This window comes from Nuphar pumila, chromosome 10, assembly GCF_984573655.1.
Source record: "Nuphar pumila chromosome 10, dmNupPumi1.hap1.1, whole genome shotgun sequence".
Lineage (NCBI taxonomy): Eukaryota > Viridiplantae > Streptophyta > Magnoliopsida > Nymphaeales > Nymphaeaceae > Nuphar > Nuphar pumila.
Genome location: NC_143258.1, coordinates 13,265,630 through 13,409,808, shown reverse-complemented (window position 1 = coordinate 13,409,808; position 144,179 = coordinate 13,265,630). Strand labels below are relative to the sequence as shown.

The window sequence follows — 144,179 nt, the reverse complement described above, 5'->3', positions numbered from 1 at the left end:
ACATTGGTGAAACACGAATGGCACGTGCACCATTTCGTAAGAGGTAAATCAATCCTAAGTTGATGATCCACATCAATGGCCATAGTCAGGGTGTGGACAAAACTTAATATTTTTATCTTTTACAAAATAACATTTGATCCACACCGGATCCTTTTCAAAATTCATCATATTTTCTTTAGATATTTTACTCTTTTATCAGAGTTTAGTCTAAAATTAATTCAATACATATATCAATGGCCATAGTCAGGATATATTGAGAATTAATTTCATTTTAAACTCTATAAAAGCACCTAAATGTATTTTATTCTTCATTTGAATTTAAATCTAGATTATTATATAATACATTCAATGACCATAGTCAAGGATGTATTATATCCTCAATCTTATTTTAATTCATCTAAAGAATGAAATAGCTGTTCAAAGTTTAATTTCAAATTCTTCAAATTCATTCATCAATTAGGATAGAACTGCATCATATTTTCAAGATTCCTTTTTCAAAAACCCCAAGTGATGTAAATATCTTCCCCAATCTATCTTCAATTCTTATAAAAACCAATTCATCCTTTTCATTTTCAAATTCAATTTCATTTTCAATCTCAAAGTTCAATTTAACTTTGAGATTTCAAAGTCATTTTTATTCAAATTCAAAACAGATTTCAAAAGTTCAAACTGATTTTGAAATTCCAAATTCATTTTATCAAAATCAAAGTTTAATTTAACTTTGAGATTCTTGATTCATCTTCTGAATTTAACTCCAAATCCATTTTAGGATTCAGACTCCAATTTCACTTTGGATCTTAGACTTTAGATCCAATTTCCTTATAGGATCCAGAATCCAATTTTACCTTGGATCTCAGATTTCAGATCCAAATCCATCTTAGGATCCAGAGTTCAATTCTACATTGGATCTCAGACTTCAAATCCAAATCCATTCAAGGATCCAGAACCCAATTCTACATTTGGACCTCAGACTTCAGATCCACTCCATTTTAGGATCCAGAACCCAAGTCCATCTTGGATTCCAAAGCTCGGATCCCATTCTGTTTAGAATTCGGAATCCAACTCCAATTCTAGATTTCAATTCCATTTTCGGATCTAATCTGAATCTCTTAAATCCATTTCTATTCTTAAATAACATTTGATTTTCTCATCCCATCCCAATTTCAAACTTCAAAATCTAAATTCAATTCCATCTCAAGTATTCATTTCCCTTCTTAAATTCAAGTTCAAATTTAAAGTCCATTTCCGACTTTAAAACTTCATTTTCAAAGCTTCAAATCATTCTTTCTCAAAATCAAAGGTTCTTCTAAACTCTGATTTACTTCAAAGACTTAGAACTTCTCTGATCTATCTCAAAGTTCTAAAGCTAGATTCAAACATCTCTTCACTCCCTTACCAAGTTCATCTCATAAACTTGGAAATTTTCAAAACATCTTTTCAAAAGAAGCATACATCTTTGCATGGCACAAGTATGATTCTTTGTGCATTTAGAGTTAGAATAAATTCTTAGATTATATTTAGGCAAAGCAAAAGGCATAGATTCGATCCTTGGTTCGATTACCCCTGGTAAAGGCACCAGGAACGGTCGAACCTCGTACCGACGAGCGAATCCCGTCTCTCCATTTTTTCCCGCAATATTTCAAAACGGAGGCGAGTTAAATTTCTAAATATTTTTCAAATCAAGGTCAAGTGAGACCGCGCAAAAGAGTTCCTCTTCTCTCTCTCTTTCTTTCTTTTCTCTTCTCTCTCTCTTTTCTTTCTTTTATTTTTCTCCCTTCAAAAAGGAGGAAAATAGAGGTTAGAAAAGAAAAAGAGAAGGAAGAGAGAAACCACAAGAGAGGAAAAATTTTGCGATGATCACAATATGCTGTAAAATATTTGCAAAAACATTACATAAATCAAGCAATAATTAGCTCATAGATTTTATAATGTTGTTTATGTCCATATACCAGCCTCCTCGAGTTATTGTGGAAGAAGTGAAAAAAAGGAAAACAAAAAGAGGTGGCTCAGTTCGATGAGGGCTAGACCTCCAATTCAACTGCTGCTATCTTTTTCATTAAAACAATGTCAATATAGTGGATAGTGTTAAAATGTAACATATATATATATATATATATATATATAATATTATAATATATATATATATTATATATATATATATATTATATATATATATTTTCTATTTTTATTTTTCTTTCATTTTTTATGTTATTTATATTATCTAGTTCATATTGAACTAGATAATATAGTTTGGTTAAGTTCCAACCAGAACTTAACCAAACTATCTAGTCGTTGGAACTAGTCCAACGACTAGAAGGGAGAGCTCCTTATGAGCTCTCCCATTTGCTCTTGTATAAATAGGGGTTCAGCCCCCTCTTGTAACTTCACTTCTTGTAATGCTTTTCAAGTATCCTTTTTACATAAATAAAATTATTTATTTATGTGTGTGTTGTTCCCATCTTACCCTTTTTAAGGGCTTTGCTTAAAGTGTCTTTTAGACACTTTGTTCAATCATTCCAAGGGCGTTCGTGGAAGACCACCATTTCATTACATGGTATCAGAGCTACGAAAGTATTAGATCTTGGAAAAAAGCTGCCTCAATTTTTGTGCCCTTTGCAAAAGCATTTCGTCACTTGAAGAGAAGTATTTTATCACTTCATTGGAAGAGTTTCTACATCTTTTATCTCCTTTTTTTTCGTTCTTTTATTGTTCTTCTCTTCTATCCCTATTCTTTCTCTTCCTTTATAATCGATGGATGACAATGATAAAGTCACCATCATTCCCATGAAACTAAGTGATACGAACTATGTAACATGGGCTTGAATCATGAAACACCATATATGGGGAAAATGTCTTTGGGGGATTGTGGATGTTTTCGAGTCAGAACCTAAACTATCTCTTACCAAAAAAGTGAGAGATAAAGAGGTTTCTCTATCAGAAGAAGAGAAAATCAAGGCCCTAGCCTCTTATGAGAAAAAAATGGAAGGAGTGGAGAATGATTCATGCAAAAATAATGTCATGGCTTATCAATAGCGTTGACATTAAAAGTGCTCAAGTCTTTCCAAGTTTGATCATGCCGATAAAGCATGGGAATACCTTAAAAATATATATTCCCTTAAAGATATTGCACATGTGTGCAACCTCTAAGAAAAGGTTTGAATAATGACCCAAGGAGATAAAATGATTCGTGAATACTACAATGGGTTGTCGAAACTTTGGGAGGAACTTTCTCTCTTAGAACCAAAGTGGCATTGTGTCGAAGACATCGAGCTTCGTCAAAAGAACCTAGATGCTGAACGCTTTTATCGATTTATAACTAGATTAAGGTCGGAATTTGAAACCACTAAATCGACCCTTCTTCATCGAGGAAAAATTCCGTCCATTGTTGAAACTATTGAAGAATTAACAATGGAGGAAAATCATCTCCGAAAAGGTTTCTCTAAAGTTGATGATGATTCTGTCCTAGCTGTGTCTAGGCCTGAGAATCATACTCGCACTTACAAGCCACCTCATTTTGGGAGGCAAAATGGCAAGTTTGATAAAAGAAAAGTGATTTGTCATCACTGTCATGAACTGGGGCACTATAGGCCTCAATGTCCAAAATTAAAGAAAAGAGATGAAAAGAAGGTTGCATTAGTTGAAGAATCAAAAGACCAAGATGTATTTGTTTCTATGGCTCAACTTTTAGAGATTCTTCAGCCTCTTCTTCTGTTGAAGCCTCAACTGGAGCGGCAGTTGCATCTGTTTCTGGGCCAGGTAACTTTCCATGCCTTTTAGATTATGGTGCCTCATTTCATATGACCCCACATTATAAATGCTTATCTGAATATTTTAAAAATAACTCAAGTATTTCAAAAGTCTTTACAACAGATGGAACATCTCTTGAAATAAAGGGAATTGGGTGTTTTGAAAAAAACAAAACTTTTTGTGTTCCAGAAGTTAGATATATCCCAAAACTTAATTTGAATTTCTTATCTGTTTCTCAAATTTCTAATTATGGATGTAATATATCCTTCTCCTTTGATGGTTGCTGGATACAGGATCGCCAGTTAGGGAAGCTGATTGGGGAAGGCCATAGAGAAGGAAGACTGTATTACATAGACTTTTTGGAACTACCCAAGAATGCTTTTTGTTTAAATGTTCAGAAATTGGAAATAGACTTATGGCACAAAAGACTTGACCATCCTCATATGTCTAAAATCCAATATTTTCCAAGTTTGGGAAAGTTTTGTAAATCTGAAATTTTTTCTTGTAAAGACTGCATTCTGGAAAAAATGAAAAGATTACCTTTCTCTAGTAGAACTTTTGTCTCTTCAAAACCTCTTGAGTTAATACATTTGGACGTTTGGGGACCCGCACCAGTGATTTCTAAAGGTGGTTTTGCATATTATGTCATTTTTATAGATGATTTTACTAGACATACTTGGATTTATTTTCTTAAACATAAATTTAAAGTTTTTACTTTCAAATATTTCATAAAATGGTCACAAACAAATTTCAAAGTAATGTCCCCATTTTTTGCACTGATTCAGGGGGAGAATTTATGTCTGAAGAGTTTAAAAACTATCTTAATTCATATGACATTATTTATCAATGATCTTGCCCAAATACCTTGCAATAAAATGGTCTTACAGAACGCAAACATCGTCACATTATAAAGACCAATCGGACCTTGCTAATAGCAAGTCAAGTGCCAAAAATATTTTGGGTTGAAGCAGCTTTAACTGCTACTTATCTTATAAATCGAATGCCATCTTCTTCTTTAGAAAACATATCTCTGATTGAAAAACTTTATACCTTAGCTCCAGACTACTCCAAGTTAAGAGTATTTGGTTGCAAATGTTTTGTATTTACAGACAAAAATGATAAATTCTCTCCTCGTGCTATTCCATGTGCTTTTTTAGGATATGTCGAAAATAAAAAAGGGTACAAATGTTACGATGTTCAAAATAATAAGCTATATGTGTCAAGGAATGTGACCTTCCTTGAAAAAGTTTTTTTTTTTGAAAGTGAAAAATCCAAGGCTATTATTGAATATTCTTTTTTAATTGACTTAACTTCCAAATCCGATGAAGAGGATTTTGAATGTATTTTTGACAATGACCAAAGCCCTACTAGCTATGAACATGATATTGAAGATCAAACTAGTAGGGATGTTAGTCTTCAGTATTCAAGACAAAGAATTGGAGAGCAACGTCCTCCATGTGCGTTAGAAAGATTTTCTGAAGCTCCTCCTCGTAGGACTTCTAGAATCTCTAGACCCCCAGGAAGTTTGTATCTTATGAGTCATTTTCACCCTCATATAGAGCAACTCTTGCTTTAATTCAATCCTATGTTGAACCTTCCTCATATCTTGAAGCCAAAAATCATGCAGAATGGATTGAAGCTATGAAATTAGAGCTAGATGCTTTAGAAAAGGCCAATACTTGGTCCATCCAAGATCTACCTATTGGAAAGAAACCTATAGGTTGTCGATGGGTCTATAAAGTCAAAACCAAAAGTGATGGGACCCTAGAAAGATATAAGGCATGACTTGTAGCCAAAGGCTATGCTCAAGAGTATGGCATTGATTACGAAGAAACCTTTGCTCCTGTGGCTCGAATGACCACAGTTCGAACTTTAATTGCCTTAGCGTCTATTAAGAAATGACCTATATTTTAAATGGATGTTAACAATGCTTTCTTAATTAGGAGTCATGTTGAAGAAGTGTACATGAAAGCTCCTCCTGGTATTAGTCTTTCTAAGGGTAAAATTTTTCGTCTTGAGAAAGCGCTTTATGGTCTTAAACATGCACCAAAAGCCTGGTATGACTGGTTTAGTCATGTTATGACTGATATTGGTTTTCATTCTTATTTGACTGACACTGCCTTGTTTATTAAGCAATCTGATGCAGGTATCATCATTCTTCTTCTTTATGTGGATGATATGATCATCACTGGAGGTGACAGATAGTTGCTAATATCAAAACTCTTCTTAAAACTCATTTTGAGATGTCTGATCTAGGACTATTATGATATTTCTTAGGAATAGAAGTTGCTTATTCCCCTAGAGGGTATTTGATATCTCAATCTAAATTTGCTTCTGACATTGTTTGCATGTCTGACATCTTAGATGAAAAGAAAGTAGATACTCCAGAAGTAGTTAATGTTAAGATGAAAATTGATGATGGAGAATGACTTGAAGATCCTACTCCATTTAGACAATTTGTTGGAGCTCTTTCCTACCTTTCTATCACTTGGCCAGACATTGCACATGCCATCCACACGGCAAGTCAATTTCAACATGCCCCCACCTCTGTTCACATGGGAGAAGTCTTACGCATTATTAGATATTTAAAGAGTTCTCTTTCACAAGGACTCTTCTTGTCTGCATCATCCTCTTTAGATTTAATTGCTTATACTGATGCTGATTGGGGGGGTGATCCTAATAATAGGCACTCAATCACTAGGTTTTGTGTGTTTTTAGGCGAATTTCTCATATCATGGAGGTGCAAGAAGCAACATAAGGTTTCTCTTTCCTTCACTGAAGCCGAATATCGAGCCATGGCAACTACCACTGTAAGACCCGCGAATTTCTGAGTGCTTTATTATTTGAATTAAGTTGGAAAGCATGCTTGTATGTACTTGTGAGGCGTAGCACGTGATTTAATGTGATTTGACTATGCTTTGTATTTCTGCCTTGTATGCGCGACCTAAAAATCGCGTAAATATATTGTGCAAGTAAGAAATGTCTAATTTTGGACAAATTAGCCTCTAAGAATTTAAGGGTTAAATTATATTATATTTTTATGGGTTGTCCCCGAATTTGGGACTTATACGACGTAAAAACCTCGTCAGTGCATGCGAATTACGAGTCTTGACCCAAGTTTGGACCCGAATTGTGATACGCTTAATTCTCGCAATTGGATGAGAATTTCCTTATAAGGATTCAGGAATTTCGTAGTAATTGAGGTTATATACAGCACTAAAAGATTTAATGGGATTTATTTAACATTTTAATGCATTAATTAAGTGTTGTTTTGAAATGTATTGAATTAGCGATTTTGGATCTTGGATCCGGGTCAACTAGAGGACCCAAACCCTATGTGCGTTCCTCTAGGGGGACAATTTTGTCTATGGTTGACCAGCTGGTCAAGGTCTGACCAGCTGAGTGGTACTTTTGTAAAGAATTTCATGGATTTTGAAATATAGGCCACGATTGGCCATTTTCTTCTTTTGAAACTCATGATGAGCTAGGCTCATCATGAAAGGCGTTTTTCAATAAAGGGGACCATGGGGTTGGTGCCCCATGGTGTTTTTGTAATTGTTTCAAACTATTTCAAATAATAAAATCTGATTGGTTGGGTTGAGTGGCAGCCCAAGTAAATCTTACAAGTTTTAAAGCCTTTTTGAAACCCTCTTCAATGGCATATTTGCAAACCTTTTTAGAAACTTCAAATGCATGACATGCATTGGGCATGGGCTGGCCATGGGGGGCCATGGAGCACCCCAGCTGTCCATCTAGGCTAGATTAATCCCAGCCATTCATTCTTTTAAACCCTAAATATTTAAGGTTTCAAGTAAGAGAGAGAAAGGGGCCCTTGGACGATTTTTGTAGAGGAGCCTCTCTCTCCTCCCTTACTCTTCTCCCCTTCTTCTTCTTCTCCAAAACCGAGTTTGAGAGGGAGTTTTGAGTGTGGTGTGGAGCAGCTCCAGCCGTGGTACCTTCTTCCTCTCCTCCTTTTTCAAAGCCTCGTAGGTGAGACATCTTACCCTCTACACATATTGCGGATTTTGGTTGAGCCTTTGAAGTTGTATTTTCTCATTTAAGCATCCTATGAATAGGCTGCATGCATTGAGAATGTGATTCTTTGTTCGAACATGCCTTCATGCACTTATTCCCTCGTCATATCATGGTGGTGGTCAGCTTGAGAGTATCACGGTTTTTCTATCTTCCATTGTTGGATTTCCATGAGTATGCATGCATTCATTTGGCGCAATGTTATAGTCCAGTCCCGATGCCATTTTTGTGTTGGTTTTGTCATGCTTTCCAATTTAGGTTCATGCACCATCGGCTCCTTTCCTTCCCTTTTGATTTAGTGAGGTTTTGTTTTCGATTCGCTTGGCTTTTGTCACAGTGAGCCTCTCGTTTTGGCCTAATCGAATCTGGTCCAGACTGCTGGACGTGTCCAGCAGCCTGTTGATTTTGGAACGACTCATAGCCAGGGCGTCTTCCTCCTTTTCTTCCTTGTGGTGCACTTCGAATCGCAGCCAAACCCACCAGACCGGGTGGGTGTGAGTCGGTCTGGCTCTGGCCTGACATGGTCGGGACCGACTGGTCCAGACCTGTCAAAAAGCTTGCCTCACGCTGCTGGATGGGGGCGTCCCTTTTATTCACCTCGCTTTGGTCTCTCCTCCTTTGGCCCACACCATCCCCGGGTGATCTGGGTGCGCAGGCGCCCATGCACCGTGTGCTAGCACTTAGGTGCAGGCCCCTTTTTTGGCTAGTGTTGGCTGCAGCGCCCAACACTGCTTCTTGGCTGGCGCGAGCTGCACCATGGATGGTCTGGACGCTCTTGTCCAGACCAGTGCCCAGCACTCTTCCCCTCCCGAGTCCTAGTCGTTGTACCTGAACCAAATTCGATTCAGGTGTCACTCTTGTTCGAAGTGGGGCAAGTCTGGACTAGACTTGCAGTGGGCTCCCTGGCCCCTTTGGCACAGGCACAAGTCTGTTCCGGACTTGTGCTTGACCCGCTGCACCTGAACCCAGCTTGGATCAGGGTGTTTCTCGTGGACCATTAAGCTGGAGCAAGTCTAAACCAAATTCCAAACTTGCTGCCATTTGTTTCCGGACCCCATGGTCCAAGCTGTCCAAGGGATGGACTCTTGTCCAGACTGGTGGTGGCGTGCCCGCAGGACAACAACACCTATACGGTGTTTCGGGTAGTTTTGCCTCGTTAGCACTCAGACTGCAGCTCATGCGGCTGCATGTATGTCTTCACGACACGGGGTCCAATACCCCAACAACGTGATGGATTTGACTCATCGTATCGCAAATGGATTGTGCTCGTCAACCAAAGCAAACTTTATATGTAATTTTCCATTCTTGTCGTTGTACTTTTAGCCTTGTTAGCAGAACTCAGAGCTGTAGCCAAAAAAGGGCTGCAATTGTGTTTGTAGTGGGATCCAATATCCCAACAAGTGCACTAAGTGTTTAAACTTATGCGATGTATGTGTGTGGACCGATGTAATGTATCATGATGCTACTTAGCGTAGTTGGTGCACATTTTAGTACATAGATGACACGCGTAATGAATGCAATCGCTAACTCATGTTAGTGAATCTTGGATGTTTGTCACCTAAGGAACGTGGGCATAATCGTGCTTGCTATGCCTTGGGGGTGCACTATAGATATTGCAGTCGTGCGAGACTTATGCAATTTAGCCTATGGATATTGCAGTCGTGCGAGACTTATGCAATTTAGCCTATGGATATTGCAGTTGTGCGAGACTTATGCAATTTAGCCTATGGATATTGCATTGGTGCATGACTTACGCGACCTTGGAACTCCTTGGCGAATGGTTAGTGAGATGAGCTCGCTTATGGTTGCAATGTATGGGTTGTGAACCTTGGCACTGCTTGTGTGTCACGCTTTACGTGACAAATGCTTCTAACTATCTCATCTTGATGAGTAACGTTTGTTATCATCATTTAGCTAGTTTTCGTACTTATGATATGTTACACATACATGCCACTAATACTTGTGCACAGTTCACGATGTCACATTTACTTGCATAGCACAACCTATTGTTAGCACTTTATGTTCTGTGATGTATACCTTACTATTCGATATGAACTGTGACATGAATAGTCGTAGTTAATCACTCATGCTTTGCCTGTTTGCACTGATTCATGCTAGTTACAATCCTTCGTATTGCTACATTGGTACTTTATGTTCTGTGATGCATACCTTGTTATAAATGTTGATCCATTGCTTAATTATGTTCCTTGATGCATGTCATGTTATCGCTAGTAATTGTCGATACTGCTCCATGTGTAGTTATCATTGTTTTATACTTGATCATGCTATCATTGCTCAATTATGGTAGATAATTATGCTATGACTTGTATGAATAGCTTGTTTTCGATTTTCCATAAATGGTATATTATGGTTTGGTTTGTCTCACCAGCTCGAAAGAGTACTGACCCCGTTTTATGGGGATACAGATTTACTTAGGCGTGCGATGGAGCTCGATGTGCTGCAGCGGACTCTGAACCCACACTTCTGAACCTCGTCTGTTGGATCCTGGCGGTTTGGTTTTGTGTAGGGGATCGATATGTACAATTTATAAAGATGTAAATGAACTTAATAAAAGTTGTTTCATTTAAATGTTGTTTCACACCTGTAGTGACCGCCCAGGGTTTTCCGGTTGTTTCTCTCCCCCCTTTCGGTTTCTTCCACGCTTGCACTTTGGTTTTAAAAAGAAAAGAAAAGAGTTTACTCAAAACTCCAAAGGATTTTCAAGTCGGAAAATCTGGGTTTGGGGCTCTACAGTTTTGGTATCAAAGCGATGCTTTAAAAGAGTTAAGAAGTGTGGTTCAAGTCTCTGCACGCATCAACCATCACATTATAAGTATTTTCAGTTCAGTTTCTGTTGTTTAATGACTTGTTCTGTTTGATTTGATGATCTTGTGTACTTTTCAAGTGTTTTCTGAGATGAGACCCCATTTCGTGCTAAGCCTCGTATATCGGGCTTGAGACATCGATTGTCGGAACCTAAGGGTTCATTTGTGCTTATGGACCTAGTTCCCAAGCTGTTTCTAGTCGACTCCAGTGAGAGTTGGAGTTTTCGACTGAGACTTAGGGGACTACTTGCGTAGTTCACCCTTCTCATTCCACGTTGTGTTAGGGGAAACGATTGATATATCGTAGCGATTATCGAGCTTTAGCCTTATCGTGTTGTAGACAAGATGGCTTCGACGAGAACCATCGTGCGAGGCACAAAGTGGATGTTTTCCCCCTTTTCCAACCTTGTTGGAATTGTTGGTAGCCTTGTCCTTGACGAAGGGCATCTTGTTTGATGCTAACCTTTTCAAAAAGAAAGGTGGAAGCCTTGTCTGTGTCAGTGAGCCTTTGCATATCCCGTCGGTGGATACTTGACACTGTCATTTTCCCCAGTCGTTCTTGGTGATGATAACATATCTGTTGTTTCGTGCTTTGCATGTTGCGTGGGTTGCCGGTGATGGCATTTGACTCCTGAGAGGGTCGTGTCATGGGGATGGCTCGACACCGATTTCCAGGGCATTGCCGCTCGTGAGAGAGTGTTGCGGGAATTTTTGTTTTCCCCCGCCACTATTTGGAGGACTGTGGTGAGTTGGCTCAGGTAGTGATTCCTGGTAGCGCCAACTGTACCGCTGGATGGAGTAGCTCTCCAGCGATGCCGTTAGTGTGATGATTTGCTAACGATGCCATCAGGGTGGTGATTCTCTGATGATGCCATTAGGATGGTGATTTTTCTAATGACGCTACTGAAGTGGTGATTCTTCAGTAATGCCGTTAGCGTGGTGATTCGTTAACGATGCCATTAGAGTGGTGATTCTCTAATGAAGGTCATTTAGAGTGGTGATTCTCCAATGATACCGTTGGAGTGGCGACACTTCAACGATGTCGTTAGCGTGGTGATTCGCTGACGATGCTATTAGGATGGTGATTTCCTAATGCGGTTGCAGGAATAGTGATTTCCTTAGCAAGGTCGTCAGCATGGCAGTTCTCTGACGAAGCCGTTAGCGTGATGATTCGCTGACGATGCCGTTAGGATGGTGGTTTCCTAATGATGCCGCTAGGGTGGTGATTCCCTAACGACGGTGTGCTTAACAAGTTACAATTAATGATGTTATGATTGATGATGTCATGTGAAGATGACTCGCCTGGTTTCGTTAGAATGGTGTCTCTCGAAATGTTTGTCATCTAGAATAGTGATTTTCTAGCAATAGCGACCTTGGACGGTGTCGCTTAAATTCATTCGTAGAACATGCTTTCATCGTGTTGTGTGCACGATTGAGCTGTGATGTAAATTTTGTCTGAATTTTGTGTGTTTTATGCTCATGATTGTTGTCTAATTGTTGCGATTGTTGTTTCGCGAGCTAGGATTTTTCAGACCTACCTTAACTCGCTTGCTTTTCTGACATGCTAGATGACTTGGAAGACTAGATGCAATGCTGTTATGGGCACTGTGAACAACCTTGCAGAGGTTGTGCATCAGCAAGCGGCTGCAATGCATCAGATGGGCGAGAATCTTCAGCATGTAGCCCAGAGTGTGCAAAACAGCAGTGCGGTTACGTATAAGCGATTTATGGAGTTAGATCCTCCTGATTTTGTGGGTAAGACAGACCCTGAAGCTGCTGAGTCATGGTTACGTGAGATGAAACGTATTTTCCGTGTTCTGGATGTCCCAGAAGAGAAGAAAGTGGATTTTGGCACTTATCGTTTGAAGGACCATGCTGAGAAGTGGTGGGACACTGTCTCTTCGGTCAGATTCAAGGACGCGACTGTTACGTGGGATGAATTCGTGGAAGTTTTTAACTCTGCTTATTTTCCGAAGCACGAACGCAGTAGGAAGATGCAAGAATTTCTGGACTTGCAGCAAGGAGCGATGACCTTGTCCGATTATACTACGAGATTTCGTTGTTTGGAATGATATTGTCCGAACGTTTACGTTGCGGAGAATGATCAAGCAATGAAGTTCGCTCATGGTTTGAGGCCTACTTTAAGAACTAAGGTGTTCACTAACGGGCCTAAGTCACTCGATGAAGCTATCGAAGTAACTACTCTGTTGGATGAAGATCAACCCGAGCATCAGGCTCAAGTTTTCGCGATTGTAGCGGAGAAGAAACCTAGTGTGGTGGAGTCCTCGCCACCTACTAGAGGGCGGAAGCGTCAGAGAGTGCAGCAGAATGTCCATCAGAGATGACCTTAGCGATCGAATCGCCAGCGAAAGCAACCTGAGCGACCAAAAGTTCAGCGGAAGTGTCAGCAATGCAATGTAGACCACGCTTTTGGAGCTTGTCCTCGTTTTGATGGCAAGTGTTTCAAGTGTGGACAACCTGGGCATATTGCCAAGTTTTGTTTAGAGAAGCCTCCGACAGACTTAGTTGTTGCCGAGTAGGCGCTGACAGAAAAGATCTGACCCTTTTATTGTTGCTTGTTGTTTTGTGATTTTGCGGACAAAATCCCTTTTAAAGAGGGTAGAATGTAAGACCCATGAATTTCTGAGTGCTTTATTGTTTGAATTAAGTTGGAATGCATGCTTGTGTGTACTTGTGAGGTGTAGCACGTGATTTAATGCGATTTGACTATGCTTTATATTTCTGCCTTGTATGCGCGACCTGAAAATCGTGTAAATATATTGTTGTAAACACCCCAAATTTTCATCCTCGTTCAGTGTCTACATTTCTTGTGTCATTGCATACCACTGCATGAATTCGACATACCATTTCATTGCATTGCATAGCATTGCATGTCGTTGCATCCCATTTTCTAGATCCAGCACTCATGTTTTCAAAATATTTAATCCAGATTTGAGTTTTAAAACTTTTTCTTTCGAAATCAATTTCAAAACCTGGGTTTTTATTCAACATTCTATCATTTTCCAACCCCCGAGACCTTACATTTCGAAATGTTTTCTCAGAAAACAATCTGGATTCATTTCAAACTCAATTTCAATTGATTTCAATTCTCAGATGAGGCCCATTTAGGTGGTGTCGCTTCTGGATTCCTTCACTTATCAAAAATCTCAAAAATTTTAGAGTCCTAGTTGGATCAGGACTCTTTTTTCAGAGTCCTAGTCGGATCAAAACTCTACTTTTCACTACCTTTTTACCTGTCTTTGAAGAAAACCTTTCAAAATCTTCTGTTTTGGCCAAAATTTCAAAGTCCTAGTTGGATCAGGACTCTTCTTCAGAGTTTCAATTGGATTGGGACTCTAATATTTTACAACTATCTTTATCCATTTTCAATCAAATCTTTCAAAATCTTTCAAAAAGAGTCAGAAACTCAGAGTTTTAGTCAAAACAGGACTCTGTTCAGAGAGTCCTAGTTGGATCAGGACTCTGATTCTGATTTCAATTTTGAGAAAATCTTTCAGAAATATTTCAATCTACCAAAACTATTACACATTTATCAATGAATTTCAAAATTCTGAGATTTTATCTCAGAGTCCTGATCAAATCAGGACTCTACCCCAGAGTCTTGATTGAAGTAGGACTCTATCCAAAATTGATGTTCTCACTTCATTTTCACTGGTTTTCAAAAGCTTTGCTTAAAATTCATCATTTTGCTTACCAGAAAAACCAAAATTCTTAGAGTTCTGATTGAATAAGGACTCTTTCCCAGAGTCCTAATTAGATCAGGACTCTGAACCAAAACTTCAATTTCATCCTGTTTTCACTTGTTTTTCAAAATCCTCTGATTTGATCTCTCAGAAAATCCAAAAATTGGAGAGTCCTAGTTCAATTAGGACTCTGTCTTCAGAGTCTCAGTTAAATCAGAACTCTGTTATATTTCAATACTTGTTATTGTTTATATTGTTTTTACAAGTTCTTTCGTCTGTTTTTCAGAAAATATAAAAAAAAATCTAGAGTTTCGATCCGATCAGGACTCTGTCCCGGAGTCCTAGTCCAGTCAGGAGTCTGTTTTTCCATTTTCATTTATTTCCATTTGTTTTTAAAAAATTAGGTCGTTTTACAAAGTCCAGTTAGTTCAGGACTCTATTTCAGAGTCCTGATTGAGTTAGGAGTCTAACCGTGACAGTATTTTCTGACTTATTTTACCATTTTCTGATAAATTCTTTTAAAAATTCTTTCACTTGGCTTTTAAAATCCAAAATCTCAGAGTTCTAAGAGTTCAAAACTCTAACCTGGAGTTCCAGTTCGCTTAAGACTCTGTTTTTAAAAATCTTGAATTTCAACTATTGATTTAACCCCTTTTCAAAGCTATTTTCAGTGTTATTTCAAAGATTTCAAAAAATCGATGTGGACCCACTTATTTGGAACCATATGCAGAGGAGTCCTGACCCAGTTGGAACTCTATGCCATTTCAAAAATTTTAATTTCAAGTTTGCTTTTGAAAATCTTTTGAAAACTGTCTCAATTTCAAGTTCTAAAATCACTTTTTGAAAAACTCAAGTAGGGCCCACTCGGGGTGGCACCATATTTGAGTAAGTCAGGGTTAGACTAGGGTTAGTCAGTGTCTTGGTTAGTGTTATAGGTTTAGAAGAGTCAAAAGTTATTTTAAAAACTCATTTTGAAGTTTGAATTTTAAAACTAGTGATTTTAAAGGTTTTTAAAGGACTTTAAAAACCCAAATGTGAAAAATGCCAAGTGGCATCACATTTGGGGATTTTTTAGGTTTAGCTAGGGGTTAATTAGGATAATTTAGGCTAGGGGTAGTTAGGTAATCCTCTACAAAAATCGCCCCCCCCCCCTAGAAGAGTCCAAAAATTTCAAAATTGTTAATTTTTAAAACCTAAAAAGGTTTCTATAAATTGAGACCGATAGGGGGTCGATTTTTCCAGCCACCTCTTTGAGCAATTCTTGGAGCCTGTCTCTCCTCTCCATCCTTCCTCCATTGCAGCAACCTCAAGTTAATTGTTTTTCCTTAATTTTTAGCTCTTATTTAATGTTTTTAATAGTTTTAAATCAATTTTAGCCATTAATACCATATATTCCATGGATTAAACCATGGATTCAAGTCCAAGAACCTCAAGAGAGGTTCAAGAAAGTGATATAACTCTGTTTCATGGTGTTTACATGTATTCTAATCCATTAGAATCAATTTTAGCATTGTCCTTTACATTATTAACCAATAAAACATGTGATTTACCCTTTTAATGAGTTAAATCCATGCTTTTAAAGGTAACATCAAATTCCAGCAATTGATTCCCTAAGTTTTATTTATTTATGTGTTTGTTTATGTTTATTACATGTTTTCCAGCATAGAAATAATTTTTATTTAACTGTTTTAGTGTTTATTTTATTGTTTTCATTAGTTAATGCATGATTTCCTAAGTTTCTTAGATTTCTGTGTGTTTTTTAGTTTTGAACAGAAAAGAGCATGTTATTTCGTATTGAAATATTCACTTTTAATTGCTAATTTTTTTATATGTGATACATGCATATGTAATTCAACTACTGTAAACAAATCAGAGTTTTTGGGATTCAGGAACCCTATCAGAAAAATAAGACATCAAATCGGGTTTTTAAAGCTTTAAAATCATTGTTAAAATCAAGGAGGTAACTTGCTGTGATGACATTTTTCTCATCCTATATACGATTTGAGATCTGTAAAATGCCATGGATTAATATTGATTATATATATATACTGTGAAATTTTGAGATTTTTTAATATCCTTTTAGTATTTTTCCTTTGACAGAAAGTTTGATTTTAAATTTAAAACTCGTTAGGGTTTACCAAAACCCTAATCATACTTGTGTTGTTCATAGATCGCAAACCACAGATCCGATTCATGATATGTAAAAAGTGAGTATTATTATTTTTCTGTCTACTGTTTACTTCTAAAAGTTCAACGATTTTTGATTAAGTTTGCCATTTTCTTCTGTATTGTCAATATGAAGTAGCTGTTTTAACCCTTGTTAGGTTTGTTAGATTTTAGTTCAGATTGCCGGAAGGGTTTCTCCCTAACCGGAGATGTTTTTTCCAATCTTTAAACTGGGAGATCTCTGTTTTTCTTCCTAGTTTATCTCTGTAAAAATTCAGAAGTTTTCATGGAAGATTGACCCCTAATTTGGGTCTAACTCTGAAACTTGTTTGTGACCTAGGTTAAAAATAGCTTATTTTAGGTTGTTAATGCAATTTTCAGATTAAAATAATATCAAAAAAATATTTTTACAATTTCAATATGATTTTAGGGTGATAATAAGTGTCTGTGCCAATTTTTATGAAATTTAGAATTCATTTGATGTTTGAATAGATCAAATTGCAAAACAGGGTACCTGAAAGATCCAAAAACACTGCCAAAATCACATTTTTTGTGATATTTCTTGATTTTTGTGTATAAATGCATGTTTTTAGGGTTTGTTCATGTTTATAATCATATTAGGCTGTTTAATGTTTGATTTTGTGTTTTTTTCAATCATAAATCCCAAGTTTTTACCAAAATTTATTTCAGAAAACCCTGATTTCAAGGCCATAGTCTTGCTATCAGGGTAATTTGGTCATTTGACCTAAATTTCGAAATTCAAAACCCTAGTTTTCACATTTTTAAGCATGTCATATCATATTTAGTTTGATTTATTTTCATTTGAACTTCAAAACTTGCATTTTACCAAATATCTTTCTAAAAACCCTAATTTAAAGGCCATAGTCTTGTTATTAGAGGCAATTTGGTCATTTGACCCCAATTTCGAAATTTCAAATTCTATTTTCATATTCATTACATCTTATTTCATATTTTATTAAGTTTATACAAGGGAATCATGGAAAAGGCTTATATCTAGCAAAATCCAGTAATTTCCAGATATTGCTAGATAAATCTAGAAAAGCCAACATATCTTAACTAACAAAGTTTTTTAGTTTTGCAGGAACATTGAAGACTTTACTTTCCTTTAATTTCTTGTATTTAAATTCAATAGTGATGTAAATTAAATTAAATTTGGAATAAGAATTTAAATTTCAGCTTAGACTAGGATTGCATTGCATATAGTTTAATTCTGCAAATATTAAATGTCTGATGAATGTATCATTCATGCACATTTTCATAAATTCACTATGATCTACACGAATGACACGTGAACTAGCTCTTATGGAGTTGACAAACTTGGTGAAATTTGTATTTATGGCCACAGTCAGAATACGAATGATACCCAGATTTGTAATCTTCGTATTAGCCACATTCAACCTACACTCTTAGGCTAACTTCAAAATGCACTGCATTTCTCAAAAATACAAAAAGATTTTCTCAATTCCTCAAAATCAAGTCTTTTAAATCCATATTCATTCAATTCATGCATTTACAAATTCCAATTTCAATTCAGAGAAATCAGTTTTCTCAAATTTTTCTAAGTCTTATTCAAAAATCGATTTTCTCAAAATATGGATTTGCCAATGAAATTTAAAGTATTTCCCAAGTTCCAAATTCGATTTTATAAGTTATATTTTCAATTTCAAAGTTTGAATTCAAAGAAATCAAGTTTTCCAAAGTTATTTCACATTTCTCAAAATCGATTTTCACAAAAACCTCTAGATTCTTCAGAAATTGATTTTCACTTTCTAAAATACAGTATCTCAATCATGATGCACGATTTTCAAAGAGTTTATTTTCCAAGAATTTTCCAAGTATTCCAATATTCAAAGCAAACATCATTTTTTTCAAATATGCATTTTTAGAAAATTCATAGCACATGCCTGATTCTTTGTGCATTTAGGAAATAGAACATGATTTAGATAAGTTGAGCAAAGCTAAGCACGCAATTGATCCTTGGTTCAATTACGCCTGGTAAAGGCGCCAGGAACGATTGAACCTCGTACCGACAGGCGAGTCCCATTCTTCGGAATTATCCCGCATTTTAAAACGGAGGCGAGTTAATTTCAAAATCTTTTTCAAAGGTCAGTTTGACTCGCAAAAGTCAAAATTTTGCGATGATAACAGGTTTGGCGACCGTGATGGGACCTGTCTTCGCCTGATCAATTGTGTGCTTAACTTAGTTCAATTTGTCAAAATCGTGTTCCATGGAATGTCAGCTTTTGTTTCATGATATCATGTGAACCTAGGAGCCTAGACTTGAACCCAACTGACATGGATCTCATATAGACTAAGTATGGTTTGGTAAGACCATATTGAGGAAAAAATTTTCATGCTCACATAGACTTAGGTCTAATACAACCCTCCTCAATCTAGGTTTGATTGAAAACAATGTTTGCTTCTTCAAAATTTTCAAAATCTCTATCTCTTTAGGTTTTAGAGCCTTCTGATTTGATTGCATGTGCTCATGTTTTCAAAAACCACCCTACCTATATTGTCCCGGTCTTCACGTTGCTGGGCTCTCTTCCAGAACCATAGTTCGGGACAGAGCCTCACAACTGAGCCACCTATTTGGGTGAAAACCCCCTGCCACGTACCAAGGGTCATAGTCCAACGTATATCGGCAGGTGCTCAAGGATGTTGGAAAACTTGAACCTAGAACCAGAGAAATTGATTTTATGCCACGTACATCGAGCCTTGGCTTGAGTATATAGGCATAGCATGATTGGACACAGATGATCTGAGCCTTAGAGTTAGGATTAAGGTCCTACAGTTATTTCAAAACTTGTGCATTTAGAGTCAGCTTTTAGGGAATGTTGTATGTGCATACTTGTTTGTGCAGAATGTGTTATAGTCATTTCCTTGTTATTTTTCATATTTTCCCAATTTTCCAAAATACTGGATGATTTTTCAGAAATCCCCAATCCATTTCCATATACTGTCCATGCTTTAAACCTTGGACGATTTTTCAAATGCTTTATTTTCCATCTTATGAGGTGTTCCTACATATTTCATCAAACCCTAGATGATTTTCCAAATTTCCCTTAATTTCCTTCAAAACTCCAGGTGATTTTCATCCTTTCTCTCTTCTGGATCTCAAATTTTTTACTTCATTTTATTCTGCCTGCATTTTTTTTCAAAATCTCCATATTTTCCCAAATCTTATTCCAATTTTCCGTGTTTTCGAGTCTGATAGCATCCAGTCAGCTTGATTCAATCTTCCCTGAGGGTCACATCTACTACGAGGTGCGACAAGGTCTTCCAGAACATCGAGTCCTCAGCACCGGATCCTTCTTTCCTCGGTGGTATTATTCATGGTTCAAGAACTTCTCTCGTATGTTTTCGGACCACTTGGACGATTGTGGGATAGAACTGGCATCCGCAGTGGGAAAGCAGACAGTCAACGACAATTTGATCCATGCACTAGCAGAACGGTGGAATTCGAGCACTTCTACTTTCTGGTTCCCATGGGGCGAGATGACAGTGCTGATAGATGAATTTTCAGAAATCATGAGATTGCCCGAGCCAGCCGGTCAGCCTGGAGATCCATTGGAGAAACAATTTTTGATTAATGTCAAGGGTCTGAATCCCCGAGACGCTTTAGCTCGCATGACAGGACGCAAGTCTTGGCCATTGATAGAGGAGGATGGAAACGAATATGTGGACCTGCTTGAAATCTACAAACAATATGGAACATTTGCGGAGGTCAGCTCATTGTCTCGAACAGCTCGAGAAAGAATCCAGCACGCAATGGTCCTATGCACTGTGGGATTAGCTCTCTTTCCCGATGGACGTAATTACATAGATATCAGGATAGTTCAACTTCTGCGAAGGTGGGGAAGTCGACAGACTAGCCGCCTCTTTATAGCCATGGCCGCACTTGCCTTTCTGTACCAAGGGTTGACCCGCTTCACACTTGGAGAATCGATTCTAGTCGAAGGGTGCACCTATGCATTGGAATCTTGATTCCTCCGGCATGTGCCAGCCCGAGCCAGCTCATTCAGATACAATGGTGAAAAACTTCTTCTAGTGGTGCGATACCGGTTCTTGATCGATAACCTTCAGGAGGAAGAAGTCGTATGGCACTACTTTGATCGTTAGGAATCACCTCCCAGATATACTTATGCATATGGCAAGCGATTCAGGCTACTTGGCCCCTTCTTCTGCGCATACTACCATCCGGAGCGGTGTGTCAGACAGTTCTCTCAGAGACAAAAGCGCGTAGAAATTCTTGCCAGAGCTCGATCTCACATCAGATCAGTGGTCTGGAGCATACCATTCTGCCAGACATGGCTGAAATTCTTTTGTCACTCTCACTATTTTTCCCGGTCCTCGAGTGTCCTCTGATTATCAGGAGTGGTGGAAAATTGTCTGTCTGCCTCCCCTCTGTCAAGTGTATTATTAAAATCATATTTTCAATAAAGTTACTTTATTCTTCATTTCATCTTGGTTTGACGACCTCGCCTAGGTAACAAGGCATATTTCCAGTTGTTTATTTTGCAAAGAATACCAGCGCAATTGTCGTAACTCCAGCGATGACTCAATCCCTAGTAATGGGATACTCTTTTAATTGTCTACCAAAATTCTCAACAAATATTTTTCTCCAATCAAATCTCTTTCAAAAGCCTAACCATCAATTTTGCCCTGCAGAGAGTATTCGTGATATTAAATGGTTCAGACGAGGTCAGGAAAGAAAATTGCATCAGTCGAAGGCGTCACATATTTAGTAGCCTCAGAAGAAGAAATGAACTCACCTCGATCAATCCAGAGTCAGGGTCAGCAGGCGGATGATGGCATCGATCCCCAAATGTATGTCATGTTCAAAGAAATGATGACCAAAATGCTGGCAGAACAAACCGAAGCTAGTACAGAAAAGATTCAGGTCAGGCAGAGGGCAAAAGGCCAGACAGTCAAGAAAGTTCTGAAGTTATCCAAGAAACATATCCAACAGGAAGATACATCTGATGAATCAGGATCGGTAGGTGACACCGATGAAGAGTATGAAGTTCAACAAGCACTTCAAAGATCCTCTCATAGACAAGGGACAACCTATAAATTGAAAAATCAAGCAATGGATGATCCAGTCCAAATACAACTGAAGAAAATGGCAAAGAAGATTAAAGATTTAGAAGCCCGCGACAAGGGCAAGAAGGTCTTCACGAGCAAAGACCTCTACAAGAGCATCACCCCCGTCAGGAATAATCAAGATTAAAAAAAGAAGACGAATCCCGCCTTCTTTGTCAATGCCAACCGCGATGAGTGCAAAGATAACAAAGGCAATCATACAAGTCAGAAAGAGAAATCTTTAAAGCAGAGTGGAAAATTGAATCAACAGAAAGAAAAGATAAAGCGGGACGACTGGGATTGTGATCGCCAGTTTACTCCTCTCGAGCAGTCTCTCGATGAAATCCTTGAATATATGTTGGCCGAGGAATTGGTAAAGCTTTCAAGAGTCACAAATCCTCCTACAGTCATGGGAAGATTCACAGACTAGTTCTGCAAATTCCATAGGGTGGTAGGGCATGATACCGACCACTGTTTCGTCTTCAAGAACATTGTCCAAGATCATATCGATAAGAATTTCTTCGTTGAGAATAAGAAAGAATATCAGTCGACTGTCTTATCCAAGTCTCAGCAGAAATCAAGCACTCGACAAGAGGTGCGGCGTGATGATCCGAACCAGGATCGCAAGATGGCCCCATTGGATCAAATATTCGAGACTTTTCTGGAATATATGCTTGCAAAAGATACAGTTGGATCTCTGAAGACTCACTTCACTCTTTCTGCCAATGATAGCAAAAGCAACAAGAAAAATCATGATCACTCTTGAGAGGGATTCAAGGGCCAAAAAGGAAAGTCCTTCAACAATGATAGGCCTCTTCAATCTAGTCCTCAACATAAAGAGAAAGATCAAGAAAAGCCAAAGCGCAATGATTGGAGTACGGATCAAAAGTTCACCCCTCTGGACCAAACACTAGAGAGTGTTCTGGAATACATGCTCGCAAAAGATATGATCCGTTTACCTAAAGCAGTTGATCCCATAACAATCATGGGCAGATTCAAAGAAAGATTTTGCAAATTTCATCGGGCAGTAGGACATGACACTGAGAATTGTTTCGTCCTGAAGAATATCAGTCAAGATTGCATCGACAAGAATATCCCTATTAGAGATGAGAAAAATACCAGTTGACCATCCTGATCAAATTTTCCAAGAAACTGACAGCATCAAGGCTATGTCATCTTTAATCATTTTGCTTTTGGACAATACAATCCCAGTTTTCTTACCAACTTGTTATTTCTTTTTAATAATTGAATAAATTATCCATTTTCCTCATAGACTTGATGTCACCTTTCACTCTCCTTCTCTGCAAAATGTTCTTTCATGAGGAATGACCTCTTCCGAGTCTCTTCTGAATCAATCAAAAGCCAGTTGTCGTGTTACCTTCAGAGAGCGCTCTTCGAACATCAATCATTTATCCTTTTGTTCAAAATATTCTTCCCCCATTACACTGGGGCATTTTTAATTTTTCATTTTATCTACAAATACCCTGTATGCAGGCAGGATAAAACAAATCTCTCATTTTGCATGCATGTGCACCCATTTACATTCATTTGCATTCACCTGCATTCATCTGCATCAACTTGCATTGAGTTACCCATTCAGGATAAGGGATAATTCTGAGACCCCGGCGATTATTCTTGTCGTAATTCCCCAAGTATTTTGAGAGCGTCATTTTCTTTCAAAAATTTAAATTTCAATTTAAAATCAAGGTATGTTTTCAAAATTCAGTGCTCGAACTGGTACATTTTCAAACCCAGTGCTCGTACTGATAACCATTTAAAATCTAGTGCTCGTACTGGTAATCTTGCGAAATCCAGTGCTCGTACTAGTAATCTTCCAAAACCCAGTATTCGTACTGGTAATTTTTCAAAACATAATGCTTGTATTGGTATATTTTTGAAATCTGGTGTTCGCACTGGTACACTTTAAAATTCAGTGTCCACATTGATTTAGTTTTCCTTTGGGATTCGAGTTCCGACTCGAATCTTCTTTCCTTCTAGTTGATCTAGTTTTTCTTCCGGGATTCGAGTTCTGACTCGAATCTTGTTTTCTTCTAGTTGATCTAGTTTTTCTTCCGGGATTCGAGTTCCGACTCAAACTTCTTTTCTTTCTAACCGGTTTAGTTTTCTTTTGGGATTTGAGTTTCGACTCGAATCTTCTTTCCTTCTAGTTGATCTAGTTTTCTTTCGGGATCCGAGTTCCGACTCGAATTTCCTTTCCTTCTAACCGGTTTAGTTTTCCTTCGGGATTTGAGTTCTGACTCGAATCTTCTTTCCTTCTAGTTAATCTAGTTTTCCTCTGGAATTCGAGTTCTGACTCAAATTTCTTTTCTTTCCACAATGGATTTAGTTTTCCTTCGAAGATTCGAGTTCCGACCCGAGTTTTCTTTTCCTTCAGAGTTGGTCTAGAAAATTAGAGTTTCGACTTGATTTTTCTTCCAAATCCAATCAGCCTAGCTTTCCTTTAAAAGTTTGAACTTCTACTCAAACTATCCTGCGAGTTGGTCTAGAAGATCCGAGTTCTGACTCAAATCTTTTTTCAAAATCCAATTCATCTAGTTTTTCCTTGAAGAGTTGAATTCCGATTTAAATCTTCCCTCAAAAACCCAGTTTAGCACCTGGTCCATTTAAAACTCACAAGTTGGAATCATTCCTCCTTAAACTATGATCCTTAGGTTAAATTCTTATGAAATTGATAGTTCGTAGGTCGAATCCCTGCGGAACCAATGTCGTTCTCAATTGAACCAATGTCGTTCTTACGCTGAATCTCTACAGAACCCATGTCATTCCCAATGAATCAATGTCGTTCTCAACTGAAGCAATGTTGTTCTTAGGTGAATCCCTACAGAACCCATGTCATTCCCAGTAAACCAATTCACAATTTTGACCTCCAGGTCATCTAATTTCCAATTTCAAATTTCAAATTTCAAACTTCAAATTTCAAATTTCCAATTTTGACCTTTAGGTCAATCAATTTCCAATTTCGAATTTCAAATTTTAAACTTTCAAATTTCCAATTTCCAAATGCCCAACTTCCAATTTCAAATACCAAATTTCAGAATCCAAATTTCAAATTTCCAATTTCGACTTTTAGGTCAATCAATTCCCAATTTCTGAATATCAATTTCCAAATTCCAAACTTCCAATTTCTAGTTTCAAATATCAAAATTCAAATTTCAAAAATTCCAAATTCCAAACTTCCAATTTCTAGTTTCAAATATCAAAATTCAAATTTCAAAAATTCCAAATTCCAAACTTCCAATTTCTAATTTCAAATATCAAAATTCAAATTTCAAAAATTCAAAATTCCAACTTCCAAATTTCGACCTTTTGGTCATCCAATACCGATTCCAATAAATTTCTCTTGCGAGAGACCCTTTGTATAGGGAGAGTTCGAGGGAGCTCATTCTTTTCGCATGCTATTCAATTTGTTCACTTAGCCCCTTTTCAGGGAGAGTTTGAAGGGACTCGTGTCTTTGTGAACCGTTTGCAAAACAAAATTTCAATTTCATACAAGGAACCCTTAGTTCAGGGAGAGCTTTGACGGAAGTTCGCTTTCCTTGTGACCATAATTTCGGACTAGGCCATTTCATCGTGAAGGATCCTCTTTTCAGAAAGAGTGTGATGAACTCGCTTCTTCATGACCAATTCACTGACCTCACCAATACCGGCCCCCTTTCTATAAGAGAAGCCTAATGTTAGGAAGTTTTGACGAAAGCTTAATTTCTCTTCGAAAGTTCATTTTGCAAACACCTCCTCTTCAGGGAAGAGAGGAGTAATTTCTAATTCCAATTTCTAAATCTTCTCCTTTGGGGAAAGGAGAAGAGAATTCCTGTCATAGATGTGTTGCGTTGTGCCTCAAATGCTCGCTTTCACAAGGGTTTTCAAGAAAATTTTGCCAATTTGTCATCAAATATTTGTTGATTTCAAAAATCTTTATTGCACAAAATTATTACCTCAGAATACCCTCAGTATTACTTTCGAAAGGACAAAGCTTTCGCGAAAAAGGATTCAAAGTTCAAAATCTTTCTATTGGCCAACCAAAAGAATGAAGAATAAATCCGCGATATGGCCAACAAAGAATATTCAAGGTTGTTGCAAAGCCATGAGTGATTGATATTGATCGCAGTCAATGACACATTTTTAAAGACCATTCTTGAAAAATAAAGCAGTCGAAATATCTTGGGTGACACAAAAAAATCCACTCAATCTCCATATCTCCTCAATCACCTAAGCTACAATTAAATATCTGCAAAAGGGATCTCGCAATTGTCGTCAAGATGAAGGCGAATTAAGCGAGTAGACCCCCGGGGCCAAAGAAGATTTTAATCATCTCCAAGATGACGGAGTTTGTGACGGATCCTTCCAGAGAAAGTTCAGATCACCGTCGAGATGAGGGCGAGTGTGATGAACCTCTCGACAAACCCTAAAGGATATTTAATTTCTGCTATCATCAAGAGATTTCTCGCCCATGAGCCAATAACCGTCAATATAATCTCTGAGGCAAAGAAGGATCAGAATATCTCCAAGATGAAGGAGTTTGTGATGTACCCTTCTAAAAAGAGAGAAAAAGCTAGGAGATCTCCAAAATGAAGTATGATGTAATGAATTCCCCAAAAAGCCAAAAGACCCAATTCTGTCGAAAAAAAAGTACAGGCAGAAAGACCATTTTGAGAAAAGAATCCCAGGATATAAGACTGCTGAATCTATCAAGAATCTTCTTTAATTTTGTGAAATTCTTCTATCAATATTCTTTCACCAATAGCTCTCGCAATATCAAGAATACTTTCTTTTCTGCTCATATCAAGGAAATTGATAGCTTCCTTGAAAGAAAGCCAATCGCAAGCAATTTGAATTCGAATCTTGATTCTATGGAGTTAAGCCCAGTCGGAGGTAATACTTCAGGTAGAAAAGAGGGAACATTTTCAAAACAATATGCATCACTTTCAATTATTTTGAATCAACAATAATTTTCAACATTTTGACAATATTTCCTAGCCATCCTGGCATAAAGCGAGAGCTTGAGGTTCATCTTTGGCGCATCCTGACACCATCCCTTTTAGGACTTGATAACGGGAGTTTTCAAGATTCCTTCCCTTCTTTGGTATAATCTGAGCGCACGGACTCTCAGATTTGCACACTTCCCTGTGTCTCCACTGTTGCACCATAGACAGTCCAATTTCGGCCTGAGGTTAAGCCACCAATTCCAGCAAAAGGCAATTTCAAAAGGTATTTAGTCTCAGCAATGAGGCGCCCAAAATCAAATCCCTTTTCGAACTTTAGGGACCCCAATTTCATCCTTTTGCAAAACCCTTGTCAGATTTATTGTGCAAAATTTGAAGGTTTCATCACGGTCTCTTCTTTCGAGGATTCCGTTCATTTTTGCCCGATCAGGTTAAGGGTACAAACCTGAGCCTCCTTTGATGAGGTATTTCATTGCCCGATCAGGTTAAGGGTACAAACCTGAGCCTCCTTCGATGAGGTATTTCATTGCTCGATCAGCTTAAGGGTACAAACCTGAGCCTCCTTTGATGAGGTATTTCATTGCCCGATCAGGTTAAGGGTACAAACCTAAGCCTCCTTTGATGAGGAATTTCATTTCCCAGTCAGGATAAAGGTACAAACTTGAGCTTCACTTTGATGAGGTATTTCATTTCCCGATCAGGTTAAGGGTCAAACATGAGCTTCGTTTCTACATGAGGTATTTTCTGTCCCATCCAGGTCAAGTGAAAAACCTGAATCTCACTTCCTTTTGAAATAAAGTTTTTTTATTACTCTCTATTTCATATCTATCATCATCACTTGGATTAATTCCTTCATACCCAATCAGATTTATCTAACTGGGGCATTTTTATAGTTTGAATTTGGTGTGTTTTCTTTGCCACTAAGCTCGGTCCTATACCGGTTTAGTAGCAAAGAGGGGCATCTGTAAACACCCCAAATTTTCATCCTCGTTCAGTGTCTACATTTCTTGTGTCATTGCATACCACTGCATGAATTCAACATACCATTTCATTGCATTGCATGTCATTGCATCCCATTTTCGAGATCCAGCACTCATGTTTTCAAAATATTTAATCCAAATTTGAGTTTTAAAACTTTTTTTTTCGAAATCAATTTCAAAACCTGGGTTTTTATTCAACATTCTGTCATTTTCCAACCCCCGGGACCTTACATTTCGAAATGTTTTCTCAGAAAACAATCTGGATTCATTTCAAACTCAATTGATTTCAATTCTCAGATGAGGCCCATTTAGGTGGTGTCGCTTCTGGATTCCTTCACTTATCAAAAATCTCAAAAATTTTAGAGTCCTAATTGGATCAAGACTCTTTTTCTAGAGTCCTAGTCGGATCAAAACTCTACTTTTCACTACCTTTTTACCTGTCTTTGAAGAAAACCTTTCAAAATCTTCTGTTTTGGCCAAAATTTCAAAGTCCTAGTTGGATCAGGACTCTTCTTCAAGAGTCCAGTCGGATCAGGACTCTTCTTCAGAGTTTCAATTGGATTGGGACTCTAATCTTTTACAACTATCTTTATCCATTTTCAATCAAATCTTTCAAAATCATTCAAAAAGAGTCAGAAACTCAGAGTTTTAGTCAAAACAGGACTCTGTTCAGAGAGTCCTAGTTGGATCAGGACTCTGATCCTGATTTCAATTTTTAGAAAATCTTTCAGAAATCTTTTAATCTACCAAAACTATTACACTTTTATCAAAGAATTTCAAAATTCTGAGATTTTATCTCAGAGTCCTGATCAAATCAGGACTCTACCCCAGAGTCCTAATCGAAGTAGGACTCTATCCAAAGTTGATGTTCTCACTTCATTTTCACTGGTTTTCAAAAGCTTTGCTTAAAATTCATCATTTTGCTTACCTGAAAAACCAAAATTCTTAGAGTTTTGTTTGAATCAGGACTCTTTCCCAGAGTCCTAATTAGATCAAGACTCTGAACCAAAACTTCAATTTCATCCTATTTTCACTTGTTTTTCAAAATCCTCTCATTTGATCTCTCAGAAAATCCAAAAATTAGAGAGTCCTAGTTCAATTAGGACTCTGTCTTCAGAGTCTCAGTTGAATCAGAACTCTGTTCTATTTCAATACTTGTTATTGCTTACATTGTTTTTACAAGTTCTTTCGTATGTTTTTCAAAAAATACCAAAAAAAAAATCTAGAGTTTCAGTCCGATCAGGACTGTCCCGGAGTCCTAGTCCAGTCAGGAGTCTGTTTTGAAGTCTGTTTTTCCATTTTCATTTATTTCCATTTGTTTTCAAAAAATTAGGTCATTTTACAAAGTCCAGTTAGTTCAGGACTCTATTTCAGAGTCCTGATTGAGTTAGGAGTCTAACCCTGACAGTATTTTCTGACTTATTTCACCATTTTCTGATAAATTCTTTTAAAAATTCTTTCACTTGGCTTTTAAAATCCAAAATCTCAAAGTTCTAAGAGTTCAGGACTCTAACCTGGAGTTCCAGTTCGCTTGAGACTCTGTTTTTAAAAATCTTGAATTTCAACTATTGATTTTAACCCCTTTTCAAAGCTATTTTCAGTGTTATTTCAAAGATTTCAAAAAATCGATGTGGGCCCACTCAGTTGGAACCATATCCAGAGGAGTCCTGACCCAGTTGGAACTCTATGCCATTTCAAAAATTTTAATTTCAAGTTTGCTTTTGAAAATCTTTTAAAAACTGTCTCAATTTCAAGTTCTAAAATCACTTTTTGAAAAACTCAAGTAGGGCCCACTCGGGGTGGTGCCATATTCGAGTAAGTCAGGGCTAGACTAGGGTTAGTCAGTGTCTTGGTTAGTATTAGAGGTTTAGAAGAGTCAAAAGTTATTTTAAAAACTCATTTTGAACTTTGAATTTTGAAACTAGTGATTTTAAAGGTTTTTAAAGGACTTTAAAAACCCAAATGTGAAAAATGCCAAGTGGCATCACATTTGGGGATTTTTTAGGTTTAGCTAGGGGTTAATTAGGTATTAATTAGGATAATTTAGGCTAGGGGTAGTTAGGTAATCCTCTACAAAAATCGCCCCCCCCCCCCTTAGAAGAGTCCAAAAATTTCAAAATTGTTAATTTTTAAAACCTAAAAAGTTTCTATAAATTGAGACCGAATGGGGGTCGATTTTTCCAGCCACCTCTTGAGCAATTCTTGGAGCCTCTCTCTCTTCTCCAGCCTTCCTCCATTGCAGCAACCTCAAGGTAATTGTTTTCCTTAATTTTTAGCTCTCATTTAATGTTTTAAATGGTTTTAAATCAATTTTAGCCATTAATGCCATCTATTCCATGGATTAAACCATGGATTCAAGTCCAAGAACCTCAAGAGAGGTTCAAGAAAGTGATCTAACTCTGTTTCATGGTGTTTACAGAGATTCTAATCCATTAGAATCAATTTTAGCATTGTCCTTTACATTATTAACCAATAAAACATGTGATTTACCCTTTTAATGGGTTAAATCCATGCTTTTAAAGGTAACATCAAATTCCAGCCATTGATTCCCTAAGTTTTATTTATTTATGTGTTTTTTTATGTTTATTACATGTTTTCCAGCATAAAATTAATTTTTATTTTACTGTTTTAGTGTTTATTTTATTGTTTTCATTAGTTAATGCATGATTTCCTAAGTTTCTTAGATTTCTGTGTGTTTTTTAGTTTTGAACAGAAAAGAGCATGTTATTTCGTATTGAAATATTCACTGTTAATTGCTGATTTTTTTATATGTGATACATGCATATGTAATTGAACTATTGTAAAAAAATCTGAGTTTTTGAAATTCAGAAACTCTGTCAGAAAAATCAGACATCAAATCGGGTTTTTAAAGCTTTAAAATCGTTGTTAAAATCAAGGAGGTAACTTGCTGTGATGACATTTTTCTCATCCTATATCCTATTTGAGATCTGTAACATTCCATGGATTCATATTGATTAGATCTATCTACTGTGAAAATTTGAGATTTTTGATATCTTTTTAGTATTTTCCCTCTGACATAAAGTGTGATTTTAAATTTAAAACTCGTTAGGGTTTACCAAAACCCTAATCATACTTGTGTTGTTCATAGATCCCAAACCACAGATACGATTCATGATCTGTAAAAAGTGAGTATTGTTATTTTTCTGTCTACTATTCACTGCTAAAATTTCAGAGTTTTTTGATTAAGTTTGCCATTTATTTCTCTATTTTCAATCTGAAGTAGCTGTTTTAACCCCTGTTAGGTTTGTTAGATTTTAGTTCAGATTGCCGGAAGGCTTTCTCCCTAACCGGAGATGATTTTTCTGATTTGTAAATTGGGGATCTCTGTTTTTATTCCTAGTTTATCTATGTAAAAATTCAGAAGTTTTCATGGATGATTGACCCCTGATTTGGGTCTAACTCTGAAACTTGTTTGTGACCTAGGTTAAAAATAGCTTATTTTAGGTTGTTAATGCAATTTTCGGATTAAAATAATATCAAAAAAATATTTTTACAATTCCAATCTGATTTTAGGGTGATAATAAGTGTTTGTGCCAATTTTTATGAAATTTATAATTCATTTGATGTTTGAATAGATCAAATTGCAAAATAGGGTACCTGAAAGATCCAAAAACACTGCCAAAATCACAATTTTTGTGATATTTCTTGATTTTCGTGTATAAGTATATGTTTTTAGGGTTTGTTCATGTTTATAATCATATTAGGCTGTTTCATGTTTGATTTTGTGTTTATTTCAATCATAAATCCCAAGTTTTTACCAAAATTTATTTCAGAAAACCCTGATTTCAAGGCCTTAGTCTTGCTATCAGGGGTAATTTGGTCATTTGACCTAAATTTCGAAATTCAAAACCCCAGTTTTCACATTTTTAAGCATGTCATATCATATTTAGTTTGATTTATTTTCATTTGAACTTCAAAACTTGCATTTTACCAAATATCTTTCTAAAAACCCTAATTTCAAGGCCATAGTCTTGTTATTAGGGGCAATTTGGTCATTTGACCCCAATTTCGAAATTTCAAATTCCATTTTCATATTCATTACATCTTATTTCATATTTTATTAAGTTTATACAAGGGAATCATGGAAAAGGCTTATATCTAGCAAAATCCAGTAATTTCCAGATATTGCTGGATAAATCTAGAAAAGCCAACATATCTTCACTAACAAAGTTTTCTAGTTTTGCAGGAACATTGAAGACTTTAGTTTCCTTTAATTTCTTGTATTTAAATTCAATAGTGATGTAAATTAAATTAAATTTGGAATAAGAATTTAAATTTCAGCTTAGACTAGGATTGCATTGCATATAGTTTAATTATGCAAATATTAAATGTCTGATGAATGTATCATTCATGCACATTTTCATAAATTCACTATGGTCTACACGAATGGCACGTGCACTAGCTCTTATGGAGTTGACAAACTTGGTGAAATTTGTATTTATGGCCATAGTCAGAATACGAATGATACACAGATTTGTAATATTCGTATTAGCCACATTCAACCTACACTCTTAGGCTAACTTCAAAATGCACTCAATTTCTCAAAAATACAAAAAGATTTTCTCAATTCCTCAAAATCAAGTCTTTCAAATCCATATTCATTCAATTCATGCATTTACAAATTCCAATTTCAATTCAAAGAAATCAGTTTTCTCAAATTTTTCTAAGTCTTATTAAAAAATCGATTTTCTCAAAATATGGATTTGCCAATGATATTTCAAGTATTTCCCAAGTTCCAAATTCGATTTTCTAAGTTATATTTTCAATTTCAAAGTTTGAATTCAAAGAAATCAAGTTTTCCAATGTTATTTCACATTTCTCAAAATCGATTTTCACAAAAACCTCTAGATTCTTCAGAAATTGATTTTCACTTTCTCAAATACAGTATCTCAATCATGATGCACGATTTTCAAAGAGTTTATTTTCCAAGAATTTTTCAAGTATTCCAATATTCAAAGCAAACATCATTTTTTTCAAATATGCATTTTTAGAAAATTCATAGCACATGCCTGATTCTATGTGCATTTAGGAAATAGAACATGATTTAGATAAGTTGAGCAAAGCTAAGCACGCAATTGATCCTTGGTTCAATTACCCCTGGTAAAGGCGCCAGGAACGGTTGAACCTCGTACCGACAGGCGAGTCCCATTCTTCGGAATTATCCCGCATTTTAAAACGGAGGCGAGTTATTTTCAAAATCTTTTTCAAAGGTCAGTTTGACTCGCAAAAGTAAAAATTTTGCGATGATAACAATTGTGCAAGTAAGAAGTGTCTAATTCTGGACGAATTAGCCTCTAAGAATTTAAGGGTTAAATTATATTATATTTTTATGGGTTGTCCCCGAATTTGGGATTTATACGACGTAAAAACCTTGTCAGTGCATGCGAATTACGAGTCTTGACCCAAGTTTGGACCCGAATCGTGATACGCTTAATTCTCGCTATTGGATGAGAATTTTCTTATAAGGCTTCAAACATTTTGTAGTAATTGAGGTTATATACAACACTAAAAGATTTAATGGGATTTATTTAACGTTTTAATGCATTAATTAAGTGTTGTTTTAAAATATATTGAATTGGCGATTTTGGATCTTGGATCCGGGTCAACTAGAGGACCCAAACCCTATGTGCGCCCCTCTAGGGGGACAATTTTGTCTATGGTTGACCAGCTGGTCAAGGTCTGACCACCTGGGTGGTACTTTTGTAAAGAATTTCATGGATTTTGAAATATAGGCCACGATTGGCCATTTTCTTCTTTTGAAACTCATGATGAGCCTTGAAGCTCATCATGAAAGGCATTTTTCAATAAAGGGGACCATGGGGTTGGCGCCCCATGGTGTTTTTGTAATTGTTTCAAACTATTTCAAATAATAAAATCTGATTGGTTGGGTTGAGTGGCAGCCCAAGTAAATCTTACAAGTTTTAAAGCCTTTTTGAAACCCTCTTCAATGGCATATTTGCAAACCTTTTTAGAAACTTCAAATGCATGACATGCATTGGGCATGGGCTGGCCATGGGGGGGCGTGGAGCACCCCAACCGTCCATCTAGGCTGGATTAATCCCAGCCATTCGTTCTTTTAAACCCTAAATATTTAAGGTTTCAAGTAAGAGAGCGAAAGGGGCCCTTGAACGATTTTTGTAGAGGAGCCTCTCTCTCCTCCCTTACTCTTCTCCACTTCTTCTTCTCCAAAACCGAGTTTGAGAGGAAGTTTTGAGTGTGGTGTGGAGCAGCTCCAGCTGTGGTACCTTCTTCCTCTCCTCCTTTTTCAAAGCCTCGTAGGTGAGACATCTTACCCTCTACACATATTGCGGATTTCGGTTGAGCCTTTAAAGTTGTATTTTCTCATTTAAGCATCCTATGAATAGGCTGCATGCATTGAGAATGTGATTCTTTGTTCTAACATGCCTTCATGCACTTATTCCCTCGTCATATCATGGTGGTGGTCAGCTTGAGAGTATCACAGTTTTTCTATCTTCCATTGTTGGATTTCCATGAGTATGCATGCATTCATTTGGCGCAATGTTATAGTCCAGTCCCGATTGTAAACACCCCAAATTTTCACTCACCTTCTTGACATCGCCCTCAGTTGGCACATTTCAGTTCTTCGGAATCAATGAAGGGCAAAATGGTCATTTTCTGAGATTTTACCTTGCAGAAAGTCCTCAATTTAATTCTTGAGCCTCAAAATTTCTATATTTAGGTTCAGAGACATCTTCAAACTGCAAATCTTCAAAATTCTATTATGGACAAAAAGCTAGAATTTCCAAAGTCCTGGCCCAGAGGGGCATTTCAGGAAACATGTCTTTACATAACATCACATGAGCATTTCATATCATTTCACTGCACAGCATGTCATTTCGAGGTCCAGAAACTCTCGATTTCAAAATTCTCAATCCAGATTCGAGTTTTAACTCTTTTCAAAATTGATTTTAAAACCCTGGGTTTTTCAAAATTGCCAATCTTTCCCATTTTACCCCCAGGACTTTTGAATTACAAAAATTTTTCTTAGAAAAACAATCTGGATATTTGGATATTGGCTTTAAAGATTTTATCTCAAAACTTTTGCAAAAAGATTTTAAATCTCTCTATAAAATTTATGTATTTTCTTTACCCATATTTTTGCCCTGAAAAACCATTTTTTTTTCCAAATTCTTGAAAACAAACAAAGTTTTATCTCATATTATAAAAATTCCAAAAAAAAAAGAAGTTATTTCTTTTGCTTTTTATTTTCAAATAAATGGAGCGGGACCACTCCGGAGATCGCACCAATTTGCAAATTCTTCTTTTTAATTTCTTAATGTTATTTGTTTATTCATTTTTTTTAGTTAGTGGGCCCACACACATGTGGCACCCCAATTGAAAATAAAAGATTTTCCAAAACAAAATAAAACTTTATTTTCCAAAAGGATTTTAAAAGTGGGTTGAGGTGGCATTTCCATAAAAGCCTCTCATTTATTTCAATACTCATTTTTTATTTTATTCCTTTTTATTGATTTGTTTAAATAAATTTTTTTAAGAAGGATGTAGCCTTAAATGGCACAGCCGAACTTCCAAAAAAAAAAATAAAATAAAATAAGTTTCATTTTACCTAAAACTTAGGTAAATGAAAGATTGTTTTTTTGAAAAATACAAGAGGCGCCCTCTTGAAAACGGCTACATTGAATATTTCAGTTTCAAAAAATTTTCAAAGAGATGTAACAGAAGTTTTGAAAGGATTGCGATCTTTTTGAAATGAAGCTGAAAATCTCTTTAAAAGAGGGGAGGCCATTGATCGACAAAGGGGGGGGGGGATTTTGATTTTCTTGTCTTTTTGGGTTTTCGCAGGAAGCTTCTTCCCAGCAGCAGAGGAAGCAGCAGGTTTTCATCCATTTCCTTTAGTCCATCCCCAGCCGCAGCCCAGCCAGCGTCTCCCCATCTGCCAGCAGCTCAATAGCAGGAGATCCAGCCAACATTTGGACCTCTCCTTCAGCTACATCCCCAGTGTCTTCCTCCTCTTCAGCCCAGCCAACGTCTTCATCTTCTTCAACCCACCTGCAAAAGGAAACGCCATCCAGCGTGAAGACCATCCAGCAAGACGCCCACTTCTGCATCTTCTTCAACCCATCAACTCCTTCACGTTACCTTCAGCCAATTGCTGCCCATTTTCCTTCAGCCAAGCAGAAAAGAATCAGCCCCTTTATTGCTGATTAAGCAGAGCTTTCAAGGTACAACCAAGGAGGGCGTGGTCCTTCTTTCCCCTTTCGTGGCCTGACCCACCATTGAAGGAAGCTCCTTATTAACCTCTGTTGAGCTAAGGTAAGGATCACTCCTCTTCCAGTTTCCCTAGATCATCGATTCTCTGTCCATGGATGCACTATATACAATATCGGTCTGCATATTAGCAGCATCGATTTGTATTTTGCAACACAAATGTGACCCTCTGCAGGGTACATCTTTCTCAATGCTATTTAGCACAGTTTGATGATTTGCATTTTGTGTTTTCATTCCCTTCTACGTTAACTTCAAGTAAATTACTTTATTCTGTTCTTCACCATCATATGCATCATATATACTTGTACTTAGTGGTTTTCACTTGATAAGGCATAATGTATCTTCTCATTTGATATATTTCCTGTATACTAACATACAATTTACCCCTGCATCTTAGCTGTTGGTGTTTCATGTTAGAAATCTACTGTTTGTATGCTGTCACTCTGTTAACAGAGATTCTGGAACTGCTGTAAGATCACCCTGATTTATTGCAAAGTGCCTGAAGATGTTATGTGCAATCAGTGTGCAATATACTGTCATAATCTTTTTGCAGAAGTAGAGTTGCTAATCCATTTCACTGTGTCGTGTATGTTTGATTAGCAGAATCAAGTTGTTATAATCGATTTGTTAATAAATCTGTTGTATAGTTTTAAATGTGCTGAAATCGGTGAGATCTATTTGTCATCTAATATTCGATCTATAGAATCGATTTTGGAATCAATGCTAATTCATAAGATCAGTTGGCTGTATACGTTGGATTTAATCCATTTGAAATTTCGCTGAACTCTGTTCAGCTGTGATGAGTAAATTCGAGAACTCCAACTATTGATTAAGTTCAACTAACTGAAGCTAATCGTTCATCCAATTAAGATGTCTGTTTGCTTATCCCAGCCAGTGATCTATGACTGCCTATATATCTTTTAAGTTTTCTTTTTGATATAGCATTTGTTTCTTCATATGTTCTGTACTTAGCATTGTATACATTGCATTTTATTACATAACATATGTCATGCATCTTCCTCTGATGTGATTTAGTTTACTTTCACTCAACTTTTCACTTTAGGTATTTTGCATTTGAGGCCAAATTCCTTTCAATATTGAAAAACCCTTTTAGTTCTTATCTCACCCATGCCTATACATTAATATTTTGATCCTTGCACTGATCCCCAGCCACTACCTCATGCACTTCACAATGCACACCATCTTCTGCAGGTACACAGGTTTGATAATCGGCTATATTCATGAACGGATATATCCATATCCGTTCATGATCTCTATATCCTCTTTTGCACGCTTCGTTATTGATATATAGGGAAGCTCCATACCCAATTCTACTGCAAAATATGTTATAATTTGGAAATTACAGCTTTGTGAAATCACCTACAGAAACTGTATATATCTGTATTTTCTGATTTTACCCATTATATATAAAATTCTAATTCTTAGATATAGTTTCTCATTATACATATATGTCTCTCTCTCTCTCTCTCTCTATATATATATATATACGTATATCTACATATACATATATATATATATACATGTATATATGTATATATATGTATATGTATATATATACTTATATATATATAGAGATATCTTCATGTGCACTTATTATCACATATACTTTTCTTTTTTTTTTCTTTTTCTTTTTGTAAATACATCTTCATTATCATATGTCATTTAGCACCAATTCAAGTATTTATATATATAAGTGTATATCTTCGTTGTATATATTATATATATACCCATTTCTTTGGTTATCTTGTACTAATTCTCATTTTGCAGGAAAGCTGGAAGATGCTGACTCTTTTATACTCCGTATTTTTTTTATTTCATTTATTTTGATTCATGTCAGATGATGTAATAATCAAACTTGAAATAATATTTACTTTTACTGCTTAGATTAGGATGCATCTCATGTAGTTTGATTCCTGCAATATCCTGATTCTATGATTCATATATCTCAAATTTCAAAATTCACTATAGATGAACACAAATGGCACGTGCACCAACTCTTAGAGAGTTGATGAACTCGGTGGAATCCATATTTACGGCCCTAGTCGGAATATGGACGAGACCCAGATCCATCATCTTTCTACCAGTCACATTGAGCCTACACTCTTAGGCTATTTTAAAAATGCACATCATATTTCCAATTTTTCAAAATATTGTGAATTAACCTAAATAAACTCTGAACATATTCATGGCCACAATTAGAACATGTGAAGGATTTACTTTGGTTTAATACACATTTTTCCAACAAATTTTTCAGAAATCTTTTCAAAGTGCATTCATTCATTCAAATCATCTGCATCATCTGTTTTTCTCATGATTTTCTCAAGAGATTTTCATTTCATAAAATCGATTTCTCAAGAAACTATGAAGATTTCCAAAGTTGGATTTCCCAAGTTAAAGTTTTCCCATGAATTTCCTTGAAAATATTATTTTCTTAAGATGCTTTCAAAAAAGGAAATTTTCATCTTTCTCAAGAATCAAAGCTGATTTTCAGATATTTCATAGACAAGATTCTCAGGATTTCAATTTCATAAGTTTTTAATTTCCATCTCCAAAGAGCTTTCCCATAAATTTTCTATCATTTTCCTAAGAAAATTCTCAAAGTCTGAGTTTTCCCGACAAGCGTTTTCCTTTTCAAATGTTCATCTCTTCTCAAGAATTCCTTTCATTTTCCCGAGATTCTCATTTCTTCATGATTTTACAAATCTTTATAAACTTTCTCAAGATTTTCCCGAGATTCTCATTTCTTCATGGTTTTCGAAATCTTTATAAACTTTCTCAAGATTTTCCTGAGATTCTCATTTCTTCATGATTTTCCAAATCTTTATAAACTTTCTCGAGATTTTCTCGAGATTCTCATTTCTTCATGGTTTTCTAAATCTTTATAAACTTTCTCGAGATTTCAAATCTTCTTCGTCTGAGTTTCCTGAGAGATTGATTTCCATTTTTTCCTGAAAAATTTTCAACTCCAAATATTTTCTAAGCATACATCATATTTTCCAACTTGCATTTTACAAGATTGTATAGCACATGCCTGAATTCTCTGTGCATTTAGGATAGAACACAATTTCAATGGTTTAACTAAGTCAAGCACAATTTTGGTCCTTGGTTCGATTACCCCTGTTAAAGGCGGCAGGAACGGTCGAACCTCGTATCGACAGGTCGAGCCCCATCCCATGGATTTTCCCGCAATTTTCAAAATGGAGGCGAGTATTTCAAAACAATTTCCAAAATCCGGTCAAGTTTAAATCGCGAAAGCATTTTCCTCTCTCTTTCGCAAGGAAGGGAAGACGAATTTTTTTTTGCGACGATAACAGGTTTGGCGACCGTGATGGGACCTGTCTTTGTCTGGTCAAAATTGTGCTTGACTTAGTTCAATTATCGAAACTGTGTTAACAAAATGTTAGCTCTTTTACTTTTGATATCATGCGAACCTAGGAGCCTAGATTCTGACCTAGCTGACATTGGCTGCATATAGACTGGGCATGGTTTGGTAGGACCATATTAAGGAGATATTTTTATGTACACATAGACTTAGGTCTAAATACAACTCTCCTTAATTTAGGATCTGAATGCAAACAATGTATGCTTCTTCAAAGATTTTCAAAATCTATCTCTCTAGGATTTAGAGCTCCGTATTTTCTTGCATGTGATTATTTTTTCAAAACCTCCATTACCTATCTTTACCCGGTCTTCACGTTGCTGGGCTCTCTTCCAGAACCCTAGTTCGGGACAGAGCCTCACAACTGGGCCAATCATTTGGGTTAACACCCCCCTACCACGTACCGCGGGCCACAATCCGAAGTATTTCAGTAGGCGCTCAAGGATGTTGGAAAACCTTACCATAGAACCAGAGTTGAAATTATATGCCACGTACCTTGGATTTCGGTTCGGGTATATCGGCATAACTGGATTGGACAAAGATGATTTGAACCTAGAGTTAGGATTAGGGTCCTACAACTGCTTTCAAAATGATGCATCTAGAGTCAGCCTTTTAGGGAGTGCTGTATGCGCATAAATGTTTGTGCAGGATGTGATTGTTTGTATGTTACCTTTATTCCTCTCACCTTTTTCCCAAAAATATTTTTTCAAATATCCATATTTCTCACCTTTTCCTTTATTTTCTCAAACCTTGTATGATTTTCCCAAAACATCTAATTTCTTTCAAAACTCCAGGCGATTTTCCATTCTACCTTTCTACTGGATCTCGAATTTCCAGTTGCATTTTATATCCTGCCTGCAAATTTTTTAAAATTTCCCATATTTTCCTAAGTCTCATTCTGAGTCTTTCCCTGTTTTTCAGTTCAATGGCATCCAGTCAAGTCGATCCTATCTTTCCTGAAGGTCACATCTCTTACGAGGTGCGACAAGGTCGTCCTGAACATCGAGCCCTTAGCACCAGAACTTTCATTCCTTGGTGGTACTATTCTTGGCTCAAAAGCTTTTCTCGAATGTTCCTGGACCATTTGAGTGAGTGCGGATTAGAATTGGCATCAGCAGTCGGAAACCAGACCATCAATGGCAACCTAATCCATGCAATGGCAGAATGATGGAATCCTCGAGCGTGTACTTTCTGGTTCCCGTGGGGAGAGATGACCGTTTTAATGGATGAATTTTCAGAAATTATGGGATTACCAGAACCAGCCGGTCAACCAGGAGATCTGTTAGAACATCAATTCCTGATCAATGTCAAGGGTTTGGACCCCCGAGACTCTTTAGCTCGTATGATAGGCCGCCGATCCTGGCCCCTGATCCAATTGGATGAAAATGAATATGTCGATCTGCTCGAGTTGTACCGCCAGTATGGGACCTTCATCAAAGTCAGCTCGCTATCAAGGATAGCTAGAGAAAGGATTCCGAATGCAATGGTTCTATGCACCGTAGGATTAGCCCTCTTCCCAGATGGACAAAACTACATGGACATCAGAATAATCCAGCTTATGAAAAGATGGGGAAGTCGGCAAACCAATCGGCTCTCCATAGCCATGGCAGCACTTGCTTTCCTGTATCGGGGTTTGACCCGTTTCTCACTTGGAGAATCCATTCTTGTCGAAGGATGCATCTACGCACTTCAATCCTGGTTCTTTCAGCATGTTCCAGCCCAAGCAAGCTCTTTTAGATACAATGGCCAAGAACTTCTTCCAGTGGCGCAGTACCAATCCATGATTGACAGCATTCAAGAAGATGACGTAGTTTGGGACTACTTTGATCGACAATTATCCCCTCCCAGATACACATACGTTTATGGCAAGCGGTTCAAATTGCTGGGACCATTCTTTTGCACTTACTACCAACCAGAGCGATGTGTTCGGCAGTTCTCCCAGAGGCAGCAGTACGTCGAAGCCCGACTGTTATCAGGAGCTATGGAAAAGTTTGATCTTACTTCCGCACAATGGTCTGGGGCATATCATTCTGCCCGCTACGACTGGGATTCCTTTGTCCCTCTCAAAATCTTTCCTGGTCCTAGAGTGTCTGCTGATTATCGTGAATGGTGACAAATTGTTTGTCCTCCACCTCTTTGTCAAGATCAATGAAATCATATTTTTCTTATTTCAATAAAATTCTCTCTCTTTCTATTGTGGTTTGATGACCTCGCCTAGGTAACAAGGCATATTTTTCGTTGTTTATTTCTCTTTCAAAGAAGGACAACATAATTGTCGTGATTTCTGCGATGACTCAGTCTCCAGTAATGGGATAACTTTTTCAAATTGTCTACCATATTTACAACAAATATTTCTTCCAAAAGCCAATTCCTTCATAATCTAATCAGGTCTTTGCCCTGCAGAGAGCATCTGCATCATTTGATGGTTCGAACAAGGTCAGGAAGAAGAACCACATCACCTCAGCACTCCTCAGCCTCAGAAGCAGAAATGGATCCTCCCATGAATCAAGATCAGCAACAAGAGGATGATGGCATTGACCCGCAAATGTATGCCATGTTCCAAAAGATGATGAACAAAATGATGAATGAACAGGCTGGGACTAGTGTAGAGAAGAATCCATTCAGAGAGAAGTTCCACAAACACAAGAATAAGAAGATTTCCAAGAAGCAGGTTCAGCCAGAAAAAATTTCAGATGAATCAGAATCAGCGGAAGACACTGAGGAAGAATATGAGGCACCTCTGACATTTCATAAATATGGTCGAGAACAAAGGAAGAGTCACAAATCAAAGAGTCAGGTCACAGAAGAACCCCTGCAATCACAATTCAGGGAAATGGCCAGAGTAGTTAAAGATCTCCAAGCTTGCGACAAGGGCAAGAAAGTCTTCACCAGTGAGGACTTCTATGACGGCTTAGAAGGGGATGATGATCTGGAGAACCTTCCCCGTAAATTTATCAAGTTTGATGGTTCTGGCGACCCAAAAGTCCATCTCGCCACTTTCTTCGCAGAGTGCTCAAGATTCAAGAGAGATAACAGAGCACTATTCCTATGTTTCCCTCGCAGCTTGGAAGGAGTTGCAGCTAAATGGTATGCTGAGCATATCAATCCCATCGAGGTCAAGGAGTTCGATAAAGTGGTGAATTTATTCATTGAACACTTCTTGTTCAACACAGAGGCGCTTCCTACACTAAGCCATCTCTGCAATTTGAGGCAGAACGAGAATGAGAAAGCACGGGATTTCATTCACAGATGGAGGTCAGCCTGCAACAAAATGAGAGATCCCATTTCAGAAAGGCACGCTTTGTCCCTAATCCTCAACAACTTTTCTCAACCTCTGAGAGGATTGATCTCCACCGCACCATCCAGGACCTTCATTAAATTAACTGAGCGAGCAGAATGGCTCGAGCTGAACGTAGAGAATGGAGTTTATGAAGGCTTTACTTTTTTCAAGAATAACCCTCAAGGTGAGCAGAAGAAGAAAACTCACTTCACCTTCTCTGCCAACAACAACAACAATAACAATAGCCGAAATCAGTTTAAAGGGCAGAAGAAAGATTACTGTTACGGCACATGCAATTCCAACAATAAAGGAGATCAGAAAATGAAGCTTGCTCCTCAATACATTAAGCCTTCTCAACAAGAACAAGGGCTGAAACTGCGTGAAAAAGTTAAACATAAAGAATGAAGTTATGACCAAAAATTCACTCCTCTCGACCAATCACTCGAAGATGTGCTCGAGTATATGCTGTCGAAGGAAATGGTCAAATTGCCTAGGCTGGTTGATCCCCCCTGTGCCTATTGGGAAATGGAAAGACCAATTCTGCAAGTTCCACAGAACAGTGGGACACAACACTGAGAACTGCTTTGTTCTCAAGAACATTATGCATGATCTTATTGACAAGAATTTATTGGTAGAAAGAGAAGAAGAAGAGAAAATGGATATTCTCAAGCAACCTTTTCCTTCACACACTATAGCAGTAGTATCTGAACAACCATTCCTACCTCATGAACACATCAAGCCATGTTCTGTTTAGGATCTTCAAGTTCAACATCAGGTGTCAGTGCTACGACAAGCAGCCCCAGCTTCTAAGAAAATGGACCTAATCTCAGCATTCAGCAAGATGAAAGTTTCTGAAGCACCTGTAAAGTCAGCCCCCAAGTCAAAGGGAATTCCTGACTTCCTCAATCAAATCATCAAACCCAGGCCCGAAAATTCAAGTCAGAAGCCTCTAACCGCTCTGTCCAATGTTTTCATTCTTGACTTGGCCAAGAATTCCTGCAAGCATCAACAAGTACTGGATGATCTGCTCAGAAAGATTAAAGTTAAGCCCAGTACCACACCTGAAAACATGGCACAAATAGTGAATTCAGCCATGACTATGCGCCGATCACCTTCTCGGATGGAGACCTTCTAAAGCCTCATTCCTTTCATAATAATGCTCTGTACATTGTCGTGAGGGTAAGAGGAATGACAGTACCCCATGTGCTAGTTGATGGAGGCAACAACCTCAATATATGTCCCGAAATGACAGCAAAAGCATTAGGGATCAAGGATGAAGAATACATTCCAGATCCTATCACCATCTATGGGTTTGACAACCATGGTCAGACGGACAAAGGCAAGATATTCCTGGATGTGTTCATCAATTATTCAGTACATTCAGTGCTTTTTTATGTGGTCAATGTGCCACCCACCTACAATCTACTGCTCGAAAGGACGTGGATTCATAATGCAAATGCAATGCCTTCCACCCTGCATCAATGCGTAAAATGGTCCAAAGGTGGAATGATTACAACAGTGCTCGGAGAGGACCCAGAAGAAAGGCTCCCACAACCCATGATCCCTCGACCATCATTCACTGCAGATATTCCTAGCATCAGAGAGAGTGAAGAAATCAGTCTCAGAGAAAGTCGGGAAATACTCTAGGCAACATCAGAATTATCCCTGCACACTGTAGCCATGACCCGATGGAGAGGTCCCAAGTTCTTCAAGATTGGAGGTCGTGTCAACTACGACACTATAAAAAATCATCTTTTGTTCCCACAGTTCATGAAAGCAAGAAAGAGATTTGATTTACTTCTAAAGCATGGTTATCAACCCTTCAAAGGACTGGGCAAAAATGAAGATGGCCGCATCGAGCCAATGATCCAGAAGTATCGTCCCCACAGGGCATAATTAGGGTTTTCCGACAGGAGCTCACCAAAGAAGACTGTTTTTGTTAAAGGGGCACATTAAGAAACCAGTTGTTGCTTTTCTTTTCTATTCCTTTTAAAATAAATGTCTCAATGTCTTTTATCAAGTCAAATCAATAAAATGTCAAGTTTCTTTGTCTATCTGGATGCCATCTGTCTCCTTTATCTCTATATCCTCATTTTATAATTCAATGTCATTTTATGCATGATTCTTTTCAAATGATTGTTTGTCGTATGATGGACAATTTTTCCCGAATCCAATTTCTTATCCAAAATTTCAAAAATGTCTTCCCGAGCAATCAAGAAACTCGTTATCAATCCAAAGGCTTTCCAAAAGTCGGTAGCGATTCATCGAGTCAAAGCAAGCACAAAAGATAGCAAGGTTGCAAATTAGTCAGATGATTATGTAGAATTTGATCAGTCTCTTCAGGAATTACCAGAATTTGCCTCAGTTCAGAAACAGGATGAACCATCCGCTCTAGTACAAGACCCAACTGAAGATGTCAATATCGGTTCAGAGGACAATTCCAAGGTTCTCAAGATCGGTACCAGTCTAAGTCCGGAAGAGAAAGAAAGACTTACAAATTTTCTCAAGCAACATGAAGAAGTGTTCTAATGAACATATGAAGATATGCCGGGCTTAGATCCCAAATTGGTCGAACACCGACTCGTTTTGAAGCCAGATGTTAAGCCAGTTAAGCAAAAGCTGAGAAAAATGGATCCCAGAATAGAACAACAAGTCAAGGAAGGACTTTAAGATTTGCTCAAAGCAGGATTCATTTGAACTATTGACTACCCAGATTGGTTAGCCAATATTGTCGTTGTTCCAAAGAAAAATGGCAGAGTGAGAATTTGCATAGACTTTAGAGACCTCAACAAGGCAACTTCGAAGGATGACTATCCACTTCCAAGCATTGATCTTCTAATTGACAGCACGACAGAACATGCCATCTTCTCCTTTATGGACAGATATTCCGGCTATAATCAGATCAAGTTGGCCTCCCACGACCAATCAAAAACTTCCTTCACTACGCCTTGGGACACTTTCTGTTATACATTTATGCCTTTTGGGCTCAAGAATGCTGGAGCAACATATCAACGGGCAATGGCCGTTATCTTTCATGATCAGATGCGCAAAATTATGGATGCGTATGTTGATGATATCCTCGTGAAATCTAAAGAGGAAGAAGATCACCTCGAAGCTCTTGACCAAGTATTCAAACGACTCATTCTTTACAAGTTAAGGCTTAACCCGCAAAAGTGTGTCTTTGGAGTTGAATCAGGCAAATTGTTGGGCTTTCTGGTCAGCAAAAAGGGAATCGAAGTTGACCCAGCCAAAGCAAAGGCTATCATTGATATGCCACCCCCGAAGAATCTCAAAAAATTGAGTAGCCTTCAGGGACGCATGCAATCAATTCAGCGATTTATTTCCAACCTGGCAATGAGATGTGAGCCCTTTAACCACTTACTTAGAAAAGGAGTGAAGTTCGAATGGGGACCAGAGTGTCAGCAATCATTCGATTGGATCAAGAAGTATCTTTTCAATCCTCCTATCTTGAAGCCGCCAAAATTGGGAAAACCTCTGCTGTTATACATCTCGGTCAATCAAGTTGCATGTGGCGGATTCTTGGCGCAATACAAAGAAGGCAGCTTGATAGAGCACACCATTTATTATATGAGTAAGACTTTCATAGATTATGAAAAGAAATACTCTCACATAGAGAAGACTTGCCTAGCTCTGGTATGGATGTGTCAGAAGCTAAGACACTACCTGCTAGCATCAGAAGTCAAAATTTTGTCTAAACTCAACCCTCTCAAGTATATTTTGGAGCAACCTTTTCTCAGCGAACGAGTCGCCAAATGGCAAGTCTTACTGATGCAGTATGATTTAGAATACGTCTCGCAACAATCAATTAAAGGACAAGCAATTGCAGATCAATTGGCAGATTTTCCTCTGGCAGAAGAAGTGAAAGCCGAAGATGACTTCCCTGATGAACAAATATGCAATATCCAACAATATCCAATCTGAAATTTATTTTTTGACGGTTCCAAGAACATGGCCGGAATAGGCATTGGAATTCTATTAATCACTCCTGAGAAAGAGATGATTCCATTTTCTCTCAAATTAGATTTTCAATGCACCCACAATATGGCTGAGTATGAAGCCATAATTCAAGGTCTAAAAATTCTACTAGACTTCAATGTCAAGAGAGTGCATGCTTATGGTGACTCATTACTCGTTGTCAATCAAGTTCGAGCCGAATGGCAGGTCAAAGATCAAAAGCTATTTCCTTATCAGAAAATCGTTTCAGCTCTTGTCAACAATTTTGAAGAATTTCAGCTATTCCATATCAAGAGAGATTTTAATCTAGTGGCCGATAGCCTAGCCAGTTTAGGCTCCATTATGGCATTCAAAAATGAAGAATCTTGTCGCTCTTTCGAAATCGGCACACTTGACCAACCTGCTTTCCTTCCAACAGAGCATGTAAACCAAGCTGAGTAAAAGAAGAAGCCTTGGTATTACAATATCAAAACTTTCATAGAAACCGGTGAATTTCCTCCAGAACTCTCAAAGAAAGAGCAGCAAGCAATCCAGCGTATGTCTACTCGATACTTCATTCTGGCCAATGTCCTTTATCGTCGAGGATTCAGTTCAGAGTATTCCAGATGCTTAGACGAAGACGAAGCCAAATAAGTCATGCAAGAAGCACACAAAGGCATTTGTGGTGGCCACGTCGGCTACCAAACCCTTGTTAAACAAATCATCAAAGCAGGTTATTATTGGAAGACTATGCAACAAGACTGTTATCAGTATGTGAAGAAGTGTATTCAATGCCAGATACACGCACCCTCTATTCACGCTCCGGCAACTTATTTGCAATTTGTTGTCTCTCCATGGCCGTTGTCTATGTGGGCCTTCGATGTCGTAGGTCCCATCACCCCTTTTGCTTCAAATGGCCACAAATACTTCCTTGCCGCAACAGAATATTTCACCAAGTGGGTAAAAGCTATTACTCTTCGCACAATAGAAGGCCGACACATAGTCTCTTTCATTCACAAGAGCATCCTTTGCTGTTTCGACATCCCACATGACATTGTGTCAGATAATGGCAGTCATTTCAAGAATGAAAGAATGAAGACATTCTGCTCAAAGTTCAAGATCTATCATCATTTTTCCGCTCCATATTATCCTCAAGGGAATGGTCAGGCAGAGGCCACCAACAAGATTTTAATTCGTATCTTGGAGCGAACCGTAGAAACAGGCCGTGACTGGCATGAGAAGATCCACGATGCACTATGGGTCTATCAGACCACCATCCACACTCCAACAAATGCTACTCCATCAGAATTGGTCTATGGAACAGAAGTAGTATTGCCGCTACATGTTCAGAAGCCCGCTTTGAAATTTGCTTCACTTCTGCAATTACCCCTTGATCAATACCAACAACCGCGAATGGTACAATTAGACTTGCTCAACGAGAGAAGGCAAAAAGCAGCAGAGCATGCTCAATCCTATCGCCAAAGAGTAGCCAGGCAGTACGCGAGGTCTATCATCGAAAGAAGATTCAAAGTCAATGATTTAGTGCTTCGATCCACAACCTATCTCAAGCATCATCCTGGCGGCAAATGGTCGCCAAATTGGGAAGGTCCCTATGTTGTCAAAGAAGCCTTACCCCGCAACTCATATCGGCTCATCAACGCCGATGGGGTGGAATTACTAGATACCATTAATGCTCGACACTTGAAAAAGTTCTATACGTGAAACATTTATTCTCCTCTTGTAATCCTCCCATTTTCTTCAAATAATGATTATACTTTCTTTTCCCAGTTACACTGGGGCATTTTTAAAATTTTGTTCTGTATGCAGGCAGGATAAACAAATTCCTCATTTCACACACTTGTGCATTCATCTGCATCAATTTGCATTCATTTGCATTCAACTGCATTAACAACAATCTGGTCAGTATTGGGATTTCAACAAATAGTCCCATCACAATTCCTAATGATTCAAAATTGAAAGATAATCCCCAGTACTGAACCAAAACCCAGCGCTTGAACTGGTATTATTTCAAAATCCAGTGCTCAAACTGGTACATTTTCAAAATCCAACTTTTAAGTCGGTCTTTGAAAACCGAGTTCCAACTCGGGTTTTTATTCAAATTATCTTCCTTCTAAGATTTGAGTTTCGACTCGGGTTTCCCTTCAAATTATTTTTTCTTTTGAAAAACCGAGTTCCGACTCGTGATCTCTCTACTTTATTCGAGCTCCGACTCGAGTCATTTATTCTCCTTTGTTAATCCAAGTCATTTTGATCCTCAGGGTCAGTCAATTTCTCAAATTTGACATTTTGACCACCAATTTCCAATTTAAATCTTTGGATCAGTCAATTCTCAATCTTGACCCCCCGGTCACTCAAATTCCAATTACAAAATCCAATTCTCAATTCCAATTACCAAATTCTCAATTTCGACCTTCGAGTCACTCAATTCTCAATTTCGACCATCGGGTCACACAATTTCGACCTTCAGGTCACTCAATTCTCAATTTCGACCTCCAGGTCATCAAATTTTGACCGTCCGGTTACTCAATTTCCAATTTTGACCTCCAGGTCATTCAATCTCCAATTTTGACCTTCGGGTCAACCAATTTCAATTTTGACCGTCAGGTCATTCAATTATCCAATTTCGACCTCCGAGTCATCCAATTTTCAAACAATCAATTTTCCAATTTCCAATTTCGACCTTTTGGTCAATCAATTTCAATATCCAATTTCAATCATTTTCTCTTGCGAGAGACCCTTTTTAGGGAGAGTTCAAGGGAGCTCATTCTTTTCGCATGCTATCCAAGTCGTGAAATTCCACTAGAGGGGGGGTGAATAGTGAAATACGATAAAGATCGATAAAATAAAATAATCAGGCAATAAGGCACAACACAAAAAACACATAATTTATACTGGTTCGGTCAATACCCAGACCTACATCCAGTCCCCAAGCAAACCACTTGAGCTTTCCACTATAACATCCGAGTCACCGGATAAATAGTATAACACCCTCTTCCTCAGAGGTCTTCTTCTCTCAACAGAGAAGGGGCACACCCTTTTCCACAGAGGTCTTCTTCTCTCAACAGAGAAGGGCAACACCCTCTTTCTCAGAGGTCTACTTCTTTCAACAAAAAAGGAAAACAATGAATAACAGAAAGTTACAATACTTCCTATAGAACCTTCAGAATGATATGAATGCACGAATGAAGGATTCTCAGAATGTTCTGTTTGTCACTCAGAAGATACTCTTTGTCAAAGAGCTATACTTGACTTTTTCTCTTTTCTTTCTTTCCTTTTTCTCTTTCTTTTTCAAGGCTCTCTTTTTCAAATAATGAATAGGAATTTTTCTCGTTGTAAGCTCACACGTCCATTCCATTCCATGTTGAATAGTTTATTTGAGTGTGTTTATATAGCATTTAAAAAAGTAGTCGTTACATTTTGAAATCGTAGCCTTTTTGAAATGTGAAATGTTATGTCATTTCAAAAACATCTTTTAGAGAAATTCGAGAATGCCTTTTTCCATAAAAGTAAAATATAGGGTACACTAGTCGTTGTAATATTTTAGGTAATGCATATTTTATGTAAAAAGTCTATTTCTTACAATAGTACATTGAACGTTGGATTGTAGTTTTGTCTTTATTCTAATTAATGATTTGAGGTACATAAGTACTTCTTTACTTTAAATGAGTGTAAGTACAATGAGTGCTTTGAGATATTTATTTGTACATAGTCATGTCAAGTGTTTTCTTTATGTTGTGGTTTTCAAAGTCTTCAGAGAGAATGAGGACTACAAGAAAGTCGGCATTCTTGAGAAGGATATTTAACAAGGATTTCTTACATGAGGTATTTAATGCTTGTACAAAGAGAATGATGACTTCAAGTAAGTCGACATTCTATGGGTTTGTAAAAAGGTAACTAGAGTCTTTATCAAAACCTTTATCGTATTTGTTTTCTTTGTGTAGCCGATTTTCATGTTTTGTTTTTTACCCATATTTAAAATCATTTCTTTAAAGAAGGTAACTAGAGTCTTTTCAAAAATATATTATATTTGTTTTTCTTTATGTAGCCGATTTCATGTTTTGTCTTTTACCCATATTTGAAATCATTTCTTTAAAGAAGGTAACTAGAGTCTTTTCAAAACATATTATATTTGTTTTTCTTTATGTAGCCGATTTCATGTTTTGTCTTTTTCCTACATTTCTTTTCATGTTGTCTTGTATAAGGTACAATTATTACATTTTGAAATCATGTCAAAATAGCTTTTTCATAAATGGTTGTAAGAAGGTACAATTATTAGTTTTCAAAAAGGAGCTTTTTGAAACTATCGTATACTTTTATGATATAGTTTTTATGAATGAGTATGTAATATGCAATATGCATGTTCCTGAAGGTTCTGTTACATATGACTCTAAAGAAGAAAAAAAATCTTCATCTTGAGGTAGCCGATCTCTTCAGTTGAACTTTAGGAATGCATGGCTCATCAAGCTTTTTCTTCAAGGAGTATGATTGCACTAGTTGTACTTGAACAAGAAGTCTCCATCCTTTTTGGGTGAGATATCCTTGCATCAAATACTCGTTAGATTTATGGCAAAACATATTCAGTCATAATATAACATTTTTCAAGAGGACATATTATCATATCCTATAAAATCAAATACGACAGTGTATCATATTATGTGACATCAAAACAGAGTTTCTCAACATTCTCCCCCTTTTTGATGATGACAAAATATGCTCCCCCTGTCAAAAAGACATTATGCATAGAAATAATAATATGATAAAATATTGAAAAATGTTTAAAGAGAGTATTTCTTCAATAATGGAGACAGGTGTTCTCCCCCTTTGTCATAGACAAAAAGGAAGGGATCAGAGTAAGAGAGTTATTACAGACCAAAAGTAATTAAAAGTTATTACAGACCGAAAAAAAATAAGTTTATTTTGAGCCGGAGGAAGGGTGAAACTTTTGGAGTAATGCATCTTGGCCGAGTTGTAGTGAAGCTTGATTCTTCAGAAGGAGATCCTGGGTGTTCTGAATATTGACAATAGCTGTGAAGATGTCAAGGTCAGAAGTTGCTGCTTGATCTGCTTCTTGAGGGCCTTCGTCGTCAAAGTTTAGAGGAGAGGACTCTTCTTCATGAAGAGAGGAGTCATCAATTATATTGTTTGAGTAGTAGACGACATCGGTTGCAAGAGGAATCTGGAAGAATTCAAGAATGAGTGAGATGAAGTATCCGAAGGGAAGAGACTTAAAAGAACGAAAGTTGATCATGTTGTGGAAGATGACACTGGACCAGTTGATAGGAAAGGCAGAGAAGATGGCATAAAGAAGAAGGGAGACTTCATTTGCAATAAATCCCCTGGAGGGCGACTTGGGGACGATATTGGAGGAAAGAATTTTGGACAACAACAGAGCATGAGGTTGGAGATTGCTCTCATGCCATGGGAAGTGAGTGGAGCGAGTGGAGAGGAGGATTTTCTGAAACACAGAGTGGTCGAGAGGAACAACGTTGGGAAGTTCAATACCGTAAGAAGAAATATTCAAAATATTGCCTAACTGAGATATGTCAAAGGAGAAATTTTTTCCATGTACCATGGAAGTGATAGAAGAGTGATCATGGTCGATAGAAAGGTTGGTGTAGAAAACTTTGATAAGGTGAGGATAGATGGGCATTTGTTTTGGAGAGGCTAGAACATGAATAAGTTCAGAAAGAGAAGTTTGTAAGTCAAATGCTGGAAGGGCTTCAAGGTGAATCAAGCTGCCTGGTAGGATGGTCAAAGATTTTATGGAGTGATAAGTGTGAACGAGATCAGGAAATCTCAACTCAGAAGCTTGGTGTAAGTCAGATGTGCCAGAGAATGCCATTGCAAGAGCAAAAAAAAAAAAACGAGCAAGAGAGAAGATCTTGGAATGAGTAAGGGTTTGTAAGAGAATAGAGAAAATTGTGGGAATGAGATATGAATCAATCTAATAAATAGAAGAAGAGAAATAATGGTGATAAGAAATGAATGATATTGGAAGTGAAGGATTTTTGGATTGTAGTTTGAATAAGGAAATTCGTGAGTTGTAAGTTAAGGGGCTTGTGAATGACAAATCAAATCAATGGTGGAAGATAGTGTATCATATTGGTATGTAAGTTAAGAAGGACATAGATTTGAACAAATATACTATGGGAGAGTGTATCGAGTAGTGAGAAAAGTTATGAATGGAGTATGGAGTGACCTATTGAAGAGAGTAAAGAAAATAATGGCCTAATAAAACAAACAACTTTAACTACATGATATTACTTGATATGGAAGCATTCCAAATTCGTGAAGTGTGATTTTGAAATAAGACAAACAAAGATGAGTGAGTGAGAGGCAATAATTGGTTATTTAATAAATATATATTTTGATAGGCGTGGAAGAAGAATGAATAGACATAAAGAAGGGTGATACGGATATGTGGTTTGAAAGATATGACATTTTTGAAGGAAAAGAATGCTTTAAAAAAAAATGTGTCATGATTAATGTGTCTTCACATTTGTATTGTTTGTAAAGATGAGAGGGACACACTTTGACTATAAATAGTGATGAGACAAAAAGATATCTATGAATGAAGAGTAATGATTGTTTGTATAAGAAAATTTTTTATGGATATGTGTAGAAGGAGTGAGAGTAGTCATGGAGAAAAGTGAGATGACATATATGGATTGTCGAGTAGGATAAGAAGTAAAAAAAAACATGATTGATAAAAGACATAAAGTTATGATTGATATGAATTATTGTTTATTCGATAAACATATTTTTAAAGAAACTCGATTTGAGGAAGTTCATAGAGAATAAAGTTAAGTTTTAAAAGTAGTAACGGAGTCATACACACGGGTCAATATGTTATGAGAGAGAGAAAGTACTAAAGGGTGGAGTACGAGTGTTTTTACAATACTTTTTGTAAAAGATGTAAAATAAGAAGAGATGATAATAGATAGTTCTTTAGGCTATGATATAAAAGATGATATAGTAAAACTTTACGTGAGAACATAGTAACTAGACCTAAAAAAATCATCCGATTTTAACTAAAAATTTGAAAAGCAAGATTTTTCATAAACTAATTATGTTATTATGTTGAAGGTGAATCAATTTATCGTAAGAGAAGTTTTCCCAAAAGGACAAAAAAATAATAAAGGAGTTATGATATGAGTGATGTGAACAATGTCATGATAGCTTTTAATATAATTATTTTTTTATGGATATGAGTGAAAGGAGATAGGACAAGAAGTCATAATGGATGTGTACTTGAAAAGATGACATAAAGAATGTGTCTTATAAGAGTTTTGAAGTGTACGTGAATAGGGAAATCTAGTTTGACTAACAAAAATCGATAAGAAGAAGAAAACTTTTAAAATAAGATTTTAACAAAACTTATAAGAAGTATTATAATAAGTGTGATTAATTTATAAGTCACTTAGTTTGCATATTCCTAGTTCTCTTCTAATTTGTGTAAAGTCTTCATGTTTCAATGGTTTAGTGAAAATATCTGCTAACTGTTGTTTAGTGGGTATGAATTCCAGTTTAATTATTTTGTTTAAGACTTGTTCTCTTAAGAAGTGGTGTCTTATTTGAATGTGCTTAGTTCGTGAGTGTAGAATAGGATTTTTAGATAAGTTTATAGCACTAGTATTATCACAGAAGATAGTTATATTTTCAAAATTTAAACCAAAATCTTTTAAGATTTGTTTCATCTAGATAACTTGTGTACAGGCTAGGCTAGCAGCAATATATTCAGCTTCAGTAGTTGATAAGGATACACAATTTTGTTTCTTACTGAACCATGATACAAGAGAGTGCCCTAGCATATGACATGTTCCACTTGTGCTTTTTCTGTCAGATTTACTTCCAGCAAAGTCAGCATCGCTGTATGAGATTAAATCAAATGTAGAGGATTTTGAATAGAATAATCCAAAATCAACTGTGTCTTTTAAATATCTCATTATTCTTTTTACAGCCTTAAGATGTGATTATTTTGGGTTTGACTGAAATCTAGCACACAAGCAAACACTGAACATAATATCTGGATGGCTAGCAGTTAAATATAGAAGTGATCCTATCATACCTCGGTATACCTTTGTATCAACAGACTTACCATCTTCATCTTTGTCCAAAACAGTAGTAGTGCTCATAGGAGTAGCTTTTGAAGCAGTTGAGTTCATGTTGAATCTCTTCAGAAGTTCACGAGCATACTTAGATTGATTGATGAAAACTTCATCCTTGGTTTGCTTAATATGCAGTCCAAGAAAGTAGGTGAGTTCTCCCATCATACTCATTTCAAATTCTTTCTGCATGGACTTAGAAAATTCTTCACAAAGAGTGCTGTTAGAAGATCCAAAGATGATATCGTCTACATATATTTGAACAATTAGGGTATGATTATTCACTATTTTTACAAATAATGTAGAGTCTGCTTTGCCTACAGAAAAACCAGTTTTTAACAAAAAGGTTTTAAGTCTATCATACCAAGCACGAGGTGCTTGTTTTAAACCATACAAAGCACGTTTGAGTTTGAAAACATGATCTGGATATTGTTCATTTTCAAATCCTGGAGGTTGTTTTACATAAACTTCTTCATTTATAAAACCATTTAGAAAGGCACTTTTAACATCCATTTGATATAATTTGAAATCCATATAGCTTGCATATGCTAAAAACATTCTAATAGATTCAAGTCTAGCAACAGGAGCAAATGTTTCATCAAAATCAATACCTTCCTCCTGGTTGTATCCTTGAGCTACTAGTCTGGCCTTGTTTCTTATAACATTAACTATTTCATCTAGCTTGTTTATGAAGATCCATCTTGTCCCAATGATCGGATGATCCTTTGGTCTTGGTACAAGATCCCAAACTTCATTCCTTTGGAATTGATTTAGTTCTTCAGTCATGGCTAGCATCCAAAACTCATCGATGATGGCTTCATCAATCTTCTTTGGTTCAAGTTGAGGAATGAATGCCATATTTGCAATCCGTTCTAGCTGAGCTCTAGTTTGAACCCCCTTTGTCAGTTCTCCCAAAATCTGCTTTTGAGGATGATCTTTGATATCGAGAAATGTTCTTTGATGATCATCTTCATTAGACTTAGCTGTATTATCTAAAAATAAATCTGTACTTTCAACATCATCATCGTTAGTTTGCTTATGAACAGATTGATCAATAGATTCACAGAAACTAACATGCATAGATTCTTCAATAGACTTAGAACACTTATTGAAAACCCTGTATGCTTTACTATGACTTGAATATCCTAAAAATATGCCTTCAATAGATTTAGCATCAAATTTATCTAGGCTATCTTTTGTGTTTAGGATAAAGCATTTACAACCAAAGACTTTGAAATAGTCTATTCTTGGAGTTCTGTCATAGAATAGTTCATAGGGAGTTTTATTTAATAAGGGTCTAATGAGAACTCTATTTGTTATGTAGCATGCAGTATTAACAGCTTCTGCCCCAAAAGATTTAGCAAGATTGTTGTGTTGGAGCATAGTTCTAGCAGATTCCTGAAGGGTTCTATTCTTTCTTTCTACTACACCATTTTGAGGTGCAGCTCTAGGAAAGGCAAAGTTATGAGAAATACCATGCAAGTTACAAAAAATTTCAAAAAGTTCATTTTCAAATTCTCCTCCATGGTCACTACGGATTTTAACAATAGAGCAAGATTTTTCATTTTGTAATTTTTTACATAAAATTTCAAATTGACAAAACGTATCACTTTTGTTTTTCAAAAATATTACCCAAGTAAATCTTGAGTAGTCATCTACAATGACAAAAACATATTTATTGTGATTATGACTAGCTACTCTAGAAGGACCAAAAAGATCCAGGTGGAGAAGTTCTAGAGGTCTTTTGCTAGAAATGATATTTTTTGATTTAAAAGATGATTTGGACAGTTTTCCTAATTGACATGCATCACAAAAATAATCCTTTTTAAAAGATATTTTGGGTAACCCACGTACTAACTTATTTTTAGCTAATTTAGACATGAACTTAGAATTTACATGACCCATTCTCATGTGCCATAAATGTTGAGAGTCATTATTAGCTATAAGGCAATGTTCTGTGATGTTTTCTAGGTATAGTTCATATATATTATTCTTTCTTATACCTTTTAAGATGATGTTTTTGTTGGTGTCTGCTATGAGGCATGCATCATGATTAAAGCTAACATTATAACCTATGTCACACATTTGACTGATACTTAGTAGGTTATGTTTTAAGCCTTTAACAAGGAAAACGTCTTTGATAAGAGGTTTATCTATGTTACCAATATTACCAATGCCAATTATCAAACCTTTGTTGTTATCTCCAAAGGTGACGGTTCCTCATTCTTTATGATGAAGAACAACAAAAAGGTCTGGATGTCCTATCATGTGTTTTGAACATCCACTGTCTAGAATCCATTTGTTCTTCTTATTTGGAGCTTGCAAATCATCAAGTAAAATTTCTTTTTGGTACCCAATCGGGTCCCTTTTTGTTAGACTTTGAAACCCATATCCATTTAGATTTGGGTTTGTCTACAACCTTAGAGGAGTTAAAAAAATTAACATTATAATACTCCTTATTTGGTTCAGACGAACTTTTCACAAAAGTGGTCTTTTGATTCATACAAGAAGGCTTGTTGAAATGAGAGTAGCCAATACCATTCTTGTAGAAAGAGACTTTTTGAGAAGATAGGAGTTTATCCAAGTTCTCTTTTCATTTGGTAAACTTGAAAACCGTTTTCATAAGATTTTCAGTTTTACTTTTTAATTCTGAAATTTCTACTTGCAGATTTTTAGTCTTGAAGCTAGTAGATAAGATTTCAGAAGTAATAAGAAGATTTTTCTTTTTCAACTCAGAGTTTTCACTACTGAGTTTTTCATTTTTCTGGGAAAGCTCTAAATTTTCAGATTTTAAAGTTTTATTTTTTAAGCTTAATTTTCTAGATTCTTCAAATAGTTCTTGAAAAGCATCTAGAAGTTCTTCAAAGGAAAAATCAGAAATTTCACTTACAGAGCTTTCGTTTGTCATGAAGCACATGTTTGCAGTTTCGGCTTCATCATCACTTGACTCTTCACTGGTGGATGGTTCTGAGTCATCCCATTGAGCATGCAGAGCCTTTTTCTTGAAGAACCTCTTTTTTGGTTCCTCGGTCTTGGACTTTCTTTTGAGAAGGGGACAATCACGCCTCAAGTGACCTGGCTTATTACACTGATAGCACATGGGATCTTCCTTAGGGTCTTTTCTTTCCTTGTGCTTGTTTGGAAGCCGGTTCCTTCTCATGAAGCGCTGGAATTTTCTGGTTAGTAGCGCAATTTTAGATTCTTTATCTGAGTCTTCATTCTCAGATAGAGCTGAGAAGGCTAGAGTTTTCTTTATTGGTTGTTCTTCTTCCCTTCTTTCTTTCATGTGGACTTCATAGGCCATAAGATTGCCTATTAAGTCGTCTAGAGTAAGCTTAGATAAATCTTGAGCTTCTTCAATAGCTGTAGTCTTTTTCTCCCAATCAGTTGTGAGAGATCTCAAGATTTTCTTCACCTTTTCTGTCTGGGAATATGTTACACCCAGAGATTTCAGATCGTTGGTGAATCTGGTAAACTTTTCTGTGATGGGTTCATCTTTGTTCATTTTAAACAACTCATATTTTCTGACAAGAGATGAGATTTTGGCTTCTTTTACTTTGTTGGTTCCTTCATGAATAACCTCCAAAGAATGCCAAATATCATATGCAGATTCACATATAAATATTCTGTTGAATTCGTTCTGATCAATGGCACAATATAAGGCATTCATAGCCTTTGCATTTAGGTTTGCCATTTTATTTTCTTCATCAGACCATAAGTTATAGTCTGCGGATGGAGATGTGTATGGATGCTCAACAATTTTCCATACAACAAAATCTATGGATTTGAGAAATATAGCCATTCTGCACTTCCAGTATCCATAGTTGGAGCCATTGAAGAAAGGAGGACGAGATGCGTGTTGACCTTCAATATCACGAGCATAAGAGGTAGATGCCATTTGTGCTGAAAGACTTGTTATGTCGTAACCAGCAAACCTGCTCTGATACCAAATGAAATTCCACTAGAGGGGGGGTAAATAGTGAAATACGATAAAGATCGATAAAATAAAATAATCAGGCAATAAGGCACAACACAAAAAACACATAATTTATACTGGTTCGGTCAATACCCAGACCTACATCCAGTCCCCAAGCAAACCACTTGAGCTTTCCACTATAACATCCGAGTCACCGGATAAATAGTATAACACCCTCTTCCTCAGAGGTCTTCTTCTCTCAACAAAGAAGGGGCACACCCTCTTCCACAGAGGTCTTCTTCTCTCAACAGAGAAGGGCAACACCCTCTTTCTCAGAGGTCTACTTCTTTCAACAAAAAAGGAAAACAATGAATAACAGAAAGTTACAATACTTCCTATAGAACCTTCAGAATGATATGAATGCACGAATGAAGGATTCTCAGAATGTTCTGTTTGTCACTCAGAAGATACTCTTTGTTAAAGAGCTATACTTGACTTTTTCTCTTTTCTTTCTTTCCTTTTTCTCTTTCTTTTTCAAGGCTCTCTTTTTCAAATAATGAATAAGAATTTTTCTCGTTGTAAGCTCACACGTCCATTCCATTCCATGTTGAATAGTTTATTTGAGTGTGTTTATATAGCATTTAAAAAAGTAGTCGTTACATTTTGAAATCGTAGCCTTTTTGAAATGTGAAATGTTATGTCATTTCAAAAACATCTTTTAGAGAAATTCGAGAATGCCTTTTTCCATAAAAGTAAAATATAGGGTACACTAGTCGTTGTAATATTTTAGGTAATGCATATTTTATGTAAAAAGTCTATTTCTTACAATAGTACATTGAACGTTGGATTGTAGTTTTGTCTTTATTCTAATTAATGATTTGAGGTACATAAGTACTTCTTTACTTTAAATGAGTGTAAGTACAATGAGTGCTTTGAGATATTTATTTGTACATAGTCATGTCAAGTGTTTTCTTTATGTTGTGGTTTTCAAAGTCTTCAGAGAGAATGAGGACTACAAGAAAGTCGGCATTCTTGAGAAGGATATTTAACAAGGATTTCTTACAGGAGGTATTTAATGCTTGTACAAAGAGAATGATGACTTCAAGTAAGTCGACATTCTATGGGTTTGTAAAAAGGTAACTAGAGTCTTTATCAAAACCTTTATCGTATTTGTTTTCTTTGTGTAGCCGATTTTCATGTTTTGTTTTTTACCCATATTTAAAATCATTTCTTTAAAGAAGGTAACTAGAGTCTTTTCAAAAACATATTATATTTGTTTTTCTTTATGTAGCCGATTTCATGTTTTGTCTTTTACCCATATTTGAAATCATTTCTTTAAAGAAGGTAACTAGAGTCTTTTCAAAACATATTATATTTGTTTTTCTTTATGTAGCCGATTTCATGTTTTGTCTTTTTCCTACATTTCTTTTCATGTTGTCTTGTATATGATGTAAGGTACAATTATTACATTTTGAAATCATGTCAAAATACCTTTTTCATAAATGGTTGTAAGAAGGTACAATTATTAGTTTTCAAAAAGGAGCTTTTTGAAACTATCGTATACTTTTATGATATAGTTTTTATGAATGAGTATGTAATATGCAATATGCATGTTCCTGAAGGTTCTGTTACATATGACTCTAAAGAAGAAAAAAAATCTTCATCTTGAGGTAGCCGATCTCTTCAGTTGAACTTTAGGAATGCATGGCTCATCAAGCTTTTTCTTCAAGGAGTATGATTGCACTAGTTGTACTTGAACAGGAAGTCTCCATCCTTTTTGGGTGAGATATCCTTGCATCAAATACTCGTTAGATTTATGGCAAAACATATTCAGTCATAATATAACATTTTTCAAGAGGACATATTATCATATCATATAAAATCAAATACGATAGTGTATCATATTATGTGACATCAAAACAGAGTTTCTCAACAAGTCGTTCACTTAGCCCATTTTTAGGGAGAGTTTGAAGAGACTCGCGTCTTCGTGAATCGTTTGCAAAACAATTTTCAATTTCACACAAGGAACCCTTTCATAGGGAGAAGATCGACGGAGACTCGCTTTTCTTGTGGCCACCCCAACTTTTTCATACTAGGCCATTTTTGTCATGAAAGACCCTCTTTTCAGGGAGAGTGATGGATTCAATCCTTTCATGACCCAATTTTCAGACCTCACTATTATCGGCCCCTATCCATAAGAGAAGCCTAATATTAGGGAGGTTTGATGAAAGCTTAATTTCTCTTCGAAAGTTTGTTTTGCAAACACCTGTTCAAGGAAGAGAGGAGTATTTCCCATTTCCCATTCAGGTAAGGGCTAAGCCTGAGTCTCTCTTTTTGGGGAAAAATAGAGGAGAATTTTCGTCACGGATGAGTTGAGTCGGACTTCAAACGCTCTCTTTCACCCAGGACTTTAAGAAAATTTTGTCGATTTGTCAATCAAAATTATTTGTTGATTTCAGAATTTTATTGCATAAATCTTTACTTCAGTTTACCTTCAGCACTACTTCAAAAAGAGTGAAGCTTTTGCGAAATGATATTCAAAACTCAAATTCATTCTATTGGCCAACCAAAAGGATGAAGGATAAATCCTTGATATGGCCAGCAAAAGAAAATTCAATGTTATTGCAAAGCCATAAATGATTGATATTGATCGCAATCAATGACACATTTTAAAGACCATTCTTGTAAAGATGAGGCAGTGAAAATATCCTGAGCGCTAGAAAAGAGAGCATTCACCCAATCCCTGTCTCCCCAAAATCACCCAAGCTGCAATTAAATATCCGTAAAAGGGATCTTTCACTTGTCGTCAAGATGAAGGAGAATTAAGCGAGTAGACCCCCGAGGCCAAAGAAGATTTGAAACATTTCCAAGATGACGGAGTTTGTGACAGATCCTTCCAGGGAAAGTCCAAAGCACTGTCAAGATGAAGGCAGATGCGATGAACCTCCCGACAATCCCTAAAAGATATTTAATTTCAGCTATCATCCAAAGATCTCTAACCCATGAGCCAATATCGTCAAAGAAGGATCGAAACATCTCCAAGTTGAAGGAGTTTGTGACGTACCCTTCCAAAAAAAGAGAGAGAAGAAAAAGAAAGAGAGAAAACGTCAGAACATCTCTAAAATGAAGGAGAATGTAGCCAAAAATCCAAGAGAGCCAAAAGAATGCAGAAAGATTATCATGAGAAAAGCTCCCAGGATATCAAACTGCCAAATCTATCAAGAATCTTCTTTAAATCTGTGAAATTCTATTATCAATATTCTTTCATCAATTGCTTTCATAATATCAAATTCTCTTTCCTGTTCATATCAAGGAAATTGATAGCTTCCTTGAAGAAGGTCAATCGCAAGCAATTTGGGTTCAAAATCTCGATTCTACGAAGTCAATCTCGTTCGAAGGTAATGCTTCAGGTAGAAAAGAAAGAATACCTTTGCAATGATATGCATCATTTTCAAAAACTTTGAATCAACAACAAAATTCTCAATATTTTGACAATATTTTCTAGCTATCCTGATGCGAAGCGAGTGCTGATTTCTGTTTTTGATATATCCTGACACCAATTTTACATCCCTCTTAAGGACTTGACTCCTTCCCTTTTTTAAGAGCGTGAGCTCTCAGATTTGCACACTTCCCTGTGTCCCCACTGTCCCACCATAGACAGTACCATTTCGGTTCAAGGTCGAACCACCAACCATTTTCTCGCAAAAGGCAATTTCAAAAGCTATTTAGTCTCAACAATGAGACGCCCAAAATCAACCCCTTTTCAAGCTTTAGGGACCCCATTTTCCTTCCTTTTGCAAAACCCTTGTCGGATTTATTGTGTAAAATCCGAAGGTTCCATCATACCATCCATTCTCCACCCGATCAGGATAAGGGTATAAACCTGAGCCTCCTTTGAAGAGGTATTCCATTTTCCACCCGATCAGGATAAGGGTATAAATCTGAGCCTCATTTAAAGCGGTATTTCATTTCCCACCCGATCAGGATAAGGGTATAAACCTGAGCCTCATTCAAAGAGGTATTTCATTTCCCGCCCGATCAGGATAAGGGTACAAACCTAAATCTCATTTCAATGAGATATTCCATTCCCCAATCAGGTCAAGGGTTAGAACCTGAGCTTCGTGTCATATGAAGCATTTTCTGTCCCATCCAGGTAAGGGCAAAAAACCAGAACTTTACTCTCACAGAACAAATCTTTTCTCTTTATTCTCCATTTCATATCTACCATCTTCCTCGGGCTAATTTCTTCATACCCAGTCGGATCCTTCTAACTGGGGCATTTTTTTTTATATAGCCCAAATTTGGTGTGTTTTTCTTTGCCACTAATCTCGGTAACAAGCCGGCTTAGTAGCAAAGAGGGGCATCTGTAAACACCCCAAATTTTCACTCACCTTCTTGACATCGCCCTCAATTGGCACATTTCAGTTCTCCGAAATCAATGAAGGGCAAAATGGTCATTTTCTGAGATTGAACCTTGCAGAAAGTCCTCAATTTCATTCTTGAGCCTCAAAATTTCTATATTTAGGTTCAGAGACATCTTTAAACTGCAAATCTTTAAAATTCTATTCTAGACAAAAAGCTATAATTTCCAAAGTCCTGGCCCAGAGGGGCATTTCAGGAAACATGTCTTTGCATAACATCGCATGAACATTTCATATCATTTCACTGCACAGCATGTCATTTCAAGGTCCAGAAACTCTCGATTTCAAAATTCTCAATCCAGATTCGAGTTTTAACTCTTCAAAATTGATTTTAAAACCCTGGGTTTTTTAAAATTGCCAATCTTTCCCATTTTACCCCCATGACTTTTGAATTACAAAAATTTTTCTCAGAAAAACAATCTGGATATTTGGATATTGGCTTTAAAGATTTTATCTCAAAACTTTTGCAAAAAGATTTTAAATCTCTCTACAAAATTTCTGTATTTTCTTTACCCATATTTTTGCCCTGGAAAACCAATTTTTTTTTCCAAATTCTTGAAAACAAACAAAGTTTTATCTCATATTATAAAAATTCCAAAAAAAAAGAAGTTATTTCTTTTGCTTTTTATTTTCAAATAAATGGAGCGGGACCCACCTGGAGATCGCACCAATTTGCAAATTCTTCTTTTTAATTTCTTAATGTTATTTGTTTATTCATTTTTTTTAGTTAGTGGGCCCACACACATGTGGCACCCCAATTGAAAATAAAAGATTTTCCAAAACAAAATAAAACTTTATTTTCCAAAAGGATTTTAAAAGTGGGTTGAGGTGGCATTTCCATAAAAGCCTCTCATTTATTTCAATACTCATTTTTTATTTTATTCCTTTTTATTGATTTGTTTAAATACAATTTTTTTTTAAGAAGGATGTAGACTTAAATGGCACAACCGAACTTCCAAAAAAACAAAAAAAATAAAATAAGTTTCATTTTACCTAAAACTTAGGTAAATGAAAGGATTTTTTTTGAAAAATACAAGAGGCACCCTCTTGAAAACGGCTACATTGAATATTTCAGTTTCAAAAAAATTTCAAAGAGATGTAACGAAAGTTTTGAAAGGATTGCGATCTTTTTGAAATGAAGCTGAAAATCTCTTTAAAAGAGGGGGGGGATTTTGATTTTCTTGTCTTTTTGGGTTTTCGCAGGAAGCTTCTTCCCAGCAGCAGAGGAAGCAACAGGTTTTCATCCATTTCCTTCAGTCCATCCCCAGCCGCAGCCCAGCCAGCGTCTCCCCATCTGCCTGCAGCTCAATAGCAGGAGATCCAGCCAGCATTTGGACCTCTCCTTCAGCTACATCCCCAGCGTCTTCCTCCTCTTCAGCCCAGCCAACGTCTTCATCTTCTTCAGCCCACCTGCAAAAGGAAACACCATCCAACGTGAAGACCATCTAGCAAGACACCCACTTCTGCATCTTCTTCAACCCATCAGCTCCTTCACGTTACCTTCAGCCAATTGCTGCCCATTTTCTTTCAGCCAAGCAGAAAAGAATCAACCCCTTTATTGCTGATTAAGCAGAGCTTTCAAGGTATAACCAAGGAGGGCGTGGTCCTTCTTTCCCTTTTCGTGGTCTGACCCACCATTGAAGGAAGCTCCTTATTAACCTCTGTTGAGCTAAGGTAAGGATCACTCCTCTTCCAGTTTCCCTAGATCATCGATTCTCTGTCCATGGATGCACTATATACAATATCGGTCTGCATATTAGCAGCACTGATTCGTATTTTGCAACACAAATGTGACCCTCTGCAGGGTACATCTTTCTCATTGCTATTTAACACAATTTGATGATTTGCATTTTGTGTTTTCATTCCTTTCTACGTTAACTGCAAGTAAATTACTTTATTCTGTTCTTCACCATCATAAGCATCATCTATACTTGTACTTTGTGGTTTTCACTTGATAAGGCATAATGTATCTTCTCATTTGATATATTTCCTGTATACTAACATACAATTTACCCCTGCATCTTAGCTGTTGGTGTTTCATGTTAGAAATCTACTGTTTGTATGTTGTCACTCCGTTAACAGAGATTCTGGAACTGCTGTAAGATCACCCTGATTTATTGCAAAGTGCCTGAAGATGTTATATGCAATCAGTGTGCAATATACTGTCATAATCTTTTTGCAGAAGTAGAGTTGCTAATCCATTTCACTGTGTCGTGTATGATTGATTAGCAGAATCAAGTTGTTATAATCGATTTGTTAATAAATCTGTTGTATAGTTTTAAATGTGCTGAAATCGGTGAGATCTATTTGTCATCTAATATTCGATCTATAGAATTGATTTTGGAATCAATGCTAATTCATAAGATCAGTCGGTTGTATACGTTGGATTCAATCCATTTGAAATTTTGCTGAACTCTGTTCAACTGTGATGAGTAAATTCGAGAACTCCAACTATTGATTAAGTTCAACTAACTGAAGCTAATCGGTCATCCAATTAAGATGCCAGTTTGCTTATCCCAGCCAGTGATCTATGACTGCCTATATATCTTTTAAGTTTTCTTTTTGATATAGCATTTGTTTCTTCATATGTTCTATACTTAGCATTGTATACATTGCATTTTATTACATAACATATGTCATGCATCTTCCTCTGATGTGATTTAGTTTACTTTCACTCAACTTTTCACTTTAGGTATTCTGCATTTGAGGCCAAATTCCTTTCAATATTGAAAAACCCTTTTAGTTCTTATCTCACCCATGCCTATACATTAATATTTTGATCCTTGCACTGATCCCCAGCCACTACCTCATGCACTTCACAATGCAAACCATCTTCTGCAGATACACAGGTTTGATAATCAGCTATATTCATGAACGGATATATCCATAGCCGTTCATGATCTCTATATCCTCTTTTGCACGCTTCATTATTGATATATAGGGAAGCTCCATACCCAATTCTACTGCAAAATATGTTATAATTTGGAAATTACAGCTTTGTGAAATCACCTACAGAAACTGTATATATTTGTATTTTCTGATTTTACCCATTATATATAAAATTTTAATTCTTAGATATAGTTTCTCATTATACATATATGTCTCTCTCTCTCTCTATATATATACGTACATCTACATATACATATATATATATATATATACATGTATATATGTATATATATGTATATGTATATATATACTTATATATATATATAGAGAGATATCTTCATGTGCACTTATTATCACATATACTTTTCTTTTCTTTTTCTTTTTCTTTTTCTTTTTGTAAATACATCTTCATTATCATATGTCATTTAGCACCAATTCAAGTATTTATATATATAAGTGTATATCTTCGTTGTATATATTATATATATACCCATTTCTTTGGTTATCTTGTACTAATTCTCATTTTGCAGGAAAGCTGGAAGATGCTGACTCTTTTATACTCCGTATTTTTTTTATTTCATTTATTTTGATTCATGTCAGATGATGTAATAATCAAACTTGAAATAATATTTACTTTTACTGCTTAGATTAGGATGCATCTCATGTAGTTTGATTCCTGCAATATCCTGATTCTATGATTCATATATCTCAAATTTCAAAATTCACTATAGATGAACACAAATGGCACGTGCACCAACTCTTAGAGAGTTGATGAACTCGGTGGAATCCATATTTACGGCCCTAGTTGGAATATGGACGAGACCCAGATCCATCATCTTTCTACCAGTCACATTGAGCCTACACTCTTAGGCTATTTTAAAAATGCACATCATATTTCCAATTTTTCAAAATATTGTGAATTAACTCAAATAAACTCTGAACATATTCATGGCCACAGTCAGAATATGTGAAGGATTTACTTTGGTTTAATACACATTTTCCAACAATTTTTTCAGAAATCTTTTCAAAGTGCATTCCTTCATTCAAATCATCTGCATCATCTGTTTTTCTCATGATTTTCTCAAGAGATTTTCACTTCATAAAATCGATTTCTCAAGAAACTATGAAGATTTCCGAAGTTGAAGGTGTTGAGTTGAAGACCTTGGATCAAACTCCGTTGGTGCATGGGTGTGTCCATAGCTTTCAGGGGCAGGCCACGTATGGCAGGGTGGTCGTGGGGCCCCACTCGGGGTTTTCCCTCGCTTCGGTGAGGGTTCCTCATCATAAAAAATGAATGCTTATTATGTGTTTGACATTACCTAGTACTCGATCTAAACAAACCAATAGGACTAAAACCTCTGTGCAAAATTAAAATAAAAAAGTTAAATAGAAAGTTTAGGCAACTCAAAAGGCAAGAAAAAAAATAAAATTTAAAAGAAACAAGTGGGAGTTTATAAGAATCCTACATTTTGAACACTTATCAATCAAAATCCTTAGAAGCTAGTTCAGTTGATGATTCGATCTATACAACATATCAATAAAATTCACAAATAGGTAAATATTGGCAAAAATAAGTGGAAGTTTTAATATTGTGATATTGTTGAGATAAGTTTGTTTTTGGCAAGGGTTTTTATTGTATCGCTATATATCTAGTTTCCCCCCCTATATATAGGCAATACTGTTACCATGGCTTCTACCTCAAAGAGGAGACTTGTGGCATCTCTCTCCCTCTCTCTCTCTCTCTCTCTCGAAAAACGGTTGCAACTAGGGGTGCTAACATGGATCATTTTGCCTCATCATAAGGTTTGGGCCCTCTGCATACTTAAACTTCAATGTGGCGCTCTCAATGATTGGATTCGCTGGCAGTGTGTGAGAGTATCAACTAGAGTTTGAAAATCTTCACAACATGGTGCCCAACTGGCTGCATGCAGATTGGACCATTTATCAGTGGGTACACAAGGTTATCATGATTGAGGCGCAAGTGGTGAGCCACAAAACTTACTAGGGTGTTTGAACTTGGCTCTTGCTATAGAACAAAAATATATCAGCCCAACTGGCCAAGTAGACCCTTGGATGCCAAGGCAAATAAATGATTTGTCCACTGCTGCGTGCTTGTTCCAATAGACTTCAGGATGTGTACAGGCCCTAACTACAGGAGCACAACTGTCTCCTTAAGAAGCCCATTCTTAGTAACAAGGTTCTCAACAACTTGACATCCACATAGGTTGTTGATAGAAGAAAGAAGGGCTTGTGCTGCAATCTAAGTAGTCAAAAGCGTAGTCGGCGCCTGGGCGCCAGTCCCCTAAAAAGAGTCAGCACCTAGGTGGGACTAATCGGCCTAGGCGAGGCCAAAAAAAGAAAAAAAATCAAAAGATAAAAAAATAAATTCTCAAAAATAATAAAATGGTGACAAGTTTAATGATCATCTTAGTGAAACTCTCGAGTATGAATAAATCATTAAAACGAACTAGAAAATAATCTGGGAAATTTCTATAAGTTTGTCTACATCTTTGGGTGTTTAGACAGTTCATGTTAGCTGATGACATTTTCTGAATCCTGGTAACTAATATCTATTGAGTCATGATATTTCGGTTGGATCTGGATCCAAGGTTCAGATCCATTGCTGTAAAATAGAAAGATGTTTTCTATTGTTTTATTCTTTATTCTTTTGTATTTCCAGCTTTGCTCCTTATTTAGATTGTATGTCATTGTAATAGCAACTGGGTATTCTATAACTTACCATTATAATGAAAATATAAAGGAGAATCCTATCACACAATATCCCTCATTGGGAATCATGACAGTTCAGCCCCTAACCTTCTACACTCTTTTTTGCTGGAAAAGTGCTTTGGGACATCAAGTATGTAATGGAATCAAGAGCACACAAGAGCCACTAAGGGCAAAGAACACAAGCCACTATAGGCAAATGCAAAAAACCACTAAAGGCAAAGCACATGAGCCACTAAGGGTAAGCACAAGAGCACACCCAATAAAAAATAAATTTTATTTATCTTAAAAAAATGCTTAAGAGAAGCATAAATCACAAGAGGGGAGTAGCCTCTATATATACACAAAAGGGGAGAAAAGAGAGTCTCAACTAGCTGGCTAGTTGAGCTTGCTGTTGGACCAACCCAACGGCTAAAACAAGAATGACAAAAATGCTCTTGATGGCATTTTTGTCATAAAAGAAAACTAAATAAAAACAAAAAAGAAAAATACATGATTTTCCTAAAATACATTTTAAAAAGAAAGAATATATATATATATATAATACACAAGATAATATATATATATATATATATATATATATATATATATATATATTCATGAAGAATGTATATTTAAAACTCCATTAAACTGATGGTGAGATAATCGAAAGTTTGCCAAGGAGAAAAGAAAAACACGACGATAACAATGCTTTGGTGAAGAAGTCAGCAAGCTGGAACTCCAATGTCATATATGGAAGCTCTATTGTCCCTTTAAGAAATTTCTCTCGAACATAGTGACAATCCATCTATATATGCTTTGTGCGCTCATGAAATATGTGATTGCTTGCAATATAAATGGTACTTTTGTTGTCTCAACACATTTGCAATGGTGTAGAGATGATCATGTCCATGTCTTTCAGTAGACGTTTTAGCCAAACAATCTCCGTGGTGGTAGTTGCCATTGCTCGATACTCTGCTTCAGTGGAAGAAAGCAACACCTTTTGTTGCTTCTTACACCTCAAAGAGATGAGCGAATCACCAAGAAAAATATGATAACCTATAGTAGAAATACGATAATTAGGACTACCTCCCCAATCAGAATGAATATAAATAATTAAATTTAGAGATGAAAAAGAGGATAAAAAAGCCCTTTAGTTATGGCATTTTCAAATATCTGACGATTCTCATAACAACAACCATGTGAACTGAGGTGGGTGCATGCTGAAACTGGCTTGCACTGTGGACTGCATATGCTATGTCAGGTTGAGTGATTGATTGGTACGTGAGTGATCCAATTAATTGTCGATAGGTAATAGGATCTTCTAAAGGAGTGCCATCATTGACCCTCATTTTTCCATTGATAACCTCAGGTGTATCCACTACCTTCTCATCTGTCAGACCTGATCTAATAATTATTTTGGATGCCAACTTCATTTTGATAACTTCTGGTGCACATATCCTCTTGAAGAGTGCACAACCATAATACCTAAAAAATATTTTAGAAAACCAAGACCAGGCATATTAAAATTTTCTTGAAGAATAGTCTTAATATCATTAGTACCCTTATCACTTTCACTGATAATCATATCATCAACATATAATAATAGAATTATGCCAGTTTTTGCATTCTTAACAAATAGAGCTATGTCAATATAGCAAAAAACAAAACCAATATCAGCCATTACTTTAGTAAATCAGTCATACTGGGCTTTAGGATTATGTTTAAGACCATATAAAGCTTTAAGTTTTATAACTTTACCTTCTTCAATAACAAACCTGAGAGGTGGATCCATATATACTTTTTCATAAAGGTCATTGTTAAGAAAACCATTCTTAATGTCTAACTGAAAAAAGGGCAATTATTTGATAGATGCCACAACTATAAGGGTCCTAACACTAGTCATCTTGGCTACTGGTATAGAATTTACCTCATGGTCATTTTCATATTCTTGTGAATAACCCTTGACAACTAACTTAACTTTATATCTTTCTAGGGAACCAATGCTTTTAGTTTTAACCTTAAATACTTATGTCAGAGGGATTTGACCAGTTGAGTGCTGCACTCGCATTGACGCTACACGACGCAGGTGCGGCACCGGGTGCGGTCAATGCACCCAGGGTCTTAAGTGTCCAATTTTGGACTTAAAAAAAATATTTCCCAATGAAATGGTCTGGAAGGGGGATTAGGGCAAACCCCCCCCCCCTCTCGACCCCGACGCCTCCTCTTCAACGCCTCCAACCCAGCGACGCGGCGACTCCGGCACGACGATTCCAGTGCATTGACTCTAGCACGATGAGGTATGTCTCCTTCATTCTTTCTCTCTCAATCTCTCTAATCTCTCTCTCTCTCTTTCTCTCTCTCTCTCTTTCTCTCTCTCTCCCCTCGTCTCTCTCTCTTCTTGGCTAAAACCCCGCCCCACCTCTCTCTCTCTTTGTACCTCTGTAAGGTCCATGATTAATTTTAAGGTTATGTTACGCGAATTGTGTTGTGATTGAGAATTTTTTGTTGTATTTGCAATTTTTCATATTTATACCTACGTGGAGATACGAGTCAAAAAATCGCATAAGTTTACATTAAATAGCAATTGAGGGAAATCTATGACGTATTAACCTTCAATTTTTTTAGGGCAAGTTTATAATGCGTATATTTGAGTTGTCCCCAAATTTAAGGCCCAAACGACAGAAAAAACTCGTCAGGGCATATGATTTACGGGAGATCGTTTAGTGACATAGCGAGGGCCCAAACAAGACCCATTTCGTATGTAGAGGAGATTTTTTCTCTTGGTTAGGCTTTAGAAAGATAATTGTATTAAAAAATTAAAATAGAAATAATATATATGATATAGATTATATAAATTTCCACTTAAATTGAAAGAAGTATTAATTATTTCTTTTTTTTAGTTGGTCAAGGGTCGACCAAGCCCATGGTCGACCACTTGAGTTGGCTTTGGGACGGTTGTGGCCATGAGGGCCAGCTGGTCAAGGGCTGACCAGGTCTGGGCGGTGGCATGGAGGTAATGGCTCCACTTCGGTTTGAGGTGCCAACCATGGGTTGGCCAAATGGGCGGCAGCCCATGGCACCTTGGTAAATCCTCCTTTGTAGCCTAAAAGAGTGCTCAACGTTTGGCTAGGGTGGGCGGCAACCTAAGGGATCCCCACGTAATTCTATTAAACTTTGATGGCTAGTGTGAAGGCCCTTGAGGGGCATTTTTGAAAAAAAATGATAGACTTTTTGAAAGAAGGACATGCACTCACCGAATGGGGTAGCCACTCATTATTTTTCAGACCTTGGTGGAGCGTGTTTGACCCCAGCCACTCATCTATAGCAGCATCAATACTAGCCCATGGTTTTCATGCATTGAGATATAAAAACTTTTAGTGAGAAGAGAGAGAGCATTCCTTTGGAGTTGACGAGTTGGAGCTCCCTCTCTTCCCTCTCATCCCTCCCCTTCTCTCTTCTCTCACACTCTCCAGCCGTGGGGTGTGTACAACCCTTGTTGAAGAAGGACCTTGCAGCCGTGACCTCCTTCCTTCTTCCAAACTTGCAAGGTGAAGTTCCAACAATGCATTTTATATTTCGTTTCTTGCTGGGAAATGGAGTGTATGCCTCCTTGTGCATATGATTTTTACATGAAGCCAAGGGGTCGGTGGCATCCGAGTATGCACGTCCCTTGGCGGAGTTAGTTAGTGCATTTCTTTACCTTTGTTTTTGTTTTCTTTATTTATGTGGAGCACCTCTCTTCCCAGTCCATGGGAATCAAGGGCGTGCAACCAACCGTGGGTCGCTGACCGTGTTTACATAGATATAGTTTGTTTTTATTTATTCATTTCTCTTCTTGTCACTTAGAAGCCTCAATCAGATTTTTCCTTGTATGTTCATGATGAAGGGTATGCTCTTAGCCACAGAGTTTGCACACACCCTTGCACCCCCCCCAAAACGGGTTTCGGTGAGTCAATAGACGTTGTACATGTTTTCGACTTCTATACTTGGACTGTCTCTTTTGTTTTTTTGGGAACCGACCAACTAAGTGTTCCCTGGTCCGAGCTGAGCTCGACCAGAGACACCCCCTTTTGCTTGTCCTTGGCAGGCCACAAAATAAATTTTTATTTTTCTGTTTATCTTTGTTTTGTGTGTTTGGCGTGTAGCCGATCACTGGGTACCAAAGGCACCCGGATGGTCTAGCCGGATGGGCAAGCCTGTAGCAGGCGCCCGACCTTTTTGGCACGCTGGTCCGAGCCCATGGGCTTAGGCTCTTTGGTTTGGGTGGTCGGAAGGTCTGGTCTAGCAGACCAAACCCATTGGATAACCCTATTTTTTTTTGTTTTGGAGCTAGGGCACCCTGCGGGTCGCCCGCTGCTCAGATTTTGGGTAGGCTAGATTTGGAGATTTCGTTTTGGCTGGGCTACTGGTCTGAACCATGGGTTTAGACTAGTGCCACGACAGACCCAGTAGTCTGGGCTTAGGGGCCAGACCCCTACCAGACTACGACATCTTGGGCCTGGCCCAGTTTCTTTTTTTTTTTTGTAGCCGGGTTCGAGCTATCGGGTGCTAGGCACCCGAGGCACCCAATGGCTGACCCCTTCAGTTCAGATCTGAACCAAGGGTTCAGACTCGTGTGAACCTTGATAGCAAGGTCTGGTCCTATGGACCAGACCCAGGACCTAAGCCCAGTAGTACCCTGGCACCGTGAAGTTACCGGGTGCTAGCCACCTTGGTAGCTTGATTCGGGTTGCCAACTATCCAAGAGTTTGTTCTGAACCGTGGGTTCAAACCAAGACTCTTGACAGACCTAGTGGTCTGGTCCGGAGTACCAAGCCTGCACACCTAGCCCATTATAGTACAACTGCAATAGGCTACCGGGTGCCAACAACACCCGGGTCCCGTGTAGTTTTGGCACCTCCACTAGTCGGCTGTCACCCTTGGTGACCCTTTTGCCAACACGAAATCCTTGCATATGGCCGAACACCAGCTTTGGTCTGGTTCCAATGACCAAACTCGTATACCCCTTCTTTGCCCCGTACCATTTCGCGAAACAGTTAGGGTTTACGACGGTGTGGATCGCGGCTGCAGATGGTCAGCCTACACATACACGTTTTCAGTTTTCATATACGCGTGAGATGTGTATATACATATATATATATATATATATATATATATATATATATATATATATATATATATATATATGCTTAAGTAGGTGAAATTGGATATACATATATATATATATATACATTTAGGTTTGGACTACGCTGGAAACCAATCGGACACGTGGCACCCTCATGCCTTGTCCAAGTGTTTCTGCGACAACCTTTACACTCCAGTGTGAGTGTGAGTCACATAAGTGTTTTACCTTGCAACCGTCCAGTCAGATGGCCCTAAAATCTTGTCGATAGGTCCGTAGTGGACCTCACACTTTCCTTGGTTTTCGTTGACAAATGTGTGTAAGCGGGTAAGCACTGTTGCAAACCCCACGTGTATAGAGCATACGTTAGTTATAAGTCACAAACATTGTTCAGTATTTTTGTTTCAGGTCCACTGGTGCGGCACCCAAACCGTGGAAATACGAATGTAATTCCTATACGTATGGGAATATCGTAGATTTCAATCTCAACACATAAGTGCACCAAATCACGAGTCTTCTCTATAAGGGTGGTCTCATGTCACGTGAAACGCCAAATCAAGACCTTTGAAGTTCTAATCTGTTTGAAATTGTGATGAGAAACTTGTAACGATTGTTTCAGTATATTATACTTGAAATGATAATTACATTCTTGAACTCTTGCATATCTCTTGAAATTGACGAATTGTACACTCACACGCACATTATCATGTAATTGCATCATGTTTCTCAGTTACGCAGTTGTATCATGCCTCTGTTCTTTATGTTATGCAATTGACAAAAAATCATGTGGTACCTAGTTGCACTTTGCACACAGCACATCCTGACACTCGTACTAAGTAGTGCGTACCTCGACTGATACATTGCTTGAGGCATTGATGAGTGCATGAAGTACACCAAATTCATAAATGAGAAAAGTGATACACCAAGTTTGAACACCATAGGGTATGAATAAACATTATTTTTGTTGGAGTCTCTGGGCAAGGGCCCTTTTGACGTGAGTAAACACATGTGTGGCCATACCCCAAATTATGAAAGAAATAATATGGTGTTAAGATCCCTTTCACGAGCGATATGCTCTTGTTAGCCGTGTGAGGCTAAGCACGTGGATGGGCAGGCTAAGTCCTCGTTTGCGTACCCCACAGAGACCACGAGGCATAGACTCCTCGTCAGGAGGTGTGACTGAATAATGAGCCTAAGAAAGATAAACCTGCTTTGCCCCATTCACAAAACAGTTCTCCTTAGAGAGGGTAGATGGTACAACCCTGAGTGACTTGTCGTTACTACGACACGTGTTTTGACAGGAGCTGTAGCGTCCTTTGACCTCTAGTCACTCAGAGTCAGGGAGGTCAAGGTTGCCTTTTTAGGACCTCACTACTGCAATAGTATGGATTGCAATCCTTACCTATGCGAGAGTTTCTCTCAGCTGCGTGCTGCTCGCATGAGGTTTACTCGGTCTGTATCACCCCCGGTTACCACATTAGAAATTGAATAACAGATGTTGGGTGCATGTCTCATAGAATGCGAGGTTCCTTCGTGTACCTGAAGGAGTAATAAGAAGAACTTAAAGACTAACCAATCACAGTGGACATACAATAGTTGTTACTTTACTTGTTCAGCAGTTGCTTCAATTCTTGCTATGTTTCTTTACTGCTCTTAGTACTTGCTCTGCAGTTACTTCAGTTCTGTTACCTGTTTTACTTGGTTAGCACTTGTCATATATGCACCTACCTGACACCGACACATATACTTGTTATTTCATGTTACTGCTTCCTATATTTCCTTATAGAAATGAGATATATATATCGCTATTGTTTCTTCACTACCTCGCAAGAGGACTGACCCCATTTTATGGGGATGCAGGTGATGAATAGGTACAATGTTGATACGACAGCACACGGTGGTGGCTTGGGGACCCACACTTAGCTACAAATCTTGCTCTTGTTGGTTTTGGGTTTTGTTGGGATACACTCCCTATTTTGAGACTTGTTGTACTGTCACATTTTGTAACCTTTTCACTGATGGGTTGTATACCCTCTATACTAGTGATTGTACTTTTCTTTTGTTTAATAGTCATGTTTGTTGTACTTACCTGTGGCCATCCAGACTTGCGGCCTTGCTACCTTCTTTACCCTTTGTTTCTGTTGTTTTCAGTAAAACCTTTAAAAAAAAATTCATAGTAAATCTGAGGTTTTTCCATGGTCGGGGTTTGGGGCGTCACAAAGCTTGGTATCAGAGCAGAGGTTAAGTGTGGTCCAAGGCTTCACCGTGCATCGTCCATCGCATTATAAGTATGTTAAAATTTTATTTATCTATATGTTCCTTACTTCTTAGTTAGAATTGTGTGCTTGGTTCCGTGTGTGGGTTAGATGGCAACAAACCCAAGCTACGAGAAGATTTTGGACGCTCTTTAAGGCTTAGTCTGAGATGGGGAGTCTTTTAATAGAGCTGTGCAACACCTAGCTCGTGGTGTGCACATGTTGGCACAACAAGCACCTCCTTTTGCCAGATGTCTTGTGGATAACGCGGGAAAAATTTATCCCCGTGAATTAAACAATTGTCCCTATTGTGGTCTTCGGGGGCATATCAAGGAAGAATGCCAGACGAAGCTGCAAGATGAGCTCTGAAAGAGCAATGTTGATGACATCGATGATATAACCTCGGTCACTGGACCCACTGTGGTTGAAGTAGACAGTTAGGATGGAGACAGGCGTGGAGCGCCAGACTCTCCCCAGTATTCTCCTGAAACTTATCCTTACGCGGTTTCATCAGAGTACGTGTTGGATCCTCCTGTGCCGCTAGTACTGATGGAAGTCTAAGAGAAATCTGATACGCCATTGAGAACTCTTGCTTCTCCTCCTCGTATCAGGCCGCGACGTTGTGGAAGTCGGAAGGACTATCGAGATTTTTATACTAGCAAGCCATGAAAATGTCATGTTATGTTGTTAGAGACACTGAGTAAGTGTTTCATTTTTGGGTTCTTGCTTAAGTTATTAGTAGTGTTTTGGTTAACCCTATCTGGATGAAGGGTGTTTCTGTCATGTAATGCATGCAACTTTCATATTAATGCAATGAATTTTCTATATTCGAGTACTTGTCTCGTTGCTTATGTATAATTTTTGCTTATTTAGATGGCGTGGCGTGCACGTTGTGATGACCTCATGGAGACTCTCAACAACCTCACTGAGGTGGTTGGCCGTCAAGCCGAGACGATGAGGAACATGGGCGATCACATACAACAGACTGCCTAGAGACAAGGAGCTCCTACCCAAGTTCCTGCCATCGTAGTTTCATACAAACAGTTTATGAGCATGAATCCTCATTCGTTTGACGGGAAATCGACACCAGAAGCAGCGAAAGACTGGGTGCGAGAAATAGAGCGGATCTTTCATGTTTTACAGGTGAGCGACGATTGGAAGGTTGATTTCGAGACGTACCGACTCCAGAAAGATGCTGAGAGGTGGTGGGCTACCACCTGGGAAATCAAGTTTGATAATCAGCCGATCGTGTGGGAACAGTTTGTGGAGGCTTTTTTTGCTGCATATTTCCTGGCTCATGAGAGGAGCAGAAAGATGCAAGAATTCCTTGACTTGCAGCAAGGAAGTTCGATGCTAGTGGAATACGTCACTTGTTTCCGTAGTCTTGAAAGATACTGCCCTAACCTGTATTCAACCCAGAAGGAGTGAGCATTGAAGTTTGCTCGAGGCCTGAAGCCAATTTTGCGTACCAAGGTGTATGCGTGTCCACCTACGACTGTGGACGAGGCTCTTGAGATAGCCTCACTTCTAGAACAGGATTGGACAGAGTCCCAGAGGACATCGACATTCAGAGGATAACAATAGCAGCAAGGCCAAAAGAGTTGGCCTAAAAAGCGTCAGTTCTAGAAACATCAGGGTGAAAAGAAGTTTCATCCACCTTCAAAGAAGAACATAAACAACAACAACAACAACAACCAAAAACAATATCAGAATTGATGACCCCAGTACCAGCAGCAGCAACGCCAGTATCAACAGCCTCAGAGGCAGATCACAGCGGCGGGTTATCCGAAGTGTTCCGTCGATCATCCAGGACAACCTTGCCCATGTGACACGGGCGGATGTCTTTATTGTGGCAAGATGGGCCACTATATCAAGGATTGCCGGAAGAAGCAATCAGACGATCAGAGGAGAAACACACCAGGGACATCTCAGCCAGCGTAGCCAAGGCAGCCTCAATCATATCAGTCGCAACAACAACATCAACAAAAGCAGGGCAACCAGAAGACCATTGCAGGACGTGTCTACGCGGCAACCGTGGAGCAAGTGACCAAGGGCAAGTTGGTCCAAGGTACTATTCCAGTCGCAGGACATGCAACATTTATGTTATTTGATTATGGTGCTTCACATTCTTTTATAGCTATCAGATTTGCTAGAACTTTGTCTTTGACCGTAGAGTCCCTGAATTACCCGTTGGAGGTCCGTACTCCGATAGGTGATCATTCCTTTTGTGATTCCTACATTCTGAGCATCGAGGTATCAATAGCAGAGCAGAACCTGTCAGCTGATGTAATCCAGCTAGACATGACTGAGTTCAATGTCATTCTAGGCATGGATTGGTTATTTGAGTATCACGCTCAAGTTTGCTGTCGAGAAGGCAAGGTTGTTCTTTTTCAGCCTGATCATCTTGTCTTGGAGATCAAGCTTCCTCGACCCTTGCGTGATAGCCGTTTGATTTCTTCCTTTAAGGCTCAGAAATATTTGCGGAACGGGGGTACTGCATTTTTGGTCAGTATTACCCCAGTTGAATCTGAGATGGTTTCGATCGATGACTTAGACGTGGTTCGAGAGTTTTCTGATGTGTTTCCAGAGGAATTGCCTGGTTTACCTCCGAAGTGAGAGATCGAATTTGGCATTGAGTTGTTGCCTGAAACTACTCCTATTTCCAAGGCACCTTATCATATGGCTCCGGCAGAGCTTGAAGAATTGAAGCGACAATTGGAAGAACTTTTAGATCAGGGTTTCATTCGACCAAGTGCTTCTCCGTGGGGAGCACCAGTGTTGTTTGTGAAGAAGAAGAACAAATCTCTAAGGTTGTGCATTGACTACCAGATGCTCAACCAAGCGCCGATTAAGAACAAATACCCGTTACCCAGGATCAAAGACCTTTTCGATCAGTTGCAGAGAGCAAAGATTTTCTCGAAGATTGACCTCAGGTCAGGTTATCATCAGCTTTGTATTAGAGAGGAAGACATTGCGAAGACAACTTTTCAAACAAGGTATGGTTTATACGAGTTCGTGGTGATGCCCTTTGGCCTCACAAATGCACCAGCTGCATTCATGGATTTAATGAACCAGATTTTTTGTCCATTCGTGGATACATTCGTGATCGTGTTTATTGACGACATCTTGATCTACTCAGAGAGTCCTAAGCAACATCAAGAACACTTGCGTATTGTTTTGGGTATTCTTTGTGAGCATCGTTTGTTTGCCAAGTTCTCCAAGTGCGAGTTTTGGCTTGAGCGAGTTATGTTTCTTGGTCACATGATATCCAAAGACGGAGTGTTTGTCGATCCAGTGAAGATTGAAGTAGTTTTAGGCTAGAAACAACCTCAGAATGTGTCAGAGATTCGCAGTTTTCTCGGGTTGGCAGGATATTACTGATGATTCATCCAAGACTTTTTGAGGATTGCCTTACCGTTGACAAAACTTTTGCATAAAGGCATCAAATTCGAGTGGGATAGTGCTTGTGAAGACAACTTCCAAATCTTGAAGTCAAAGCTGACAACCTCGCCGGTGTTAGCTTTACCGTTAGGCAGAGGTGATTTTGTGGTGTACACGGATGCCTCTGATACCAGATTGGGTTGCGTGCTAATACAACACGGCAGGGTGATTGCTTATGCTTCTAGACAGTTGAAGACCCATGAGAGGAATTACCTGAGACATGATTTGGAACTAGCAGCAGTTGTGTTTGCTTTGAAATCATGGCGACATTATTTGTATGGAGAATCGTTTGAGGTCTTCTCAGACCACAAGAGTCTCAAATATCTGTTCTCTCAGAAAGAGTTGAACATGAGACAACAACGTTGGCTCGAGTTTATCAAGGATTACGACTTTACGTTGTCTTACCACCCTGGTAAGGCGAATGTACTGGCAGATGCGCTTAGTCGCAAATCGAGTAGTGTTCTGGCTAGTCTCGTGTGGAGCCAAAAACTGATTGAAGATTTCATAGTTTGGAAGCCTTTTTTAGTTGGGGGCGGATCGATCAGATTGTCTGGTCTGACCATTCGATCAGAGTTTTTGCCTAGAATCGTGGAGTCTTAGAAGCTTGATGACCAGTATGGTAAGTTTCTAGCCCTGGCAAGACATACAGATACATTCGTTAGTGTGTCAGATGATGGCAGTATTCGTATGAGAGATCGACTTTAGGTTCCAAGCGACCCTGAGCTGAAGAAAGAGATTCTTGATGAAGCACACATGTTGAGATATACAATTCATCTAGGTGGAACGAAGATGTTTAAGGATTTACAACAAAAATATTGGTGGAACGGTATGAAGCGCGAGATAGCAGCGTATGTTGCGAGATGCTTGACTTGTCAGCAGGTCAAGGTGGAACACCAGCATCTTGGTGGTTCCATGAAGAGGATTGAGATTCCTCAATGGAAGTGGGAAGATGTTACGATGGATTTTGTGGTAGGTTTGCCGTAGACGAGACGTAAGCATGATACGATGTGGGTAGTCGTGGACAGACTCACCAAGTTTGCCCATTTCTTACCTATCAGGATCAATCAATCCCTGGAGAGTCTAGCTGACCTATATGTCAGAGAGATCATACGACTGCATGGTGTGACGAGATCGATTATTTCTGATCATGATCTCCGGTTCACATCGCGACTGTGGGGTCAATTGCAGTCTGCTTTGGGTATAAAGTTGAAGTTCAGTACAACTTGTCACCCTCAAACGGATGGATAATCCGAACGGACTATTCAGATGCTAGAAGACATGTTGCGAGACTGTATGCTCGATTGGAAGGGTGAATGGGATTCACACCTGTGTTTGGTTGAATTCGCATACAATAACAGTTACCATGCTAGTATCGAGATGACCCCGTACGAAGCATTGTATGGGAGACCCTGCCGATCACCGTCATACTGGGATGATATCAGTGATAGATCTAGAGAATCACCAATTGTTCTTCAGCACTACACTCAACAAGTGCAAAAGATCCTGTTGAGAAACTATGTTTTGATGACACATAATATGATATACTGTCATGTATGCTTTAATATGATATGATGATATGCCATCATGAAAAATGTTATATTGTGACTGGATATGATTTGTCATGTATTTAACGAGTATTTGATGCAAGGTTATTTCACCTAAAAAGAATGGAGACAACCTTCTCAAGTACAACCTTTGGTGCAATCATACTCTTTGAAGAAAAAGCTTGATGGACCATACACTCTTAAAGATCATCCAAGGAGATCGGCTACTTCAAGATGAAGACTTTTTTCTTCTTTAGAGTCATATGTAACAAAACCTTCAGAAGCATGCATATTGCATATTTCATATTACATGCTTTATCATACAAGCCATCTATTTTACAAAAAGATATGTTTTCATAAAATGATACGATATTTCAAAAAGCACCTTTTTGAAAACAAATCATTGTACTTTCTTACAAGCATTTATGAAAAAGACATTTTGACAAGATATAATAGCTCATGATTTCAAAAGCATTAATTGTACCTTCTAACATGCACTTATGAAAAAGACAAAATGAATTTAAGTCATAATTGACTATCTTGAATTAACAAAACAAATATTATTATATTATGGAAAAGACTTTAGTTACTTTATACACTCAAGAATGTCGACTTACTTAAAGTCATCATTCCTTCTGTAAACATTAAATAACACTTCAAAAAGCATTTGAGAAATGACCATTTATAAATAAAGTATTCAACAAAGCATTTATTGCTTTTACATACAATGAAGTCACGATTTGTAATAAAAATACTAATATACTACAAATTATTAAATTGAGTAAAGACAAAACTACATGTTATCTTACAATCCAATGTTCATTGTACTACAAATCATTTATTATAAGAATAGACCTTTTACAAATTATATCTCATCTAAAAAAACAACAACGAATAGTGTACCCCAAATGCTACACTTATGGAAAGAAGACTTTTCGAAAAAACAATATAGTACACATCTTTTTACACAAAGTTGTTTTTGAAATGACTTGACATCTCATATCTCAAAAGGATAATCATTTAAAAAAGGCAACGGCTATTTTCTTGAGGCTATATATACACTAAAAAAATAGTATTTCGAACAAGACATGTGAGCTTACAAAGAGAAAAATTCTTATTCTATATTCGAAAAAGAGAGCCTAGAAAAAGAAAGAGAAAAGAAAAGAGAAAAAGTCAAGAAAAACTCTTTGACAAAGAGAATCATTTGTGTGAAAAGAAAAGAACATTCTGTGAATCTTCATTCGTGCATTCATATCATTCTGAAGGTTCTATAGGAAGTATTGTAACTTTCTGTTATTCACTGTTTTCCTTCTCTGTTGAGAGAAGTAGACCTCTGTGAAAGAGGGTGTTTCCCTTCTCTGTTGAGAGAAGTAGACCTCTATGAAAGAGGGTGTTTCCCTGCTCTGTTGAGAGAAGTAGACCTCTGTGAAAGAGGGTGATTGTACTATTTATCCGGTAACTCGGATTTTATAGTGAAAGGCTCTAGTGTTTTGCTTGGGGACTGGATGTAGGTCAGTAACTCGACCGAAGCAGTATAAATCTTGTGTTTTCTGTGTTGTGCCTTATTGCCTTTAAATTTTTATATTATCAATCTATTTCATATTTCACTATTCACCCCCCCCTCTAGTGGAATTTCATTTGGTATCAGATTAGGTTTGTTGGTTTCGACATAACAAGTCTTTCAGCACAAATGGCATCAACCTCCTATGCTCGTGATATTGAAGGACAACACGCATCTCGCCCTCACTTCTTCAACGGCTCCAACTATGGATATTGGAAATGTAGGATGGCTATATGTCTAAAGTCTATAGATTTTGCTGTATGAAAAATTGTTGAACATTCATACACATCTCCATCCTCAGACTATAGCTTATGGTCTGATGAAGAAAAGAAGATGGCCAATCTAAATGCAAAGGCTATGAATGCTTTGTATTGTGCCATTGATCAAAATGAATTTAATAGAATATCCATTTGTGAATCTGCTTATGATATTTGGCACTCTCTGGAGGTTATTCATGAAGGAACCAACAAGGTGAAAGAAGCCAAGATCTCATCTCTGGTTCGAAAATATGAGCTGTTCAAAATGAACAAAGATGAACCTATCACAGAGATATTTACAAGATTCACCAACATCACCAACGACCTTAAATCTCTGAGAGAAACCTATTCCCAGACAGATAAGGTGAAGAAAATCTTGAGATCTCTCACAACTGATTGGGAGAAAAAGACAACAACTATTGAAGAAGCTCAAGATTTATCCAAGCTTACCCTGGATGACTTAATAGACAATCTTATGGCCTATGAAGTTCATATGAAGGAAAGAAGGGAAGAGGAACAACCTACAAAGAAGACTCTAGCCTTCCCAACCCTTTCTGAGAATGAGGACTCAGAAAAGGAATCTGAAATTGCACTGCTCACTCAAAAATTTCAGCACTTCATGAGAAAGAACAGGCTATCAAATAAGCACAAGGAAAAGAAAAATTCTAAGGAAGATAGCATGTGCTATCAATGTAATAAGCCAGGTCACATGAGACGTGACTGTCCTCTTCTAAAAAAGAAATCCAAAATCGAGGAACCAAAGAAAAGGTTCTTCAAGAAGAAGACTCTGCATGCTCAATGGGATGATTCAAAACCATCCACAAGTGAATAGTCAAGTGATGATGAAGCTGAAACCGCCAACATGTGCTTCATGGCAAAAAGTTCTGTAAGTGAATCCTTTGATTTTTCTTTTGAAGATCTTCAAAATGCTTTTCAAGAACTTTTTGAAGAATCAAGAAAAACGATTCTAAAAAACAAAAGTTTGAAATCTGAAAACCTAGAGCTTCTCCAGAAAAATGAAGAACTTAGTATTGAAATTTCTGAGTTGAAAAAGAAAAATCTTATTCTTACTTCTGAAATAAGTTCTACTAATTCCAAAACAAAAAATCTTCAAGTAGAAATTTCAGAATTAAAAAGCAAAACTGAAAACCTTATGAAAACGGTTTTCAAGTTTACCAAAGAGAAAGAGAACCTGGATAAACTCCTATCCTCTAAAAAACTCTCTTTTTACAAGAATGGTATTGGTTACTCTCATATAAATAAACCTTCTTGTATGAATAAAAAGACTATTTTTGTCAAAGGTTCTGCTGAACCTAAGCAGGAGTATTACAACTTTCATACTATGTACTCTTCTAAATTTGTAGACAAACCCAAATCAAAATGGATATGAGTTCCAAAGTCTAACAAAAAGGGACCTAATCGGGTACCACAAAGAATTTTTACTTAATGTTTTGCAGGCTCTAAAGAAGAAGAACATATGAATACTAGACAGTGGATGTTCAAAACATATGACAGGACATCCAGATCTGTTTGTTGTTCTTCATCATAAAGAAGGAGGAACTGTCACCTTTGGAGATAACAACAAAGGTTTGATAATTGGTATTGGCAATATTGGTAATATTGATAAACCTCTTATCAAAGATGTTCTCCTTGTTAAAGGCTTAAAACATAACCTCTTAAGTATAAGTCAAATGTTTGACACAGGTTATAATGTTAGCTTTAAACATGATGCATGCCTTATAGCAGACACCAACGAAAATATTATTTTAAAAGGTATAAGAAGAAATAATATATATGAATTATACCTAGAGAATATTACTGAACACTGCCTTATAGCTAACAATGACACTCAAAATCTATGACACATGAGAATGGGTCATGTTAACTCTAAATATATGTCTAAATTAGCTAAAAACAATTTGGTACGTGGGTTACCTAAAATATCATTTAAAAAGGACTATTTCTGTGATGTATGTCAATTAGGAAAATTGTCAAAGTCATCTTTCAAATCAAAAAACATTGTTTCAAGTAAAAGACCTTTAGAGCTTCTCCACTTGGATCTTTTTGGTCCTTCTAGGGTATCTAGTCTTAATCATAATAAATATGCTTTTGTCATTGTAGATGATTACTCAAGATTTACTTGGGTAATATTTTTGAAAAACAAAAGTGATACGTTTTATGAATTTGAAATTTTATGTAAAAAGTTACAAAATGAAAAATCTTCTACTATTATCAAAATTCGTAGTGACCATGGAGGAGAATTTGACAATGATCTTTTTGTAATTTTTTGTAACTTGCATGGTATTTCACATAACTTTTCCTTTCCTAGAGCTGCACCTCAAAATGGTGTGGTAGAAAGAAAGAATAGAACCCTTCAGAAATCTGCTAGAACTATGCTCCAACATAACAATCTTGCTAAATATTTTTGGGCAGAAGCTGTTAATACTGCATGCTATATATCAAATAGAGTTCTTATCAAACCCTTATTAAATAGAACTCCTTATGAATTATTCTATGACAGAACTCCAAGGATAGACTATTTTAAAGTCTTTGGGTGTAAATGCTTTATCCTTAACACAAAAGATAGCCTTGATAAATTTGATGCTAAATCTGTTGAAGGCATATTCTTAGGATATTCAAGTCATAGTAAAGCATACAAAGTTTTTAATAAGAGTTTAAATACTATTGAAGAATCTATGCATGTCAGTTTTTGTGAATCTATTAATCAATCTGTTCATAAGCAGACTAACGATGATGATCTTGAAAGTACAATTTTTTTCTTAGATAACACAGCTAAACCAAATGAAGATGATCTTCAAAGAACATTTGCTGAAATCAGAGATCATCCTCAAAAGCAGATTTTGGGAGACCTTACCACGGGGGTTCAAACTAGAGCTCAACTGGAACGGATTGCAAACATGACATTCATCTCTCAACTTGAACCAAAGAAGATTGATGAAGCTATCATTGACGAGTTCTAGATGCTAGCCTTGACTGAAGAACTAAATCAGTTCTAAAGAAATGATGTCTGGGATCTTGTACCAAGACCAAAAAATCATCAAATCATTGGGACAAGATGGATCTTCAGAAACAAGCTGGATGAAACAGGTAATGTTGTAAGAAACAAGGCAAGGCTAGTGGTTCAAGGATACAACCAGGAGGAAGGTATTGATTTTGATGAAACATTTTCTCCTGTTGCTAGACTTGAATCTATAAGAATGCTTTTAGCATATGCAAGCTATATGGATTTCAAACTATATCAAATGGATGTTAAAAGTGCCTTTCTAAATGGTTTTATAAATGAAGAAGTTTATGTAAAACAACCCCCTGGTTTTGAAAATGAATAATTTTCGGATCATGTTTCAAACTAAAACGTGCTTTATATGGTTTAAAACAAGCACCTCGTGCTTGGTATGACAGACTTAAAACTTTTTTATTAAAAACCGGATTTTCTGTAGGCAAGGCAGATTCAACCTTATTTATAAAAATAGTGAATGATCATACTCTAATCGTTCAAATATATGTGGACGATATCATCTTTGGATCTACTAACAACAGGCTTTGTGAAGATTTTTCTAAGTCCATGCAGAAAGAATTCGAAATGAGTATGATGGGAGAACTCACCTACTTTCTTGGACTGCATATTAAGCAAACCAAGGATGGAGTCTTCATCAATCAGACTAAATATGCTCATGAACTTCTGAAGAGGTTCAACATGAACTCAATTGCTTCAAAGAATACTCCTATGAGCACAACAACTGTATTGGACAAAGATGAAGATGGTAAGACTGTGGATACAAAGTTATACAGAGGTATGATAGGATCACTACTTTATTTAACTGCTAGCCGTCCAAATATCAAGTTCAGTGTGTGTTTGTGTGCTAGATTTCAGTCAAATCCAAAAGAATCACATCTTAAAGCTGTACAAAGAATAATGAGATATCTAAAAGGCACAGTTGATTTTGGGTTATTTTATTCAAAATCATCTACATTTGATTTAATCTCATACAGTGATGTTGACTTCGCTGGAAGTAAATCTGACAGAAAAAGCACAAGTGGAACATGTCATATGCTAGGGCACTCACTAGTTTCATGGTTCAGTAAAAAACAAAACTATGTATCATTATCAACTACTGAAGCTGAATACATTGCTGCATGCCTAGCATGTACACAGGTCATCTGGATGAAACAAACCTTAAAAGATTTTGATTTAAAATTTGAAAATACAACTATTTTCTGTGATAATACTAGTGCTATAAACTTATCTAAAAATCCTATTTTACACTCACGAACTAAGCACATTCAAATTAAACACCACTTTTTAAGAGAACAAGTCCTAAACAACATAATCAAACTAGAATTTATACCCACTAATAAACAATTAGCAGACATTTTCACTAAACCTTTAAAAAATGAAGACTTTATAAGAATTAGAAGAGAGTTAGGAATCTATAAATTAAGTGATTTATGAATTTAATCCATATGACTAATTAAGATATAGTAAAATTAGTTTACTCGAGTTCACCTTTAAAAACTATTCAAATATAATTTTACTACAAACTTTACTTGACAAAAAATATCTTAACTAAAGGTTAACAAGTAAAAACACTTTATGTCAAATCATTTTTTTTACGAATTCGTTTTACATTGTCATCAAAATCGAGTGTGTATTTTTTATATTTTGTCTTCATTCCCCTTACCACCTTTTTTAAAGTTAAAAAGAGTCTATCATATATTCACGTACATTACAAGTTATTTTGTTTATCATCTCTCTCAAAGTACATTTAACTTTATGTCAAATCACCTTTTACGCATCTCTATAAGAATCCATATAAAAACTCATTTTCGACAAACATGTCTTTCCTCTTATTTTTTAATCAATTATCCTTTTCATTGGTCACATCTCTATAAGGGTCCCATCTTTCTCTCTCTCTCCCCTACGAATTTTGAATCCACCTTTTCGTCATTTCAAAACCACGGATTTGGCCCCTTGACAAGATTTGAAAACCTCATTTTTTATTCTCTAAAAACTAGGAACTCTTTCATATCGAGTTTCTTAAAAACTATGTCTAGACAATCATGACATTACTTTATGTCATATCGATCATCTATTATGTTTGTCCTCTTCTCTATTCATATCTTACTCTAAAATCTATGAATGACATCACCTTTTCTTTATGTCAACTCTTGCTCCTTCCACTCCTATCCATAAAAACTACTTTTTATATAAGCAATCATCACTCTCCTTCCACGCCATCTTTCTCTCTCTTTCGTTTTCTTCCAAATGCATCCCATACGAATTTAGATTCTATCCTCTTTAAGTATTTTTATTTTACTTGTTGTTTGTTTTATTAGGCCATTATTCATCTCACATCTCATCACTTTTTCACATGGAAATCTTTAAAATCTATGGATCATAATCCACATCATGGCACACACCTCTTTGGCTCCACTCTTTCATCCTATTTTATTCATCCATTTTTGTACTACTTCCAATAAGCACTCCTTACTCTAACTATGACATATTACAGAATACGATGGACTTTTCCTCTATTAAAACTTCCTTCTATATAAAAATAATTTTTGAAACTATGTTCTTCTTGTCATCTTTCCTAATATAATATACTCTCATCAACACAATCTTTCAAAGAATGATTTGATCTATCATTCACAAGAGCCTTAGGTTACAACTCACAAGTTCTCAATTCAACTAAAATCTAAATTTCATTCACTTCAATTGTCATTCACTTGATACTATAATAATTTTCATCCCTCTATTTAATGAAGTGATTCATTCTTCACAAATTTATTCGAAAATTGCTATCTACAAGCTCTTATTCTCTCCAAATTCTCATTTCCTTCAAAGATTTTACTTCTCTCACATTACTTACAATGACATCTTCTTCCAGATCGTCTGATGTCAACATGATTGAGGCAGCCGAATTGAGATATCCTGATTTCATCCACCTCTTTTCCTCCATTAACTCTCTGCCAATCCAAACTGGTAAGTTAGTCAACTTTGAAGCATTCACCTCTTTCGACCTAGAAACCTCTCTTCAAGATTTTGTGTATATCTTAGGATCGTCCAACTCCCTATCCTATTATCCTAAGCTAATCAAAATTTTCTACACCAACCTATCAGTCAACCATGGAAAAACTTTTTCTTTCGACATTCCTCTGTTAGGCAGTATTCTTAACATTTCTTCTTATGGCATCGAACTCCCCAACATAGTACCTATAGATCGATCAATGTTCAAGAAAGTCCTCCACTCCACTCGTTCAACCCACTTCCCGTGGCATACAAACAATTTGAAACCTCATGCTCTGCTATTGTCACAGATCCTCTCTTCCAATGTCTTCCCTAAAAACCCATCCAAGGGATTTGTGGCAAACAAAATCTCTTTTATTCTCTATGCCATTTTCTGTAATTTTCCCATCAACTGGTCCAGTATCATCTTCAATAACATGATTAATTTTCGTTCCTTCTACTCTCTTCCATTCAGGTATTTCATCACCCATATTCTTCAGTATTTCCAATTGCCCCTTCAAAATGATGTCGTCTCCTATTCCATTCATTCCTTTGATGACTCCTACTTTCCTGAAGAAGGGTCTCCTCAACACTATTCTGACGACAAAGGCCATGGTGAAGCAGATCCAGCAACAAATTCTGAACTAGACATCTTCTCAACAATTGTCGACGTCCAGAATACTCAAGATCTCCTTCTGAGGAACCAAGCTTCTCTGCACCAAGCCTTTCAATCTTTGAAGATCGGCCAAGATGATTTACTCCGGAAGCTCAATCCGACATCTGATTCAGAATGAACTCTATTATTTGGTCTGTAATAACTTTTTTATACTCTAATCCCCTCCTTTTTGTCTATGACAAAGGGGGAGAAAAACCTGTCTCCTATGTTGGAGAAAAATACTCTCATACTTAAAACTTTTTTGTTTTTTATGCATTTTTATGATATCATTATTATTATTATGCATATGACTTTTTGACAGGGAGAGCATATTTTGTCATCATAAAAAAGGGGGAGAATGTTGAGAAACTATGTTTTGATGACACATAATATGATATACTGTCATGTATGCTTTAATATGATATGATGATATGCCTTCATGAAAAATGTTATATTATGACTGGATATGATTTGTCATGTATTTAACGAGTATTTGATGCAAGGTTATTTCACCTAAAAAGAATGGAGACAACCTGCTCAAGTACAACCTTTGGTGCAATCATACTCTCTGAAGAAAAAGCTTGATGGGCCATACACTCTTAAAGATCATCCAAGGAGATCGGCTACTTCAAGATGAAGACTTTTTTCTTCTTTAGAGTCATATGTAACAAAACCTTCAGAAGCATGCATATTGCATATTTCATATTACATGCTTAATCATACAAGCCATCTATTTTACAAAAAGATATGTTTTCATAAAAGGATATGATATTTCAAAAAGCACCTTTTTGAAAACAAATCATTGTACTTTCTTACAAGCATTTATGAAAAAGATATTTTGACAAGATATAATAGCTCATGATTTCAAAAGCATTAATTGTACCTTCTAACATGCACTTATGAAAAAGACAAAATGAATTTAAGTCATAATCGACTATCTTGAATTAACAAAACAAATATTATTATATTATAGAAAAGACTTTAGTTACTTTATACACTCAAGAATGTCGGCTTACTTAAAGTCATCATTCCTTCTGTAAACATTAAATAACACTTCAAAAAGCATTTGAGAAATGACCATTTATAAATAAAGTATTCAACAAAGCATGTATTGCTTTTACATACAAAGAAGTGACGATTTGTAATAAAAATACTAATATACTATAAATCACTAAATTGAGTAAAGACAAGACTACATGTTATCTTACAATCCAACGTTCACTGTACTACAAATCATTTATTATGAGAATAGACCTTTTACAAATTATATCTCATCTAAAAAAAACAACAACAAATAGTGTACTCAAAATGCTACACTTATGGAAAGAAGACTTTTCGAAAAAGCAATGTAGTACACATCTTTTTACACAAAGTTGTTTTTGAAATGACTTGACATCTCATATCTCAAAAGGACAATCATTTAAAAAAGGCAACAACTATTTTCTTGAGGCTATATATACACTAACAAAATAGTATTTCGAAAAAAACATGTGAGCTTACAAAGAGAAAAATTCTTATTCTATATTCGAAAAAGAGAGCCTACAAAAAGAAAGAGAAAAGAAAAGAGAAAAAGTCAAGAAAAGCTCTTTGACAAAGTGAATCATCTGTGTGAAAAGAAAAGAACATTCTGTGAATCTTCATTCGTGCATTCATATCATTCTAAAGGTTCTATAGGAAGTATTGTAACTTTTTGTTATTCATTGTTTTCCTTCTCTGTTGAGAGAAGTAGACCTCTGTGAAAGAGAGTGTTTCCCTTCTCTGTTGAGAGAAGTAGACCTCTGTGAAAGAGGGTGATTGTACTATTTATCCGGTAACTCAGATTTTATAGTGAAAGGCTCTAGTGTTTTGCTTGGGGACTGGATGTAGGTCAGTAACTCGACCAAACCAGTATAAATCTTGTGTTTTCTGTGTTGTGTCTTATTGCCTTTAAATTTTTATATTATCGATCTATTTCATATTTCACTATTCACCCCCCTCTAGTGGAATTTCAGATCCGAAAACGCTTGAAGGCAGTGCAAGATAGACAGAAAAGTTATGCTGATTAAAGACGATGCGAGTTATCATTTGAAGTTGGTGACATGGTTTTTGTTAGAGTTTCATTGACCAAGAGTGTGTTTCGTTTCGGTAAGAAAAGGAAGTTAAGTCCTAGATACGTTGGACCGTTCGAGATTTTGGCAAGGATCGGAGAAGTGGCATATCGTGTCGAGCTACATCAACAGTATGCCCACATTTACAATGTTTTTCATGTGTGAATGCTAAGGATGTACATTCCTGATCCATCGCACATCATTCATTATAAAGACGTGGAAGTTCAGGAAGATCTGACTTTGACAGAATGGCCTATTGAGATAGTTGATTGACGAGATCAGGTTTTGCGTACCAAGACTATTATGCTAGTTAAGGTACATTGGCAGCACCATGGCATCGAAGAATGCACATGGGAACCAGAAACGAGCATGAGAGAGAAATATTCAGATCTTTTTGTAACCTAATTTGGGTGATTTCGCGGGCGAAATCTTTTTTAAATAGGGAAGATGTAAGGTCCATGATTAATTTTAAGGTTATGTTACGCAAATTGTGTTGTGATTGAGAATTTCTTGTTGTATTTGCAAATTTTCATATTTATACCGACGTGGAGATACGAGTCGAAAAATCGCGTAAGTTTACATTAAATAGAAATTGAGGGAAATCTATGACGTATTAACCTCCAAAATTTTTAGGGCAAGTTTATAATACGTATATTTGGGTTGTCCCTAAATTTAAAGCCCAAACGACGGAAAAACCCCGTCAGTGCATGTGATTTACGGGAGATCGCTTAGTGATATAGCGAGGGTTCAAACGAGACCCATTTCGTATGTAGAGGAGATTTTTCCTCTTGGTTAGGCTTTGGAAAGATAATTGCATTAAAAATTTAAAATAGAAATAATATATATGATATAGATTATATAAATTTCCACTTAAATTAAAAGAAGTATTAATTATTTCATTTTTTTAGTTGGTCAAGGGTCGACCAAGCCCATGGTCGACCACTTGAGTTGGCTTTAGGACGGTTGTGGCCATGAGGGCCACCTGGTCAAGGGCTGACCAGGTCTGGGCGGTGGCATGGAGGTAATGGCTTCACTTTGGTTTGAGGTGCCAGCCATGGGTTGGCCAAATGGGCGGAAGCCCATGGTACCTTGGTAAATCCTCCTTTGTAGCCTAAAAGAGTGTTCAACGTTTGGCTAGGGTGGGCGGCAGCCTAAGGGCTCCCCACGTAATTCTACTAAACTTTGATGGCTAGTTTGAAGGCCCTCGAGGGGCATTTTTGAAAAAAAATGATAGTCTTTTTGAAAGAAGGACATGCACTGGCCGAATGGGGTGGCCACTCATTATTTTTCAGACCTTGGTGGAGCGTGTTTGACCCCAGCCACTCATCTATGGCAGCATCAATTCTAGCCCTTGGTTTTCATGCATTAAGATATAAAAACTTTTAGTGAGAAGAGAGAGAGCATTCCTTTGAAGTTGACGAGTTGGAGCTCCCTCTCTTCCCTCTCATCCCTCCCATTCTCTCTTCTCTCACACTCTCCAGCCGTGGGGTGTGTACAACCCTTGTTGAAGAAGGACCTTGCAGCCGTGACCTCATTCCTTCTTCCAAACTTGCAAGGTGAAGTTCCAAAAATGCATTTTATATTTCGTTTCTTGCTGGGAAATGGAGTGTATGCCTCCTTGTGCATACGATTTTTACATGAAGCCAAGGGGTCGGTGACATCCGGGTATGCACGTCCCTTGGTGGAGTTAGTTAGTGCATTTCTTTACCTTTGTTTTTGTTTTCTTTATTTATGTGGAGCACCTCTCTTCCCAGTCCTTGGGAATCAAGGGCGTGCAACCAACCGTGGGTCGCTGACCGTGTTCACATAGATATAGTTTTTTTTTTATCACTTAAAAGCCTCAATCAGATTTTTCCTTGTATGTTCATGATGAAGGGTATGCTCTTAGCCACAGAGTTTGCACACACCCTCGCACCCCCCCCCAAAAAAAAAACGGGTTTCGGTGAGTCAATAGACGTTGTACATGTTTTCGACTTCTATACTTGGACTGTCTCTTTTGTTTTTTTGGGAACCGACCAACTAGGTGTTCCCTGGTCCGAGCTGAGCTCGACCAGAGACACCCCCTTTTGCTTGTCCTTGGCAGGCCACAAAATAAATTTTTATTTTTCTGTTTATCTTTGTTTTGTGTGTTTGGCATGTAGCCGACCACCGGGTACCAAAGGCACCCGGATGGTCTAGCTAGATGAGCAAGCCTGTAGCAAACGCCCGACCTTTTTGGCACGCTGGTCCGAGCCCATGGGCTTAAGCTCTTAGGTTTGGGTGGTCGGAAGGTCTGGTCCAGCAGACCAGACCCATTGGCTAACCCTGTTTTTTTTTGTTTTGGAGTTGGGGCACCCTGCGGGTCACCCGCTGCTCAAATTTTGGGTAGCCCAGATTCAGGGCTTTCGTTTTGGCTAGGCTATTGGTCTGAACAGTGGGTTCAAACCAGTTCCACGACAGACCTAGTAGTCTGGGCTTAGGGGCCAGACCCCTACCAGGCTGCGGCATCTTGGGCCTGGCCCAAATTTTTTTTTGTAGCCGGGTGCAAGCTATCGGGTGCTAGGCACCCGGGGCACCCAATGGCTGACCCCTTCGGTTCAGATCTGAACCAAGGGTTCAGACCCGTGTGAACCTTGACAGCGAGGTCTAGTCCTACAGACTAGATGTAAGACCCACGATTCTATTTTTGATGATTATGGTGTAATTATATGGAAATCGATGAATTTTTATGTTCTGGCAATTTTTGAAGATTTGCTTATTTTGAGAACTGGGTAAATCGCGTAATATCATGTAAATAAAGAAATTTCGAGAAATCTAGAACGAATCAACACCTGAATCCTTTAGGATTAAGTTTGGAATAGGGTCACCCCAAAATTTAGACCCGAACGACGAGGAAACCTCGTCAGTGCATGTGAATTATGAGTATTGACTTAAATTTGGACCCGAATCTTAGAACGCTTAATTTTAACGAACGAGTGGTGATTTCCTTAAGAGGCTTCAACTATTCTACATTAATTAAGGTTATTAAGAGAATGAAACGACTTGTTGAGATTAAATTATTACTTTGTTTCATTAAATATGCGTTTTCTCATGACATACATTTTTGGCGGGTTTTGGGTTTTGATCCAGAGCACTTAGTGGATCCAAGACCCATGGGCGACCCTTTCAGTGGACATCCATAGCCATGGTTGACCAGCTGGTCAAGGGTGGACCAGCTGGGTGGCATTTTTGCAAGAAGGTTGCATGGTTTTAAAAAGAAGGTCTCTATTGGCCATGTATCTTTTCAAAAACCTCATGATGAAGCCCAAAGCCCATCATGCGGGGCGTCTTTTTAAAAAGGAGAGCATGGGGCTGGCTCCCCAGGGCAATTTTGAAACAAAACTAAAAGTTTTTAAATACTCGAAACCGGTTGGGCCTAAGGAGCGGCTAGCCTTGGGCAGCCCTGTTATCGTCACAAAATTTTCCCATCTTCCCTTCCTTGCGGAAGAGAGAGGGAAATGCTTTCGCGATTCAAACTTGACCGGATTTTGGAAATTGTTTTGAAATACTCGCCTCCGTTTTTGAAAATTGCGGGAAAATCCATGGGATGGGGCTCGACCTGTCGGTACGAGGTTCGACCGTTCCTGCCGCCTTTAACAGGGGTAATCGAACCAAGGACCCAAAATTGTGCTCGACTTAGTGAAATTGCCGAAATTGTGTTCTATCCCAAATGCACAGAGAATTCAAGCATGTGCTATAAGAATTTTGGGAAATGTAAATTGGAAAATATGATGTATGCTTAGAAAATATTTGAAGTTGGAAAGCATTTCTCAGGAAAAGATGGAAATCAATCTCTCAAGAAAACTCAGACGAAGAAGGTTTGAAATCTCGAGAAAGTTTATAAAGAGTTGGAAAATCTTGAAGAAGTGAGAATCTTGAGAAAGTTTAAATGAGAATCTCGGGAAAATTTTGAGAAAGTTTATAAAGACTTAGAAGAATGAGAATCTCAGGACAATTTTGAGAAAACTTAGAAAGACTTGGAAAATCATGAGGAAAATGAGAATCTCAGGAAAACTGTAGAAATTCTTGAGAAAAGATGAATATTTGAAAAGGAAAACACTTGTTGGGAAAACTCGGACTTTGAGAATTTTCTTAAGAAAATGATAGAAAATTTTGTAGGAAAAATTCATTGGAGAAGGAAATTCAAAACTTAGGAAATTGAATTCCTGAGAATCTTGTCTTTTGAAATGTTGGAAAATCGATTTCTGATTCTTGAGAAATATGAAAATTCCTTTTGAAAATGGATCTTAAGAAAATAACTTTTTAAGGAAAATCACAGGAAAACATTTGATTTGGGAAATCCAACTCCGAATATCATCATAGTTTCTTGAGAAAATCGATTCCATGAAGTGAAAATCTTTTGAGAAAATCATGAGAAAAACAAATGATGCAGATGATGTGAATGAATGAATGCACTTTTGAAAAGATTTCTGAAAATTTTATTGGAAAAATGTAGATTAAGCCAAAGTAAATCCTTCATATATTCTGACTATGGCCATGAATATATTCAGGGTTTATTTGAGTTAATTCACAATATTTTGAAAACATTGGAAATATGAGGTGCATTTTCAAGATAGCCTAAGAGTGTAGGCTCAATGTGACTGGTAGAGAGATGATGGATCTGGGTCTCGTCCATATTCCGACTAGGGCCGTAAATATGGACTCCACCGAGTTCATCAACTCTCTAAGAGTTGGTGCACGTGCCATTCGTGTTCATCCACAGTGAATTTAGAAAATTGAGATATATGCATCATATAATCAGGATATTACTGAAATCAAACTATATGAGATGCGGCCTAATCTAAGCAGTAAGAGTAAATTTTATTCCAAGGTTTACATTGGATTGTTACATTGCATAACATAAAGCAAAAGAAAATTGAAATGGAGCCAAAGAATCTGCATCTTCTAGATTTTCCTGCAAAATGAGAGTTAGTACAAAATAACCAAGGCAATGAACATATATATAATATATACAACGAGGAGACATATACATATATCAAAATGCTAAAATAAGTGCTAAATGTCATGTAACAATGGAGGTGTAACTATATGAGAAAATATATGGATGTTCATACATGGAAATAAGAGCACATGAAGATATATATATATATAGTTATAAGTATATATCTACGTATATATATATATATACATATATATATATATATATACATATATATATACATATATACATATACATATAGTTAAACATATATATATATATATATATATATATATAGATATATATATATATACATATAATGAGAAAATATGTACATACCAATGGAGACTACATATAATAGGTAAAACCAGAAATTACAAGTATATACAGTTTCTGTAGGTGATTTCACACAACCATACTTCTCAAATTACAAAGTAATTTTCAATGAAAATGGGAATAGAGCTTCCCTATATATCCATAATGAAGCACACCAAAGATGGTTAGGAGATCATGATTGGATATAGAGATATCCGTTCATGAACATGGTCAAATATCAAGACTGCACACTTACAGCAGAAAATGAATATGTGCAAGAAATGGGTTGTGGAAGCATCATGGGCTATTTCATGGATATCATGAAAAGGAGATGAAAAGCTTGGTAAATAGGTGAAAATATTGTGAAAATGATGAAACAATATATATAAGTGGTGCTGCAAATGGGGTGATATTATAACAATATAGCAAACAAGAGTTTAGCACTAAGCTAAACAAAATCTCATAAAATCAAGGCTGATGTTCCAGCCATAACTTCATAAAACAGAATTTGGAACATCAAGCTCCTAAATTAAATGATGATGTATTCACAAGAGTAAGAGAAAAGAGAAATACATGTAATAGCAAATACTCATGAAGGGATATATATATATATATATATATATAAATATATATATAAATATACATATATAAATATACATATATATATATACATATATATATACATATATACGTATATATATAGGTAGACATACAATAGATATCGATATATATACACTTATGATAAGAAAATATATATATAAAGGGAAATTCCATATAATGGGTAAAATCAGAAAATACAGGTATATACAGTTTCTGTAGGCAATTTTACACAGCTGTAAATACCAAATTACAAGATAATTTCCGATAAAAATGGGTATGGAGCTTCCCTATATATCAATAATGATGCGTGCAAAAGATGGCCAAGAAATCATGAACGGATATTAAAATATCCATCCATGAAAGTGGCCGAATATCAAGACTGCACTCCTGCAGAAAAGGGAAGGGTATGGGTATAAAAGCATACTGTGAAAGTGCTGTGAAAAGCATAGTGGAGATGTGAAGATGCTGTGGTAAGTGTAGTGAGGATGAAAGAAAATGTGCAAGTGATGCTGCAAATGGAAATATAGGTGTAACAGGAGGTTGAATATCATTATGGCAACGACTACAAGATGATAAAGAGGTGTTGGGATATGATAACACTTTGACAGGTATTCAGCACATAGTTAAAAATGTTACAAAATGTATCATTAGAGTGTCCATCAATGTATTCATAACAGGCCCATGAAAGTCAGACATTTTGCTGCATAACAAATGTACAAAGAAATGTATTTTGTAAAGGGGTTTTAACAAAGATTTAATAAAATATATTTGTAAAGAAATTTCAGTAACTATTAATGAAATACTTGCAGAGAGACTTACAACAGAAAAAGCACATCATACATCGTAATAGAAGAACAGGAATGTGAATCAGAAATTTTGCAATGAATTGATGCAGAACGTATGCAGAACCATGCTTTTGTATTTTTATCATTTCTTCACAGGTTCCTCATTGCCGCTCCTTCTCAGATTTTTTTTTTTATACCAGCACTGCGCTAAACATTTTGTATGGCAGTTTCCCACAGGTTACCAACATAAGACAAACTCCATGGTCTGGAATGCTGGCCCCCCTCTATGACGGGGTGAGTGGCCCTTCACTCCTTATGATTCAGCCCCAGCATCCATTCCTATCTTCTGGATAGACATTGAGTTCGGTTGCCTCATCCTGCAATTTCTTCAATGGAGATCACTACGCAAATGTCCCTTTTAGGTAGGCCAGTCAATAAGAAGGGTATGACAGGGGAAAATAGTAGCACATAACAGGAAAATTTGAGGGAATCAAATACTCAGGAAGGAGATGAAGTGATAAGTCGACTGAAGAAAACAAAGGGAAAGTAGCCCTTACCTTAGAAAAGTTTGGATGGCGCAGGAAGGGTCTTTCCTCTGTTCTTTTTGCTCCCAACTAAATCGAGCTCCCTTGGTTTGATAGAAGTTGAAAGTAGGAGAGCCCCCTTTTTGGATGGAAGAGACTTTGCTGCTGGGATGAAGAAACGAGCACCAGCCATTGGAGGTTTTCTGCTATTGTTGTCTAACAGCAACGTGAAGGGGCTGATGGCTGAAGCTGGTGGTGGTGGCTCCCGGTGGTGGTTCTCCTGCTATTGTTGTCTAACAGCAACATGAAGGGGCTGATGGCTGAAGCTGGTGGTGGTGGCTGGAACTCTTGTTGGTGACCTACGGCTGAAGGATGATGGCAAGCAGCTGGGGTGAAATGGAGATGGGCAGCAGCAACTGGAACTCTGCTGGCTGGAGTTGAAGAAGATGAAGACGTTGGTGATGTAGCTGGGCTTCCTGCTATGGCTGGAATGAAGAAGGTAGGCGCTGATGGAGGTCCTGCGGCTGAATGGTTGGATGACGTCTCCTTCTGCAGGTGGGCTGAAGGCAGATGAAGCCTTGGCTAGGCTACGACTGAGGATGGACTGGTGGGCTGAAGCAAGATGAACACGCTGGACCTCCTGCTGTATAGTTGAGGAAGAATGGCAGCAATCGTTGGCTGCCTATGCTGATGGGCTGAAGCAAGATGGGTGGCAGCAATCGTTGAGGAGTAGATCCCTGCAGCAAATCAAAAAGAAAAAAACGTAAATCCCCCCCCCCCCCCCTTTTTCTTGATCAAATGGCTGGGTCTTTTAAAGACCTTCAGCCTCTTTCCCACAAGAAAAACAAAACGCACTCTCTTGTTTTCAGTTATGGTTTTTAAAAAAAAAAATCAAATTGGAACTTCAATGCTGCCGTTTTCAAAAGGGGCGAGTTTTGTGATTTTTTCAAAATTTTCATTTCATTTACCTAAGTTTTAGGTAAAATGAAATTTATTTTTTTTTGGAAGTTCGGCTGTGCCATTTAAGGTTGCCTCCTTCTAAATTTTTTTTTTTAAACAGATAAATAAAAAGGAAATAAATGAGAGGCTTTTATGGAAATGCCACCTCAATCCACTTTTAAAATCCTTTTTGAAAATAAAGCTTTATTTTGTTTTGTAAATCTTTTATTTTCAAGTGGGGTGCCACATGTGTGTGGGCCCACTAAAAAAAAAAAATAAATAAATAAGAATTTTAAAAAGAAAATTTTGCAAATTGGTATGACCTCTGAGTGGGTCCCACTTGAGAATAAGATACTTACCTGGGAATCCGAGTATGGTGCTAGTTCGAAGGCGGGTCCCGCTCCATTTTTTTTTTTTTTTGAAGATACGAGATAAAACATTATTTGTTTTTCAAGAATTTGGAAAAATTGGGTTTTTAGGGAAAAAATATGGATAAATGTAAAAAAAAAATTGTAAAGGGATTTAAAATCTTTTGTAAAAAGTTTTGAGATAAAATCTTTAAAATCAATATCCATATATCCAGATTGTTTTCTTGAGAAAATTTTTGTAATTCAAAGTCCTGGGGGTAAAATGGAAAAGATTGGCAATTTTGAAATCCCAGGGTTTTAAAAATCAATTTTTAAAAGTTTAAAAATCAATTTTTAAAAGTTTAAAAATCAAATCTGGATTGACAATTTGGAAAATCAGGAGTTCTGAATCTCAAAATGACATGCTGTGCAGTGAAATGATGCAATGTTATGCAAAGACATGTTCTATGAAATATCACTCTGAGCTCGGACTTGGAAATTCTAACTTTTTGTCCGGAAAGAGGATTTTGAAATTTTGCAATTTGAAGATGTCTCTGAACCTAAATATAGAAATTTTGAGGCTCAAGAGTGAAATTTAGGACTTTCTGCAAGGTTCAATCTTGAAAAATGACCATTTTGCCCTTTATTGCTTCCGGAGAACTGAAATGTGCCGATTGAGGGCAATGTCAAGAAGTGAGTGAAAATTTGGGGTGTTTACAGATGCCCCTCTTTGCTACTAAGCCGGCTTATGGTCGAGCTTAGTGGCAAAGAAAACACACCAAATTTGGGCTATATAAAAATGCCCCAGTTAGAAGGATCTGACTGGGTATGAAGAAGTTAGCCCGAGGAAGATGATAGATATGAAATGGAGAAATAAAGAGGAAAGACTCACTCTGTGAGAGTGAAATTCAGGTTTATGCCCTTAACCTGGATGGGACAGAAAATGCTTCGTATGGAACAAAGCCCAGGTTTTAACCTTTGACCTGATTGGGGAATGAAAATATCTCATCAAAATGAGATTCAGGTTTGTACCCTTAACCTGATCGGGTGAAAAATGGAATACCTCTTTGAATGAGGCTCAGGTTTGTACCCTTATCCTGATCGGGTGGAAAATGGAATACCTCTTTGAATGAGGCTCAGGTTTGTACCCTTATCCTGATCGGGCGGAAAATAGAATACCTCTTTGAATGAGGCTCAGGTTTATACCCTTATCCTGATCGGGTGGAAAATAGAATACCTCTTTTGAAGGCGGCTCAGGTTTATACCCTTATCCTGATCGGGCGAAAAATGGAATACTTCCTTGAATGAGGCTCAGGTTTATACCCTTATCCTGATCGGGTGGAAAATGGATTGGTATGATGGAACCTTCAGATTTTGCACAATAAATCCAACAGGGTTTTTGCAAAAGGAAGGAAAATGGGGTCCCTAAAGCTTGAAAAGGGGTTGATCTTGGACGTCTCATTGCTGAGACTAAAATCAGCTTTTGAAATTGCCTCTTGCGGGAAATGATTGTTGGTTCGACCTCGAACCGAAATGGGACTGTCTATGGTGGGACAATGGGGACACAGGGAAGTGTGCAAATCTGAGAGTTCATGCTCTCAAAGAAGGGAAGGAATCAAGTCCTTATGAGGGATTTAAAATTGGTGTCAGGATGTATCAAAGACGGATATCAAGCTCTCACTTCACGTCAGGATAGCTAGAAAATGTTGTCAAAATATTGAGAATTCTGTTGTTGATTCAAAGTTTTTGAAAATGTTCCACATTGTTGCAAAGATATTCCTTATTTTCTACCCAAAGCATTACCTCCAAACAAGGTTCACTTCGTAGAATCGAGATCCAAATTGCTTGCAATTGACCTTCTTCAAGGAAGCTATCAATTTCCTTGATATGAACAGAAAAGAGAATTTGATATTATGAAAGCAGTTGATGAAAGAATATTGATAATAGAATTTCACAAATTTAAAGAGGAGTCTTGATAAATTTGGCAGTTTGATATCCTGGGAGCTTCTCTCATGATAATCTTGCTGCACTCTTTTGGGTTTTTTGCTACAGTCTCCTTCATTTTGGAGATGTTCTGATTTTTTTTTTCTTTCTTTTTCCTCTCTTTCTCTCTTTTGAAAGGGTACGTCACAAGCTCCTTCAACTTGGAGATGTTTCGATCCTTTTTTTTTTTGACGATATTGGCTCTTGGGCTTAGAGATCTTTGGATGATAGTTGAAATTAAATATCTTTTAGGGATTGTCGGGAGGTTCATCGCATCTGCCTTCATCTCGACAGTGCTTTGGACTTTCCCTGGAAGAATCTGTCGCAAACTCCGTCATCTTGGAGATGTTTCAAATCTTCTTTGGCCCCGGGGGTCTACTCGCTTAATTTGCCTTCATCTTGACGACAAGTGAGAGATCCCTTTTGCGGATATTTAATTGCAGCTTAGGTGATTTTGAGGATACAGGGCTTGGATGAATTCTCTCTTTTTCTAGCGCTCAGGATATTTCCACTGCCTCATTTTCACAAGAATGGTCTATAAAAATATGCCATTGACTGCGATCAATATCAATCCTCTATGGCTTTGCAAAAACATTGAATCTTCTTTTCTAGCCATATCGAGGATTTATCCTTCATCCTTTTGGTTGGCCAATAGAAAGAATTTGGATTTTGAATCCTTCTTCACAAAAGCTTTGCCTTTTTGGCAGTAATACTGAAGGTAAACTGAGGTAAAAATTTGTGCAATAAAGTTCTGAAATCAACAAATAATTTGATTGACAAATTGACAAAGTTTTCTTGAAATCCTAGGTGAAAAAGAGCATTTGAAGTCCGGTTTAATGCACCCGTGACAAAAATTATCCTCTCCTTTCCCCAAAGGAGGTGACTATCAGTTCACTGGAAACAATATCAGTTCAATTGAGAACGACCATTTGTTCATTAAGAACAATATCGGTTCAATTAAGAACGACCATCGCTGGAAATAATATCAGTTTAATGAAGAACGACCATCGGTTCATTTGGAACACTATCAGTTCAATGAAGAACGACTATCAGTTCACTTGGAACACTATCCGTTCAATGAAGAACGACTATCAGTTTGCTTGGAATATTATCAGTTCAATGAAGAACGACTATCAGTTCGCTTGGAACACTATCAGTTCGATGAAGAACGACTATCAGTTCGCTTGGAACACTATCAGTTCAATGAAGAACGACTATCAGTTCGCTTGGAACACTATCAGTTCAATGAAGAACGACTATCAGTTCGCTTGGAACACTATCAGTTCAATGAAGAACGACTATCAGTTCGCTTGGAACATTATCAGTTCGATGAAGAACAATTATCAGTTCGCTTGGAACACTATCAGTTCAATGAAGAACGATTATCAGTTCGCTTGGAACACTATCAGTTCAATGAAGAACGACTATCAGTTCGCTTGGAACACTATCAGTTCAATGAAGAACGACTATCAGTTCGCTTGGAACACTATCAGTTCGATGAAGAACGACTATCAGTTCACTCAGAACACTATCAGTTCAATGAAGAACGGGGACTATTACATAGAATTGGATTGCTTCTATGAACGGTTTCAGGATTATCCCCTTATCCTGAACGGGGATAGAAATTGAATGACCTGGCGGTCGAAATTGAGAATTTTGGTAATTTTGAGAATTGGAAATTGGATGACCTGGAGGTCGAAGTTAAAGAATTATGGAAAATGATTCAGGTTTATCCCTTAACCTGAAGGGGATATGAATAAAAATTAGAAAATCATGGAAAATGATTCAGGTTTATCCCTTAACCTGAAGGGGATATGAATAAAAATTGGAAAATCATGGAAAATGATTCAGGTTTATCCCTTAACCTGAAGGGGAAGAAAATGGATGCAGAATTAATGCAAATGAGTGCATATATATACAAAATGAGAGATTGGTTTATCCTGCCTGCATACAGGATGTTTTAAGGTAAAGATAAATTTTCACAAAAAAATGCCCAGTGTGACTGGGGAGGAAAATTTTGAATAAAATAAATAAATAAATAATTGACAAGCTTCTTGACTAATATACGTCCTCAAGATCATTCCTCACAAGAGAGACATTTTGAAAAGGAAGAAGAAGCAAATAAGATGGCGCCAAGCTATTGAAAAATTCGATGACTTTATTGATGCTTTAAAATCAAGGAAGGAGAATGGGATTACATTATTCTTTTTGAAAAAGCAAGATAAAAAATGGGAAATTGTTGGCATTGTCATCTTCTGGAATGATTGTGGAAAAATCTTAGTCAGGATGACTAGTCCTCTTTTCCATCTTCAACGAGGAGCTTCTTGTCAATACAGTCTTGAACAATGTTCTTAAGGACGAAGCAGTTTTCTGTATCGTGCCCTACTGCTCGATGAAATTTGCAAAATTGTTCTTTGAATATGCCCATAATTGCTGGAGGATAACTGGCTTTAGGCAACCGAACAAGGTCTTTCTCAAGCATATACTCGAGTATACTCTCGAGTGTCTGATCCAGAGGGGTGAATTCTCGATCAGTTCTCCAGTCTTTGCACTTTGATTTTTCCTGATCTTTCTTTTGATGCTGAGGGCTGGATTGGAGAGGTTTATCACTGTTGATGTCCTTCCCTTTATGCCTTTTGATTCTCTCCAAACTGTTGCCATGATCATTCTTGTTGCCTTTGCTATTGTTGAAAGATTTGACCGCAAAAGTGAAGTGAGCCTTCTTTTTGGCATCTTGAGTGTTTCTTGCAATGGTAAGGCCTTCATAGACTCCATTCTCTACTCCCATTTCGAGCCATTCAGCTCGTTCAATGAGTTCAACGAAAGACTTGGAGGGTGAGGTAGAGATTAATCCTCTCAGAGGTTGCGAAAAATTGTTGAGGATTAAGGATAAAGCATGTCTTTCTGATATAGGATCCCTCATTTTGTTGCAAGTCTCTCTCCATCTGCGAATGAAGTCCCTTGCCTTTTCATTTTCATTTTGTCTTAGATTGCAGAGATGGCTCAATGTTGGGAGTGCTTCAGTATTGAACAGAAATCGCTCAATGAATAGGTTGACCACCTTATCGAATTCTCGCAGCTCAATTGGATTGATATGCTCGGAGTACCACTTGGCGGCAGTGCCTTCTAAGCTACGAGGAAAACAGAGAAATAGGGCCCTATTGTCTCTCTTGAATTTGGAACATTCGACGAAGAACATGGCGAGATGGGCTTTCGGGTCACCAGAACCATCGAACTTGATGAATTTACGGGGAAGGTTCTCCAGATCTTCGTCTCCTTCTAAGCCATCATAGAAGTCCTCGCTGGTGAAGACTTTCTTGCCCTTGTCGCGAGCTTGTAGGTCTTTAACAACTTTGGCCATTTCTTTGAACTGTGACTGCATGGGCTCTTCTGCAACTTGATTCTTTGATTTGTGACTCCTCCTTTGTTTTCGGCCCTGTTTCTGAAATGCCGAAGGCACCTCATATTCTTCATTGGTGTCTTCCTCTGATTCTGATTCATCTGAAATTTTCTCTAGCTGAATTTGCTTCTTGGAGTTCTTCTTATCCTTGTGCCCATGGAACTTCTCTCTGAATGGGTTCTTCTCTGCACTGGTCCCAGCCTATTCACTCATCATTTTGGTCATCATTTTCTGGAACATGGCATACATCTGTGGGTCTATGCCATCCTCTTCTTGCTGTCGCTCTTGACTCTTCTCGGATCGCGGGGAGCCCATCTCTTCTTCTGAGGCCGACGAGTACTGAGATGCCGTTGTTCTTTTTCCTGATCTTGTTCGAACCATCAAATGTTGTGGATGCTCTCTGCAGGATGAAGTCGTGATTAGACTCTGAGGGAACTTTGGATTGGGAGAAAAATGATTATTGACGATATGGTAGACAATTGAAAGAATATCCCATTACTAGGGATGGAGTCGCCGCTGAAATCACGACAATTGTGTTGTCATTCTTTGTAAGAGAAATAACAACGGAAAATGTGCCTTGTTACCTAGGCGAGGTCGTCAACCACGAGGAACACCATTTTGAAGGAAAAAGATATCTCTTGGAAAACAATCCACAAACGGATTTAGAATAAGGAGAAGGCAAGTGGGTAAACAATTTTCACCGCAATAAATCAAGGTATTCACGAGGAAAATAAGATGGAGAATTTTGCAAATAGACAAAAGAATTAAAAATCCAATTAGAGAAAACATATGATTTTGGAAAATTGCAGGCAGGATAAAAATGCAGCTGGAAATTCGAGATCCAGTAGAACGGAAGAAGGAAAAAAAAAATCACCTGGAGTTTTGAAGGAAATTGGATATTTGGGAAAATCTTCCAGGGTTTGAGAAAATAAAGGGAAAAGATGAGAAATATGGGTATTTGAAAATATTTTTGGGAAAATGTAAGGAAAATAGAGGTAATATAAGAACAATCACATCTTGCACAAACATTTATGCACATACAACACTCCCTAAAAGGCTGACTCTAGATGCATTATTTTGAAAACAGCTGTAGGACCTTAATCCTAACTCTAGGTTTAGATCATCTTTGTCCAATCCAGTTATGCCGATATACCCGAATCGAAATCCGAGGTACGTGACATATAATTTCAACATCGGTTCTAAGGTAAGGTTTTCCAACATCCTTGAGCGCCTACCGATATACTTCGGACTGTGGCCCGCGGTACGTGGTAGGGGGGTGTTAACCCAAATAATTGGCCCAGTTGTGAGGCTCTGTCCCGAACTAGGGTTCTGGAAGAGAGCCCAACAACGTGAAGACCGAGTAATGATAGGTAAGGGAGTTTTGAAAAAAATGATCACATGCAAGAAATAGATGGCTCTAAATCCTAGAGAGATAGATTTTGAAAATCTTTGAAGAAGCATACATTGTTTGCATTCAGATCCTAAATTGAGGAGAGTTGTATTCAGACCTAAGTCTATGTGAGCATGAAAATATCTCCTCAATTATAGTCCTACCAAACCATGCTTAAGCTATATGCAGTAAATGTCAGCTAGGTCAGAATCTAGGCTCCTAGGTTCGCATGATATCAAAAGTAAAAGAGCTGACATTTTGTGAACATAATTTCGATAATTGAACTAAGTCAAGCATAATTTAGATCAGACAAGGACAGGTCTCATCACGGTCGCCAAACCTGTTATCGTCACAAAATTTTCCAGTCTTCCCTTCCTTGCGGAAGAGAGAGGGAAATGCTTTCGCGATTCAAACTTGACCGGATTTTGGAAATTGTTTTGAAATACTCGCCTCCGTTTTTGAAAATTGCGGGAAAATCCATGGGATGGGGCTCGACCTGTCGGTACGAGGTTCGACCGTTCCTGCCGCCTTTAACAGGGGTAATCGAACCAAGGACCCAAAATTGTGTTCGACTTAGTGAAATTGCCGAAATTGTGTTCTATCCTAAATGCACAGAGAATTCAAGCATTTGCTATGAGAATTTTGGGAAATGTAAATTGGAAAATATGATGTATGCTTAGAAAATATTTGAAGTTGGAAAGCATTTCTCAGGAAAAGATGGAAATCAATCTCTCAAGAAAACTCAGACGAAGAAGGTTTGAAATCTCGAGAAAGTTTATAAAGAGTTGGAAAATCTTGAAGAAGTGAGAATCTTGAGAAAGTTTAAATGAGAATCTCGGGAAAATCTTGAGAAAGTTTATAAAGACTTAGAAGAATGAGAATCTCAGGACAATTTTGAGAAGACTTAGAAAGACTTGGAAAATCATGAGGAAAATGAGAATCTCAGGAAAACTGTAGAAATTCTTGAGAAAAGATGAATATTTGAAAAGGAAAACACTTGTTGGGAAAACTCGGACGTTGAGAATTTTCTTAAGAAAATGATAGAAAATTTTGTAGGAAAAATTCATTGGAGAAGGAAATTCAAAACTTAGGAAATTGAATTCCTGAGAATCTTGTCTTTTGAAATGTTGGAAAATCGATTTCTGATTCTTGAGAAATATGAAAATTCCTTTTGAAAATGGATCTTAAGAAAATAACTTTTTAAGGAAAATCACAGGAAAACATTTGATTTGGGAAATCCAACTCCGAATATCATCATAGTTTCTTGAGAAAATCGATTCCATGAAGTGAAAATCTTTTGAGAAAATCATGAGAAAAACAAATGATGCAGATGATGTGAATGAATGAATGCACTTTTGAAAAGATTTCTGAAAATTTTATTGGAAAAATGTAGATTAAGCCAAAGTAAATCCTTCATATATTCTGACTGTGGCCATGAATATATTCAGGGTTTATTTGAGTTAATTCACAATATTTTGAAAACATTGGAAATATGAGGTGCATTTTCAAGATAGCCTAAGAGTGTAGGCTCAATGTGACTGGTAGAGAGATGATGGATCTGGGTCTCGTCCATATTCCGACTAGGGCCGTAAATATGGACTCCACCGAGTTCATCAACTCTCTAAGAGTTGGTGCACGTGCCATTCGTGTTCATCCACGGTGAATTTAGAAAATTGAGATATATGCATCATATAATCAGGATATTACTGAAATCAAACTATATGAGATGCGGCCTAATCTAAGCAGTAAAAGTAAATCTTATTCCAAGGTTTACATTGGATTGTTACATTGCATAACATAAAGCAAAAGAAAATTGAAATGGAGCCAAAGAATCTGCATCTTCTAGATTTTCCTGCAAAATGAGAGTTAGTACAAAATAACCAAGGCAATGAACATATATATATAATATATACAACGAGGAGACATATACATATATCAAAATGCTAAAATAAGTGCTAAATGTCATGTAACAATGGAGGTGTAACTATATGAGAAAATATATGGATGTTCATACATGGAAATAAGAGCACATGAAGAGATATATATATATAGTTATAAGTATATATCTACATATATATATATATATATATACATATATATATACATATATACATATATATATAGTTAAACATATATAGATATATATATATATATATATAGATATATATATACATATAATGAGAAAATATGTACATACCAATGGAAACTACATATAATAGGTAAAACCAGAAATTACAAGTATATACAGTTTCTGTAGGTGATTTCACACAACCATACTTCTCAAATTACAAAGTAATTTTCAATGAAAATGGGAATAGAGCTTTCCTATATATCCATAATGAAGCACACCAAAGATGGTTAGGATATCACGATTGGATATAGAGATATCCATTCATGAACATGGTCAAATATCAAGACTGCACACTTACAACAGAAAATGAATATGTGCAAGAAATGGGTTGTGGAAGCATCATGGGCTATTTCATGGATATCATGAAAAGGAGATGAAAAGCTTGGTGAATAGGTGAAAATGATGAAACAATATATATAAGTGGTGCTGCAAATGGGGTGATATTATAACAATATAGCAAACAAGAGTTTAGCACTAAGCTAAACAAAATCTCATAAAACCAAGGCTGATGTTCCAGCCATAACTTCATAAAACAGAATTTGGAACATCAAGCTCCTAAATTAAATGATGATGTATTCACAAGAGTAAGAGAAAAGAGAAATACATGTAATAGCAAATACTCATGAAGGGATATATATATATATATAAATATATATATAAATATACATATATATATATATATACATATATATACATATATACGTATATATATAGGTAGACATACAATAGATATCGATATATATACACTTATGATAAGAAAATATATATATAAAGGGAAATTCCATATAATGGGTAAAATCAGAAAATACAGGTATATACAGTTTCTGTAGGCAATTTTACACAGCTGTAAATACCAAATTACAAGATAATTTCCGATAAAAATGGGTATGGAGCTTCCCTATATATCAATAATGATGCGTGCAAAAGATGGCCAAGAAATCATGAACGGATATTAAAATATCCATCCATGAAAGTGGCCGAATATCAAGACTGCACTCCTGCAGAAAAGGGAAGGGTATGGGTATAAAAGCATACTGTGAAAGTGCTGTGAAAAGCATAGTGGAGATGTGAAGATGCTGTGGTAAGTGTAGTGAGGATGAAAGAAAATGTGCAAGTGATGCTGCAAATGGAAATATAGGTGTAACAGGAGGTTGAATATCATTATGGCAACGACTACAAGATGATAAAGAGGTGTTGGGATATGATAACACTTTGACAGGTATTCAGCACATAGTTAAAAATGTTACAAAATGTATCATTAGAGTGTCCATCAATGTATTCATAACAGGCCCATGAAAGTCAGACATTTTGCTGCATAACAAATGTACAAAGAAATGTATTTTGTAAAGGGGTTTTAACAAAGATTTAATAAAATATATTTGTAAAGAAATTTCAGTAACTATTAATGAAATACTTGCAGAGAGACTTACAACAGAAAAAGCACATCATACATCGTAATAGAAGAACAGGAATGTGAATCAGAAATTTTGCAATGAATTGATGCAGAACGTATGCAGAACCATGCTTTTGTATTTTTATCATTTCTTCACAGGTTCCTCATTGCCGCTCCTTCTCAGATTTTTTTTTATACCAGCACTGCGCTAAACATTTTGTATGGCAGTTTCCCACAGGTTACCAACATAAGACAAACTCCATGGTCTGGAATGCTGGCCCCCCTCTATGACGGCGTGAGTGGCCCTTCACTCCTTATGATTCAGCCCCAGCATCCATTCCTATCTTCTGGATAGACATTGAGTTCGGTTGCCTCATCCTGCAATTTCTTCAATGGAGATCACTACGCAAATGTCCCTTTTAGGTAGGCCAGTCAATAAGAAGGGTATGACAGGGGAAAATAGTAGCACATAACAGGAAAATTTGAGGGAATCAAATACTCAGGAAGGAGATGAAGTGATAAGTCGACTGAAGAAAACAAAGGGAAAGTAGCCCTTACCTTAGAAAAGTTTGGATGTCCCAGGAAGGGTCTTTCCTCTGTTCTTTTTGCTCCCAACTAAATCGAGCTCCCTTGGTTTGATAGAAGTTGAAAGTAGGAGAGCCCCCTTTTTGGATGGAAGAGACTTTGCTGCTGGGATGAAGAAACGAGCACCAGCCATTGGAGGTTTTCTGCTATTGTTGTCTAACAGCAACGTGAAGGGGCTGATGGCTGAAGCTGGTGGTGGTGGCTCCCGGTGGTGGTTCTCCTGCTATTGTTGTCTAACAGCAACGTGAAGGGGCTGATGGCTGAAGCTGGTGGTGGTGGCTGGAACTCTTGTTGGTGACCTACGGCTGAAGGATGATGGCAAGCAGCTGGGGTGAAATGGAGATGGGCAGCAGCAACTGGAGCTCTGCTGGCTGGAGTTGAAGAAGATGAAGACGTTGGTGATGTAGCTGGGCTTCCTGCTATGGCTAGAATGAAGAAGGTAGGCGCTGATGGAGGTCCTGCGGCTGAATGGTTGGATGACGTCTCCTTCTGCAGGTGGGCTGAAGGCAGATGAAGCCTTGGCTAGGCTACGGCTGAGGATGGACTGGTGGGCTGAAGCAAGATGAACACGCTGGACCTCCTGCTGGATAGTTGAGGAAGAATGGCAGCAATCGTTGGCTGCCTATGCTGATGGGCTGAAGCAAGATGGGTGGCAGCAATCGTTGAGGAGTAGATCCCTGCGGTAAATCAAAAAGAAAAAAAAACGTAAATCCCCCCCCCCCCCCCCGCCCCTTTTTCTCGATCAAATGGCTGGGTCTTTTAAAGACCTTCAGCCTCTTTCCCAAAAGAAAAACAAAACGCACTCTCTTGTTTTCAGTTATGGTTTTTTAAAAAAAAATTCAAATTGGAACTTCAATGCTGCCGTTTTCAAAAGGGCCGAGTCTTGTGATTTTTTCAAAATTTTAATTTCATTTAACTAAGTTTTAGGTAAAATGAAATTTATTTTTTTTTTGGAAGTTCGGCTGTGCCATTTAAGGTTGCCTCCTTCTAAATTTTTTTTTTAAAACAGATAAATAAAAAGGAAATAAATGAGAGGTTTTTATGGAAATGCCACCTCAATCCACTTTTAAAATCCTTTTTGAAAATAAAGCTTTATTTTGTTTTGTAAATCTTTTATTTTCAAGTGGGGTGCCACATGTGTGTGGGCCCACTAAAAAAAATAAATAAATAAATAAGAATTTTAAAAAGAAAATTTTGCAAATTGGTATGACCTCCGAGTGGGTCCCACTTGAGAATAAGATACTTACCTGGGAATCCGAGTATGGTGCTAGTTCGAAGGCGGGTCCCGCTCCATTTTTTTTTTTTTTTTGAAGATACGAGATAAAACATTATTTGTTTTTCAAGAATTTGGAAAAATTGGGTTTTTATGGAAAAAATATGGATAAATGTAAAAAAAAAATTGTAAAAGGATTTAAAATCTTTTGCAAAAAGTTTTGAGATAAAATCTTTAAAATCAATATCCATATATCCAGATTGTTTTCTTGAGAAAATTTTTGTAATTCAAAGTCCTAGGGGTAAAATGGGAAAGATTGGCAATTTTGAAATCCCAGGGTTTTAAAAATCAATTTTTAAAAGTTTAAAAATCAAATCTGGATTGACAATTTGGAAAATCAGGAGTTCTGAATCTCAAAATGACATGCTGTGCAGTGAAATGATGCAATGCTATGCAAAGACATGTTCTATGAAATATCACTCTGAGCTCGGACTTGGAAATTCTAGCTTTTTGTCCGGAAAGAGGATTTTGAAATTTTGCAATTTGAAGATGTCTCTGAACCTAAATATAGAAATTTTGAGGCTCAAGAGTGAAATTTAGGACTTTCTGCAAGGTTTAATCTTGGAAAATGACCATTTTGCCCTTTATTGCTTCCGGAGAACTGAAATGTGCCGATTGAGGGCAATGTCAAGAAGTGAGTGAAAATTTGGGGTGTTTACAAGCCCTTGAAAATTTTCAAAACATTAATGGCTTTTCAAAATGGTATTTTTGTAAGTCTTTCTAAAAAGTTTAAAAGCTTGACATGCATTGGCTATGGGGGGGCGTGGAGCACCCCAGCCCTCCATCTTGGAGGGGTAAATCCTAGCCGTCCAACCTAAAGAACATCCTATAAAAACTCTTAGAAAAAAAAAACGGGCCCCTCTCTTGTTGGGCGATTTTTTTCAAAGACTCTCTCTCTCTCTCTCTCCCTCTCTCTCTCTTTCCCTCTCACTTGTTTCCTCTCTCCAACCGTGGGAACCTCTTAACGTGTAGCTGCAACATCACCTTCCTCTTCTTCCACTAGCTAAGGTGAAGATTCACCCTTCTTGTTTACGATTTCGGTATGAAAAGGAAGCCGGTGGGGCTTTGCATCTTTGCATGCAAGTCCATACGGTGGATTAGCTCCAAGATTTGTAGTTGTAATCTTGAATCACCATGGATTTGCATTATCATTTTGTAGCATGCATTTACAATCTTTGCTTTTGATCTTCCTATCGATTTCTTTTCAGTTTTAATCACCTTCTATGCTTGTTGTTGTCTTCCTTCTCAAAAAAAAATGTTTTTACATTTTTCTTTCTTGCTGTATTCATGTTGTGTTCACAACTATAGCAATTTCTTCGGGTGTGCTGGACCGAGCTGGGCTTGTCCAGCCCACACCCATTCCGTTTGGCATGATCTCGGAATGCTGGAACGCCGGTTGGTGCATTTCAGCCATCAACATTCTTTTATTTTCTTTTGGATGTTTCTTTTAGTGGTGTTTGGGCTCAATCCAGTCCCCACACGTTGGGACTGGTATTGCAGCAACGATCTGGGCTTGGGTCACGTCGTGACCAGCTTTGCTTGAGCGTGGAGCCCTGGCCTTTTCAGCAGCAAGGTAATGCTTGCTTTGTTTTTTTTTATTTCCTTATTTTTTTTTCTTCTTTCGACCCGTTGGTTCTCGGGTCGGTTCACCCGGTTGGCGCACTAGGGCACCGAGTGTTTCGACCGACCAGGGGAAAGACCGGTCGTTCGATGCCATACCCCTTTGGGTTGGCTGCTCGACCGCCCCTTTTGAGCTCTTGCTCATGCTGCTGGGAAGAGCATCAGACTTGGTCCAGCGGACCAGACCCCTTGGCCAACCAGTTTTTGCCCTAGCTGGAGCTGGACGCCATGCGGGTAGCCCGCGCGCCCAGCACAAGCCCTCTATGAGCTTTTTCTTTTTTTTTGGAGGTAAGTTTTGTTGTATTATTTTCTTTTTGTTTCTTTGCCTTGGACTGTTGCCGGTCTGAACCATGGGTTCAGACCAACACTACAGTCCATCTTGACCGGTTGGGTGCAAGTTTGGGCCCAACCCTTGTTACCTTTTTGGCTGGCGTTGGGTGCGCACCGTTTGGGTGTTGTGCACCCATGGCTTTCGGTTAGCCCTTGGGGGGGGGAGATACAGGTCTGAACCGAGATTTCAGACCTAAACCTCTTGGCACCCAGGGTTAGCTGCGGCTCACCCATGTTGGAGCTGTGTGCCAGCCACTAGGTGCTGGACACCCCGAGCTTCCCTTTTCAGCTGAGCCACATTGGGCTCAGGTTTGAACTGAGAAGTTCAGACCCTGTCCTGTCTTAGCAGTCGTTTGGTCCTAAGGACCAGACCTCCCCTTGATCAGCCTTAGTGCCTCTTTTCACTAGCATGGACATTGACCCTTGTCAGGATTGGATTTAGCCCCAACCGAAACCATTGGTCGATCTGGCTCAAACTATGGATCAGACCAGACCCTGTCGGTATGCATGGTAGTTAGGCCCGAAAAGGCCAGACCATTGTTCGGGACTGAAACTCTCTTTCCTTGACCGCAAGTGTGTAAACTCCCCGTTGGTACCCTGGCAGACCCGAAATCCAACTATTATGGCTGTCAAACACTTTTTCATTCAAAACCAGCTTGTCTCCATTTCTAGTTGAACCATAGTAGACCCAATGTCGGATTTAGTTAGCCTACACCTCCTTCACACCTCAGTTAAGCTTTGGCATAGTGTACATGCTTTGGGTTGCATCAAGTTCGATATATATATATATATATATATATATATATATATATATATATATATATATATATATATATATATATATATATATATATATATATATATATATATAAGTGCGATTGTGTATATACTTACGTGTATATAAGTATAGGTATGTGGAACCTTGAGTATCTTTGTAACGTGGTTGTATGTATATATATGTACACATGTAGGTTAACAACACTTAAATGATTGTTCCGGTATGTCCGAATGGACATGCGACACTCTTGTGTTCCGTCCAAACATTTCCTATGATAATGTTACACTTTGAATCAATTAATGTTAATCTAACGTTCATTTTGACAAACGGTTTATTTCGGGACCGCAGGCACGGCTCCCCATACCGTGGAAATAGCTAATGTTGTACCCATAAGGCGGGAATATCTTAGATTCCACCATAAACATATAATTGCATTGAACCACGTGTAGGGGTCCTTTGGATCACAGTTGCATCTTCCTTACAAGAGCAACGATTCACCTTGGGGGAAAACCAATGCTATTCCCATTAGACGGGATGATTGATTAAATTTGATTTCAAACCCTTGAATATGAAAATGTAGATGAATGCAATCATAACACTGAAGTATGCAATGTAGTGCAGTTTAATATCATGTGATGCCTCTGTTGTTTATATTTGTGCAAAAGATAGAAACTTGTGATATTCCTTCACTTTGCACTTAGCACATCCTGACACTGTTATTGAGTAGTGCGTACCCTAAGGAGGTACATTGCTTGAGGCATTGGAAAGCGCATTAGATGCACTTACCTCATGAGATAAAAGGATAGAAATTGAACACCATAGGGTATGAATGTTGAAATGATTCATTGTGGGCTCAGTTGGAGTCTTCGGGCAGTGGCCCTTGTGTGGAGTGGACTTATGTGTATTATATCCTAAACAGAAAATGAAATAATATGGTGTTTTGACTGTTTTCACAAGCAGTGTGCTCCGTTGGCCGTGTGAGGCTGAGCACGTGGATGGGCAGGCCAAGTCCTCATTTTGCGTACCCCGCGGGGACCACGAGGCAGATTCCTCGTTGTGAGGTATGATTGAACTTCAGCCTTAAGAAAGATAAACCTGCTTCGCCCCATTCACAAAATGGTTCACCTTGGGAGAGGGTGGATGGTACAACCCTGAGTGACTCGTTGTTACTACGGCACGTGTTTTGATATGAGTTGTAGCGTTCCTTTGGCCTCCAGTCACTCAGAGTTAGGGAGGTCGAGGTACCTTCTTAGGGCCTCACTACTGCAGTAGTACGGATTGCAATCCTTTGCCTATGCGAGTGTTTTCTCCTAGCTGTGTGCTGCTCGCATATGGTTGACTCGGTCTGTAGCTTCCCCGGTTACCACACCATAAGTTGAATAACAGACGCCGGGTGCATGTCTCACAGAATGCGAGGTTCCTCCGCGTACCCGAAGGAGTAATCAGAAGAACTTAAAGACTAACCAAACAGCTGACATACTGTAGTTGCTACTTTACGTGTTCTATAGATTCTACTTCAGTTACTTTACTTGTTTCAGCTGTTACTTGGTTACCTTACTTACACGGCACTGGTTACAGTTAGTTACTGCGTGAGTACTTGCTCTACTGTTTCTTTAGTGTTACTTGGTAGTTGACTAGTACTTGTCACTTTACACTTATCACTTGTTAGCTTACTTTCAGTTCCTTGTGAGTTGATTATATATCTGCTTGTGGTTGCTTCTTCACCACCTCGCAAGAAGACTGACCCCGTTTTATGGGGATGTAGGTGACGAACAGGTATAGTGCGGATGCGATGACACATGGTGGAGGCTCGGGGGACCCACACACACTTGACCTGCAGTTCCTGTACATGGTGGTCTCTTTTTTTGGGGGTTTTGGTTATTTATTGGGATGTATTCCCCGTTTTGTACTTTTGTACTTACACATTATAAACTCTTTAGACCGTTGGGATGTTGTCCATTTTTACCTTACAGCTACACTTTTGTACACACCGTTGGTTACACTGTTTTCACTTGTTGCACCCATCTGTGGTGGCCGCCCAGACTTGCGGCTTTGTCGTTTTCCCCACACTTGCTTTTCGCTGATTTTCAACTTAAACCCTTGAACTCTTCAAAAAAAAAAATCACTGAAAATTTCAAGGTTTTCCAAGGTCGGGGTTTGGGGCGCCACAACTTTTGGTATCAAAGCAGAGTTCAAGTGTGCGGTCAGAGCTTTATCGTGCATCATCCATCGCACTGTAAGTATAAGTTAAGTTTCTTTCATTTCTCTATTTCCTGCTTTTTAGATAGGTTGTGTTGTGGCTCTGCTAGTGTGATAGATGTCGACGAACCCGACTTATGACAAGATTTTGGAGGCTCTCCAAAACCTGATTCGAGGTGAAGAGGCTCTGAGTGGAGCTGTGCGATATTTGGCACGTAATGTGCATATGTTGGCACCTCCATGTGCCAGGTGTTTGGAAGATCACGCGGAGCAGATCTATCCCCGTGAATTGGCTGAGTGCCCCTACTGTAGTCTTCGTGGGCATGTCATAGAGGAATGCCAAACAAAGCAGAGGGATGAACTTTGGATGAGCAATGCGGAAGACATCGAAGATGTATCTTCGGTCTCTGGACCACTGGTTGTGGAAGTGGATAGCCAAGACAGAGAAAGGCGTGGAGCGATCGATTCTCCCCAGTATTCTCCTAAGTCCTACCCCTATGCGGTTTCTTCAGAGTACGTGCTGCCGATTCTAGAGGAAGTCCAGGAGATCTCGGACACGCCGCTGAGGAATGTTGTTTCTCCTCCACGTGTGAGGCCGAGGCGCTATGGTAGTCGGAAGGACTACAGAGACTTCTACACTAGCAAGTCATGAGATTGCGATATGTTGTTTCGTTTTTTGTTTTGTCGTGCGTAAGTTGTTGGTAGTGCTTGTTTAACCCTATCTTGATGAAGGGTACTTCTATAATGTTGCAACTTCTTATTAATAAAATAGAAAATTTTTCATCCTTGTGTTTTGTTGGTTGCTTACGCATAGACTTTTGCACATTTAGATAGCATGGCGCGCCAGATGTGATGACCTTATGGAGACTCTGAACAACCTTACGGAGGTTGTGGGTCGACAGGCGGAGACCATGAGGAACATGGGCGAGCACCTTCAGCAGGCCGCCCAGGGCCAGGGAACACCTGCCCAGATTCCTGTTACAGCAGTCCCATATAAGCAATTTATGAGCTTGAACCCTCCCTCGTTTGATGGGAAATCGTCGCCAGAAGCAGCCAAAGATTAGATCAGAGAAATAGAGCGCATCTTTTGTGTGTTACAAGTTGGTGATGATCGAAAGGTGGATTTTGGGACCTATCATCTCAAGAAGGGCGCGGAAAGGTGGTGGGCGACCACCTGGGAGATAAAATTCGACAACTAGCCTTTAGAGTGGGACCAGTTCGTGGAAGCGTTCTACACCGCTTACTGTCCAGCTCACGAGAGGAGCCAAAAAATGCAGGAGTTTCTTGACCTCCAGCAGGGTAGTTCTTCTCTCTCTGAATACGTTACACATTTTCGCAGCCTGGAGAGGTTTTGTCCGAACTTATACACGACAGAAAAGGAGCGATCTCTTAAATTTGCTCGAGGGTTGAAGCCGGTACTACGAACGAAGGTGTACACCCGTGCACCTATGACGGTCGATGAGGCTTTAGAGACGGCCTCCTTGCTTGAGTTTGACTGGAGCAAATCGCAGAAGACTCCCACACAACATCAGCAATAGCAGAATTATGGCCATGAGAGTTGGCCAAGGAAGAGGCATTTTCAGAAGAACCAGGGTGGAAGGAAGTTTCGTCCTCAGTCAAAGAAGCAGCGCAACAACAACAACAATAACATCTGCCAGATCCAGTATCAGAACCGTAGACCCCAGTACCAGCAACGCCAGCAGCCGCAGCAGAAGCAGATTACCGCGGCCAGTTGTCCGAAGTGTACCACAGATCATCCAGGGCGGCCGTGCCCACGGGACACAAGCGGATGTTTATATTGCGGGAAGATGGGTCACTATATCCGGGATTGCAGAAAGAAACAAGCGGACGACCAGCGCAGGAATACGCCAAGCACTTCACAGCCGACACAACAGCGACAGACTGCTACGCAGCCGCCGTACCCACCGAAGCCAGCAAACCAGAGAGTCGTTGCCGGATGAGCATACACGGCGATGGTTGACCAAGTAACCAAAGTAGAGTTGGTCCAAGGTACGATCTCGGTAGCCGGACATGAAGCATTTACTTTGTTTGATTGTAGAGCTACTCATTCATTTATAGCAGCTAGATTTGCTCGTACCTTGCCTTTGTCAATCGAGTCTTCGAATTATCCATTGGAGGTTCGCACTCCAATTGGAGAGCAGTCTTTTTGTGACTCGTATATCCCGAACATCGTGGTGTCAGTAGCAGGACAAAACCTGTCAGCAGACGTTATCCTGTTAGACATGACAGAGTACGACGTGATTTTGGGCATGGATTGGCTTTTCGAGTACCATGCTCAAGTCTTTTGTCGGGAAGGCAAGATCGTTCTTTCTCAGCCTGATCATCCTGTTCTGGAGATCAAGCTCCCTCAATCCCTGCGCGAGAGCCGCATGATTTCTTCTTTCAAGGCTCAGAAGTATCTGCGGAACGGGGGTACTGCTTTCTTAGTCAGTATTTCCCTAGTGGAACCTGAGATGGTTCTGATCTACGACTTGGACGTGGTCCAAGAATTTGCTGATGTCTTTTCGATGGAGCTCCCTGGGTTACCACCGAGGCGAGAGATCGAATTTGGTATCGAGTTGATGTCTGGAACGACACCAATTTCCAAGGCACCATACCATATGGCCCCAACGGAACTGGAAGAGTTGAAGCGTCAATTGGAAGAACTTCTAGATCAGGGTTTTATTCGACCTAGTGCTTCACAATGGGGAGCACCAGTACTGTTTGTACGGAAGAAGGATGGATCCCTGAGGTTGTGCATCAATTATCGGATGCTCAACCAAGCGACAATTAAGAACAAGTACTCGTTGCCCAGGATCGAAGATCTCTTCGATCGGTTGCAGAAGGCGAAGGTTTTCTCGAAGATTGATCTCAGATCAGGCTACCATCAGCTTCGTATCCGAGAGGATGACATTGCGAAGACGGCTTTCAGGATGCGTTATGGGTTGTATGAGTTCGTGGTGATGCCTTTTGGCCTCACAAATGCTCCAGCAGCGTTCATGGATTTGATGAACCGAATCTTTCGTCCATTTGTAGACTCGTTCGTGATAGTATTTATCGACGACATCTTAGTCTATTCGGAAAGTCCGAAGCAGCATCGAGAGCATTTACGAATCGTTTTAAGTACTCTCCGTGAGCATTAGTTGTTCGACAAGTTCTCTAAGTGTGAGTTTTGGCTCGAGCGTGTCATGTTTCTTGGCCACGTGATATCGAAAGAGGGAGCATCCGTCGATCCAGCGAAAGTCGAAGCAGTTCTGGGCTGGAAGCAGCCTCAGAATGTGTCTGAGATTCGTAGTTTCCTTGGATTGGTCGGTTATTATCGACGTTTTATCCAAGACTTTTCGAGGATCGCATTACCTTTGACTAAGCTGTTACGTAAGGGTGTTAAGTTCGTGTGGAGCAGTGCCTGTGAGGACAGTTTCCAGATCCTAAAGACGAAGTTGACGACCTCACCGGTATTGGCTTTACCCTCTGGCAGAGGTGGCTTTGTGGTATACACAGACACCTCTGGCACCAGTTTAGGTTGCGTGCTTATGCAGCATGGACGAGTGATTGCCTATGCTTCCAGACAGTTGAAGACTCACGAGCGGAACTATCCGACACACGATCTAGAATTGGCAGCAGTTGTGTTCGCTTTGAAATCATGGCGACATTACCTGTATGGGGAATCGTTTGAGGTCTTTTCAGACCACAAGAGCCTCAAGTATTTGTTCTCTCAGAAGGAGCTGAATATGAGGCAGCGACGATGGCTTGCGTTTATCAAAGACTACAATTTCACGTTGTCTTACCACCCTGGGAAGGCAAACGTTGTGGCAGATGCGCTTAGCCACAAATCGAGTGGTGTTCTGGCTAGTCTGGTGTTGAGCCAGAAGCTTATTGAAGACTTTATAGCCTGGAAACCTTTTTCTGTTGGTGGTGGTTCGATCAGGTTGTCTAGTCTCACCATTTGATCTGAGTTTCTGCCAAGGATAGTAGAAGCTCAAAAGCTTGACTGTCAGTACGCCAAGTTCCTAGCCTTGACAGAGCAAGCAGACTCTTCTTTTAGAGTGTCTGAAGATGGCAGCGTTCGTATGAAAGATCGTCCTTGGGTACCTAGCGACCCTGAGCTGAAGAGAGATATTCTTGACGAAGCTCACATGTCGAAGTACACGATTAATCCGGGAGGAATAAAGATGTTCAAGGACTTACAACAAAAGTATTGGTGGCAGGGTATGAAATGAGAGACAGCGACTTACGTTGCAAAGTGTTTGACTTGTCAGCAAGTCAAAGCGGAACATCAACGTCCAGGTGGTACCTTGCAGAAAATTAAGATTCCTCAATGGAAATGGGAGGATGTTACGATGGATTTCGTGGTAGGTTTACCACTGTCTAAGCGTAAACACGATGCGATATGGGTAGTCGTGGACAGACTCACCAAGTCTGCCCATTTCTTGCCGATCAAGGTCAGTCAGTATCTTGAGAGCCTAGCTGACTTATACGTTAGAGAGATCGTTCGACTTCACGGTGTACCGAAGTCTATCATTTCTAATCGTGATCCCTGATTTACTTCGCGACTGTGGGGTCAGTTGCAATCTGCTCTAGGGACGAGATTGAAGTTTAGTACAGCCTTTCATCCTCAGACAGATGGGCAGTCCGAGCGGATGATTCAAACATTGGAAGATATGTTGCGAGCTTGTATGATTGATTGGAGAGGTGAATGGGATTCACACCTATGTTTGGTAGGATTTTACGTATAACAACAGTTACCACGCTAGTATCGGGATGGCTCCGTACGAAGCGTTGTATGGTAGACCTTGTCGATCACCATTTTTTTGGGACGACATCAGCGATAGAGCAAGCGAAGCGCCGATTGTTCTTCAGCACTACACGTAACAAGTGCAGAAGATTCATGAACGATTGAAGGCAGCGCAAGATAGGCAGAAGAGTTACGCCAATAAGAGACGCCGCGAATTGTCTTTTGATGTTGGAGACATGTTTTTTGTCAGAGTTTCGCTGACGAAGAGCGTGTTTCATTTTGGAAAGAAAGGGAAGTTGAGTCCGAGGTATGTTGGACCGTTTGAGATCGTGGCGAGGATTGGTGAAGTGGCATATCGTGTCGAGTTGCCCCCACAATATGCCCACATTCACAGTGTTTTTCACGTATCGATGCCCAGGAAGTATATTCCTGACCCATCGCATGTCATTTGTTACAAAGATGTGGACGTGCAGAAAGATCTGACCTTGTTAGAAAGGCCTATCGAGATTGTTGATCGGCGAGATCAAGTCTTGCGTACCAAGACTATTCCGTTAGTCAAGGTACGGTGGTAGCACCATGGCATTAAAGAATGCACATGGGAACCAGAAGCGAGCATGAGGGAGACTTATCCAAAACTTTTTGTAACCTCCTAAGAGAGATTTCACGGACGAAATCCTTTTTTTAGGAGGGGAGGTTGTAAGATCCACGATTCTAATTTTGATGATTATGGTGTAATTATATGGAAATCGATGAATTTTTATGTTCTGACAATTTTTGAAGATTTGCTTATTTTGAGAACTGGGTAAATCGCGTAATATTATGTAAATAAAGCAATTTCGGGAAATCTAGAACGAATGAACACCTGAATCCTTTAGGATAAGTTTGGAATAGGGTGGTGGTGATACACTCCAAAATTTAGACCCGAACGACGAGGAAACCTTGTCAGTGCATGTGAATTATGAGTATTGACTTAAATTTGGACTCGAATCTTAGAACGCTTAATTTTAATGAACGAGTGGTGATTTCCTTAAGAGGCTTCAACCATTCTACGTTAATTAAGGTTATTAAGAGAATGAAATGACTTGTTGGGATTAAATTATTACTTTGTTTCATTAAATATGCGTTTTCTTATGACATACATTTTTGGCGGGTTTTGGGTTTTGATCCAGAGTACTTAGTGGATCCAAGACCCATGGGCGACCCTTTCAGTGGACATCCATAGCCATGGTTGACCAGCTGGTCAAGGGTGGACCAGCTGGGTGGCATTTTTTCAAGAAGGTTGTATGGTTTTAAAAAGAGGGTCTCTATTGGCCATGTATCTTTTCAAAAACCTCATGATGAAGCCCAAAGCCCATCATGAGGGGCGTCTTTTCAAAAAGGAGAGCATGGGGCTGGCACCCCATGGCAATTTTGAAATAAAACTAAAAGTTTTTAAATACTCAAAACCGGTTGGGCCTAAGGAGCGGCTAGCCTTGGGCAGCCCTTGAAATTTTTCAAAACATTAATGGCTTTTCAAAATGGTATTTTTGTAAGTCTTTCTAAAAAGTTTAAAAGCTTGACATGCATTGGCTATGGGGGGGGGGGGGGGGGCGTGGAGCACCCCAGCCCTCCATCTTGGAGGGGTAAATCCTATCCGTCCAACCTAAAGAACATCCTATAAAAACTCTTAGAAAAAAAAAACGGGCCCCTCTCTTGTTGGGCGATTTTTTTCAAAGACTCTCTCTCTCTCTCTCTCTCTCTCTCTTTCCCTCTCACTTGTTTCCTCTCTCCAACCGTGGGAACCTCTTAACGTGTAGCTGCAACATCACCTTCCTCTTCTTCCACTAGCTAAGGTGAAGATTCACCCTTCTTGTTTACGATTTCGGTATGAAAAGGAAGCCGGTGGGGCTTTGCATCTTTGCATGCAAGTCCATACGGTGGATTAGCTCCAAGATTTGTAGTTGTAATCTTGAATCACCATGGATTTGCATTATCATTTTGTAGCATGCATTTACAATCTTTGCTTTTGATCTTCCTATCGCTTTCATTTCAGTTTTAATCACCTTCTATGCTTGTTGTTGTCTTCCTTCTCAAAAAAAAATGTTTTTACGTTTTTCTTTCTTGCTGTATTCATGTTGTGTTCACAACTATAGCAATTTCTTCGGGTGTGCTGGACCGAGCTGGGCTTGTCCAGCCCACACCCATTCCGTTTGGCATGATCTCGGAATGCTGGAACGCCGGTTGGTGCATTTCAGCCATCAACATTCTTTTATTTTCTTTTGGATGTTTCTTTTAGTGGTGTTTGGGCTCAATCCAGTCCCCACACGTTGGGACTGGTATTGCAGCAACGATCTGGGCTTGGGTCACGTCGTGACCAGCCCTGCTTGAGCGTGGAGCCCTGGCCTTTTCAGCAGCAAGGTAATGCTTGCTTTGTTTTTTTTTATTTCCTTATTTTTTTTTCTTCTTTCGACCCGTTGGTTCTCGGGTCGGTTCACCCGGTTGGCGCACCAGAGCACCGAGTGTTTCGACCGACCAGGGGAAAGACCGGTCGTTCGATGCCATACCCCTTTGGGTTGGCTGCTCGACCGCCCCTTTTGAGCTCTTGCTCATGCTGCTGGGAAGAGCATCAGACTTGGTCCAGCGGACCAGACCCCTTGGCCAACCAGTTTTTGCCCTAGCTGGAGCTGGACGCCATGCGGGTAGCCCGCGCGCCCAGCACAAGCCCTCTATGAGCTTTTTCTTTTTTTTCGGAGGTAAGTTTTGTTGTATTATTTTCTTTTTGTTTCTTTGCCTTGGACTGTTGCCGATCTGAACCATGGGTTCAGACCAGCACTACAATCCATCTTGACCGGTTGGGTGCAAGTTTGGGCCCAGCCCGAGTTACCTTTTTGGCTGGGGTTGGGTGCGCACCGTTTGGGTGTTGTGCACCCATGGCTTTCGGTTAGCCCTTGGGGGGGGGGGAGATGCAGGTCTGAACCGAGATTTCAGACCTAAACCTCTTGGCACCCAGGGTTAGCTGCGGCTCACCCATGTTGGAGCCGTGTGCCAGCCACTAGGTGCTGGACACCCCGAGCTTCCCTTTTCGGCTGAGCGACTTTGGTCTCAGGTCTGAACTGAGAAGTTCAGACCCTGCCCTGTCTTAGCAGTCGTTTGGTCCTAAGGACCAGACCTCCCCTTGATCAGCCTTAGTGCCTCTTTTCACTAGCATGGACATTGACCCTTGTCAGGATTGGATTTAGCCCCAACCGAAACCATTGGTCGATCTGGCCCGAACTATGGATCAGACCAGACCCTGTCGGTATGCATGGTAGTTAGGCCCGGAAAGGTCAGACCATTGTTCGGGATTGAAACTCTCTTTCCTTGACCGCAAGTGTGTAAACTCCCCGTTGGTACCCTGGCAGACCCGAAATCCAACTATTATGGCTGTCAAACACTTTTTCATTTAAAACCAGCTTGTCTCCATTTCTAGTTGAACCATAGTAGACCCAATGTCAGATTTAGTTAGCCTACACCTCCTTCACACCTCGGTTAAGCTTTGGCATAGTGTACATGCTTTGGGTTGCATCAAGTTCGATATATATATATATATATATATATATATATATATATATATATATATAAGTGCGATTGTGTATATACTTACGTGTATATAAGTATAGGTATGTGGAACCTTGAGTATCTTTGTAACGTGAATGTATGTATATATATGTACACATGTAGGTTAACAACACTTAAATGATTGTTCTGGTATGTCCGAATGGACATGCGACACTCTTGTGTTCCGTCCCAACATTTCCTATGATAATGTTACACTTCGAATCAATTAATGTTAATCTAACGTTCATTTTGACAAACGGTTTATTTCGGGACCGCAGGCGCGGCTCCCCATACCGTGGAAATAGCTAATGTTGTACCCATAAGGCGGGAATATCCTAGTGTCCACCATAAACATATAATTGCATTGAACCATGTGTAAGGGTCCTTTGGATCACAGTTGCATCTTCCGTACAAGACCAATGATTCACCTTGGGGGGAAACCAATGCTATTCCCATTAGACGGGATGATTGATTAAATTCGATTTCAAACCCTTGAATATGAAAATGTAGATGAATGCAATCATAATAACACTGAAGTATGCAATGTAGTGCAGTTTAATATCATGTGATGCCTCTGTTGTTTATATTTGTGCAAAAGATAGAAACTTGTGATATTCCTTCACTTTGCACTTAGCACATCCTGACACTGTTATTGAGTAGTGCGTACCCTAAGGAGGTACATTGCTTGAGGCATTGGAAAGCGCATTAGATGCACTTACCTCATGAGATAAAAGGATAGAAATTGAACACCATAGGGTATGAATGTTGAAATGATTCATTGTGGGCTCAGTTGGAGTCTTCGGGCAGTGACCCTTGTGTGGAGTGGACTCATGTGCGTTATACCCTAAACAGAAAATGAAATAATATGGTGTTTTGACTGTTTTCATGAGCAGTGTGCTTCGTTGGCCGTGTGAGGCTGAGCACGTGGATGGGCAGGCCAAGTCCTCGTTTTGCGTACCCCGCAGGGGCCACGAGGTAGATTCCTCGTTGTGAGGTATGATTGAACTTGAGCCTTAAGAAAGATAAACCTGCTTCGCCCCATTCACAAAATGGTTCACCTTGGGAGAGGGTGGATGGTACAACCCTCAGTGACTCGTTGTTACTACGACACGTGTTTTGATAGGAGCTGTAGCGTTCCTTTGACCTCCAGTCACTCAGAGTCAGGGAGGTCGAGGTACCTTCTTAGGGCCTCACTACTGCAGTAGTACGGATTGCAATCCTTTGCCTATGCGAGTGTTTTCTCCTAGTTGTGTGCTGCTCGCATATGGTTGACTCGGCCTGTAGCTTCCCCGATTACCACACCATAAGTTGAATAATAGACGCCGGGTGCATGTCTCACAGAATGCGAGGTTCCTTCGCGTACCCGAAGGAGTAATCAGAAGAACTTAAAGACTAACCAAACAGCTGACATACTGTAGTTGCTACTTTACGTGTTCTATAGATTCTACTTCAGTTACTTTACTTGTTTCAGCTGTTACTTGGTTACCTTACTTACACGGCACTGGTTACAGTTAGTTACTGCGTGAGTACTTGCTCTACTGTTTCTTCAGTGTTACTTGGTAGTTGACTAGTACTTTCCACTTTACACTTATCACTTGTTAGCTTACTTTCAGTTCCTTGTGAGTTGATTATATATCTGCTTGTGGTTGCTTCTTCACCACCTCGCAAGAGGACTGACCCCGTTTTATGGGGATGTAGGTGACGAACAGGTATAGTGCGGATGCGATGACACACGGTGGAGGCTCAAGGGACCCACACACACTTGACCTACAATTCTTGTACCTGGTGGTCTCTTTTTTTGGGGGTTTTGGTTATTTATTGGGATGTATTCCCCATTTTGTACTTTTGTACTTACACTTTGTAAACTCTTTAGACCGTTGGGATGTTTTCCCTTTTTACCTTACAGCTACACTTTTGTACACACCGTTGGTTACACTGTTTTCACTTGTTGCACCCATCTGTGGTGGCCGCCCAGACTTGCGGCTTTGTCGCTTTCCTCACACTTGCTTTCCGCTGATTTTCTACTTAAACCCTTGAACTCTTAAAAAAAAATAAAAAAATTCACTGAAAATTTCAAGGTTTTCCAAGCTCGGGGTTTGGGGCGCCACACTAGACCCACGACCTAACCCCAGTAGTACCCTGGCATCGTGAGGTTATCGGGTGCTAGCCACCTTGGTAGCCCGATTTGGGTTGCCAACTATGCAAGAGTCTGGTCTGAACCGTGGGTTCAGACCAAGACTCTTGATAGACCTAGTGGTCTGGTCCGGAGTACCAGGCGTGCACACCTAGCCCATTGCAGTACAACTGCAATAGGCTACCGGGTGCCAATAGCACTTGGGTCCCACGTAGTTTTGGCACCTCCACTAGTCGGTTGTCACCCTTGGTGACCCTTTTGCCAACACGAAATCCTTGCATATGGCCGAACATCAGCTTTGGTATGGTCCCAATGACCAGACCCGTATACCCCTTCTTTGCCCCGCACCATTTCGCGAAATAGTTAGGGTTTACGACGGTGTGGATCGCGGCTGCAGATGGTCAGCCTACATATACACGTTTTCAGTTTTCATATACGCGTGAGATGTGTATATGCATATATATATATATATATATATATATATATATATATATATATATATATATATATATATATATATATATATATATATATATATATATATATATATATATATATATATATATATATATATATATATATATATATATGCTTAAGTAGGTGAAATTGGATATATATATATATACATATACATTTAGGTTTGGACTACTCTGGAAACCAATCGAACACGTGGCACCCTCGTGCCTTGTCCAAGTGTTTCTGCGACAACCTTTACACTCCAGTGTGAGTGCGAGTCACATAAGTGTTTTACCTTGCGACCGTCCAGTCGGATGGCCCTAAAATCTTGTGGATAGGTCCGTAGTGGACCTCACACTTTCCTTGGTTTTCGTTGACAAATGTGTGTAAGCGGGTAAGCACTGTTGCAAACCCCACGTGTATAGAGCCTACGTTAGTTATAAGTCACGAACATTGTTCAGTATTTTTGTTTCAGGTCCGCAGGTGCAGCACCCAAACCGTGGAAATGCGAATGTAATTCCCATACGTATGAGAATATCATAGATTTCAATCTCAACACATAAGTGCACCAAATTGTGAGTCTTCTCTATAAGGGTGGTCTCATGTCACGTGAAACGCCAAATCAAGACCTTTGAAGTTCTGATCTGTTTGAAATTGTGATGAGAAACTTGCAACAATTGTTTCAGTATATTATACTTGAAATGATAATTACATTCTTGAACTCTTGCATATCTCTTGAAATTGACTAATTGTACACTCACACGCACATTATCATGTAATTGCATCATGTTTCTCAGTTACGCAGTTGTATCATGCCTCTGTTCTTTATGTTATGCAATTGACGAAAAATCATGTGGTACCTAGTTGCACTTTGCACACAGCACATCCTGACACTCGTACTCAGTAGTGCGTACCTCGACTGGTACATTGCTTGAGGCATTATTGAGTGCATGAAGTGCACCAAATTCATAAATGAGAAAAGTGATACACCAAGTTTGAACACCATAGGGTATGAATAAACATTATTTTTGTTGGAGTCTCTGGGCAAGGGCCCTTCTGACGTGAGTAAACTCATGTGTGGCCATACCCCAAATTATGAAAGAAATAATATGGTGTTAAGATCGCTTTCACGAGCGATGTGCTCTTGTTAGCCGTGTGAGGTTGAGCACGTGGATGGGCAGGCTAAGTCCTCGTTTGCATACCCCGTGGGGACCACGAGGCATAGTCTCCTCGTCAGGAGGTGTGACTGAATAATGAGCCTAAGAAAGATAAACCTGCTTTGCCCCATTCACAAAACGGTTTACCTTAGAGAGGGTGAATGGTACAACCCTGAGTGACTTGTCGTTACTACGACACGTGTTTTGACAGGAGCTGTAGTGTTCTATGACCTCCAGTCACTCAGAGTCAGGGAGGTCGAGGTTGCCTTTTTAGGACCTCACTACTACAGTTGTATGGATTGCAATCCTTACCTATACGAGAGTTTCTCTCAGCTGCGTGCTGCTCGTATGAGGTTTACTCAGTCTGTAGCACCCCCGGTTACCATATTAGAAATTGAATAACAGACGCCGGGTGCATGTCTCACAGAATGCGAGGTTCCTTCGCGTACCCGAAGGAGTAATAATAAGAACTTAAAGACTAACCAATCACAACTGACATACAGTAGTTGTTACTTTAGTTGTTCAGCAGTTGCTTCAGTTCTTGCTACGTTTCTTTACTGCTCTTAGTACTTGCTCTGCAGTTACTTTAGTTCTGTTACCTGTTTTACTTGGTTAGCACTTGTCACATATGCACCTACCTGACACCGACACATATACTTGTTATTTCATGTTACTGCTTTATGTATTTCCTCATGGAAATGAGATATATATCGTTATTGTTTCTTCACCACCTCGCAAGAGGACTGAACCCGTTTTATGGAGATGCAGGTGATGAATAGGTACAGTGTTGATGCGACGACACACGGTGGAGGCTTGGGGACCCACACTTAGCTATAGATCTTGCTCTTGTTGGTTTTGGGTTTTGTTGGTATACACTCTCTATTTTGAGACTTGTTGTACTGTCACATTTTGTAACATTTTCACTGATGGGTTGTATACTCTCTATACTTGTGATTATACTTTTCTTTTGTTTAATAGTCATGTCTGTTGTACTTACCTGTGGCCGTCCAGACTTGTGGCCTTGCTACCTTCTTTACCCTTTATTTCCGTTGTTTTCAGTAAAACCTTTCAAAAAAAAAAATTTCATCGAAAATGTGAGGTTTTTCCAAGGTCGGGGTTTGGGGCGTCATAACCTCTCTCCGCCCTATGCGTAACATGAATGATGATGATGGTCTTAACAACTTTATTGTGTATATTTTGCATTAATTTCCTGTACATATTTCTTCCACCCTTTCTTGCTTATTTTCTTTCATTATGTCTATGTTTCTGAAGTTGGTGTGCGACGCCCCAGAATTCCCGACTTGAAAAATAAAAATCCTTTGGATTTTTGGGTAAATTTTTTTTTAATACTTTTTAAAACACGGCTCTGATACCAGATCTGTGGCGCCTCAGAATTCCCGACTTGAAAAATAAAAATCCTTTGGATTTTTGGGTAATTTTTTTTTTTTTGAAAACAAATGCGCAAGTGCGGAAGTACCAAAAAGGGGAAACAAGTGGAAAGTTCTGGGCGGGTCACAGGGTGAAACAACAAGGATTTGAAATAGCTTTTATTATTCACAATTTACAAAATAATATAAATCATTCCCTTATACACAACCACAACTGCCAAGATCTTCGAAGTGCTAGAAGTGTGGGTTCATGTCCGCTGCCGCACATCGAGCTCCATCGCACGCCTAGAAGCAACACCTGTATCCCCATAAAACGGGGTCAATACTCTTTCGGGTTGGTGAGACAAACCAATCACCATATACCAATATGTGGAAAATGAAGCAGAGCTTATCATGCAACACATAACATGCTCATTCACAATAATTGAACAGGTAAAGTATGAGCAGGTATAAGAATAGTGAGCAAACTGAAAGCGGAGCAGTAATCGATGACAACTAGTGATAACATGCTTTCTAATGCAATTAAACAGGCATACAAGAGTGACAAGGCTACACATGGAGTAATAAGCGGTAACAACTAGCATGAGTCATTACAACTAAACAAGACATAAAAACTTAACTACGACTATTCATTTCACCATTCATAGCATTTATCACATAGTATGCATCAAGGAACATAATTAAACACAATTTGTAGTATTTGTAACGTGGTATGCATCACAGAACATAAATTACTAATGTAATATCACAAGAGGTTGTGTTATGCAAAACAAGTGTATCATCGTGAATTGTGCATAGATACAAGTGGACATACATGTGCATCATGCCATAAGTACGAGATCTAGCCATGTGACGATACAAAACATCGTGCATTACGATGAGACAGTTAGAAACATTTTCCACGGTAAGGCGTGACTCACGAGTGTGTAAAAGCACATAAACCATGTATCTCAACCATAAGCGAGCTCATCTCACGAGGTGGGGCCATCACCCGCGCCAAAACTTGCCAAGGAGTTCCAATATCGCATAAGTCTCAAAGGACTATAATCTCCATACGTGTATCTCGAGAATCCCCTCATACTTAGGGAAATACACTTAATTTTTCAAGTTGATTTGTACATTCAAATATAACAAAAATGAACATGTGATTGCATTCATTTGATGACATAAGCCATAGGTCTCTTAATTACGCAAAACCTTTATTTTGAAAGCACTCGATAAGGAGTCATTTACACGAACTTTGCGTTCTATGCTAAAGCAAACACATGCATAAAGATACACATTCGTATTTCCCCGACATTTCCATAACAGTTGACTTGTCATAACGTAAACGAAAAACACGTGATCGCTCCAAAGCAAAAATAAAAATATACATAGCTATATATGCGCAAAGAAATGATAAATTCATCGATGTGATATTGTATGGACTTACCCCTTGTACGTGCGTCTGCTTTCACAATAGAACACAAAATGTTTGCTATGACACTTTATCCAATAAGTAAAATAAGACTTTTTGGCGTAATTAAGGAACTAATGGTGCATGTCAAATGAAAACCTATTGACACGGGCAGAATTCCTCTTCTTCTTCTTTTCTTTTCTCTTCTCTCTTTCTTTTCCTATCTTTTATTCTTCTCCCTTTAAAAAGGAGGAAAATAAAAGGTTAGAAAAGGAAAATAGAAGGAGGAGAGAGAAACCACAAGAGAGGAAAAATTTTGCGATGATCACAGTTTGGCGACCGAGATGGGACATGTCTTCGTCCGGTCGAATTTTAATGCCTTTTCCTTTGCTTTGATATTTTCTAAGTTTTTATTCTATATATGTCAGCTTCATTTCCATGCAAACCTTAGGGGCCTAGATTTTGTCCTAAGCTGACATCAGTGCATATAGGATTTAAGTATGGTTTGATAGGACCATATTGAGGAGATTATTCCATGTTCACATTAGACTTAGGTCTGAAATACAACTCTCCTCAATTTTAGGGACTGAATGCAAACAATGTATGCAAGTGTATGCTTCTCTTCATTTTAATCTATCTCTTTAGGACTTGCATTAGACCCATCTGATTTCTTGCATGTTGAACATGTTTTCAAAAACATCCCTTACCTATATTGTCCCGGTCTTCACGTTGCTGGGCTATCTCACTGAACCATAGTTCGAGAAAGAGCCTCACAACTGGACCACTTATTTGGGTTCGCGCCCCCCTACCACGTACCTAAGGTCTATAGTCCGAGGTATATCGGTAGGTGCTCAAGGATGTTGGGAAGCCATTACCTTAGAACCAGAGAATGATTTCTATGCCACGTACTTCGAGCTTTGGCTTGGGTATATCGGCGTATCTTGATTGAAATCAGATGATCTCAACCCTAGAGTTAGGATTAAGGTCCTACAAGCCATTTCAAATATTGCATTTTAGAGTCAGCCTTTAGGGAGTGTTGTGTGCGCATCCTTGTTTGTGCAACTTTGGTTGTATGATAATTCTCTTATTCTTTTATATATATGTATCAAACCCTTTTCAAAAATCCTGGGTGTATTATTCAAAACTTACCCTTATTTTCAAAAACCCCAGGTGTATATTTTTATCTACCTACATTTCTTTTCTCTTTTAGATCAAATTTTCTTCAAAAACCCTGGAAAATTCCTTTAAAATTTTCTCGATCTTTTTAAAATGTTCCAAGTTTGATTCTTTAAAAGAGTCTATCCGTAAGTCCTGCATTCTATCTAATTCTCCTTATTTCTTCTTTACCCTAGTATCATTCTGATGGCGTCCGATTCTATCAATGTTGTCTTTCCTCGAGATCATATCTTCTATCAGATCCAGGATGGATCCCCTGATCAACGGGTCATCTAGTCTCGCCCTTTCTTCCCTCGGTGGTATTATTCTTGGTTTGCCACCTTCTCACAAATGTTCCCAGATCACTTGGATGACTGTGGGTTGGAAATGGCATCGGCGGCAGGCAAGCGAACCATCAATGGAGCTTTAATTCAGGCCATGACAGAACGGTGGAATCCACGTACCTGCACATTCTGGTTTCCATGGGGAGAGATGACTCTACTGATGGATGAGTTCAATGATATTATGGGATTGCCCGAACCAGCTGGTCAGCCAGATGATCCTGTCGAGCTGCAGTTTTTGATCAACATCAAAGGGGTGGATGTTCGAGAAGCCTTGGCCAGAGCAACAGGGAGTAGATCTTGGCCTCTCACTGAGATTAGTGGGAATCAATTCATCAACATGTTCGGACTCTACCGCAAGTATGGGGCCTACGAGGAGGTTGACACCTTGTCTTGAGCAGCGAAAGACAGAATTCAACATGCCATGATCCTGTGCACAGTAGGATTAGCTTTTTTCCAAGATGGTCAGAATTTCATAGATATCAGAGTTGCCCAGCTCTTTCGAAGATGGGGAAGCAAGCAGACCCGTCAGCTTTCAGTTTCCATGGCTGCATTAGCCTTTCTTTACAGAGGCTTGGCTCGATTTGTTCTTGGGGAGACCATTCTGGTAGAAGGATGCACTTACGCCCTGCAGTCGTGGTTCCTGCAACACGTTCCCTCGAAGGCCAGTTCTTTCAGATTCAACAGTAAGCAGCCAAAGTCAGTCATTCAGTGTCGAGCTTTGATCGAGAAACTGCATCAGGAGGAGATTACTTGGGACTTCTTTGACAGAAGAGAGACCGTTCCTCGATACACCTATGCTCACGACAAATGCTACAGATTGCTTGGCCCTTTCTTTTGTGTTGATTATCAGCCGGAACAATGTCTCAGACAATTTTTGCAGCGGCAGGTTCGTGCCAACACCCGCTTCCCAACAGGCAACATGCCATAATTCAACCTGCAGTCAGATCAGTGGTCTGGGGCATACCATGTCACTAAATATACCTGGGACTCCTTTGTTTCTCTGTCCATATTTCCTGGGCCAAATGTATCATCTAAATATCGAGAGTGGTGGCAAACTGTCTGCCCACCCTCTCTTTGTCTTTGAATGTTAAAATATCAATAAAAATTGCTTTTGGCCAAAATTTTACTTCTTGTATTTTGTTTTATAGTACAAATAGTCACAATTTTAGTGACGACCTCATCCCGGGTAAAAGGGACATTCCTCCCACATTTTTCTTCAATATATTTTATCATGGTTGACGACCTCACCTAGGTAACAAGGCACATTTCTCTGTTATCATCAAATGGTAACACAATTATCACAAATCGTGTGATGACCCAATCCCGGGTAATGGGATAATCTCTTGAAATTGTCTACTGAAATCCTTCATTCTTTTTTCTCAAAAAGTTATAATTTTCAAAACAGCTTCTTCATACTCTAACCATTCCCATATTTTTACAGGAAAACTTTGGCATCTGAAAATGGTTCAGACAAGGGCTAGTAAGCAGACTGCTCAACGGCACAGTGACAGCGAACCAGAGGAGATGAATTCTCCTAAATATCCAAAAAGCATGACTCAGAGGATGAGAGCGACGTTGATCCGGCCATGTATCGGGTCTTTCAAAAAATGATGACCAAGATGATGGCCGAGCATGCTAAGGCTGTTCCCAAGAAGGCAGCTTCTAAGAGCAAAGCTAAGAAGAAGCCCATAAGGAAGCCCGTCAAATTCAGCTAGCAGAAGGTACAACGTGACAGCACCTCTGAGGATTCCGGGTCAGCAGAAGAAATCTCTGAAGAAGAAGAGCAGCTGATTTACATCCCGAAACATCTGCGATCATCCAAGAGGCCAGTGGAAGAGCCACTGTCAGTAAACAAGCCTAAGTATGGGGCCCCTGCAGAGGATTCAATTCAAGCCTTGACCAAAATAGTTAAAGACCTGCAAATTCAGGATAAAAGAAAAAGGTCATACACCAGGCATGATTTCTACCTCGGTTTAGAAAGGGACATCAATCTAGAGAACCTCCCCAGAAAATTCATTAAGTTTGATGGAACCGGCGATCCTAAGGCCCATCTTGCCATGTTCTTTGCAGAATGCGCCCGTTTCAGCGAAGACAATCGTGCCCTATTTCTCTGTTTCCCCCGTAGTCTGGAGGGGATAGCCGCCAAATGGTACGCCGAACATGTCAATCCCATCGAATTGAGGGATTTTGATAAAGTTGTCAACATGTTTGTTGAACGCTTCCTGTTCAACATGGAAGCTCTACCTAGCCTGAACCATTTGTGCAACCTAAAACAGGAGCCTAATGAAAAGGCCAGAGATTTCATCCACAAATGGAGGAGCCTTTGCAACAAAATGAGAAACCCTATTTCTAAGGAACATGCCCTCCAGGTCATTCTCAACAATTTCTCCCAGCCCCTAAAAGCCTCCTTTTCCCATATCCTTCCAAGTCATTTATTGAACTGACGGAGCGAGCAGAATGTCTCGAGATGGGGCTAGAAAATGGGATGTATGAAGGTGTTGCTTTGGCCAAGAATATCCCAGACCCAAAGAAGAAAGCACACTTCACTTAATCCGTCGAGGTTCCAGGGGATGACCAGGGTAGTAGCAGCAAGCAGAGCAGCGGCAGTGGCACAAAGCTCGAGCAAAGCAGAGGTAGAAAGGGAAAGTTCTTCAAAAAACAATGACAAGCCTCTCCCAATCAGTCCTCAACAAAAAGGGGACCTTCAAGAAAAACCTAAGCATAAAAACTGGAGCAGGGACCGGAAATTCACTCCCCTCGACCAGCCTCTGGAAAAGATTCTAGAATACTTGCTATCCCACGAAATGGTGAAGCTTCCCAAAGTTGCAGATCCGCCAGTGATCATGGGAAGATTCAAAGAACAGTATTGCAAGTTCCACAGAGCGATGGGACATGATTCTGAATATTGCTTCGTCCTGAAACATCTGATCCAGGACTGCATTGATAAAAGCATCCTCATCGAGGATGAAGAAGAAGGCAAAATGGACATCCTGTCCGTCCCATTCCCAAAGCATTCAGCATCAACCATTTCTGAACATTTCTTCCTGCCACAGAGTCACATACATCCATGTTCCAGCGAAGAAATAAGTTTGCAGCATCAGGTGATGGTTCTACATCAGGGTCAGCCTGCATCTCAGAGACGGGATATCCTCTCATTTTTTAACATAAGGAATACGTCAGTTGAAAGCGGAAAAACCCAAGTTTTTCCAAAAAGATTTCTGAAAAAGGAAGCCTGCACAGAGGAAGCAGAAACCTCCGAGGCAGCAGAAGAGCGGGCCAAAAGCCTTTAGAAGCCTAATACAGCGCTCTCCAACATCTCCATTTTCGAGTTGACTCATGATTCCCCCCAGCATCGGGAAAAGTTAGATGATCTATTGAGAAAGATTAAAGTGAAGCCGGGCACCACGCCCGAAGACATGGCACAAATAGTGAACCAAGTGATGACTAACGCGCCTATTACCTTCTCTGATGAGGACTTGCCTAAGCCTCATTCATTCCACAATAATGCATTGTATATTGTGATAAGGACCCGGGGCATGACTGTCCCGCATGTGCTCGTTGATGGGGCTAGCAGTTTGAACATTTGCCCAGAAATGACGGCAAAGGCTCTGAGATTAAAAGAAGAAGAGTACGTGCCCGATCCCATTACCATTTATGACTTCGACAATCACGGGCAGACTGCCAAGGGAAAGATCTTCTTAGAGATTTTCATTAATTACTCAGTGCATACCGTCTTATTCCATGTCGTCAATGTGCTGCCAAATTACAATCTGTTGTTGGGACAAACATGGATCCACAACGCCAATGCAGTTCCATCAACCCTCCACCAATGCATCAAGTGGTCCAAGGGCGGAATGATTACTACCATCTTGGGCGAAGACCCTGAAGAAAGGCTGCCACAGCCTATGATTCCCCGTCCAACATTCACAGCTGATATTCCAAGCATCCGAGAAGCGGATGAAATCAATCTCAGTGACAACTTAGAAATGTTAAAGTTAAAAGATGTCATGGACGAAGAGAATGTTGCAGCCACGGTCCAATGGCAGGGACCTTGTTTCTTCAAGTTAGGAGGCCGCATCAATTACACCTCCTTCAAAGATCATCCTTTATTTCCACAATTTTCTAAAGCAAGAAAGGGATTCGATCTTCTGATAAAACATGGATACCAGCCATTCCGGGGCATGGGGAAAGATGAAGACGGCATGATAGAGCCTATCATTCCAGTCCAGCATGCAGACAGTTCAGGGTTGGGGTTCACCGGCCAGGATTCCAGCAAAAAGATAGTTTTCGTCAGGGGAAACAAGTGAAGATGATGCCTTAGTTTTCCTGCTTTCTTTTCTTATCTTTTGTTAATCTTGTAGGGACAACACAATCCCATCTTTTATCGATGTCTTGTAAATATTTCATTTCCAATCAATGAAATATCAATTTTCTCTTCACATTTGAACATCTATCATTCTTATCTTATATTTTGTCTATGCCATTATTCCTTGCTTTATATAAAAGGCTCACTTTTTGACTTGTATTTTCTCTTAAAAACCTCCTCTTGGCATTTTCAGGACCATTAACTCCTGAATCAATGACAAAATTTGTTATCAATCCCAAATATCTAAAATTGACAAGATTTCCTGAGATAAAAGACAGAGCAGAGGTCAGTCAGGCAGCAGAGCAGACCGAAGAGCCAGCCGAATTTGATTCCACTATTCAGGAATTGCCAGAATTTGCTCACATTCAGAAGCAGGATGAACCCTCATCTTTGGTTCAAGATCCAACTGAGGATATCAACATTGGGTCGGAAGATGATCCGAAAATTCTCAAAATCAGGTCGAGTCTAAGCAAAGTTGAAAAAGCAAGACTTATCCAATTCCTTGAAAAGCATCAAGAAGTATTTGCCTGGACTTACGAAGATATGCCAGGATTAGATACCAAGCTGGTTGAGCATCGCCTCAAATTGAAACCAGAAGCCAGACCAATCAAACAGAAATTAAGGAAATTAGACCCTCAAATTGAGCAACAAGTCAAGGAAGGGCTTGAAGATTTGTTAAAAGCAGGCTTCATCCGTGCCATTGATTACCCAGATTGGTTAGCAAATATCGTGGCAGTCCCTAAAAAGAACGGAAAAGTTCGGATTTGCATTGATTTCAGGGATCTCAATAAGGCCACCCCGAAAGATGATTATCCACTTCCTAATATTGACCTGTTGATCAATAGCACAACGGGTCATGCCATGTTTTATTTCATGGATGGATATTCAGGCTATAATCAGATCAAGCTAGTTGTTCATGATCAGTCAAAGACTTCCTTTACTACACCATGGGGTACCTTCTGCTATATTGTGATGTCGTTCGGACTCAAAAATGTCGGGGCAACCTATCAAAGGGCGATGGCCGTCATTTTCCATGATCAAATGCACAAAAATATAGATGCATATGTGGATGACATTTTGGTTAAGTCTAAATAAGAAGAGGATCACCTTGATGCTCTTGGTCAAGTCTTTGAAAGACTTATTCTCTACAAGTTAAGACTTAATCCTCAAAAATGTGTGTTCGGAGTTGAGTCTGGCAAATTACTCGGCTTCATTATCAATAAGAAAGGAATCGAGGTGGATCCAGCCAAGGCAAAAGCCATTATTGATATGCCGCCTCCAACTAATCTCAAAGAACTGCGAAGCCTTCAAGGGCGTATTCAGTCTATTCGCAGATTCATCTCTAATTTGGCCATAAGCGAACCTTTTAATCATTTACTAAAAAAAGGAGTTAAATTCGAATGGGGATCAGAATGTCAGCTCTCGTTTGAGCGCATCAAGCAGTATCTCCTTAATCCACCAGTTTTGAAGCCGCCAAAGCTGGGAAAGCCTCTCTTACTATATATTTCAGTCAATCAGAGTGACTGTGGTGGATTCCTCATGCAGTACGAAGAGGGCAGCCTGATAGAGCACGCCATCTACTATGTTAGCAAAACTTTCATTGATTATGAAAAAAAGTATTCTCATATGGAGAAAACTTGTCTAGCTCTGGTTTGGATGTGCCAGAAATTAAGACATTACTTGTTGGCTTCTGAAAACAAGTTTCTATCAAAACTTAATCCTCTCAGATACATTTTGGAACAACCCTTTCTCACTGGACGGATTGCAAAGTGGCAAGTCCTTCTAATGCAATATGACTTAGAGTATGTTTCTCAAAAGTCAATTAAAGGCCAAGCGATCACAGATCAGTTAGCAGATTTCCGCCTGACTGAAGAAATTAAAGCAGAGGATGATTTTTCTGATGAACACATCTGTAACATCCAACAGCCCCCAGTTTGGAACTTGTTCTTTGATGGCTCTAAAAATATGTCTGGCATAGGAATTGAAGTCTTATTAATCACTCCAGAAAAAAAAATGATCCTTTTTTCTCTCAAACTTGATTTCCAATGCACCCATAATATGGCCGAGTATGAAGCTTTAATACAAGGCCTCAAAATTCTTCAAAATTTCAGTGTCAAGAGAGTGCATGCTTTTGGCGATTCACTACTTGTTGCCAGTCAAGTTAACACTGAAAGGCAAGTGAAAGATTCCAAATTGATTTCATATCAGAAGATCGTCCTAACTCTTGTGGACAGCTTCGAAGAATTTCAGCTCAGTCATATCAGAAGAGAGCATAATCAAATAGCTGATGGTTTAGCCAGTCTGGGCTCCATGTTATCCTTCAAGGGCAGTGAATCATGTCGTTCTTTTGAAGTCGGCAGACTTGAGCAACCTGCTTTCGCTTCAACCATGCAAGTAAACCAGGTCGATCATAAGGAGAAACCTTGGTATCAAAATATCAAGAACTTCATTGAGACTGGTGAATTTCCACCAGAGATGCCAAAAAGGGAGCAACGTGCGATTCAACGTATGTCTACCCGTTATTTCATTCTTGTCAATGTCCTCTACCGCCGGAACCTCGCTTCGCGAAGTATCTTCCTTTCAGGTTTGGGTTAAACCTGAGACTCGTTCCAACGAGATTCCTCGTTCTAACGAGATGTTTCCCTCCAATCCCATCATGGTTCTTCCCATCAAGGAACTCATGCTTTGTATATCCATCCAGGATAGGATCCTACTTGAGCTCCATTTCACGAGGCGTTCTCCAAATATCCCATCAAGATTCTCATGTATTCCTTTCCTCACCTAATTCATCTTGACATATCTTCGTCCCATCCAGGTTAAGGGCTAAACCTGAATCATTCCAAAAAGAGTATCTTGTCTCACCCATGAGACTTGATCAAAAATTTTATTTCCACCATTTCGAGATTTTCACCCAAAGTCCCATCACGATTTCTTCATCTTCTACTCAATCATATCATATTTGAGGATTTCGTCTCCCCAAAACCATTCAGGATAAGGTTAAGCCTGAAGAGCCATATTTTTCAAAATAATTCTTCCACACCCAGTTCAGATCTGCTGACTGGGGCATTTTCAAAATTTGGAGTGTTGTCTTTGCCACTAAGCTCAGCTTTCAACCGGCTTAGTAGCAAAGAGGGGCATCTGTGAACACCCCAAATTTTTCAAAGATTTGCAAAAATGACCCTTTTGCCCCCAACCCCATTTTTTTGAGAAAATCAAGTCATTCTTCAGATTTTCTGAACTAAATTCCATAATGGAATAATCAAAATTAATTCTGGATCCGAATCCAGTACTTTAAATCCATATTTTCTCAAAATCCGGATCCAAACCCATTTTTGAAGAAATTTTCTCAAAATAGTTTTTAAATTCTCAGAAAAATTCCCTTTTGTAAATATTTTATAAAAACACAAAAAAATAGTTTTAACCCTTGATTTCTCGTAAAACTTTAAGATTTTATTCTAAAAATACAAAAAAAATGAAAAATAACTTAAAAAAACCAAAAAAATTAAGAAAAGCTACAAGAAAAATGAATGATTTTCAAGCTTTTGAAGCCATTTTGCCAAAAACCTCATTTCGTAACCATTTTTCAAAAAATTCCCTAAAACGGAAACCTCCTTTTGGAAAAAGTGGAGAATTCCTAACGAACTTCTCCCGCGCTCCCTTCTTCTCCTCTCACCATCGTCCATCCTCAAACAGCCTTCTTCATTCTCTACTCTCAATCCTCAACGGATTTTCCCCTCTCGAGGCTTCCATTCTCCCTTTAAAAAGAGCCCTCCAAGCTTCTTTAGGGGGTCTACTTTTCTCCTCTGGTGTCGATCACCTACTTTCACATCAGGTTTTCAATAGGCATTTCTTCATATCGAGCCTCCAATTTTTCCCTTCGGCAGCCAGTATTTCATCTCTTCGATCATCGACTGGATGAAGGAGATCAAAACTTTAGTGGTCACTACAGTTCCTGTAAGCAAGAGGATCTCTGCCAGTTCCATTAAAGTGCCATTGCCTCTCCTCCTTCGTCGGTTGGAATCCCTATAGAAGCCGGCAACAGACTTTCCCCTAGGTTCGCTTGAAGGAAAGACCCCCTTTCCCCTTTTCGATCATCTTTTTTCTTATTCTTCCCTTTTGCAAGAGCAGAGAGAGATTCCCTCAGGGCATCTCCTCTACAGTCGTCTGAAGGAAGGTGAGCAACCCATTCCTTTTCTCTCTCATTCCTTTTGTAAGTTTCCTCTCCGTTCTTTACTTTGGTTCTCGTAGAAACTTAATATCATCGTATTTTCTGCTTTAAAATTTTCGGCATTAGAGTAGGGATCGATCTATATATGGCAGATTTGACCCACTCATTGCAAAATTAACGGAACCATCATGTTTCGACATCCTGATTTTCCCATTTTTACTGTAATTTTTTTTCTTTTCTTTTCTTTATTGGATTTCGGTTTACATTTTCTCCTTGTCATTTCGTTTGCAATTTCTTTTGCTGGTTTCAGAAGCATCCCTCTGATAATCTGTTTTGATCATTTTTTTCCCCTATGTGCTAAGGATCGACGATGCCTTGTAATGTCATCGTCGATTGATCTGGTTTGCCAATGCTCATTGCTGTTTATCTAAAAAAAAAAAACTTTCTGAAGTTAAAAGATTATTGTTGTTTGATGCTTTTGAAATGATGAGGTCTTCGGTAAACTAGTAAAATATATATATATATATATATATATATATATATATATATATATATATATATATATATATATATATAATTAGGTTTGATCAAGCCTTGAAGATCATATTCTGAGCTACTTACATTCTCATCACTTTTTTTTTTGCCACATCTGTATCATTGTAAGTTCTGAATCTTATTAATGATATTAGTTGGTTAAATACGACTGCATTAATATGTCTGGTAACATATACTGATGGTAGAATCTCTACTTAGTTTCTTCAATCTATGATTCTGAAGGCCATATCATATCTAACTTATTGCTTCTTGCCAAAGTGGTGTTAAATGAATCTTTTCTGCTAAATTAATGATCGAGATATCTTGATCCCCATTTCTTTTTCTTTTTTGCTAGGTTATGTGTTTATGTTGGCAGGATGACTGTGCAGGTTTTACTCGTCAGTTTTAGATGCTCTATGCAAAGTTTACCCAGGGATGTGTTTCTTCTTATTTTGGGTTTTCTACAAGTTATCAATATACCAGTTTCATCTGCTATATCAGCACGTCCTTCTGGTACCTAACTAAACCCAGTACCAAGCATGACGTCCCACCAACATCCCACAATTTTTTTTTTTAGGATTCCATTGTATATATCCTTCCAACTCACCAGCAAATCTGTTGTCAATAGCTCACTTTAGGAAATCACCTACTAGATGCATCAGGCGCCCCTTTTGTTATCCTAGAATTAAAATACAATTGCATATTCCCTGCTATTTGGAAAGTTAGAGTCTATGGCATACGCAGATCTATGTTTCCTCCTAACCGCTGGTATGGGATTGTTTTGTTTGAATTTCGTTACAGTCTGAGTTTAAGCCTAATCTTAAAATGGACAGACATGACATCTAATGAAATCTATATGAGTTCTATGTTTTGCCTGAGGAAATTAGTGGTGTCAATTGATAACTGAACTTCACTGAAACAATTGTTTATGTTTGCATCCAGAATACCAGCCAAGTCGTTGTGATAAAGCCTTCCAGTCTTGGGAATTGGTAAGTAGCCCTCTTATTAAAATCCAATAGATAGCTGTGTGATTTTAAAATGTAATAGGTTGAGCAGTCCTAACATTACAACTACTTTGGATTATTAGCTGCATTTCTGATACGATAAATGTATATGTTGTTGCTTCTGGTATCTTGACATCCCATTGTTATTTCTTTGTATCTTCTTATGCTTGCAGGTAATGTTTGATCATCTGTTTTATCATTCTCAATATATATATATGTATATATATATATATATATATATATATATATATATATATATATATATATATATATATATATATATATATATATATATCCTGTCGAACCTCAATAATGAATGAACCTGCTAGTCTCTATTTATAGTTTGAATATGAATCTGGAATATCAATTTCCTGTGTGATCAACTCACAGTAAGAGTCACCTGTGCGATTTAAGGAGAGTAAACTGCTATCATAGGTGGTTAGCAGAACAATTATTTTGTCGCTAAACAATCCCTCGGAGGGGCATGTTATCCATTCATCTCGCTAGCACTCATTGCATCCATCATCAGCTGAGAAGAGCCCAATACATAGCAGGATATAATTTCTGAGTAAATGGTGTCTCATGTGAAGCCTCGAGAGCAGGGCATTGGGGCGATAATTGGAATACACGGTTCCATTTGTGCGATACCTAGAGCAGAAGATATTGGAAAGGGAGCCACAAAAATTAAGTAACATACAGTAATATCAACACCTTGTTCATAGCGTTCTTTTTTTTTTTTTTTACCGGATATAGGTGTCACCTGTATGTTAATAATCATCC

The 144,179-nt window shown here is 38.4% G+C and overlaps 1 protein-coding gene across 1 annotated transcript; it reads left to right on the top strand.

Annotated features, from left to right (window-relative positions):
• Positions 1-76,917: 76,917 nt before the first annotated feature.
• LOC149823496 (uncharacterized) lies at positions 76,918-77,292 on the top strand. Its single transcript, XM_090018340.1, has one exon. It carries the CDS (start codon positions 76,918-76,920, stop codon positions 77,290-77,292), a length of 375 nt encoding a protein of 124 aa, XP_089874466.1.
• The last annotated feature ends 66,887 nt before the right edge of the window (positions 77,293-144,179 follow it).

What these genes read in the sequence shown, in the direction of transcription:
- LOC149823496 (XM_090018340.1), top strand. Translation starts at nt 76,918, where the DNA reads ATGAATCCTCATTCGTTTGACGGGAAATCGACACCAGAAGCAGCGAAA.